The 144,179-nt window shown below is 45.1% G+C and overlaps 3 protein-coding genes and 1 pseudogene across 3 annotated transcripts in view; 2 read left to right on the top strand and 2 right to left on the bottom strand.

The window, feature by feature from the left end:
* Positions 1-31, top strand: part of LOC146176864 (uncharacterized) — a 14,388-nt gene extending 14,357 nt beyond the window's left edge. The window contains exon 6 of the mRNA XM_084582987.1: positions 1-31. This exon is cut by the window's left edge and continues 224 nt beyond it. The gene's annotated coding sequence lies outside the window, so the exon portion shown is untranslated.
* Positions 32-169: 138 nt separating this feature from the next.
* On the bottom strand, positions 170-3,903 carry LOC146176863 (uncharacterized). The gene is made up of 4 exons (XM_084581410.1): positions 3,898-3,903; positions 3,289-3,430; positions 2,389-2,526; positions 170-696 (listed from the first exon to the last, which is right to left on the bottom strand). The coding sequence occupies exons 1-4, from the start codon at positions 3,901-3,903 to the stop codon at positions 578-580; spliced, it is 405 nt and encodes a 134-aa protein (XP_084437536.1). The 3' UTR covers positions 170-577.
* A 40,392-nt stretch (positions 3,904-44,295) lies between these two features.
* LOC146176862 (uncharacterized) lies at positions 44,296-44,972 on the top strand (annotated as a pseudogene).
* Positions 44,973-71,198: 26,226 nt separating this feature from the next.
* Positions 71,199-95,881, bottom strand: LOC146176861 (uncharacterized). The gene is made up of 4 exons (XM_084581050.1): positions 95,651-95,881; positions 90,786-90,991; positions 72,407-72,683; positions 71,199-71,405 (listed from the first exon to the last, which is right to left on the bottom strand). Exons 1-4 carry the CDS (start codon positions 95,864-95,866, stop codon positions 71,214-71,216), a joined length of 891 nt encoding a protein of 296 aa, XP_084437176.1. The 5' UTR covers positions 95,867-95,881; the 3' UTR covers positions 71,199-71,213.
* Positions 95,882-144,179: the final 48,298 nt, after the last annotated feature.

Below are 144,179 nucleotides of genomic sequence, written 5' to 3'. Positions count from 1 at the left end.
CAAAATCCCTAATTTAGACGCACCACCAGAATTTTTGCCATCTTAATGTTTTTCCGTAGCCATTTTGAGGCCGTAAAACTAGATAATTCTTTATTTACGTAAAAGCGAAACGTACCGACATAGAAGTTACAAGGGTCCGTTAAGTGTGATTTGTAGCGGTATAGGGACATTTCCCTTTTGTATAGCTCTCGCATACCACCGCTGGATACATTCGCGCTTACGCACTTTCCGATTGCAAAGTTATGGCAAGGCCTTCCACCATAGTAAGCATGATTAGAGAATGGAGTAGACAGAGATTTTATCAGTTTAGTTTATCCCTTTATTTGCGCTTTGGAAGATTAAAAGCTTTGAGGTTTTTCTGCTTTACTTGTTGTAATGAATCAGAGCTCGATTTCTATTAGGATAAAATAATTAATGCCACAATAAAACGCGTCAAAACAAAACTTCTAAAATGTAAACAACTCTTAGATTCAGAAATTATGCAGTGGTAGTCGCCAGGACGACGGCTAACTACTATTCATAAATGTCTGGCTTCTTTTGTGCGAAAAGAATTAAAGCTGTGTATAATGAACTCGGTTCAGGGAGCCTTGAAGTATTTCCTGCAGGTGCAGGTGCGTTGGTTGCAGTACAAGCCGAGGCCGCACTGCCGAATGTCGAGCTGGTCCTCGACGCGGTTTGAGCACTCATCGTTCAGTCCTGGAACAAATGAAGATGAAGTAAGGTACTGGAAGTCGACGTTTGACATGTGGCGGGCATGAATGACTGAGAGGGATGCCACTGCTAAAGTGCCTTGTGTGGTTTGCAGAACGCGTAATCAATAGGTGACCTATAGTAGTATTTTTTCATCGTTTTGTTTCCTTTCTCGCAAGTTCATGCGTGACACATGATCAGCAAAATGGCAATGAAGACTGTCTGGACGTAATAATAATAAGGCTTGCTGCTGGCATTGCTTGATTTAGTGCGTAAGTGCAACCCTGTGAAACTAAATTCTCGCTACCCCCCCCCCCCTACCCCCCCGAGCAAAACCCTACAAGACACTGCTGCTGACCGGTAGAAGACGATGTCTATCATGTGTAGGCGTTAATGACAAGCCTCCTTCGGTGGTCAAGCCAGCGTCAGCCAGGCAGGCGCAAAACTGGTTCCTAATATTTTACCTAATATTCATGGTGTTGACAAAAAAAATAAAGATAACGGCTTTCAACAATATTAGTCATTAATTTGCTAATATAGAGGAAAGCGGCTGAGAAAGAAAGGCGATTTAAGGGCTCATTGCAAGCACGTGTTGTGCGCATGGTGGGAGTAAGGGGCGCTATGTGGGACTGCGGATATCATTGTATCCAGCGGTAGCAGAGGACGCAGAAAGCTACAGTATCCACTCGTACCCAGGAAGGCAAAGAAAAAAAAACTTCTGGCAATTTGTAATGTGGAATGCATTGGAGGTCTTCCCCATTACGTTTATTATGTACAGGTTTTAAGCATAACATGTCCAAAACAGGCTTAAAGGTTTTTACTTGTGCCACTTGGAGCTCCTCCTCAACCATAAGCCGTAATGCAATTGAACAGAATAAAAAAGCGGGCCTAAATACCACTCCGAGCACATTTATTCGAGAGCCAGAAGTATAATCTATAATCCCGTTTGCTTATGAAGGGCCTAGATGATAACAGACACCAAAAATGCCGGCACACGAAACCGCAGAATAGAGAAAAGGCTCTTAGTGGTTAAAGTTGATACCTTCGTAAATATAAAGTATATCGCCTCCTAAAGGTGCTGTTTGTAAGCGGGTAAAAGCAAATCCTTTGTACTAACGTGGTAATTAGGATAATTTAGCAGTGGCGAAAAATTTAGTTTCGAGCCCCTTTAGAAACTAAAACATCCATGAAAGTAATCTCACGCACTATCATTGTTCTCAGAGACAGCTCACTTTGACGATATAAATTCAGTCGCGCACAAATCCAGCACTAACGAATCAGCCCTGCAAGTTTTTTTCCCCTGTTGCTTCGCTTACTGAGCTAATATGACTGAAAGCCCAAAGGCGTGGTCAATCGTTCTGAAAACCGGTCTGTTCTGGATCGATGAGCGTTGCACTAAATATAGTGTGGAAGCGTATACCGCAAGATACCGCCAAATTGTTGTGTAAAAAATAAGGTCCTACATACATGTGGCATCAAGCATATAAGCCTCTATGGGGCAAATTCAGTGCAGCGCCACTTCTATGGCTACACATATTATACTCTTCAGCACTCGTGCCAGATGGGTTACTGGTACGATTGTACCAAAATAACTTGTTCAGTGCCCATACAGCAGGCTATAGTGCCTACACTCTGGTGCTTTAACCCAATACCTTTAGCAAACTTCTTATAAGCACCACAGATTAGACGCGGTCGTACCGAGGTCAAGGACGCACGCATGGCAGCAGCGGCATCCGTCGGCGTAGGGGCGAACCACGCCTTGGCAGGTGGTGTTATCAGGCTCTGGTCCGCACGGGGTCTGCTTGCAGAGCTCGCCGGTGCACGTGTTCTCACGCTCTGTGCGCGGATTCCAACGGGAAAAAATGTATGCGTTTGCGCGACAGACACTTGCAGAGCTAGTACATGCGTGATCTAGTCAGGGATTATTTCCTCAAAATATAGAGCATTAAAATCACGTGAATATAAAATCTCTTTATTCGCAAAACATTTACGAGGCAAGCACAGGATTTGCACCAGAGGAGGATCATATGCGTAAATAAAAAATAAAAACATAAGAAACGCTACAGAGATATAAGGACGCTTGTCATTTCGTAGAACAAAAGGCATGCTTGTTTGTTCACTCAGAGACCACACGAGCTAACTACATTCGAAAGTGTTTAGTGTAGGCAATGATCATATATAGCGTTAAGCTGTAAAACCGTCCTCGTGAAGAATACAAGTGTAGAATAGGGTTTCGGTTCATCCCCATTGCGGGCGTATTGTCCACCACGGCCAACTTTAACCACGGTCGGCTGCAAATATTCTGTGTCCAGCCTATTTATACACAAAATATTTATCGACACGAAGCAGATTTGTATAGACGTTTCTAGTAAGGTCCTCCTGGTCGTCCCCAAACTGCTTACTGGGCGAAAGCATCGCGGAAGCGTAAGCTCACTATATCTGCTCATTAGACATCAAACAGGTGTTTTTTCAGTTGCCTCTAAACGACACAATAATAAATATTTAGCGCTGGTAAAATGGCGGTGTTGCGCCACAAAATAGGCCACATGAAACAACTCAAACCGTGTACCTGCCCCTTCCCCCCCTCCCCTCGCTTACTTTCGGGGTCGATAAAGGCGTTCCAGTTGGGTAGCTCTCCGCAGTCGGGCTCGTTTAAGGAGGTGATCAGTACGAGCGTCATGACGCAGCTACTGGTCACCACGCCCGCCAAGCTGAAGGCAACCACAAATAACCGTGTCTCCTGGAGATGGTAACGCCAGACAAATTTAGTCAGGAAAAAGCAGCACAGAAAGATATTGTCTGAATAAACAAACCGCCATACCACGGGCATGTTATTCCTCAGTGCACTGTATCAAAACTACATTAGAGGAAGTGCTGACACTAACTGTCGTTATGCCTTTGTGTATGGACATTGAAACACACCATTGCTAAAATAGGAGCTCTAAAAAATAGAGCACCGCAGAATCTACATTGGAGGAATCCGAAAGCACGGATGCTGCTGTTGGTTGCTTCTAGTAGCATAATTCACTTTTTGTTTGACCGTTTAAACGGCCTTATACGCCTTATACGCATCATCCAACATACCGTAAGGCTGCGCCCCGACTACTGCGAGGAGCCGAGCCACAGCCTCATTTATCCTCCTAGCGTGACGTCACAAACAGCGAGCGCCCTCTCTCGGTTGCGACACAGCGCCGAGTATGGACTTGCCGCCATCATCCGATGGCGCGAGCTGAAGCTGGAGCCCCGTCTCTCGGTCTGGCGTGACGTCACACGGTCACGTGAAAATGGCGTGACGTCACCGTTGCGGCTCCTGTAAGGACTCACCGCCACCATCCGATGGCGCGAGCTGGGGCCCCGTCTCTCGGTGTGGCGTGACGTCACATGGCCTCGTGAAAGGTCATTTATGGAGGCGCCACGACACACCAAAGGCTCGAAGGGCTAGCAGTATTCTTTCGAAATAATAACTTCGTCTTTTAGCTAGACGTATATGAGCGAGCCTTTGGCTTCAGTCTTTTATTGAGGCGAGCTCGACAGCGTCGACTGAAGTATAACCGTGGCCGGTTCACCAACCACGGCCGAACGCCGTGCGTGCCAGGATTAGTCTTCAAAAGTACTTTAGGGGCTTTCAGAGACTTACTCATTCTTGAGGAAAACATAGTAGAGGGTGGAAGAGCGCCAGGATGAGGGAGAGAGGGATGGGTTGTTCTGTTACTATTGTGCGCACTTGTTTTCCCATTATTTCGATTTGTCAGGGTGCCGTTTTGCATCATCCCAGCGTGCACTTCTCGATTTCAGCTTCGTTTTTGCCTTTTGCTCCCTGAAGCGGTAGGCGTTATGTTTCTCGTGTCGTCAAAACTCAGCGTGTTTTTTTTTTTTTACTTCCAGATTTTTGTGTTTGTGTTGATGTAATTCATTATTATCGACAAAGCTGTAAAGGAGTGTTTCTGAAAGAGGAACAATGTCGGTAGGGTCTATTTGTTTTCTTTGTACTGGATACCTAGAAAAATGAAAAAAAAAAATGAAATGCATAAAGTTAAGCATAAGACAAGAAGAGAGTTGGGTATAGTTAAGAGAATAAGCGAGAGAAAATCACACCCTAGTAAGAACAAAAATAACTAATGGGCATGGGATGCCAATTAAGGGGAAGGCAGGCGCAGCAGAGGGCGGGACAAAGTGAAGAGGGGATCAGGAACATGTATGAGCCGCCCGGAGGGTGAGTAGGGCACGTATATTTAAAGAAATATGGAAGATGCTTTCTACCTCCCGCGTTAGGCTGATGATTATGATGACTCCCAATTGTTAGAAAGCTATGAATTCATAAGTAGGTAGAACTTACGGGCCCGCTTCTAAAGGTTTGAAGAATGCGGCGCCTTCTACGAGCAATGCAGCATTGCCGATACTATTATGCGACAAGGCGACTGCAGTGCAAAGGTATTGAGTAGGGATCACCCATTTACCCTGTGCTGCGCAAGCTACATGCCGTTTATCCCTAATTAATCTCAACCGAATACATAAATTCCTGCAGCCCCTTTATACGCCTGTGTTGGCTAAATATCATGATAGTTACTGTAACACCCGACCTCAGTCGCTTGTTTTTCAGTTTGTGTGCCCTGCCCAAGCCCACTGCCTCCCCTTAGTTTCATTATTAGTTATTGCTATATTATATAATATATTATTGCAATATTTGCATATACAGCCTAATAATTTCCTGATAACATGATATAATTGAATTTAACGTCTCATTTAGCGCATTATTGTCACCGCACATCTGATATTGTATATTAAGCTGATTCCTATTGGACATAAATTTCATATTTTAGATGGAATTCACATCCACGGCATTTATTTGCGAGCGTGACAGGTTAAAGATTAGGCCATGAAATGAACGCTTGCACGGATGGGACAAGTGGCTATTTACATAGACAACACGTGATCTTACACGTGAAGTTGTGCCTTAATACTCAAAGCCAATGAACACGATAGCAGTTAGAGAAGTGCACAGGCAGCTGTCTCGTCTTATCTCCAAGAAAAAGCCTCAATGCCCCATCATGTTTTATTTAATATGTTGACTATATGGAAGAAAAACCGGTTTATTTGAGTCATGACAAATGTCAATTCCACGCGACGTCTTCCGCCATGATAGACTAGTACGGAGCTCCAATGCTGATCCTAAGAATGGCGGTTCGATCCCGCCCTCAAAGGCCATTTTTTAAGGGAAGTGAAAAACAAGGCACCCGTGTACTCCACAAGGTCAGTGACCTCTCCCAAACCTCGGATGGTATAAATTTTAAAAGTCTTCTTCTGCAACCGTCCTCTTGCATTAAGGTGTCGCTAAATTAGTGTTACACCTGAAACAAAATAGTTAGTGCTACGGGCAGCAGGCTCTCAGGAAAGAAAAATCTGCGTGTTTTCTCTTGTATACTCATTCGCATAGCACGCCCAAGAACCAAGTCCTATAAACTTTTCCGCGTTCATTTCGAAAATGAAACCATCGCTGCGAGAAGGACCTTATTGGGGCAAAAGAGCCGTGTAAAGTAATGTCTAGAATTAGTGTACAGTCTGTTTCACACTTACAGGGAAACTAAGATAGTATATACGCCGCAGTTTGTGAATTTCTGCCGCCGAATGAATGGGAGAATCTTCGGCAGCACGAGCCGTCACAAGGGTGCATGCACAAAAAGCATGATTGGCTGCTCTTCGGTACCACCCATTTTCGCCGGCTGAAGGCGACACCATACGGACCTGAAAGCATGGCGGCCACGCGCTCCCAGTTTTTCAGGCTGTACAGAGAGGTCTCGTCATGTCACCGGGCCCTGATCACAAATTGTAGAGAAGGCTATATGGTGTGCGTGTTCAGGATCTAGTTGCCTTGGTTATTTCTTCTATTTCTGTTTGAACGTTTTCTTAACTTAGCGTGAGGGGTAAAAGAATGGGATATTTGTACTAGTGCGTTTGTGGAATAATTGTACGGTCAGCTAGCATGAAGAATTTAGGACTACACTTGATGTAACGCCATTTGCAGACGTGAAATGTTACATACACTTTGGCCAAGCCCATATTTTATTGGTTTCGAATACAATACCATTAGCTCGGATTTGTTCCCCGCACCCATCTTGCACACTTCCTGTCTCTTAATGTTACACCGACAATTTTACATTCTGCAGCCCTCTGCGTTGTCCTCACTTTAGGCTGAACCTTTTAAGTCAGCCTCCATGCTTCTTCCCATGAGTACCCAACATTGCTTTTGTATGTCTGCTACAAAATCGCTGTTGTTGTTGTTGTGGTTGTACGAAGAAGGAAAAGAAAATGCACGGGCCTGCTACTGGCTCTTTAGCTGAGCCACCTCCGCTGCCTCGTGCAGACAGAATAGAAAACAGAGAAGAAAGAAAAGGAAGAGGGAGAGAAAGACGCGCGCCGCAACAACGGCCGTCGTCCACCACATAAGCGGTGGCGAGTGCAATGACGGCCTACAACAGATAAACATTCGGTGGCAGGCCAGCCCCCGCCGCAAGCGGCGGTGACCGACCCGTCCCAGCCCCATCAGGGGAGTTTTTTTGCTACAAAATCGAAGAGCAACCGAAGGTATACGCATAACAAGGAAGCTTGTTTAGAGCACTTTGATCTTAACTAACCTATATTGTACATAGCTGCTACATTACTGGCAGCATGTCGGCTCTCATGTAGAAAAGAGGCAAAGAGCAAACGCACATCATGTCGTAATTATCAAGCATTATCTGCAGGAGTAGAGAAAAGAAACACGACGTCGTACACCCGTATAAAAGACAACTGTACCAGTACGTGAAAAATTGGCAAGCATTATTTGAGGCAAGAATAAAATCACAAATGGTTCGCTCATACTTAAGGGTGCGGCTTAATTGCATTCCTGTCTTACCTTCGTTGCTCCAACTTCCAGCTCGGGTACCTGGCTGAAAAACCAACATGAAGAATATAGTAGTTGAGAGCGTAAGTTTTCGCAGTGTCTTGTCTCTACATCCAAATACAATTCTAAGACCAAGTCAACCTAGCTAATTGTTAAATATTGGCAGGAAGAAGTTTGTATCCCATCCGCCTTGGAGAAAAATGCACATCTGCAGTGGAAAAAAAAAATTCATATTATGAAGCTGCTGAAAACTAGTTTCGGCGAACACCGTAATTATCTACTTATTTCTGGAACTATAGTGAAAGAAAAAAAAAATATTGGCTAAACTAGGCATGGTTTAGACAGCCTGCGTGAGCGTTTCCTGATGCTGATGCTGCATAGGGTGTAATTATAGCGCGTCCAACCTAGTGAGATCTTCGAGACACACTTTCAAAAACTTAATCCCCCCCCCCCCCTCTAAACCTTTTCTTTTTTTGTCGTGGGCTGCATGTTCGTATTGCTACTCCAATGGACGGTCTCTTGGGTGTCGGCAAGTACGGGCGTCCTCCGCGTCACCCTTATCACATTTCAGTTTGCCGGAGAAGTTTTAAGTGAGCCCCAAAGGGCAAATAAAGTTGTTCCTGTCCCTCCTGTGTTATACCGATTTGATGATGGTGTGGGGTACGTTTATAAGCTACAGTTCCAATTCCAGTCAATGACTGCAATGGATTGTTTCACACGTTCTGGAATGCGAATCTGGAGCGATGCCTCGGGCTTTGCAATTAGATGCGTAACAGCCTGTGCAGTCGTTTTCCTTAGTGTCTGGAAACAACGGGCTTTTTTCGCCTTTTGCATTATAATTTATTTTATTTTCCTGAAGTACGCTGCCCCTACACGTCGGTATCCATGCATCCTACAATGCGGCGAATACGTTCACGTGTACGTAAAAGTCAATTAACCCTTATCGTTGACTAGAGCAGAGTCAGCAGGTGCGGAAGGGACCTTTGCAGCTTTTCGAGTTGTTTTGGATTAATAAAAAAATAATCATCCTGGTCCAGGTATCACGTCGGTGCAGTCACTCTGCCAATTAAGCTAGCAGGAAAGCTACAAATAGAGCGGGCAGAGCAACTTTATCGAAAGGTTTTGGTAGAATGCATCCAAGTGTTTAAGGAAACTTGAAGAGTAGAGCACATTAAAGTTAGGCAACATATGCTTATCAATATATAGAGGGTGACTATATGACAACAATAAATAGTGAGGCGATTAATTGCAACAGTCCCTTCATATCGGCGCATGTTGTTGCAGACGTATTAAGGCACTCAAACGATGAAAGAGGTCTTCGTAGCCAATGCACCAGGGCCGAAAAAATTTACGTCAAAGAGGACACCAGATTTTACAGAGCGGCTTTATAGAACAAGTTTGTAATATGGCACGCCTGTTTCTGAGCTTTCTTTTTCAGAAAGCACAAAATGTTATTACACGTGTGCCTAAGAAAATCTACGTTCTGCTTTAGCCGTTATGCTCAGATCAGATCCCATCACTGCTTAAGATAACCTGTCTAGCAATATTTTGATTGAAGTCTAAAAGCATAGTTAAACTGCGCAAAAGGAGAGTTAGGTTTCATTCGTCTTTAACTAATCAGATTATTACAACAAACTTTGATACACACCTCATCGCGACGTACGTGTAACGTCTGGCGGTGCTCCTATTGCAAAGGATACCCAGGCTTTGCGGAGAACACCCCTAAAGGAGCTCTGAAATAAGGCGAGAACAGTCGCACAAGTGACATTGAGCAAGGAGGTCCTTGAGTCATTTCCTTTGGCTTCTATTTTCGGTGCGCTGCAGTACTGATTATGGACGCCCTCTCCAGCAGAATTTAAGGTTTAACGTCCCAAAGCGACAGGCTATGATAGACGCCGTAGTGGACGGCTCCGGAACTTTAGACCACCTTGGGTTCTTTACCGTGCACTGACATCGCACAGCACACGGACGCCTAGCTTTTCACCGCCAACGAAAAGCGACCGCCGAGGTCGGGATTCGACCCCGAATCCTTGGGCACAGTCAATACGTTTCAAGGCGACTAAGTTTAAAGGCCTCCTTATTCAGAATGCCCAAACGTTAGCGTCCCAGTTGTGAGCTACAGATCAGGGGCATAGCTGTGGCATGGGGGTAGACGGTAGCTGACATGGGCGATCAGTGATTGGTCGTAGTGTTGTCAGACGTCATGTGACCACATGACATGATCAATGTCGCAGGAGCTGCTAACTAGGGCTTCTCAGTTTAGATGGGAGGCTGCGAGGAATAGAAACGCCAAATACCCTTGCATTCAGAGCCGGGTATGCTACCCCTGCGCCATGCAAGTAAGATGACACGGCTTGGTTAAGGGACCAACAGACAAACAACACTGGGAGATAAGGAGGGAGGGCGGGGGAGGGAGCATAGATGTGATTCCTAATCCAGGACTCCAGCGGCTGCCTCCGCTGTCCGTGCTCTTGCCACAAAATATATCGAGGCTTTATATTATAGCGCCACCGTGTGCACATGTGCGAAAATGACAAAGGGAGAGGAACGCGAACTCATCAGAACAGATCAGGTACTCGGCTCGAACGCCAGAATTCAACTTCTGCTTCTTGGCGTTCAGCTCAGAGCCTTTGACCATTTTTTTTTTTTACGATTACCTGGCGTTGTTTACCAAATATATCACTCTTATTCATGTTTTATTTGTTATATATTTATATCCTTATGTATCACCTCTTCGCAATGTTTTTTCTCTCCTCCCCACCCCCTATGTAATATCCCTGATGATTTCTTTAAGGGAACAATAAATGATGAGATGGAATCGCGGCAAATATGCCCCTTTTGAAAAATATCAAGGATTTTAGGAGTGCGATTATGTACATTGATTTGCCGCTTTTTGAAGCTAACAATTTTTGGAAGCCTAGTAAAAATACCCTGTGTGCGATATACCGAAGCTTACTGAAATGAACATCGCGAGAGAACAAATAAGCGGTCAAAACAAGAAGTCGTCGGTAGCGAAGGTACTATTGTACTTCACTTCGAGTACTGGGAAAAGAAATGGTAGTGGCTATCGGTCAGTAACAAATAGGCCTGTAATTGCGGAAGTGAGCTCTCTTATAGAGCACAGCTTCTTCGTACAGTAATAGTACTGTTACTGCCATATTGTTCTCAGAAGAGAGCCGCTGCACAGATAATGATTGAAGGAAATAAATAAACTGAAAATAAATACGCCATGATAGGTGAATGGGGCTGATGTTCTTTTAAGAATATGTTTGTGCATTAGGTGCCCGGTTGAAGCAAGCACATTTCAGTGCAGGTGAATTACGAAGGCTCCTCTGTACCGATAGTCTCTGCTAAGCTAATAATCCCACACAGCCGATGTTAAAAAGCCGCATGTCACGGCATAGCGACCTCTTAGGCGCTGCTTCGCATTCGGCTCGTACGAACTTCTTAACTATCTCGCTCTGGAGTAGTTCAGTTTACAACAAATGAGCTACAAGTGAGCTATATCTACGGACGGGAGGCTTGGGCCGGATTCTCTCGTTCGCATTTGGGTTCATTTATATTGCGTTTAGGAGTCATTCACTGTTGTAATGGCAGGTAAGTATGAATAACGATTGCGGCGAGATGTTGCGTTGAGTGGGAACGAGAGAACAGTCCACTTACATTGGAGAGAGACAGGGCGCTTAGGTACAGCTGCACTGTACCTAAGGCTTCGTCTTCATCTTCTCGCGTTTGTGTGCTGGGAATTACAAAAAATACAGAAGTGTAGAAAACAGAGATAGCTTTTATTCTTCCCGGACCACGGCGAAATGGAGTGAATTTTCGTTTTTTTTTTTTGCGAAGACAGTTCGTGCGCGTGATCAGGATTTCGTGATTAATGTAGCCACGCAAGTGCAGTCGCTTGTAGAGGGAGCTACCAGGCGGTGCAATCGCCGCAGCTGAGCTGTCAGAGACCCCTCGCATCAAAAACAAACATTAAGCTTCATAGTTCAAAAGTGTGCTTTCGGGTATTTAGTGATGAAAGTATCCTTAAATTCAGAAACACGTTAGGAAATTTTGACTGGACCACTACTCTTTAAGAAACAAACCCGAATAAAACATATAAAGTTTTTTCTTATGCAGCGTAAACGCATATATAAAGGACGTTTTTATAAACATACCAAAGCGCCACCGGTCTACCCGTAAACCATAGGTTACTCGTCATGTGATGAGTACAATTACTGCGAAGCATAAATTACACCATAAATTCGTCAAAACGAAAGAGCGCAGTGATCTGCAGATATGTTAAAGATACCGCAATCACTTGAACAAAGAATTTATTTCAGCAAACCAGGAGTACTATGCTAACCGGTTTATCTTCATTTCAGATTGAACGGACGTTATGTTGAAGGAATTTTTTGCCTGTAATAGTCGTAACGATGCTAACGTTGTCAACAAAAATGGGAGTAAAATTTGAGAACAAGAGCTGGAACTAATTCAACTAGCATTTCATTAACCTTCCTAACTCCCATGCGTGTATAATGATCTTAGCGAAATCCCTATAAGCACTGAGACCATCGTTTTAGACCCCGGTGAAGAACCCGAATACCAAGCGTGTTTCAGGAGCTAAATAATAAGACAAGTTTAGACACTGATTGAATATCTGAACATTAAGTCTAGCGAGTTGTTACAGGCTCATTTTTGGAAAAAAATCGATGGATGGAATGCCATAAACCTCCTAAGTTTGATCTTGACATTCTGCTTTCGCTACTCACGCATATTTTTAACCTCTGCATTGCTCATGCATCCTTCCCTTTGTAAATGAAGACTGCACCCGTATCTGTGATATGTGAGAGGTGACAGAAATGACCTTAGGAGTCACAGACATATTTCAGTGCTCCCTGTATTTTCGAAATCACTTGAAAAATTATTTCACAGGCGTTTTGCAAAGATTGAAAAAAGAAGAACATAGTGATACATGGAGCTCGCAAGCAATGCAGTGAAGATGAAGAGGTGGAAGAGTGGAGGCACGCGGGTGAGATGCTGCCCGTTTGGCGACCGTTCCGCGACATCACAAAACCCTGCAAATAAGTTTGTTCTGCTGACCGCTACTTCGTAACATTTGGTGGAGGCGCTGGGTGGTATTATACGCGTAAGTGATAAAAGGCAGCACTGTGTCCAAGTTCGTATGGTTAGTGTCAACGTACATCGCCAACATGTTCGTCAACGTGCGATTTATGCGCTCTGTCAGGCCATTCGTCTGTGGATGATAGGGTGTAGAGTGCCATTAGTCGCAGTGACATAGTCGGAGTAACTCTTCGATGACATCGACAGTAAATTGATGACCACGGTCACTGTTGATAATGTAACGGGCGCCATTTCGAAGAACGACGGAACGCAGCAAAAAGGTGGAATCGTCTCCTGCGCTGGCAGAAATGAGAGCAGCGGTCTCTACGTATCGCGTGAAGCAGTCGACGCATACAGTAATTCAGCGATGTCCGCTTGCTGAATTGGGGAGAGGATCGAAAAAGTCGATGCCAATTTTCTCAAATGGGGGATGAGGCGGGCTGATCGGTTGCAGCAGTAAAGCAGGAAGAATATTGCGATGTTATAAGTTGTTGTAACTGGACGCAGCTTGCACGCACTGCCGCACTGCCTTGTTTAATCCGGGCCAGTAAAATCGTTTCCCCGTTCGGTAGTATGTACGGGCAAAGCCTAAATGGCCGGATGCAGTATCGCCGTGTATGGCAAGAAGGGTAGCATCACATAGGCTTGCAGGGACGACCAGAAGCAGGCGGGCATAATCAACTGAACAGTTCTTAAAAAGCAAGCCTTCATGAATGACGAACGAATTCCCAGGTACAGACGTGCGGGCTTTGTCGAATAATTGTTGAAGAGCGGGGCCTCTCCGCTGCTCTCGTTGAATTGTCTCAATAGTGGGAAACTCCACGGAGAGGGGAGATAAATAGTCATCGAGGTCACCGTCACTGCTACCTGTAACTGGTAGAGGAAAGCGTGACAAACAGTCCGCGCCAGCCTGGCGGCGTCCTCTTTTATGAGACAGCAAAGTCTTATTACTAGAGGCGCAAGGCCCAACGAGTGAGTCGACTGGATGGATCGCCAAGGCCAAGAAGCCAACACAGAGTGGTGGTCAGTGATGATCTTGAAATGACGCCCATGTTTATACGGCCGAAACTTCTGAATTAGAAAGAAGACCGCCAGGCACTCGAACTCTTTTACTATGTAGTTCTCTTCTGCCTTGGTCAAAGTACGGCTTGCAAACGCAACAACGCGCTAGAGGCCGTTATGGAGTTGGAAAAGGACTGCACCGACGCCGACGCCTCTGGCATCCGTGGGGACTTCAGTAGGCGCCGTATGGTCAAAGTCGCACAGAACAGGCCCCGACGTTAACAAATACTTCAGCTGCTGGAAAGCAGTCTCACATGTAGACGCCCGTATAAATGGAGTGTCCTTGTGAAGCAGAGAAGTCAAGAGATGGGAGAGCTGAGCGAATCCTTGAATGAACCTACAGAAGTAGGAACACAGGCCCAGACAACTTTGCATGTGTTCAGTGTGCGGGGTTGTGGGAACGCATGCACGGCAGCTATCTTGTGTGTGTTGGCCCGTATGCCATCTTCATCAAAAATAAATTTGAAAACAGGGGTTTGCCGTTCACCAAAATGACATTTTTTTTGGACTGAGAAGTCAACCCAGCTTATGAATTTCAGGTGAGCACAACACTCTATTGTTCGTTATGCTCATGAACGGTCTTGCCGTAAATGATGATGTCGTCAAAGTAACACGTACATATCTCCCACTTAAGGCCACGTAAGATAGTGCACATGAACAGCTCAGATGTAGTTGGAGCATTGCCTTATACAAAAGGCAGCACATTAAATTCGTACGGCACGTCAGCTGTAACAAATGCTGTCTTATCCCGGTCCGATGGATACATGGGTATTTGCCAATACGCTGACCATAGGTCAACTGACGAGAAGTACGACGCAGACCGAAGACAATCCACAGCGTCGTCTGTTCGTGGAAAAGGGTGCACGTTTTTTTTCCTGATGGTATTTAGTCGACGGTACTCGACGCGAAAATGCCATGAATTGTCCTTGAGCACCAATATAACAGGAGCAGCCCACGGACAAGACTCTAGAATGACGCCTTTCTGCAGGATGCCGCGTACTTGTTCGTTGATTACTTTACTCTCTGCTGGGAACACAAGATAAGGTTTCTGTCAGATGGGCGGTGTAGTACCAGTGCTAATCTGATGTTTCAGACGAGAAGCATCAGAAACCAAAATATATTAACAGGTTAACAATATGAATTTCGTTAACACCGTTCTACTGACCACGCGCTATTAGATAAGAAAGAATACATACTAAAACAGCGAGATAAAAATTCAAGTTATTGGCATATACAAATATTTTATAAAAGCATTTATTTGTCGAATTATGAACTACCAATCTGAAAGCTTCATAGGTATGATTTTCGAGGTTACGCAGGGTGTCGTGTAAAGTTTTATTTAAGAAATCGAAGGCAGACATTCAATATTAAAGGATATGTGTCGGAGATATAACAGGTTTGTCACAGTTCTCCTCAGAGCAGTGTATCGGATCATTTTTTAAATTTTCTTATGAATGATATTGTGCAGATATTTATTCCTGCAAAGTGTATATTGTATGCCGATGATGCCGCGCTTTGAAACGCAATATTACTCGGCCGAGTGGTTTGGGCGCCCGTCTCGACTGCGGGAGGTGGCCAGTTCGAAACCCACCGCCGGACACCCACCGGTAAAATGGGTACAAGCCCTAGGTGGTTCGTTCGAAACCCGCCGCCGGACACCCACCGGTAAAAATGGGTACAAGCGTCCCCCGGCCTGGCGCCCGGCTCTCACAGGGGTGTGCGCTTGGAAGAGGCTCCGCAAACCCCGCTGCGCTCCTTCTGGGGCAAAATAGTTTCGAACATTCAGCCTGCAAAGGTGGTTCGAGTTACCGTGTTTCACGGGGTTCAAAACTGAAAACGAGTCGTGTCCTGCACACGCGAAAACTCAGAAAATGCCTTGTTTCAAGTGCGAAACGCTTTAAGCCAGCGTGTCGAAAGACGTAAAGGTTCACTGTCACTGATGAAGTTCACTTCTCAGAGATCACTGCAGTCCCACGGCAAGTCCGGATTTCCGGCCTGTCTGACTTTGCGAGAAGTCTGGGAAAGAGAGCAATGGTTAGCCTTGACCGCCTAGTAAAGAGCAGAGACATTAGTCTGCCAACCAAGATCCGTATAACCCGTGCTATGGTCTTTCCAGTTGTGATGTATGGATGCGAGAGTTGGACTGTGAAAAAGGCTGACCGCCGAAGAATTGACGCGTTTGAATTGTGGTGCTGGCGAAGACTCTTAAGAGTTCCTTGGACTGCCAGAAGATCAAATCAGTCGATATTGTCGACCATAAACCCTGACTGCTCATTGGAGGGTCAAATTCTAAAGTTAAAGCTCAGCTACTTTGGTCATCTGATGAGAAGAGAGGAGTCGCTGGAGAAAGATTTGATGTTGGGAAAGGTTGAGGGTCGCCGGAGAAGGGGTAGGCAGCGAACGCGATGGTTAGATGGCATTCTCGAGGCATTGCAGATGAAGCTATGTGATGTTAAGAAGATAGTGAGAGACCGGAAAGCGTGGCGTGACATGGTCCATAGGGTCACGAAGAGTCGGACACGACTGAACGCCTGAACTGAACTGAACTGATTACTAGTATCACTAGATTGTTTTCATAAACTGGCGAATATCGAACTCAGTTACAAAGTATACAAAACACGAAGCATCAACAAGAGGCATACTAAAAAATACATAACATTATATGGCTGTTCAGCAGTTAAAAATACACTACCACATCTGCTGCATGCCTTTCATTTGAACAATATTCCACTAGAAGATACGTCATACAAAAATGTTTGACTATTTCCAACTAGGTAAATGGCACTCCATTTTATTTTTGAAAGAAATTTACTTTTCTACACTGATTTCATTTGGTATATAAATAATTATATATGTGTTTTGATTATTGTTATTTCTGTAGGTAGTACTTGCAATTTGCATACACAATTTTTAGGATGAATGTATTTTCTTTTACACCTATGAACTGTTGTTGCTACCAAAGTTAGCGGCTGCTTGCCTATGGTGTTGTCAAGCTCCCCTCCTAAAGGCAGCTTTTACAGTAGGCACGCTGGCACCATCTCCACTGTGGCGGTGAAAAAACGTATTAAACATATGTTAGCATATGCCACTAGCGCTCTCGCGTAGTACCCAAGTGACTATGTGACTATCATATCTTCTTCGCGGTACGCATGAGAATGTTTTAGGAGCCAGAAGCGCGCTCCGTAATATTTCGGCCGCATCTGTACACTCCTTTACACAGCTACTAAACTTGAACGAAACATCGAGTCTCTTTGTGATCTTGTACCCTATAAGCAACAAGTGCTGTGGTTTGTAGATTTGGTGAGATTAGCGGTTGGCATTCATAATAGGGTGCCGGTGACAGTTACTGTTGCTCGGGTCTGGTTATTGTGCTGGCCTTATAGGTCTGAGGTGAACACGGTTGACTCACACTGCTCGGGGTTAGTGTGTGGTTCTTGACGTGCAAGCGTTCCGGCACGAAGGCATTATATACGCTCTATTTCAGAAGAATTAGTGAAATGTACATTTGCATTTGGCAGAAAATAGCGGCTGCCGTGTTTAGTTTGTGTGTGCGGAGGGAAGGGGGTAAAGGTTTTCTTGTATTGTTTTCCTTCAGTCTGTTTTCTTCAAGCACTTCGTTGTTATTGTACATGAGATTTGAAGGTTGCTGAAGTCCCGAGACTCCTTTCATTGGTGGGCTCCTGGCAAGCATGTTTCGGGCCCCGGAATGGTGTGCTGCGTTTCCATCTAATGCCCTCTGGGCCAGGCCTACAGCTACGATTGTGGTTTCCGCTGCTGCTAGTTTGCGATATTTGAGAGATACTGTTGATTTCTAGATACTGTTGATTTCTCTGTGATGCTTTCGGGCCACTATTAGTAGAAAACCTGTGGTGTTAGGGGAAATGCAAGCGCCCACGTAAACCACGGTTGGGCCGTCGCGTGCTTTTAGTGCTAGAGCGTAAAAAAAACCCATTCTCCAGGCAATCCGTCGTCGTCAGCGCTGCAAGAGAAATTTACGAGCGTTCATGTGACTGCTAGTACTTAAAAGGTGACATGACCGATTGACAGTTTAAAGGTCGAGACCACATTACCTGACACGACATGACATGGCGATCTGGTTCGTTATGACAGGTAGCATTTTTTAGGAATGAGGTTGAGACGGGAATAGAAACTTAGACGCGTGTCAGACAATTGACCTTTAAGCCACGAAGAAGCTTTCGTACTTATAGGTTTCTTCAGTCTCTTCCCTCCCTTCAGGTTTCCGTTTCTGGTTCTGCGATTGTGACAATAAAGTTACCTACGTTTTGTGTACCTTATCTTGTTAGCACTCTTATATAAGGTGTACCTTGCCCGATGCTTCTATTTATGGTATGTTTCTTTTTTTGTTTTAACAGCTGGTTATGTATTGTTTTGTTTAAATAAATGTTTGGAAAAATCGCTCTTGTTGCGTATTTCTCATACCTCGGTCCATGTTTTTTACTAAATAACTTCACCATGAATCAGATTCAACTCGTTCGGCTTCTCACCTCACGATATATCTACAGTAGGTGGACTTAATAGCGTCGCATATAACTACACTAATGATAAAGTAGCAGCAGACGGTAGGAAGCCAATAACGCTGTTGCGTAACAGCCTATCGGCGGAGCTTATGCGTCGCAGAAGGTCTTCAAATGGCCGACTCTCCTCGCATCTGGCGAAATGTTTAAGCGCATACTGCTCTGTACTGTATTGTGTTTTTGCATACTGTAAAAAAGGTAGGACTATTTTCCGATGATAACTGCTTTCGTCACTATTTTCAAAGCAATCTTTCCGGTTAAAAGAACAAGAAAACACATGGTGTCTGAAAAAAAAAAAGTCATTTTTTTTTCGCCTCAGCGGTCAAGGTTGCGCAGGTGCGGGTGGTTACGCTTGTGATGACGTCGTTTGTGCGACTGCCGCAGCCTGCGGTAGCGTCCTGAATGCCTGCTGTGCACTACGGCTTCATTACCAGCTCCGACCGTGGAATTCACAGCTCCTTCCAGGCTCTTCTCCCGTGCCTGCTGATGGTGTGCCGCATCGTCCGCTCGTCCGCTGGTGGTCTTTGGCTCGAAGTGAAGAAGAGTGTCCAGTCCCTCGTCTGGTGCAGCTCCGACAGGAGGACCAGGAGGTCCCGGTATCCCGGGCTTTCCTGGGCGTCCTGGGGTTCCTGGGACTCCTGGTGGACCGCCATCTATGGAAGGCTGACCGGGCTCTCCCTTCTCACCGGGTTGACCGGGTTCCCCCATTCCGCCCAACTGACCTGGGGCTCCCGGTTCTCCTGGCCTGCCATCAGCCCCTGTATACAAACCGAGTACAGAGGATTTTAAATTTCTCGACTGGCGTCGCTGTGCTTGTATTTGCAGAGAGACCTAATTAAATTAAATTAAACTGGTAATTATTTTAAAATATTTAACGTTTAATTGTAAGTAAATTATTAATAATATGTATTTTAAATGAATTAAATTCATTTTGAAAAATTTAAATAAGGGCTATGTACATTCCGAGAAAAAGCTATTGGTAGCCCCACCGCATTGGTGCAGTAGTAAGACGCCCGACTACTGTGCCGAAGTATCCGGGTTCGATCCCGACTGCCGGCTGCGGCATTTCGATAGGGATAGGTAGGTGAAAACTTTAGTGATGAGCCTTAAAAAGAGTTACGTCCTAGGGTTGGTCTGGCTCTTGATCCCGGGTGTTGGCCAACAGTCCATGACGTGCGGCTACCTGTCCGGCCCTGTCTACCAGCCGCCTTTGTGAGGCTGGTTCGGAGTGGGAGACCGCGATATCCCAACTCTCTTTGCCCGTGAGGTTCTAGCGAGATGGTGGTTGGAATTCTCAGCAGAGATATAAAATGTGGTTAAAGTTGGCTCTCGGAGCCCCACAAAGACAGCCTTCGAGTTTGTAATAGCTTGGGTGGACAAGGGCTAACAAGGTCTGTGAAAGGAATGTGCGAGCCTGGAGCTGTCTCCACGTAGTTAGTTGCTCTTTCGAGAGGGAAATGTGTGGTGGGGTAGAGAAAAGTCTTTCTTCCCTGTAATGGACCGATATTTCATGATATGTGACGAGCCGGTCTCTAGCGCTACCCTGGTCCACGGTGTGCCCTGCTCGGTTGACGTACGCTCGAGCAAGGAAATGGGTCACTTCGTTGCCGGGTTACCTGCGTGGGTTTGCACCAAACTATTTGAACTAGTCTGGGTTCTGTGGAGCAAGAATTGAGAATGTTTCGTGTGGCAGAATGAATCTGTCCCCATGCAAAAATCGTGATTGCTGTTTTAGAGTCGTTCAGAATGAGTGTGGTAGCGGAGGAGGAAATGATAATTGCTATGGCTGCTTCTTCAGCTTCAAGTGAAGGTGTTGTTTTGATCGATCATGAGACTATATTGTTGAGTTCATGCGACGCAACACTGATGGCGCTTGCCGAATTGTGGATGTACTCTACCGTGTCCACGTAGGCCGCGTCTTAGTCGTTTGCATGAGCTTTATGTAATGCCATGGCATGAGCTTCGTGTCTGGCCTGGTTATGATAATAAACAGCGTCTTTGTCGTTTGCATGGGCTTTATGTAATGCCATGGAACGAGCTTCGCGTCTGGCCTGGTTATGAACTGAGTGTACGTTTTCGGGCAGAGGGTGAACTATGAGTTTGTCCCTGATGTGTGTTGGGATGGGGTAGGATAGAGTCGAAACGAAGTGGCGTCCATGTGCACTGAGATATAAAACGCCCACTGACATCGCACATGTCAGTGCGCGTTAAAGATCCCCAGGTGGTTGACATTACTCCGGAGCTCTGCATTGTGAAATGCAGAGCTGCATGCACCATGCATGCACCACTTTCACTCCCACCTTCCTCAATTACGTTTCGGCACGGTTCAGGTGTCCACAGAACAAGTGCGACGGATACTGCGCCTTTTCTTTCTTGTGACCCAATCATATACAAGTAGTGGTATCTCAACCAGAAAAAAATGTCTAATAGTTTCGTGGGCATTTCAGGGTACTGTCCGTCACGCCTGGAGGGCCGTGTTCGCCAATGGTTTCCAGGACCTGGGTGAACTACCCGCGTAATTACATTGTATAAATTAAGTTTATTCTCTTTCTCTCTGTCACGGTAGTGTCGCTTCTCAATAATTTCGCAGTCCCCTTGGTAAGGAATGCACTGCTCAGTGCCGGAGCTGAATGCGTGCGGATACTGCGGTTAAGACTCTGTCATTAGGTTCCACTAGAGACATGCTTTAGACAGTGAAACGTAATATTTGATAAAGCCGCCAAGCAATTTAGAAAGCAGCTCTGGTAGCGACCAATAAATTGGCCAGTAGACTCAGAAGCATAATGAGTGGCTCAAACGTCTTTAAGAAAAATATGTTCTTTGCAAAGCTATAAAAGCACACAATGAACCTTTCAGCGGGTAAATGGTAAAAAAAAAATATCCGCTCAAAGACGAATGTTTCTTTACAAAGTTTCCGAGAAAGCTGTGTAGCTTTCCTCTGTAGCCGTATGGCTGCGCTTGGATGGATGTCAATGAGTAATTTTTTCCTTATTACAAATCTACTCCACCTTGGGGGATTGTTCTAAATGTCCAATCGAAGCAATGGGTAACGCGTTATGTTTTGTGCCATTGTAGGCAACACGTTCGAAAGGCGCCAAAAACAGGCGCCATGGCGCTGGTAGCATCGATGTGTATTTTCACCCTGCCGATGCGGCTGGTTCATTGTGGGAGGAAAAGTTTAGTTTGGTTGGCCTTGTCGGGGAGGGGGGGTGGGGAGGTTGCCTAAAAGATCTGTCGTCAAAGAATTGAATGGGCCCCTTCCAAGTTTGTTGTCCCAAAGGAAGGGAAGTTTTCCAACGGGCACCCGAATCACTCGTCCTTGTGTACACGCGTGTCAATAATTCTCCAAGAGAAGACTGCAGCCTTCCTTTCGCTGAAAATTAGGGACGGAGCCATCGGGGCGTCCCCATTATTCTTTACTCTCCTACCACCACAAGAACACAAAAATACCCCGCCTCTGGCCCCTCAAACTATCTGTCGCTTGCCTCTTGTCTTCGAGTAGTGATTCCGCGTCCATGTTTTTTTTTTTTTATATCTCAGAGCCTGTCACCAAGATTTTATTAAAAACAATGTCCGAGGCTCGTTTTTCAGCGCCTGAAGCGGCGCGCAGTCAGGACAGTGTGTCAAGTAATCATAAGATTTCTTTCGAAATCAACGAAAAAAAACACGTTTCCAATCATCTCCCTTATCAGTCGAAAAACCGGAAAATGCGAAAAACGACGAGCTGACTCTGGCGAAAAGCGCAGGCTTTGCGCGCGTGCGGTGCGCTCTTGCCCCGTGTGCGCGTGCGATGGCGCCTGGGCGGCTTGGCGCGCGTTCCCGCGCGGGTGTGCTGCGAAGGCTCCGCAGTCATCAGTGGGCTTGGCGGCCGCGGCTGCGCGTAGGTAATGCCGGCTGTCTCTGCTCCGTTACAAAAAGAACGCTGGCGTCGCGAAGTAAACTCCAGCTTAGGTTCCCTATCCCCTACAGTAGGCTCCGAGAACCGCACTGCTAAAAAGAACACTGTTTAATAACCGGGTAGTCTTTCCATGCCACCTCCACACCATTTTCGCTCAGCGGTTTGTGCGCCAGACTACTGAATCTTTATATACGGCTTCAAAACAAGCGCCCGTGCAATATGGAATGGCAGTGCATAAAAAAAAGCACTACAAACTACCGTCAAACGGTTCAGGTACCGTCGTGCTTTCATTCACCGACACTCGTCTAGCCCACAAGGCTACTGAAAGGAGGGTTTCGCCTTTTGATGAGAGGAGAAAAGGCGAAGGCAGGTCTTGGTAGCGTTCCAGTATGTTCAGAGACTTCACACAGCCACACAGCTTTCCCTAATTTCCCCCAACAAGCATTTTTTTGCAAAACGTGCCTCAGACTTGGGTCTAAGGAGCAAATATCAGGGCTAGAATAGTGTGTGGCAGCATGCGGCGTATCCTGAAAGCGTAAGGGCGTTCACCTTTCGCCCCTCTCTAGTCACGCAATGGTGGCTTCCAGAAACCTGTAGGTCGCGCTTCGGTATTTACCAGCACAGGACAGCATGGTACCGAATTCCCGTGCCTTTTATTGTGAAAGCAATACTACTCTAGGTTTTGAGCCTTCGACGTAGCGCGGCCGGTAGCTACGTCTTACCCACGTGGCGCTTTGACGTCACACCCCACGTGACACTAGAGTGTGGGCTGCCAGGAGCTACCAACTTGGATCTCTCGTTTCACATGGGACGGTTATGTCAGAATCAGCCTGCTAGGACCTTGGTATTCACGTTACCCATATATAGGCCACTAAGGCACGTTCATACGGCTTGGTTAAAGCGGGGCTTTATATGTGGGCTGAGGAATAAGAAAAAGAGAAGAAGAACGCTTGGTCGCCCGCAGCTAATGCATTCGCTCAATATTTGGTTCAGCAGCGTTAAACGCTTGTGATGCTTTTTAGTACACCTCGGCTCGTTCGATGCCTGTTCAAGTGAAGCGTCACCGATATAGTTCTGGACGCTGTGCAAATCAGACTTCATTTTGGTTACAGGCAACGATCGAGTCCAGCTGATATGCAAACCGTGCTCTGTCTGTTCAAAACAGCAGCCAAGACCAGATATGTATAAACTATTTCAGTCTGTACGGTGACTGTGCATTCTATGTGAAAAAAATAAAAATGTCATGGGAATCGAGATTGTTCGGCACACCCACTGATATTATACGCCTGCGGACAGTTAACATAGCGCCGGGAGCATTTCATAAGGCAATAGTTTGCAGCGAGGGGGAAGAAATGAAGGCTTGCTGTGTGACTGCTCTGCGCTGAGACCGACAAGAATGAAGACATCTGACGGCAGCGGCCTTTCAATTCGAAATCCTGCTGCATATATTGGCTGGACGCAGGAAAATCATAGCTCACTTATAGACTTTATAAAATTATCAAACCTCTTTCCATTAATTTAATCACTTCATCATCACTGATTACATAACCTTCTAATGCCCTGCGGGAAAAAAATATCGTTCATAAATGGGACCTCCTGCAGAAACTCTCGGGGCTCTGGGTTTCTTAAGATTACGAGAATAAATTATACCCATTGAGCTATGCGGTATCCGCTACTAGCGCCCAAGAGGTGGAAATAGTTGATGTGCAGAAAAGCTGGGCATGATTATGTTTTCAAGTTATGCGTAATGCTAACGGTCTAGATCATTTAAGACCGAATAGTCTAATTTTTTCTAGTCGCTAAAAACAAAGTTCACGGTTCCATGTTCGCAGTGTTGGGTTGTGGATTCATAACACAACAGAGAGGAGCTGTGCCGGAAAAACGTTTCGCTCAGAAATGTTATACATTTACGTTAAGTAGAGAAAGACAATCTGTTCACCTTCTGGTCCGACCTTTTTGTCGGCCCTCCTGTCCTTGTGACAATAATATAAAATCTCAACGAATCATTTAGCTTCAAGAGCAATTTTTGTATAAACTTGTGCTGTCCAGATATAATTACGGAGCCTTAATTGATTGAATGCTCTTTGTCCTTTTGATATTGAGCAGTCTGTACACCGATTACAAAGAAAGCAGGTGCCTGTAACGATGGTTGTCTAAAATTCAGAATGCTTACAGAACATCAGGATTGCGTTAGTATTTCTGACAATTATGTATTTTTATACTCTATACTTCAAAATCAGTTAGGAAAGCCAGTGAAAAGCTGGTACGAATTCGAGCTTGCATATGTGTGCATTTAGTTATGAAATACGGAAAATTCGAACTATGGCTCCTCTCTGAAGTTGTGCCGTAGAGCATAGCAGATATCGTTTGCTTTCCTTAAGAATCACCATTGCCAACTATCCTCTTACGACTGTATATGCCGACGGAAAGTTGATAAGGACGCCAAACACGTGGACGTCATTTCCCGACTGTCGCAGCGGCGGGCTGAAATCTCTAGGAGAGGAATAAATTGTAAGCAGAAACAGCAGCGCTGCATTTCCGATAACCACTCATATCGCTATAAAACACCGATATTTGCGAACCGGGTATTTAGTGACCACCAGTTAGATAGTTTGGCTCACCATCTTTCCCAGGCTTCCCTGGTCTACCCGGTGTTCCTGCGCCACTCTCCGATGCGCTGCGTCGGTCGTGCGGACTCTGAGGGTCCTGGCCACCTGCTGGAAGTCCTGGCTCACCCGGCAGGCCCGGTTGACCCGGAAGACCTGGTTTGCCCGCTTTCGCTGCTTCATTCTCTCGGCGACCTTTAGCTTTCTTATCGATGTGGTGCTTCTCCATTTCTTCAGGTGGATTTCCCGCACCACCTGGCTGCCCTGCACCACCAGGTTGTCCTGGTTGTCCCGGTTGACCCGGCTGACCAGGCTGACCAGGCAGACCAGGAGCTCCTGGTGCTCCAGGGGCGCCTGCCTCACCGGGTTTCCCTCCATGACTGCTTTCAACGTCTACGTCCCTGCGTTCTAGATGTTGGTCGGGTGTCGGAGTCACAAAATACGTCACGACGACGCCGGGTTTCCCTGGCTGTCCTGGTTGACCAGGTTGACCGGGCTGCCCCGGGGCTCCAGGGGCGCCTTCCGCACCAGGCGCGCCTGACTCTCCTGCTCCTGTCTTCTCCCCTAGGGCCCTGCGTTGTCCGTCTTGTGATCCGGTGCCTCCAGGTTGACCCGGCTGTCCAGGTTCTCCTAGAGTTTAGGAAGTAATGACGGCCGGATATTTACAAAGTTAACAGGTAGGAAACGTGCAGAGTGGGTCAGTGAAATAACTCGAGTTAAGACATTCTATTCGAAAAATTAAACAGCACTGCAGAATCTGCATTGGAGTAATGCGAAAGCACGAATGCTGCTGTTGGTTGCTTCTGGTTGCTTCTAGTTCCTTAATTCACTTCTTGTTTACACATTTTAGACTTTGGTACTTTCAAATTCCGCCCCAATCCCTTCCTATGCCCTTTTACGGCTCTACTTCCGGCTGCTTGACGTCGCATCCTCGATGTCACCTTATTGACTGATTTATTAATTTATTTTATTATCTGATACATTCAAATGCGGCGCCAAGCCATTGGTTAATGAGACTATTTTCGCCTTTATTTTTACATTTTCTGCCTCTAATTACCTAAGTTATTGACCTAATCATTTTTGGACACCACATTACGTCACCGTTTATCGATTGACATCACTCATTAATCTCCACCACTTCTCAATTACTCACAACTGCTACGGACACAATTTTGCTTGCTTTGCTTCTAATTAATCACCTAATTAACTTATTGGCCTAATGATTTTTTTGGACACATCACGTCGCCCTCTATCGATTGACACCACTCATTAACCTCTCCCGCTCCTCAGTGACAACTGCTGGGAACACGAGTTTGCGTGTTTTGACTTTTATAATTACCTAATTACCTTATTGGCCTAATTATTTTTCGGACACATTTGTCACACTCTATTGATTGACACCACTCATTAACCTCTATTACGTTTCAATTACTCACAACTGCTGCGAACACGGTTTTGCGGACACGTTCTGGGGACGCGGTCTGAGGACAGAAATCTGTGATTATTATTAAGAAATGGGAATAAGCAGGACATGTAGTGCGAAGAGAGGATAACCAATTGTCGCTAAGGGTAACAAAGTAGAGGGAAAGAAAGCATAGCAGGGGGTGGCAGAGATTTAGGTGGTCGGACGAGGTTAAGGAGATGGCAGGGATCTTTTTGATGCAGCTACGTAGGACCGGGTTGATTGGAGGAGTATAGGAGAGGCCTTCGCCCTGTTTTGGGTATAGTCCAGCTGAAAATGATGATGATAAAAATTACGTTCACAGAGTAAGTACTCATCATATCATCAGCCTGATTATTACCCACTGCAGGGCGAAGGCCTCTGCCATATTTCTCCACTTAACCCGGTTCTGTGCTAGTTGCATCCACTTGACCCCTGCGAACTTCTTAATCTCATCCGCCCACCTAACTTTCTGCCGCCCCCTGCTACGCTTTCCTGCCCTTGGAATCCAGTTTGTTACCCTCAGCGACCATCGGTTATCCTCTCTTCGCACTACATGTCCTGCCCATGTCAATTTCTTCTGCTTAATTTCTACTAGAATGTCGGTAACTTGAGTTATTTCTCTGACCCACTCTGTACGCTTTCTATCTCTTAATGTTACCCCTACCATTTTTCGTTCCATAGCCCTCTGGGTTGACCTCAACTTAAGCAGAACTCTCTTGGTTAATCTCCACGTTTCAGCCCCATAGGTGAGTACAGGCAAGATGCAACTGTTGTATACTTTCCTCTTGAGCGATACTGGTAAGCTGCAAGTCATAATCTTCGAGTGCTTGCCAAATGCGCTCCATCCCAATCTTATTCGTCTTGTTATTTCCTTTTCATGGTCCGGATCTGCGGTTACTACCTGTCCTAAGTAGACATATTCGCCTACTACTTCCAGTATTTCGCTACCTAATGTAAACTACTGTTCCTTCCCGAGGCAGTTGAACATTACCTTAGTCTTCTGCATATTGATTTTCAAGCCTACCTTTCTACTTTTCCTGTCTAGGTCATCAATCATTATTTGCAGTTCATCCCCCAAGTTGCTTAGCAAGGCAATGTCATCAGCAAATCGCAGATTACTGAGGTGTTCTCCATCTACCCTTATCCATAACTGCTCCCAATCCAAGTCTCTGAATACTTCCTCTAAACAAGCTGTGAATAGTACTGGAGAGATTGTGCCTCCTTGCCTAACACCTTTCTTTATGGGAATTTTGTTACTTTCTTTGTGGAGAACTATGGTTGCTGTGCAGCCACTATATATATCTTCCAGCACATTCACGTACGGCTCGTCTACCCCCTGATTTCGCAATGCCTGCATCACCGCCGAGGTTTCAACTGAGTCAAATGCTTTTTCGTAATCGATGAATGCTATGTATAAGGGCTGGTTATATTCCGAGCATTTTTCTATCACCTGATTGATGGTATGAATATGATCGATAGTAGAGTACCGTTTCCGAAACCCTACTTGATCCTTGGCTTGAATGCAGTCTAAGATTGTCCTGATTTTATTAGTGATTACCTTAGTAAATACCTTATACGTAACAGACAGTAAGCTGATTGGTCTGTAATTTTTAAGGTCCTTAGAGTCCCCTTTCTAGCGAATGAGGATAATGTTTGCATTCTTCCATGGTTCCGGTACCGTCGATGACACCAGGCACTGCGTATACAGGGTAGCCAGTTTTTCTAGCACGATATCCCCCCCCCCGTCCTTCAGCATATTTGTAGTTATCTGATCCTCCCCAGCTGATTTCCTCCTTTTCATAGTTTCTAGTGCTTTCTTGACCTCGTCCTTCGTCACTGGTGGAACGTCTGACTGTTGGAATTGAACGGCGGCGCAACACGGAAACGGACACAGACAAGAAGGGGACACCACATGCGTGTGTCCGTTTCCGTGTTGCGCCGCCGTTCAATTCCATCATGCACCAACTCGCCCCCCAGGCCGTTATTCGTCTAACTGTTTTTCCCTACCGCCAATCTCATTACGGTCCTGACTACTTAGGCTACTGTAGAGATCTGTATAGAACTCCTCGGCTGCTTTGCCTATCTTTTCCATATTAGTGATGACGTCGCCCTCCTTGTCCCTTATCGCATACATCTGGTTTTTGCCTATGCCCAATTTCTTCTTTACCGCTTTAAGGCTTGCCCCGTTCTTTACAGCATGCTCAATTTTCTCCATGTTATACTTCCTTATATCGGCCACCTTGCGCTCATTGATTAGCTTTGATATCTCTGGCCAATTCGATCCGGTCTGTTTGATTGGAGTAAGTACTACTCAGAGATACACTAAGGACAACGCGGCAGATGATACCCGTAGAAGCCCCTTGAGCCAGTCGTGTTGACCGGTCTTTTAATTCTGCGAGGTCACTGTCAAAATTGTAAGATTATGCACTGCGTAATGTGAATCAAACGATGCCATTGGCTAGAAATCCTCCTTTGAGGAAACTTTGCCGCGTTGAATAATATTAGACTGCAGCGTTGAGCTGGCGACGTGCTGTAAGTGCTGCTGGCTCGTGTTAATTGACATCAGTGTTACAATAGACACCAAAACAATGAGTGGGAAGACGGGATTTGCTTGATGTTTTATTTTTGTATAAGACTGAGTAGTGACGCCTCGCAGTTTTGCCTTGAATCCCAGCCTTGAAACGGTGGGGATAATACATGTATTGGTGCTGCATGATTATGCGCTGGAACGAATTTAACATGCTTCAAAATGGCTACAGATCAATAGAGGCATTTATTTTGTTTTATTTATTTATTTAACATAATTTGAAGGCCCTTAGGCGTAACAGAATGAAGAAGTGAAATTAATAACAATCATCTGAGTACAAAATAACTATAAGACACTTTTAATGGTGATGCTAAAGTTAGTTGTACGGCATACATACTTACATAAACAAAAATACTGTGCAAAGACATTTACTAATAGTAGATTTTTATAAATGCAATTATTTTCGCAGATCATAATAGTCCACTGTAGCAATGGTTATAATGGGAGACCTTCCAGGCCTGTAGTTTTTCCTAATGTCAAATCGAACTCTGTTTCCTATGGCTGTACTGAGTTCTCGGTGCAAGTGCAGAAAAAAGTGCGAATGAACGATTTTGTTTCACTATAGAGCATAATGATTTCATAGTTTAGCAGTTAAGGTTAACTAATAAATGTTTTAACGCACTAGCAGTAGAGTTCCCATTCCCCAATTTAGCCGTAGTTTGTTAGTCTAAAGCCGTTGGCAGACGATGGGACCCTTGCATCCCGAATAGAACACGGTGATCCTAAGTGTGGAATTGGTCGGTTTGGACCATAATATAGTGATTCGAAGTCGTAGTCCTTACCGTAACGCCCCTCTATTAGCAGCCACCATTAACAGGTGGTATCTGTCGGTTAACGTGGTCGGGCTCTGATAGGTCAACACTTTATGGGACGGCACAAGATGACTTATCATGGCCGAGTCGGCAAGGGCTGCCTATACGGGCAACAGTTTTGAGGCAGGAATCGAACCCACGGGGAGCCGTGGATGCCGATTTAGACACAATACTGCAATGCTACCCATGCCCCTTCATAGTGCTTAGTCAATGCTGTCTTAATATTGGGTAGCTGTATTCCAGTGAGTGCGTGAGCCCTGAGCCGAAACGCAAGTGAAATTCGCTCACGTAATTCGCATCTCCACCACCCCGAATCACCCTATATATGTATTATTTATTTTTGGTTTAAGAATAATTATGTATTCCGAGTTAAAGCCAATCAACATGTAAGCCGCGTCCTTTGTAGATATTTCTAATCTGTAAAGTGACTAAGATGATACTGCTAAGATGATACTGACTACAGTACCACGTGTAGCGATAACGTTAATTAGGGCAATAACTGAAAGGCAACTCGAAGAGCTTTCAGATGTGTAAATTTGAGGTTTGGTGACTTGAGCCACATGGCAGATTAAGAATATTTAAACTCACCTTTGATGTTGACGACCTTCAATTCCGCAAATTAGTTTCTTCTTTAAAATAAATAGCGAAGTCAATTAGCTATTTTAGGTAACTAATCATCTAGTCGTTATTCTCTCTAAAACATATATACCTGCTTAGTAACTCCCAATAATGACGCATTATGTATCTATTCCCAAGGTAATGCTTAAAATAACGTCTCGTTAATTCCGCAGAACGTGTGGTACTGCAAAAATTAAGGAAGTTGAGACAAGTTTCTGTGAAACTACAGATTTGTTTTTAAGAACTATTGTATGCGGTGGATGCCCACCTGGCAATCCCGGAAGCCCCGGAGCACCAGGCTGGCCCTGCTGGGGTCCTTGGTTTCGGTTTCCGCTTGAGCCGAATCGCTCCAGTCCCAGTTGGTTGTTATCGCCCGGCCTTTCTGCCACGGCCGGGAATCCAGGAATGCTGGCCTGACCTGGACAGCCGAGCATATAAAGTCATGTCATTTGTTCCACAGGTATTTGGCTGGTCGACCACTGAGTGGCGAATGAAGTTAAGCAAAAATTTAAAAAAGTGGGACGAATGCTTTGCGAATTTTAGTCCCTATGAATAAATGTTGCATTGTGCGTTTTATAAAAGTTAGGATGAATGTAAGCAAAATCATGCACCTTTGCTCAATTGGTGAATCATCATGATCATTATAATCAGTTGGACTATACCCAAAGTAAGGCGAAGACCTCTCCTTTATTCCTACGAATCCATGAATGCATTGATAATTATAGGCTTCGCGGGCTGCAACCAATTCCACTTCTCGTTGTATATATGGCGACGAAATGGTTAATAGCCATATTAGAACGCGCCCAAACACAATGAGGTTTCAAGGAAATAGGAGGGAAGGAAAGAGGTCGCCGGGCTGATATCACTAGGTAAAAAAAGCAAAATCTAAAATTTGGTGGTACTTAACGTATGCAGACAAGTTGCAGGTTAAAAAAAGGCAAGGAATACGATTGAACTACCATGGGATGGCTGCTTCCCCGAAGTTCTAGTTGACTGTTGTTGCGCCGTTAGTCTCCCATGTGTGTCAGGACAAGCTCACTATGACGCAGGACAAGACAGGAATCCTTTGCTCGCTTCTTGGTCTGTTTCAATCATTCGTACGCTTTTGTGACGCAGATTAGACACCAGATGGTCAATGTTGGCAACTGAGAATAGTATGCTACCATTGGCGAGAAGTCTTTGTGAAGAGGTACATACTGAAGGTATAGTTTTGACGGTAGCGTGTAAAAGGTAAGTACAACAAAAACAACTGAGCGTCGGCCCTTCGTATATGCCTCCCGCAAAACTGCCAGGCGTATACCAGCACCTCAATTTGCCAATCGAATGTGTGTACCGGCTTTAAGGGTTGCAAAAAAGAATGAAGTCCGCAAAAGGCGAATGTTTCCGAGTTTTCCGCCTATTTCGTCGACATTACGCTCACGCTACAAGTCTTTGACTCGTTCACACTTGAGCACTCGGCGGCGTGAGCCAGCGAAATCCGCTTCCGCCGACACGTTCCTTGTTCACACTTAGCCAACATATCGCCACCATATGTATCAGCAGCGCGAACACAATCAGAGGAAAAGAAGAATAAGAAGGACAGAGCGCTGAACTTGCAACTTTATTAGAGGAAACTGAAACCCGCACTTATATGCACACCGAGAAAACACCCACCAGGGGGAATTATCACGGCGACGTGACCGTCAGGGCGCACGAGTGAACTGATAAAAAACACACGTGTCCGGGACATCAAAAGATTACACGAGGAGCATCAAACCTTTTTGTGAAATGACGCACTACGGGCATGTGTAAACAAGAATGGAAAAACAGGGTTGGGGGGCGGGCAATGACGGAAGGTAACAATGGAAAAAACAGAGAAGAGGGGCGCGTTTTATTAAAAACATGGGAAGGCGAAAAGCGGTAACAAAGGTTAGCAATACGAAGGAGGGCGCCAACAATTAACACGGCTAAAGGAAAAAAAGTGAGGGGTGTGCTTCTAAAATCTAGGTAAGATCAAATGCCGCCAGAGAGAAAGGTGAATTCTTTTTCAGATAGCGAGATAGATGGGGTGCTTACGCAGCCTTCCTTAAGACCTGAGATGTAGGCGGCTTCAACAATTTCGCGCGTCAGTTGATTCTTATGTTTCTTCAGGATGGTTGTCTTCTTGAAACTGGGGGTGCATTTCTTTTTGCTGTCACACCCCCGACAGTGGGCGGGTAAGTTTTTTAAAAGGGCCCCGGATAAATCGTTCTTATGCTCCATTATCTCTCATTTAAACATCTCCCTGTTTGGCCTATGTAAGCCTTACCGCATGTTAAAGGAATTGAATAAACGACGCCTTCCTCGCAGGCCGCGAGAGGGTCGCGATGCCTGGTTGTACAGCCACTAATCTTTTTCTTATTATTGACTTTGTTACACAGGCTTGAGAGGCGCAGTGGGGCTGAAAAGACTACTTCGACGCCTGATTTTTTACCAATTTTTTTCAGATTGTGTGATATTTGATGCAGGTACGGCACAACAGCAACCCTTTTGTTCCGCGGTCGGGCCTCATTTGGAACGTCACATTCGTGCTTCATACCTTTCAGGATTATTTCTGCTACAGATGCAAGGAGAGATTGCGGGTAACCTGATTGCGTCAGCCTCAACACTTGGTTGGAAAAACTAGCCTGCAGCTTGTGTTCGCAGGATTTTGTGAGTGCGTTTTTAAAGGTTGACTTTACTATGTTTCTTTTGACCAGTTTTGAATGTGCTGAGTCGTAGGGCAGAATGGGTTTTTTGGCTCTTGGTTCAAATGACCAGCACACGTGGTTCTGTCCGAAAAAAACTTTTAACTCCAAAAACCTGATGGCGTTGTGTTCTGGGAATTCATGCGTAACTTCAAGAGGGGACATAGTCCTCGAAACAACTTGAAGAACTTCATCTGCTTTTGTTTGAAATGCTTCAGGGATGCAATCTAAGAGAACCAGGAAGTCGTCAACATAGCGGAAAATTTTGAGAACGCTTGAAGACTCGAGCTGGTCCTTCAAGGATCTGTCATGCATGGCCAAGAAGAAGTCACTCAAAATGGGGGCTATGCATGAACCTATACATATGCCTTGTTTCTGAATAAATCTGCAGCCGTCCCACTCAGTAACTGTCGATTTTAGGTAAGTGCACAATACTTCAATGAAGCCGTCCACAGTTGCACCACACTCATTTTGGAAGGCCACCACACCGTGTCTATCTATGGCATCACGAACACATTCTATGAGGTCAGCCTGCGGGATGGAATAAAACAGGTCTTTAATATCAATGGAGAAGCCATTGAACGTCTTTGTGCTGTTCTCATGCAGGAACCCGATTACTTCTGCGGTGTTTTTTACAAGGAAGTGGTCATCAACAGTGAGCCGCTTAAGGTTGCCTTGTAGAAACCTGGCAACTTCTTTTTGCCAGGTCAATCTTTCGGACACAATCACACGCAAAGGGCATCCAGCTTTATGCGTTTTTGCTGTAAAAAACATTTCCAGACAGCCTGTCTTATTTCCCTGTATTGAACGAGAAAGGTTCTCTAAATTCAAGCGTTGGCATAGCTTCTTTGCATTACTTAGTTTTGTTTCAGACGTTCTGCATTTTACAAAATTTGTTTGGACTGCTTCCGCGGCCTTTGACATGAATACGCGTTTCGGTAGGACGGCAAACCCTCCTTCCTTGTCAGCGGTTAACAATGACAAATTCTTCTTAATCAGGTGTGAAACAGTCTTCTTAATTGGGAACCTATGCCTATCGGCGTTACACCGCGTGATCAGGTCCACTCCGTCCGCGGTACAACGATCCGCTTCCGCCGCTGGGGCGAGGCGAGAAACTTGCCTGACCATGGTCAACAGTTCCGGTGCTGTCCTCTTGGGCTCCACGGCGAACTTGGGTCCGTGACTAAGAAACCGCTGGACTTCTTCAGGGATGCTCTTGACACCTCCCACGAGGTGGACGGGGTTTCCAGTCTTTTCTTTCTTGGCGGGCACGAGTGCACGCAAGCCCGGGAGCACATGCTGCCAGAGGCACTCTGTCGTCCGGTTGACTTGTGACTGAACCTCACGCCATTTTCTGGCTGCTGCTGACACCGGCGATGATGCGAACACCATCAGCCGCAGATGTTCTCTGTGTAGGCTCGCCTGGTGCTGCCATTCCGAGCGCAGAATTTTGCAAAGGCGGGTAGCATGGCCGACAGTGGGGTGGAAGCCGCCGAACAACTTCAGAAGGTCAGGAGGAAGTACCTTGCGCCGAATGCAGAAGCCGAGGATTCTAGCCTGGCAGGAGGATTCCGCGGCGAGGCGTACTACGTGGCAGGGATCAGCTTGAGAAGAAAGGAAAGGGCCCGTAGAACAAGAAACATACTTGAATAACACGATCTGTCGGGCTAGTTGGTAACGATCCATATGTATCAGCAGCGCGAACACAATCAGAGGAAAAGAAGAATAAGAAGGACAGAGCGCTGAACTTGCAACTTTATTAGAGGAAACTGAAACCCGCACTTATATGCACACCGAGAAAACACCCACCAGGGGGAATTATCACGGCGACGTGACCGTCAGGGCGCACGAGTGAACTGATAAAAAACACACGTGTCCGGGACATCAAAAGATTACACGAGGAGCATCAAACCTTTTCGTGAAATGACGCACTACGGGCATGTGTAAACAAGAATGGAAAAACAGGGTTGGGGGCGGGCAATGACGGAAGGTAACAATGGAAAAAACAGAGAAGAGGGGCGCGTTTTATTAAAAACATGGGAAGGCGAAAAGCGGTAACAAAGGTTAGCAATACGAAGGAGGGCGCCAACAATTAACACGGCTAAAGGAAAAAAAGTGAGGGGTGTGCTTCTAAAATCTAGGTAAGATCAAATGCCGCCAGAGAGAAAGGTGAATTCTTTTTCAGATAGCGAGATAGATGGGGTGCTTACGCAGCCTTCCTTAAGACCTGAGATGTAGGCGGCTTCAACAATTTCGCGCGTCAGTTGATTCTTATGTTTCTTCAGGATGGTTGTCTTCTTGAAACTGGGGGTGCATTTCTTTTTGCTGTCACACCCCCGACAGTGGGCGGGTAAGTTTTTTAAAAGGGCCCCGGATAAATCGTTCTTATGCTCCATTAATCTCTCATTTAAACATCTCCCTGTTTGGCCTATGTAAGCGTTACCGCATGTTAAAGGAATTGAATAAACGACGCCTTCCTCGCAGGCCGCGAGAGGGTCGCGATGCCTGGTTGTACAGCCACTAATCTTTTTCTTATTATTGACTTTGTTACACAGGCTTGAGAGGCGCAGTGGGGCTGAAAAGACTACTTCGACGCCTGATTTTTTACCAATTTTTTTCAGATTGTGTGATATTTGATGCAGGTACGGCACAACAGCAACCCTTTTGTTCCGCGGTCGGGCCTCATTTGGAACGTCACATTCGTGCTTCATACCTTTCAGGATTATTTCTGCTACAGATGCAAGGAGAGATTGCGGGTAACCTGATTGCGTCAGCCTCAACACTTGGTTGGAAAAACTAGCCTGCAGCTTGTGTTCGCAGGATTTTGTGAGTGCGTTTTTAAAGGTTGACTTTACTATGTTTCTTTTGACCAGTTTTGAATGTGCTGAGTCGTAGGGCAGAATGGGTTTTTTGGCTCTTGGTTCAAATGACCAGCACACGTGGTTCTGTCCGAAAAAAACTTTTAACTCCAAAAACCTGATGGCGTTGTGTTCTGGGAATTCATGCGTAACTTCAAGAGGGGACATAGTCCTCGAAACAACTTGGAGAACTTCATCTGCTTTTGTTTGAAATGCTTCAGGGATGCAATCTAAGAGAACCAGGAAGTCGTCAACATAGCGGAAAATTTTGAGAACGCTTGAAGACTCGAGCTGGTCCTTCAAGGATCTGTCATGCATGGCCAAGAAAAGGTCACTCAAAATGGGGGCTATGCATGAACCTATACATATGCCTTGTTTCTGAATAAATCTGCAGCCGTCCCACTCAGTAACTGTCGATTTTAGGTAAGTGCACAATACTTCAATGAAGCCGTCCACAGTTGCACCACACTCATTTTGGAAGGCCACCACACCGTGTCTATCTATGGCATCACGAACACATTCTATGAGGTCAGCCTGCGGGATGGAATAAAACAGGTCTTTAATATCAATGGAGAAGCCATTGAACGTCTTTGTGCTGTTCTCATGCAGGAACCCGATTACTTCTGCGGTGTTTTTTACAAGGAAGGGGTCATCAACAGTGAGCCGCTTAAGGTTGCCTTGTAGAAACCTGGCAACTTCTTTTTGCCAGGTCAATCTTTCGGACACAATCACACGCAAAGGGCATCCAGCTTTATGCGTTTTTGCTGTAAAAAACATTTCCAGACAGCCTGTCTTATTTCCCTGTATTGAACGAGAAAGGTTCTCTAAATTCAAGCGTTGGCATAGCTTCTTTGCATTACTTCTTAGTTTTGTTTCAGACGTTCTGCATTTTACAAAATTTGTTTGGACTGCTTCCGCGGCCTTTGACATGAATACGCGTTTCGGTAGGACGGCAAACCCTCCTTCCTTGTCAGCGGTTAACAATGACAAATTCTTCTTAATCAGGTGTGAAACAGTCTTCTTAATTGGGAACCTATGCCTATCGGCGTTACACCGCGTGATCAGGTCCACTCCGTCCGCGGTACAACGATCCGCTTCCGCCGCTGGGGCGAGGCGAGAAACTTGCCTGACCATGGTCAACAGTTCCGGTGCTGTCCTCTTGGGCTCCACGGCGAACTTGGGTCCGTGACTAAGAAACCCTGAAGAAGTCCAGCGGTTTCTTAGTCACGGACCCAAGTTCGCCGTGGAGCCCAAGAGGACAGCACCGGAACTGTTGACCATGGTCAGGCAAGTTTCTCGCCTCGCCCCAGCGGCGGAAGCGGATCGTTGTACCGCGGACGGAGTGGACCTGATCACGCGGTGTAACGCCGATAGGCATAGGTTCCCAATTAAGAAGACTGTTTCACACCTGATTAAGAAGAATTTGTCATTGTTAGCCGCTGACAAGGAAGGAGGGTTTGCCGTCCTACCGAAACGCGTATTCATGTCAAAGGCCGCGGAAGCAGTCCAAACAAATTTTGTAAAATGCAGAACGTCTGAAACAAAACTAAGAAGTAATGCAAAGAAGCTATGCCAACGCTTGAATTTAGAGAACCTTTCTCGTTCAATACAGGGAAATAAGACAGGCTGTCTGGAAATGTTTTTTACAGCAAAAACGCATAAAGCTGGATGCCCTTTGCGTGTGATTGTGTCCGAAAGATTGACCTGGCAAAAAGAAGTTGCCAGGTTTCTACAAGGCAACCTTAAGCGGCTCACTGTTGATGACCCCTTCCTTGTAAAAAACACCGCAGAAGTAATCGGGTTCCTGCATGAGAACAGCACAAAGACGTTCAATGGCTTCTCCATTGATATTAAAGACCTGTTTTATTCCATCCCGCAGGCTGACCTCATAGAATGTGTTCGTGATGCCATAGATAGACACGGTGTGGTGGCCTTCCAAAATGAGTGTGGTGCAACTGTGGACGGCTTCATTGAAGTATTGTGCACTTACCTAAAATCGACAGTTACTGAGTGGGACGGCTGCAGATTTATTCAGAAACAAGGCATATGTATAGGTTCATGCATAGCCCCCATTTTGAGTGACCTTTTCTTGGCCATGCATGACAGATCCTTGAAGGACCAGCTCGAGTCTTCAAGCGTTCTCAAAATTTTCCGCTATGTTGACGACTTCCTGGTTCTCTTAGATTGCATCCCTGAAGCATTTCAAACAAAAGCAGATGAAGTTCTCCAAGTTGTTTCGAGGACTATGTCCCCTCTTGAAGTTACGCATGAATTCCCAGAACACAACGCCATCAGGTTTTTGGAGTTAAAAGTTTTTTTCGGACAGAACCACGTGTGCTGGTCATTTGAACCAAGAGCCAAAAAACCCATTCTGCCCTACGACTCAGCACATTCAAAACTGGTCAAAAGAAACATAGTAAAGTCAACCTTTAAAAACGCACTCACAAAATCCTGCGAACACAAGCTGCAGGCTAGTTTTTCCAACCAAGTGTTGAGGCTGACGCATTCAGGTTACCCGCAATCTCTCCTTGCATCTGTAGCAGAAATAATCCTGAAAGGTATGAAGCACGAATGTGACGTTCCAAATGAGGCCCGACCGCGGAACAAAAGGGTTGCTGTTGTGCCGTACCTGCATCAAATATCACACAATCTGAAAAAAATTGGTAAAAAATCAGGCGTCGAAGTAGTCTTTTCAGCCCCACTGCGCCTCTCAAGCCTGTGTAACAAAGTCAATAATAAGAAAAAGATTAGTGGCGGTACAACCAGGCATCGCGACCCTCTCGCGGCCTGCGAGGAAGGCGTCGTTTATTCAATTCCTTTAACATGCGGTAAGGCTTACATAGGCCAAACAGGGAGATGTTTAAATGAGAGATTAATGGAGCATAAGAACGATTTATCCGGGGCCCTTTTAAAAAACTTACCCGCCCACTGTCGGGGGTGTGACAGCAAAAAGAAATGCACCCCCAGTTTCAAGAAGACAACCATCCTGAAGAAACATAAGAATCAACTGACGCGCGAAATTGTTGAAGCCGCCTACATCTCAGGTCTTAAGGAAGGCTGCGTAAGCACCCCATCTATCTCGCTATCTGAAAAAGAATTCACCTTTCTCTCTGGCGGCATTTGATCTTACCTAGATTTTAGAAGCACACCCCTCACTTTTTTTCCTTTAGCCGTGTTAATTGTTGGCGCCCTCCTTCGTATTGCTAACCTTTGTTACCGCTTTTCGCCTTCCCATGTTTTTAATAAAACGCGCCCCTCTTCTCTGTTTTTTCCATTGTTACCTTCCGTCATTGCCCGCCCCCAACCCTGTTTTTCCATTCTTGTTTACACATGCCCGTAGTGCGTCATTTCACGAAAAGGTTTGATGCTCCTCGTGTAATCTTTTGATGTCCCGGACACGTGTGTTTTTTATCAGTTCACTCGTGCGCCCTGACGGTCACGTCGCCGTGATAATTCCCCCTGGTGGGTGTTTTCTCGGTGTGCATATAAGTGCGGGTTTCAGTTTCCTCTAATAAAGTTGCAAGTTCAGCGCTCTGTCCTTCTTATTCTTCTTTTCCTCTGATTGTGTTCGCGCTGCTGATACATATGGATCGTTACCAACTAGCCCGACAGATCGTGTTATATCGCCACCGTCGCCGCTTCGACTGCGAGCTCCCGTTAACTCTAACCTGACCGCTTGATTGTATCTACGTACGCCACGAAAAGCATACATATGCTAAGTACCGAAGGAAAAACGCATTATCATTCAATTGTTCACTAAATCATGGCACATATGACCCACGTACTGTGGCAACAAGAGCTTCAACGGGCTATTTGAAGACATCTTAAACAAACAGGGCATGCTTGCCGCTCATACCAAGGACAGCGTCGATCATATTCCAACTGTCACACTTCAACACATTGCTTTTGTATTCGGGGTGACGCTTGTCCTAGTGCACACGATATAGCTTCATGGCGTGACGGCGTCGAAAGCATTTCGGCTGTGGCCGTCGCTTATTGTGAGTCGATGGTCGATTGCGAGCACTGTTGTCATGTTGGCCCCTAAGGGATGCTAACCGGTCGACGCCGCGAGCCGCGCCCACTCAGCTTCCTTGCCTTCCTATTGGCTGATGGAATTCGGCAGATAAAATCTGGCGGCCAGATCGGTCCCGAACCGAATTGGTTTACCGCCGAGAGTTCCGGCGGATTCTCTGCCGCGGCAGCGGTTTTCGCTCGCTTTTTTCACCGAATGCTCAAGTGTGAACGAGTGATCATAAACTGTTATACAATTGCCACACAGGGATATTTTCGAAGATGAATAAATTAAATGTGGAGACGGAACCCTCCAAAAATACGGAGACCGCGACGTAAAGTTATATAAGAACATTTCGGCCAAATTCGCCAAATTCATCAAAAATTTCTTTCAGCGTATATATTTAATGCTCTGGCTCGGTCTGGTGGCCTACATAGTAAAGTAAAACAGGTACATATTGCTAAAAGCCTATACTGCACACGGAGAATTTTTCATTCTACTCGGCACAAACTCGCTATAGGATGATATCGATAGCATCGGCAAATATACGTGATCGCTAGCTGAAGGTACTTGTGGTCCATGCTCGCCGTACTCGACCTTCTGACGACGTTACTGCAGTCTAGTTAAGAAATGGCCTTCAAAATGAGACCTCTAATTCCGAACCTAGACGTTGACTCTACTTTTCCGATGGGTAAAGGGAATGTCTCAAGATGGTTTACCATTTGTAGTAAAGGAGTCGTTACGTGTTAAAATGCGCGTTTGAGCAACCATCGGTTTGCCAAAGAAGGATATAGAGATTTCACTGGAACTTCGTAGTTGGAGACATAACTGTTAAGAGTGACTGCTGATGGCAAGCAGTGGTCCTGGCCACGTACACAACCAATAGGCACAAATGTTTCCTTAAAAGTGTCATGCCATGATCCTCCAATATATTGCATTTTTGTAGTCCGGTATTTAATAGAGGACATTATTTTTTTATTTCCGAAAGTTGACAGCCCTAGAAGCATTTTTTATTTCAAATGTAGTGACTGAAGTTGAGACAACGAGGTCCTCCCACCGACAGCGACTGCCATGTTGAGACGACTGGTGACGTCACTAACTGACGCCGCGTCGTTTGCTGCTGTGCTGGCGCCGATAAGCTGCCGATACACTACTGTGTTCGCGCTTGCCCAATGAGTGTACTCAGCATGTTTCTAAAAATAGAACAGATTGTATTGATGCGCGATTCAGTTCTTGCCCAGACATCCACCTTCAGTGCGACCGCCGTCATTGCCCGTGGCAGCACTACCCCACCACCGTAAACACCGCTGCGCCGACTGTGCCCTCGGCGCAAGCCGTCCGCGCCAGCGATACGGCTGATTTCTTACGCCAGTGTAGAAAAGCTTGCTAAAAGTTGTTTTTCTCGTAATAATTATCGGCCCTCGGAAAAGGAGTTTCAAATATGAATGGTTCTTGTGAAGTACCCACCCATACGGTGGGAGTTGCTCACAGCCGGTGCGGTGCCCGTGTTCTCGTTCGCTAACGCCACTGATAAGGCGTCACCGGAAATAATTTCCTTTACTACGAAACAGGGGGGTTGAGACTAAAGAAGTTTCATGACTGAGTGGTCCATTTATTAAAATGTCTCACTGGTCTATTACAAAGTGCCGTCCGCTGTGGCTTCGATGCGATCCAAATTTAGGCCTAGTGACGATTAGGGAGATGCAGGCAGGCAGAGTACCGTCGTCCTTAGCGTTCGCGAGCGCCGTTGCTGTAAGCTTGTGGCATCTGGTGCTGTAAGCATCGTAAGGGTATTGTCTGTTTTCATGATGCGACCAGGGCTTGACTTGAGACCGTCGGCGAGCAGCCTAAACGATGCTGCTAAGGGTATTGGGTGCCTCGATGTGGTACGCCGCGCCCTTACAATACGCTGCTGCGCGGTCGGGTGGCATCCGCTTATCGTACAAAAGTGCCGCTAGGCGGTGCTCTATACACAGCGGATTTTATGAGCTGCTTTTGAGACGTGTTTCAGAGTACAACGTGTACGCTGTTCGAGCGAGTGAGTGCGCCTTTCGTACTTGGGCGCCGACGTGCACCTTAATACCGTCCACAGATATCGCCATTTCTTAGGTTAAAAGCGCTAACAGAGATCGACGAGAAGCTCCGTTTGCGTAATAATAAGTAGGATGAATATTGTTTGGCCGAAATTACAGCGGCTTGGCCTTGTTGGGGTAGCCACCTATGAACTTAATAGTAACGCCCTCTAAGCTGAAGTGCAGCTAGGGGGGATTGTAATAAATCAGTTCGGGTTTGGTTCTGGAGCGGCGTGGTTGCCTGGTTCTCTCTGTCTCCCGGCAAGACAGCACGGGAACGCTCACACAACGTGGTGTCCGAAGTGACAGCAGCATGGAAGACTCGTCTTAAAGCAGCTCCCAACGACCATCAACGGCAAAAAGATGCTCCCGAACGAAAGTGCCCAGCAGGCCCAGTGGCTAGGACTCACTCTGCAACCGCCAGACGCGTTCAATTTCTGCAACCCTGCAAGTTGGTCTTCATGGAAGTCTGCTTCGAAGACTATGGCACTGTCTCCGCACTACGGAACGCTCCGCAAGCCATGCAAGTACAGCGGTGGTCAAAAGTTCCCAGGCCACAGGGTCTGCTTCTGAGCAGTATAGTCAGGCAGCTATGACGGCCCCAAATCTCAAAATACATGTGGAGGGTAGATGAAGCATTATTCTAACCTCTGACATAATTTATAGCTTTAATGGGATCTCACGTGTCAGAATATGCTGACCAGAAGCAAAACCTGTGGCCTGGAACCTTTAACTCCCATGTACGTACGCTTCTGTACTGTACTGGCCCGGAAGCTTACTCGCTGCTAGGAACTTTTTCACTCGACGCTGCTGCGTTAGCCTCCTACGACGCAGTTGTTAAACGCTTCTCCGAGCACTTCGCGCATCTCTGTAATGATCTATATGAGTCGTTTTGCTTTCACAAGCGCGTTCAACAACATGGTGAGAGTGCTGACGCATTTTACGACAAACTGTTCAAGTTAGTCAAACGTTGCAACTACCCGGCACCGGCGGTGGAAGAACGCTTGGTCCGCGACAGGTTTTTCGTTGGATTGCTCGACACGTGTCTCTCCGATAAGCTTTGCTGCTCCCCGCAGCTAACTCTCAAATAAGCTTGTACGTAAGCTCGTTAGTCCGGGAAAGCGGACAAGGAACGCTCACTCGCACAGGCTACCGCGCAAGGAATGGTCAACATTGATGCTGCGACTTGCGACGGCCGGCCGACACCAGAACCCGCTCAATGGACGTGAAGTCAGAACGCTATCATGGCATTCCGGTCTGTTTCTTCTGCGGCCGCGTTTATCATGCACGCTGTTGTTCTTGTGGCTGTAGGAGCAAGGAAAAGAAAATGCGCGGGCCTGCTACTGGCTCTGTAGCTGAGCCACCTCCGCTGCCTCGTGCAGACAGAAGAGAAAATAGAGAAGAAAGAAAAGGAAGAGGGAGAGAAAGACGCGCGCCGCAACAAAAACCATCATCCACCACCGAAGCGGTGGCGGGTGCAGTGACGGCCGACAACAGATAAAAATTTGGACAGGCTAGCCCCTGCCGCAACCGGCGGTGACCTACCTGTCCCCGCACTTAGAGTGCCAATAAAAGAGCTCTATCTCCAACTGCTGCGGTAAGAAAGGTCATTTTGCTGAAGTTTGCCGCTCCAGGACGTCGAGGCAGGCCAAACTCAATGCTATTCAAACTCACGCTCTCGAGACGTCAGTTAAAGCCAAGTATATGGATGTCACAGTCGACAACTACACAACACAGTTCAAAATAGAATCAGGGGCCGAGGTTTCTGCAGTACAAAATGACTTCCCTGCAGTCCCGGCTGAGCTCGCCAAGGTAGACGCTATTTTGACAGGGCCCGGTGGCCAACCTCTGCGTGTACGGGTTTCGTATTTGGCACATCTATCTTGGCAAGGGAAGACCAGCTTCTAGCGTCTTTACGTCATTGAGTCACTTTCAGTACCTTTACTGGGTCTACCAGCCATCCAAGCTCTTGAAGTCGTTAAATATTTGGGTATTGTCAACACTCCTGAGCCAACGCTTCATGCTGAACTGCTCCGTGGCCTCAGCACTCTTCGAGATGAGTACACCATTCGCTTGAAACAAGATGTCTTGCCGTTCTCACTCAGGGCACCTCGACGGATACCAATCCCGGAGATAACCTCACTCGTGACAAGCTGTGAAAGGTGAGCCCTTACTCGAGTGAATTCAGCGGAACCACTCCTTCCTACAAACCTCCCTGGTCGTCCCTGGAAGTTCTGGGCATTGACCTCTTTCACCACAATTCTCAAAACTTCTTGATGGTAGCGGACTACTACTCCCGGTCCCAGAGTTGATGACACTGGAAAGTACAACTCCAGTGGTCATTGAGGCGCTCAAATCCTATTCTCCCGTCATGGAATACCGCAACAGGTAATTCAGACAATGGTCCGCCATTTTCTTCACGCGAATATGCCGCATTCGCTGCATCTTATGGTTTCGACCACATCACCAGTAGCCTCCATTACCCACATTCTAACGGAGAGGCAGAGCGAATGATCCGGACTGTGAAAGACATCTTCCGTAAGGCAAAAGATCTTTACTTTGCCCTTCTCAGCTATAGGGATACACCAGGTGTGAGTGGCATCAGTCCGGCTCAGCTCCTAATGGGAAGGCAACTGAGAACTCGAGCCGATAGCCGGATGAAAAGCTTCGTCCACACCGGCCCGAAAGGGAGCAGGTAGCCCTCAGAGATGATTCTTACAAGGAAAGGACTGCAAAGGATTTCAACCGACATCATCGCGTCAAGGATCTGCCATCACTTCAGTCCGGTGAGCAGGTCTGGGTTCGGCCCGACCAGGTGCGTGCTACAGTTCCGAGCAAGGCATAGCGTTCTAGGTCCTTCGTCGTCGAAGTGGAGCGAGGAACGATTCTGCAGCGGAATCGTCGACACCTTGTTTCCTTTGTGCTGAGGGCAGCAGATCCCGTACTTCTCCAGCCTCACCGCTGACTAAAAAGGTAGTAGCACCTGATCCGCCGCCTGTTACAGCGGGACCTTCACGTCCTGATGATGGTCTTGTGTTTACCCGTAGTGGCCGCCGTGTAGTACCACGGGACCACTTGAACTTGTGACTGAGGGGGGGGGGGGGGGAGATGTTGGGGTCGCCACCTATGAAATTAATAGTGGTGCCCTCTAAGCTGAAGCGCACCCAATGGGGATTGTAATACATCAGTTTGTGTTTGGTTCTGGAGCAGCGTGGTTGCCTGGCTCGCTCTCTCTGCCTCCCGGCACGACAGCGCGGTACACGACAGCACGGGAACAATCACACAACAGGCCTAACGGCGATTGACGCTACTTGTGTACAGAACATGCAGGAGACGACGCGGAATTGGCCTATGCCAACACTGACAGCACCGGTTGCCAGATAAGCAAGCTCTTCACGTAGAAACTAAAATGCTAGTTTTAAAAATACCTGCAGCACCGATGCAGCAGAAACTTTCGAGGTTTAGTTTCTTTGTAAATAAGGAATAAGGTGTAATAAACAGATTTATTCCAAAATTGATGTCATGACCCCTTAACTGCGGACGTTCTATTAAAGTTGTACAGGTTTACTTTGTAGCCACACTGCTGAGTTTGAAAGGACGCTATTCAGTCACTGAGTCCCCACTCCTTTAAAATTCACATATCACCCCAGCTAATAACGATAATATGGTCCTATCCCGTACCACTTTTGTAAGTGGGTACATGTGCCCATCAGGAAACCAAAATTCCCTAGTTAAGATGGACCACGTGGTAGACTTCATAACATTTGCGCACACTAATTATGCTCTGATAGACACGGCGGATGCTTGTACAGGGTCGTCATTCTTAGACAGAACACGCGAGCACGTGGCCGCTCTTTTAAAAGCGCCTCCGTTACGTTCAGGCTGCCAAAAGCGATGAAGCTAAGTGGCAGGCCATGTTGAACACTCCTTCTAGAAGGTTCAATATAGGCTCCCCTTTGTTGTGATATAAGGCATTGTCGGACGCAACGGCGCTTGGAAGACAGCGACCGTCTCGTTTTGTGCTCACCCTAACATTGTGCAACACTGTTTAAGGTGATATAAAATCGCGGGAATCTTCTCAGTGTGGTCAAAGGGCACTCGGAGACTTGGGATGTATTGATTTCATGAGGTCATAAATGCACTGTGTCCTCATTTTACATTACTTTCCGAGAGGATCCAGCACGCTTAACGCGATGAAAACGCGGGAAAGTGGGCATATTTATTCACAAAGAAGATTGTTGATAAAAAACAACAACAACTTAGAGACATATTCTAGAGATGACATGGCTGTAATGAAAGAGAAAGCAGCGCTTTTGAGGTAAACCTGGTGTTGAATTTTTTTCGCACGGCTGTGTTTGTCGCGAACGGTACCGTAGCATTTCAGCTAGGAACGGCCGCTTTCTAATTTTGAAGTATGCTCACCATGATCGAGTCTACCGGCATCGTATCCAGCTTCAACACGAGGAAAGGGGCTGTGAGAAGGCATGTGTTGTCACAGTCGCCACGGCGAAAGCTATGAAGTGATATAACATAGACGATATCCTAAACAGTTTCACACGACCCTTACTCCTGTCCGCTCATAGTACATAACTGTGAAGCACGATAAGCAGAAGAGCTCCGAGTGAAGAGAAAGAGACAATTACGGAGGTAATACCTGTCTCTGTGAAAGTTCTCGCTGCGATCTTCCGAGCTATTCTACTAAGTCGAACGCCTAAAGTGGGGTCCTATTACAAATTTTGATTAGACCTCTCTCCTTTCATCTTCCTAGTTTGCGGCATTATGACGCCTACTGACTAAGGCTAAATAAGTTTAGTGCAGTAACCCTCAACGTTGTGAACAGTTCCAGACGCCGCAATTGTCACTTCGTGAGATTAATTAAGTGCGGATAGGAACAACAGGAAAGGTTGAAATCGGGAGCATTGAACGTTCAGTGGCTGCGAAGAAGACCTCTGACTGCACAAATTCCCAATCTTTTCCTCGATCCGAAATGGTGGACCACTGATAGGGAACCGTAAAGCTGAAGAACGGAGCTAGTAAATAAGAAACGTAGTATTGCCGACACGGTTTGTGACAATAGTCAGGATATTCTGCTATGCTGTAATGGCTGCTGCACTTGATATAAATGACAAAAAAAGCCACTATGCTCTAGGGCTCGACTGTTGTTTTTAATAGCCATTCCAAGGACACGCCGATAGTAGGTTTATTTTTATCTCCCGGGAATGACAATGGTAAAGAAAAGTTGCATTTTGCACGTTTAGTTGTGGATGCTGGTTGCATTGCAGAAATGCGATTAAGAATAAAGATTGGTAAAGAACATTATCACCCTTTTGTGCGCGAAAAAAAAAAAAATTCATTACATAGCTGCCGACGCATCACCAGAATTATGTAATGTTTCGATTCATTTGCTGCCAGAGTCAACACTTGTCGTTTTTCAGCAGTATTATTGTACAGCTGGCATGTGACTCTTGGACACTGCTTCAATAACTACGTTAGATTCCTCGCTATATGCTCCAAGTGCAAACGTAGCGACTAGCAGATAGCGAATTCAGACTGGTTGATACATGCCGACGAAAAGGAATGAAACAGCGCTAGGGAGACGGGACAAGCGCAAGGGTGTCTGCATACTTGCCTCGTGTTCCTAGCTCTGTTTCATTCCTTTTAGGCAGCGACTAGCATTTGTAGCTTCAGTACAGTACATATTACGTTGTATAAGTTCTAGACAAAAAGATAAAAATGGACAGCCAAAACGAGATTATCTAGCAAAAAGTAAGCTAATATCTTATAAATACTAATGAAAATGCGAAACTTTGAAACCAGTTTGGAGGCCAAGTTGTATTTGAGTAACACTTGCGCATTTTGGTCTACTACCCTTTGACCCTTGACTGGTTCATCACCTGCTTGTGCATTGCTGCCATCAGCGGGATCGACAAGCCTGAAGCGACTGCGTCGATGCTTCCTTCCACCCAGAACGTAGCTGTTGGACATCTCTTCCACGAACACACTGCCCGGCTTGCGGTCGACGTCATTGGAGACCACAGGTGTGTCGGAGTCAATGATGTCGCGAAGCTGGAAGTCCATTCTGTGCCTTTCCGGGTAGCCGTAGTCACGTCGGCGGTATCGCCGGTACTGACCTGGAAAACAAGGAAAGGTTGGTTTGTGGGGATCAACGTCCCAAAGATGCTCAGGCTACGAGACGCCGTAATGGAGGAAGTCCATTTGGTACGGTCGTTTCCCACTCATGCCTTCATGTCAGGCTCATAATTACAGGTATCAATAACTGATTTGCTACGAATTTAAAATTTGCAACCTGGTTGTGCTCGGTTTATTGTCAGGGGTGTTTAGAGAGCCCCTCTTGAGCGAATATTAAATGTATTCGGACGACATGTCTGGCGTATTACCAGTGTCACCGCGCGACCTAACTCAAGAAGACGCCGACGATGGGAGCCTCACTCGACACAATGTTGAAGCTCCCAAGCATGCCAAGATGCGATAAAGATTTGTATATGAATGGTGGAACCCAGATTTGATGCGATGTGAGAACCTTCGCAATGTTTACCTTAGAGCCAAGAGCAGGGCGTGCAACGCAGCGCGCACGCATCAGAAGCGCTTTTGCAGATGCTGAGGCCAACAAAGAAAGCCACCTCTGCACTCACCAAAAGGGCAGTCATCGCGGACGTAGAGATTCATTGCTGTGCTAGTAAAGAGCAAATGAAATTAACCAGTGGAAGGACATCGGCCATCCTTGCTGTTCTCAGCACAGCATATAGCGCGCAGCTGTTTACTGTAGCTGTTCAGTTATACGCACACAAAAACAAAAAACAAGTACCGCACACTGCACATTAAATCGGCTCTCACTAGAAACGTTCGCGATATAAAGCGAATCATAGCTGAACATATTTTTATTCTTCTGGCATGGCGTGCAAATTACATTGCATTGTTCCTAATTTGCTTCACTTGTGGTACTTCTAGAATGATTCGAGTTTAAAAGTCCTCAGGCAACAGACATTTTGAGTCATGGATTCGGGAACTAGCAGCCATTGCGAAGCCCCAAGGACGAAACCGAAGAAGGCACGTTCTATGCATGGACCAGATATTGGAAGCTTGAAGGATGGCTTGAGTGTTTACCGAATATTTCAAAAGCCAGACGAGGGCGCCTATAGGTGATCTTATTCAAGATTATTCGATCGTCTATTTTGAACCCAAATGCAGGCGGCAAACAGCGGTGGTGGCTATTGTCTCCACCTACTTCTATATTTTTTCTGTGAAATTTCGTCAGAGAACCGTTCTCCAATTATTCTAGCAGGGGGGATTAACGCACAGAAGCATTGCCTTCCGAAAGGCACGAAGGATATTTTATAAGCCCTAGGTTCATGTGATAGAGCACATAGAAGACATACACCCCGCCGGGGTGGTGCAGTGGTTACGGCGCTCGAATAGGACGCGGGATCGAATCCCGGCCTCGGCGGCTGCTTTTCGGTGGAGGCGAAAAGCAAGGCGCCCGTGTGCTGTGCGATGTCAGTACACGTTAAAGAACCCCAGGTGGTCAAAATTTCCGGAGTCTTCCACACGGAGCCTCTCATAGCCCTAGTCGCTTTGGGACGTTAAAGGGCCACTGTCTAGGGAAGGTCCTTTTAAGCAAAGGAGCCCAGTGTTTCGATCAGGTACCGGAGATAGTCTGTGCAAAATGCTACAGTGACATGCGCGCCGCAAAGCATCGAAAATACAATTCAAAGCTCTCTCATGCTCTCCCCCGGGAAGCCAGCTTCCCCGTTTCCTGCGCTGGCCCGACGGGCCACAGCAATGACGTACGTACCGCGAACGATGTCCATTGGTCCGTCTCGCTGACTGACGGGAGAAGGATGGATGTCTACCGCTCGCAGCGCGCTTTTCCCTCGCCACGGCCCGACTGAATCCAGCGGCGCGCACTCCCTCGACCGTTTCTTTTTTTTTTTTTTTTCGCGCTCGCGGAGAGCCACGCCCCACCTCCCGCCAAACGCGGAGGAGGAAGGGGAATTTGTATTGCGGAGGCTAGACGACCTCGGGCAGGAGAGTGAAAACCTTTGCTAGGGAACGGAAGGAGAGAGGCATGACAGAATCGGGTGATTGCGGTGGCTGTAACTGCGTTATTAGTTACTCTTTTCAAAAACATTTTGCGGCCTTGCGTTCTAGGGGCGAAGCCTCATAGTCACCGAGGAAGAAAATATTTTCGACCGGAGGGTGGACAGTGGGCCTTTAACCCCCACAAACCAACATAGAAGATACACGGGCTTATTAGAGTGCCTGTTGGCCTAATATTAGACCTCAAGAATAACATTGCTTAAACGATACTCCATTTCACTACTAAGCAAAATATTGTGTGTTCGGATGTGCACCAATCTAAAGCAGAATTGTAATATTGTCGTGCATAAAGGAACTGATGAGGACAGAATAGGCTGAGGTATTCTCGGAAGGAGAAATTATGTAGGTCCGCCAGTCGTCTTTAGAGCTACGTACCAGAGTTTTAACTCCTTTATTGTGTTGAGTGTTCTTTTTGCCCTGTAGTGTTTCGAAGAGTAGATGAACCCTGCTCTTAAGCGCTGCATTTTTAAAAATACCCATGAATTGCCTTGCTTGCTCTTTTTGAACTTTGAGAGGGTTCCCAGATCGTGGAGCACTAACTCGCATATGTCATTATCTTGCGGCAGACTGTATTATACGCACACTACTGTTCGTAAGACTATAGTGAGCGGTTGAATGGCCACCTATATCTGTTTGCACACTTCCACTCGAAAATGCATCCATCTTAACTTCTTTCATAACCACTGTGCAGCAGGAAAACAAAAGCACTCACCGCTAACGAAGGCCAGCGATGTCGCCAGCAGAATAACTGCTAGCGCCGTCCGCCCCATCCTTGCCCTCAAGATTTGCAATCTGCAAGAGTGTCAATGCGAAAATATTTGTCAAATTTATACATACGCGTGAACGGCTTATGTCACCGAAAGCGTTACTTCTTTATTCTATCACGAAGAGCGCAAAATAAGAAAGCTTATATTTAAAGTCCGGGAATGGAAACGGAGACGTTAGAGACGCACGCAAATGCACAGGGTACATTTTTCGTCAAGTTCATGCGCCGATAGCGAAGATATTTATTTATTGACTTATTTATCAGAGAGCCCTAAGTGCCAAAGAAATACCGTTCGGGTTGTGGGTAACGGGAGGAAAGGGGGGGGGGGATCGTGAAATAGGGAATACATAAACTACATAAATATATTACACTTCTGCTCATAGGCAAAGAAAAGCATCAAGACCGAGAAAGACAAAAAAAGAAGTAAAGTGTTTTTTACTTACACGTTTGCAACACTGACAAGAAATAATAATTTGAAGCAGTACCCACGACTTAACTGGGCGGTTTATTTCATTCCTTACTGGTTTTAGCAAATACCTTGTTCAGAAGCTTTGAGTCTTTGAGGAATTTAAAAGCTGACGAGACATCATCTGCTACATTTCTTCCTGGAATGAGTTGGTTGGAACGGAATGTGTTCAATGTGCGAAATGATTTACGTTACTTCCTCTAGGGCTGCGCCTCAAAAGGTGTCCCGTGTTCACTGCTCTGCATGGATGTGCTGTCAGCTGCTTTATTTCTGTTACAATAAAGCTATTTTAACCTAGCGTAGAAAAGTCTAAATGCAGTCCTTCAAAGCGCTCCTATATATGGTCCTGGTTTCTCTTTTTCAGAGCCCGACATTAAAAGGTCAAACTGATTTTGCCCCGTCATTCTGTCCACTGTCATTTTTAATTTACCATAAGCTAATTTTATTTTGTTAGCTAACCGCTTGTGCAAGCACACATCTTACCCCTCGTTGCAAACAATTCCAAGATAATGCAGGACAAGGCAGAATTGTATGATATGTACCTTTGCTCTGGTTAATGATATATCCTGAATTTCGCCGATTAACGGTACGCGTACATTTCTATTGCGAAGAGATTTTCTAGGCATCCTAATTTAGTACAAATAATGTTCGTATCGAACAGATCTTCATAGAACAGAATTTGCCAGTTGAGCTCCTGCAGACAGCTTTAGTTATCTGTGTCACTGGCAGACCCACTGTAATGTAAAACATTTAAGTACCCCTGATCCCTGCCAAGCACCAAGACAAGTCTAGATGCACAAACGGCGACTTTCAAGAATGCTTCTTTCACTGTGGCCTTGACGACGACAATCGATATTTAGAGCCCATAGTTAGCTTTTCCTGCCTGATGATCCTCTGCTGAAAAGTTTGCTCATCATATTTTTGGCTCAAGTCATGCGAGGAGGGGTTTCGATTTGTTGACGTGATACCCCATGGAAGATCTCCTCTAGCTCTGTTCTAGAAATCAAGTAGCGACTGACTGCAAGCTGGCAGCTGTAGAGAGAGCAGTGGTGAAGATTCAACGTCATTCAGTGCTTTTAATAGCTATGCAACAGAAGATATGAAGATGAATTCTACAAATGTTCGGCTCTACGTGGTGGAGAGATAGTCATTTAGGCCAAGAAGTGACTAATCGTAGTTTTGGCTCCTGAGAAATATATGACAGCGCTCGGCTTGTGTTTCTTTGCTCTGGTGCTTTGCATATATCTCGCTTTGCATCCTGTACATAAGGCGCGGGGGAAATGAAGGTGGTGTAAGCTTAAACTTGAAAGTCATTGCCGGCACCACGATGAGTGGGAATGTGGGGAGGCTGATATAGCTTAAGTAGAGTGCCGAATGCCACATTATACCCGCTGCACGTCCACGGCGACCTCAGCTTTATAACATGCATGCGACGTAGGGGCATCAGCGACCTTGCATGGAAGCGAAGCCTACTTTATATTAACTTTCCAAAGTGCGTTTTTGGTACCTACTCAAATGGCGCAGGAGCGGGGGAGAGGGAAGGGGGGGAGAGGGAAGGGGGGGGGGGGGGGGGAGCTATGCACTCGAAGATCTTTTTGACGAAGTCTTCCCCTTCACAGACGCATGAGAGTTATCAAAGCCGCAATCCTGTTACGCAGCTCTGGAAAGTTACATCGCATGGAACATTGGTTATTGCCTCAAGCTTGAATGCAAAGCCGAGTAATATCGAAGTATCAAGAGCATGCGGTATACAATTGGTTTTACGTCCTATATTGAATCGGACTGTCACGGACGCCGTAACAAAGAACTCGGGAAAATTCGGCCCCCTGCTATTCTTTAACCTGTTGTGGTATCGCCCAGTACTCAGGCGTCCTGCTTTTCACTTCAAGCGATGAGCGGCCGCAATGGCTGGTATTGAATCTTGCGCAACTGGTTTAAAGGGCAACTGCGAAAGTTTTTAGGCATTTGCATATTCTGGTCAAAGTTTACTGCGAGGTTTCCTCTCCGCCCTAATGCATTCTACCAAATTTGAGTGCTGTGCAATGATTCATCAGCGCGAAGTTTAATTTTAATATGTGCCGTTGCGTGGCCTCAATTATGACCATATCAGATGGCAACACTTTGTAACATCACAAACGTTGTATACCCGCTTCGCGGCCAATTTTCCGCATGATTATGACATATCGAGGCCTGTATTAGGCTATCTCAGGCATTCTATGCACTGCGTTATGATTCCTAGATTTATTTACACCATATAATGAGCGTGCGAGTGTTTTCCGAATACTGGCTACGCCGTCTCCATTCCGTCAAGTAGAACTTTGCTTCTGGCCATGAAACTAGTTTCGGTTTAGATTTGTTGTTCTTTCATTTTAAAAATAGCTCTCGAAATTTCGAAACACATTTCGGTCTCTTCGACGCTAGGACACATCGAGAAATGTAATGCCTTGATTACCTCAAGATGATGTCAACGCCACGGGAGTTGCTCTTAAAGAAGTCAAGAACCCCAACTACTAAGCCGCCGAGGCGCGGTTTCTAAAATTCAGGCTGGTTAGCACATAAAGGAGCGTATGGGACTCACACTTGCGAGATGCGAACGCGCAATGGGCTGTGGTTTGAAAGCAGGGGGCCTTTTTGAGACACTCAAGATTTCATTGAAGGGAGCATATCCTGCGGGGCGCGAACACAAATGATCAATATGGGTAGAAGCCGGTCTTAGAAGGGGCTTCCGTTCAATTCCTTCCCACCGATGATTTCATTAGCGGTTTGAAAATCTAGGTATGAAGGCTGCAGTTTTCGGCAAAAGTGGTTGCACGATATCGGCGGCACGTATTTGCAGGACCACTTTACATGCGGGGAGCAATGTAGACACTTCTTTTTCCGCTCCTTTTTGCCGGTTCCTGACAACTAATGATTCAATATACCCCTTTTTATAAAAATCCCTGGCGGCCCCCACGACGTGTCGTTGCGACAGTGCTTGCTTTATTAGGTCCTAATTAGGTGGCTCTTCAATTTCACACCTAAGAGTGCATGCGTTAAAGAGCCAATTTGCCATTGCGCACCACACTCATTTTCAGAGCTTACCTCTCTCCCCTTACAACAGGTGGGTAAAAAGTGGCGCTTTCCCAAAGACGTGCATTTCTGGTCAACGTGTGACAACGCCATGTCGAAGTAAAAATAAGGACACCATGGTGTCTTTTTTTGGGCCTGATTATGGTCTATTTCCGGCTGGGGTCTACAACGCGATGAAAATAAACTCACTCCGTCGCCCTGTATTGCACGACGCGCATCCATGCATCGGATTCAGAAAAAGGCGTGTGAGGTACTGGTATCAGTCAAGCTATCGTTATAGGATTGACACAGAAATGATATATGCGCTAACAGACAAGTATACGTTGTGATACGCTAACGAAACAAGTGAAGCGGCATTGCTATATACGGCAACGGCTGTTCTTAGCCCGCAAACTATAGCCGCGTGCACTGCAGGCCGTCGAGAAGCATTCATTCTGAAAATTAACTATCTAATTCCAAGCCCAGGGCCTTGGAAACAAAATGGCTGGTATCTGTGGCCTAGCCAGAACAATGGCAGCTGCCTGCTGTTCTCGAAGCATTTCTAACACTAAAGAAGCCATGCCAGGCTCGAGTTCTTGTTCCTAACCCTAAGCGGTCTCGGGAGGCCAATTGTGCCGCCCGTAGAAATGTTGGCCTTAGCTCGCGTTGTGCGCTGGAAGCGTAAGGCTACTCACCCTATAGTTCCCGCGTCGATGGGTGAAGTTGTGGCCCAGGCCCAGATCCCGAGATGACGTCAAGCCGGTACCCGAAGCTCGTACAGCCCAGGCAGGGAATACGACAGTCTAGGTCAGCTTCCTCGTCCACACATCGGGTGCCACGCGCCGCCAAAGGCCCAGGTGCTGTTTCACTTCTTTCAGTGACACGTAAGCGCAGGAGAATGTGCAAATGAATTATATGAGAATAAAGTTAGCAGGTTTTATTGATCAAATAGCGTGGATTACTGGGCCATTCATGATTTGTTTATAATATTACTCAAAGTCAGGATGACCGAATACTTGGGCCATGTGCATTTTTTGTGGTGTCGGTTTGCATTATTTCTATCCAGACGTGATCATCGTGTTGTGTTGCCGACACTCCTGCCGAACGTAGGGTCTTCTGGCAGCAAGTAAATATCGCATACTGTCGCCCTACCTATTTAACCTATATGCAGAGTGCATCATGAGGAAGGCCGGTCTGGACGAGTCTTCAGCTGGAGTGAAGATTGCTGGAAAACGTATCAACAACCTTAGATATGCGGATGATACCACATTAATGGCAGAAATTGAAGTGGAATTCAAGATACTTATGATGCACGTACAAGAAGAGAGTGAGAAGTTTGGGCTTAAAGTGAACATTAAAAAGACAAAGATCATGGCGTCTTGCTCTAACAAGTGCTGCAGCATCAAGGGACAAGAAGTGGAAGCTGTGAGAGATTTTCTCTTCTTGGGCTCCACGATTACCTCGGAAGGAGACTGCAGCCATGAAATTAGGAGACGCCTGCTTCTGGGAAAGAGAGCAATGGTTAGCCTTGACCGCCTAGTAAAAAGCAGAAACATTAGTCTGCCAACCAAGGTCCGTATAACTCGTGCTATGGTCTTTCCAGTTGTGATGTATTTATGCGAGAGTTGAACTGTGAAAAAGGCTGACCGCCGAAGAAATGACGCGTTTGAATTGTGGTGCTGGCGAAGACTCATCAGAGTTCCTTGGACTGCCAGAAGATCAAATCAGTCGATATTGTTGACCATAATCCCTGACTGCTCATTGGAGGGTGAAATTCTAAAGTTAAAGCTCAGCTACTTTGGTCATCTGATGAGAAGAGAGGAGTCGCTGAAGAAAGATTTGATGTTGGGAAAGGTTGAGGGTCGCCGGAGAAAGGGTAGGCAGCGAACGCGATGGTTAGATGGCATCCTCGAGGCACTGCAGAGGAAGTTATGTGATGTTAGGAAGATAGTGAGAGACCGGAAAGCGTGGCGTGACATGGTCCATAGGGTCACGAAGAGTCGGACACGACTGAACTGAAATATCGCACAAGAAACTATTTAATTCCATCACGCCGGTGTGGTGCAGTGGTTATGGCAAGGAGGTTATATATATATATATATATATATATATATATATATATATATATACATTTCTGGAGTTGTAGTCCCCTATACCAGCCAAAGGACTGGGATGAAGCCTGCGGCGGCCATCTTCAGCGGGGCAAGAAGAGGCCTGCCAAGCGCTTGGGAGCGCTTTTTGCGAGCGTTGCCAGTGTGTTTCAAGTGCTGAAACGATTTTTAAGTTCTCATGTAAAGTTGTGGGTTACCACCTGAGCCATACTCGACGTCTCCGAATCAATTTGAATCCGCTGAATGTTCAATGACATCGACGATATCGGAATACTGATGCATTCGCTTTCCACAATGCAAAAGTCACCGCTCAACATCAATGTCAAACCTTTGAGTGAAGCGGTAGCAACGCTAGTATTGCCTAGTTGTGTAGCTTATGTCGAGTATAATAGCACTAAATTAATTGCAAGTCTTAATTAAACAGGGTGAATTATTTCACTGCTAATAGACTTAGGAATTTACACGACATGATCGAGTCATTTCGTTAGATAGCATATGTCGAGTATAAGTGCACTGGCCTAATTGAATTCCTCATTAATTATGCTTATTAGACAATTGTCCATAAATAATTAAATGGATGCATTGGCTACAAGTCATATCGTTGGATAGCTCATGCCGAGTACAAATGCTTTAGACTAACTGCAAGCCTTAATTATGTACCGCTCATTAGTCAATTGTGATTAAACCTGAAATGTATGCTATTCTTTAAAGTCATATATATCGTGTTGTAGATTATATTGAGTACAGTCGTACTAAACTAATATCATTACAATTATTAGTAATTAATCAGCGCAATTAGCGGTAATTAAATAAAACGTGCAGCTAGTCCAGTGCTGTGGGACTTGGCATAAGCTATCCAATGATATACTTGTAGCTAATGCATGTATTTTATAATTTATTCACAATTGTGCTCTTAGCAATAATTAATTAGGAGCAAGGAGGTTATGTAATTCGGATCTAAAATTTGCCCAGTGCAATTATACTCGACACATGCTATCTAGCCACATATGACTTGATGATGCCACATAAACCAATCAAACATAAAATCCACGTTTAAAAGCAGTCAATTAATTCTATATGATTAATTAAATCTTGCAATTAGTAAAGTGCTTTTACACTCAACATAAGCCACGCATCTCTGCAATATTAGCATTGCTATGGCTTCACTCGTAGGTTTGACATTGGTGTTGAGCTGCTAATTTTGCACAGAGTAGAGCGAAAAACGCCGCAGTATTCGGATATCACCGATAGCTTGAAAAATCCAGGTAGATCAAATCGATTCGGAGACGTCCAGTATGGCTCAGCTGATAGTCTACAGCATTGCATCAAAACCTAAAAATCATTTAAACACTTGAAACGCGCTGCCAACGCCGGCGATTACAGCTTCGGCTTACTTGTGAAACGTTATCTCCGGTGTCTTCACACGGTTAATACAGCCGAATGCGACACATCAATCGACCATGATTTATCAAAACGCTACTAATATGCTCAGGAAATATTCATGACACTATACACCAACATTAATCCAAGCGGCGTTGCCATGCAGTAAAGAAATATCCGTTAACGAGCCGTGCGCTTGACTGCGGCTGCTGCCGTGAACGTGGCCGCCTGTATGTTTTGCCCCTCCCAAGATGGGGGCACGTTGGCGTCACTTTTTGGACTTCGCCTCCACTCTAGAAGTCTTTATATATAACCTCCTTGGGTTAGGGCGCTCGACTACCATCCGGACATAAGCATTGGATGGGATTAAAGCGTTTGCTTTGGTTCCCAGGACGCCGATGAAATGTACTTTCCAACATGCACTGCCGCGCGAAAACCGTGAAAGAGTATCCATCGGTGTGCGCCCGATTAAAGTCTGGCCACTTGCGGAGTACCTTGAAGTAGGCATGAACGTTGCAAAATCTATCTCTCAGTACTTAAACTAGAGTCGGGGGGGGGGGGGGGGAACCGAGCTGGGGGGACAGGAAACCTCAAAAGCGGCTTCATGTAGGAAACCTCTCTCAGAAGCCGGAGACCCGGTAACGCATTGCGGTGGTGGAATGATCCAAGGGCCGAGGGCCGCATATTCGGCTAAGAGCGAGTGCTCGCCCTCTACGGAGGCCCATATGGGAGCTCGACTCGAATTGTCTGACAGTCAAATCCTACGCTGCCCACATTCCCCTCCAACTTCCCTTAACCCGACCCTAATTCCTATTTCCCATTACCCTACAACCCATCAGTTCCGCTGCTGCCCAGGGGAGATACGTGGGGTCTCCCCGGGCCCGCTTCCTCGGCTGTGGGTCGCTTTAGTAGCACCTCCCCCTATTATTTAATAACTTCCAACCAAAAACTTTTGTCTCATTGACCTGCTCATTTATTTTTCGAATTGCGGAACTCTCTCTCCCCGCGATACATTAGTGGTGCGGGCGGAGTCTGACTTTGGACTCCATCTTACCTTATGTCCCCAGGATGCAGAATCAATACCCGGCATCGGCGGTCGCTTTTTGGTGATGGCGTAAAGTAGGCGCCCATGTCCTGTGTGATGTCAGTGCACGTTGAAGAACCTCGGGTGGTTGAATTTTCCGAAGCCTAACGGAACGGCGTCTCCCATAGCCTGACTCACTTTGGGACGTTAAACCCCACAAACCAATAGAATCAAATTATTTCATTCAAAAAAAAAAAAAAAAACCAAACGCGCAAGTCCAGGATCGATTCTTAAACTGACGTGAAAACGGAAAAGTAAAAAAAAAATGAAGGGGAATATGTATATATATATAGGGAGATAATAAATGTAATAAGTATAGTAATTATCAAGAGCTAGATGGTCGATGCCCTTTGAGGCCGCTGCTTTGCTAGCATCGTTAGGCAGACAAGTATAATTATAACACGTTCACATGAAGTCGGTGTACAGTATAGCATTCGGTGATTTCCCGTTTAGAAAAAAAATTATATCGCTTGTGAATTATTGATACTGATGGGGTTATTTATTTTCTGGAAGAGCCACATGATGAGCTGCCAGGCCGAATTTCCACGATCATAACTTTATTTTGAGATTTCGATCATTTCGAGAGCAGCGTACTTTGGCACAGGAGCTCATTGTGACCTGGAAGAGCAGCCTAGCTTGCTACTATAACGTTGCGTGTGCATAACAGAATTTTGACATATGTGATGGTGGGAAATTGCTGGGGTATTGAGAGTTCGCAGTATCCAGCTGAATCATTTTAGGCGTTAGCTCTGCGAGCTGCTCCTTTTCGAAATTTTTTCCAACCAATAAAGAAAAATTACCGACGATTACGTTACTTCCTAATGCGAAATTTGAGCGCAGCAAATAAGCTGTTTCACCTTTTCGATAGATTGAGGCAAAGAAATCGAGCAACACATCTATGCGCTATCACAGAACTTTTTTTAATTTTTCACACGTATTCCTTTAACAAAGACTCCACTAACAGTTCTTGACAGTCATGAAGGAAGCTTTGTGGTCGGAGAAATAGACTGATATATGTTCGACTTGGTACACCAATGCTTGATTCTCAAAGACGAGATCTATACATGTGCCTCGCGAGGTTGTCACAGCCGTGGGACGCGTTACGAGCGAGAGGAACGGGATGTTTTCCCGCATAAGTGTGAAGAAATTCCTGTTTGTCTTTATGTCAACATTAAAGTCCCCCACTACTAACATCGGTGTGGATCGATGGACGGTTAATGCGAGTTGCAGGAAGTGCACGACGTCTTTCGTGAGTGCCGTAGGGGCGAAGTAGGCAGCTACTACCAGCAAGCCGTTGGGCAACTTTGCGGCGCACAGTTCGCCAACTTCATGTGACGTGCCAAACATTTCGGCTGGTATTGCAGAGAGACCTGTGCGCAAGTAGATAGCGACTACCGCCGCTCCGTGTCACCGCACAGGGGTTGCATTGGAGGAGGAGCGAAGAAAGGAATTAAGTTCGAGCCGGCGCTTTGACAACCGGAGACTCGCAGGAAGAGGGGGGAGGGCGGTGGCGTGTACACCCAGCGGCAAACGATGGGGGCAGAAGCGCGCGCAGCAAGCGGACAACGCGATAAAGGGAGGAGGGAAGAGATAGCAGCGACTGACTGATGCTGCTGACGCCGATAGTGAGTCAACCCCAGCTGCGGAGTTGGTTTCAGGGACAACGCCGCCGATGCCGACGCAAACAATATGATACGCTCGCTTCCGCAGCGCCAAGAACCAGGTCTAGCCGTGGGAAAGTGGTCACGTATTCGTCGACGTGCCGGGGCCTACGTGAAATAACCGGCGCGTCGGCAACTGAAGAGCACCCTATCCGCCACACAGGAACAGAGAGGGGGGGGGGGACCCTCCCCTCCTCTTTCGCATGGCGGCGACGGTGTTCTATGCAGTCACGTTATCTTGACTCTCTAGCGGCGTCAGCGGCATCCAGCGGTATCAGTCGGTCGCTGCTAGCGCTGGGGGGATGAAAGGGGGGCGGAGCTGGTTACGAGGCCGACGACTACGCCGACGCCGACGCGAAACCCAGGAACGGACGCCAAAGAGCTGCGCTCTAAAAAGTAGGCCTAGTTGTTAGCGTGCTCGTCTAGCGCACAGAAGGGTAGCGGCTGGAGACCTGGCGAGGACGCGATTTTTGTTTTCTTTTTTGCCTACAGCTGCCGTAGACGTTAGAGGGTCTTACGATGCAAGAAAGGCTTTACCCTTAGAAACTAAATGCGAACACGTTGTAGCAGCGACCGGAAGTCACCGGAGCAGCACAAGCAAAAAATGAGAAGGGTTCAACGCTGCTGACCCGAAAATGGAGCGAAAGCATTAGATGCGAGTGGCCAGCGCTCTTTTTCTTGTTCGTCGTCGTCTTCTTCTTCGTCTTCATCGTATTCTTGGTCTTCGTCGTCTTCTTCTTCGTCGTCTTCATCGTCTTTTTCGTCATGGGGTAGCGCAGTGGTTACGGTACTCGATAACTGTTCCCAAGGATGCGGGATCGAATCCCGGCCTCGGCGGCCGCTTTTCGATGTAGCCGAAAAGCAAGGCGCCCGTGTGCAGTGCGATGTCAGTGCATGTTAAAGAACCCCAGGTGGTCGAAATTTCTAGTCCTCCACTACGGCGTCTCTCATAGCCTGAGTCGCTTTGGGACGTTAAACCCCACAAACCAACCAACCGATCATGTCCTTCTTAGTTTTCTTCTTCGTCTTCTAGTAGTCTTGTTGTTCTTCTCCTTTAATTTGGTGGCATAGTCGTCTCGCTCTTCGTCGTCTTCTTCATCGTCTTCGTCGTCCTCTTGTTCGTAGCCTTCTTATTAGTCGAAATTACTCTGTAGCCCTCCACTACGGCTCTTCTTTCTCTCCAACCCCCTTCACTCCCACCATCCTCCCATTCCTTATGGCGCGGTTCAGGTGTCCACAGAAACAAGTGTGACAGATACTGCGCCTTTCCCTTCCTGTGAACCAATTGCTATTATAAAACGTCTGTGGGGAAGTGGCCCGAAACCTTCCTTCACAGCCACCTTCCTCCTTTTTTTACAGCTCGCTTAAGATGTCCGCTGAAAATTGTGACAGGTACTGCACCTTTTCCTTGTCAACCAATTTGAAACGCCGCTGATGGCTGCTGAACTGCGTCTATTCTACATGCTCTGCGGCGCGGCGTTCCAGGAAGCGCCAGTTGAAAGGCGCCGCACGGACGCCTGGATCGAACACCCGGCGTGGTCAGCTTCGTACATACGTGAATCACCTGGTGAAGTCATCACTAGTCGCGACATTACCATGCGATAGCGTCATTAATTAGAACTAGTTATCAGGCATACGACACAGCTGGCGAAGCGAAGGCGAGCGCAACGATGAGGGAAACGGTGTGACGTCATACCAAATGGTGGCGGCTCAGACATAACGAAAACATCAGGGAAAGAGCGTACAACCGTCCTGCATTAACGGCGTTCGCTGTCGAACAAGGCAACAGCACTAACACGTAAACATGACCAAGACGCGTCAGCAAGATTAAGAAAACTTGGAAATTTGGCAGTGGAACTGCAGAGGCTACGGCAAAGAACAGGCCCTACTAAAACATTACATGAACTCACAGCTTACACCCTCCGATGTGATTGCGCTCCAAGAGACTGGAACCAGGCCCTCTTTACAGGGGTACGATATTTACGAGAGCCAAAACGGAGGTAAAGCACCCGTTCTAGTCATCAAAGCCATTACCGCAATCAGGAACCATATTATCCCCGAAACGGACATCGAGCACGCGCTTCTCGAAATATCCCCAAAAAGCGAAAGGCAAGGAGCACATTCGTACTGAACGTGTACAGCCCGCCAAGACAAAAGAAAACCCAAATTCTTCGAACTCTTCCACGGAGCGCACAAGCTGGCCAAAGAAAATGCACTCATTATCGCAGGAGATTTCAACGCCCTGGGCACAAGTTGGGGATAACGGAAACAAGATATCAATGGAAGAACATTAGCGGACGTAGCCGAATATTTTGGCTGCAGGCTAATCACAGATCCCGCGACCCCCACGAGAATCGGTAATAGTGTGAGCACGGACACTTGCCCGGACTTCACGTTCGTAAGGAAGGGCAAGGAGTCACAGTGGGCAAACATGATGGAAAACCTAGGCAGCGATCACTTTATCCTCCGGACGCGAATAGCATCGGAAAGGGTAAGATGCCGGATTGGACAAGCAAAACTCACTGACTGGAACGCGTTTCGCGGGGCTTGCAAAAAATCTGAAGGCGGCATCCAATCACTAGAAGAATGGAGCGGCATGTTGAGAGAAACGCGAGAAAATGCACAAAAAGTATAACACGAACAACAAGAACGCCCGAAGTAGACGGGCACCTTCTGCGACTATGGGAAGCCAGACGCAGTCTCACCAAAAGATGGCGGAAGCAAAAACACAACAGAAAACTAAAACTAAAGATAGCAGAAGTTACGGCAAAAGCTGAAGAATACGCAGCGCAACTCACGAGACAAAATTGGGAACAATTTAGCGACTCGCTTCAGGGAACCTTAGGTACGGCCAGAACCTGGAATCTCCTAAGAGCACTAATCGATAAGACCAAAACAAAATCAGAAAACAATAAAAGCATCCACAGATTCATCCACTTCTTCGAGGGTTCGGACACCAACCTTTTAGAGAAGGCACGAAAAATATGTTTCGGTGATCACAACTCCTCACGATACCAAGGAACCTATCACGGAGCCGAAAACGAGAGACTCGACCGCCCAATAACTGCGGAAGAAGTTTATGCGGCCATTAAGAATACGACCAGAAACACGGCAGCAGGAGCCGACAGAATCGACAACGCCCTGATCCGAAACCTGAGTGACGACCTCATACAAGAGCTCGTAAGCTTTCTCAACAAACACTAGGAGGCGGAGACGGTTCCCGAAGACTGGAAACACGCCGAAGTAATTATGATTCCTAAACATGGCAAACAGCTCCAAACTGAAATTCTCAGGCCCATCTCGCTCACGCCGTGCTTCGGCAAGCTTTACGAGCGGGTGGTGATGCTCAGTCTGCAAAAGTTTATGGAAGATAATGACCATGTACCTCATACCATGTTCGGCTTCAGAGCAAAACTCTCGACGCAGGACGTGCTGCTTCAAATACAAAAAGATGTGCGCCGGAACGTACCCAGAACGGGTGAAAATGTCATAATGGCCCTTGACATCAAGGGAGCATTTGATAACGTCAGTCACGAAGCGATCCTTAAAGGCCTAGACAACCTGGAGTGCGGACGCAGAATCCACGGGTACGTCAAAGCCTTCCTGTCAGATAGAAATGCCACCATCGTCATGGGAGTCCTTCGATCGAACAAAATTTACGCGCCAAACAAAGGAACACCCCAAGGATCAGTCATCTCACCTATCCTCTTCAATATAGCTATGATAGGTCTAGCACGAAAACTAGAGAAGATCGAAGGCATCAGGCACGCCATGTATGCAGACGACATAACAGTCTGGACGAACACCGGTTCCCTTGGGGAGAAGGAAGAAAAACTTCAGGAAGCCGCCTCCTGTGTACAGAAATATCTCGGAAAAAGAGGACTCGCATGCTCGACCGAGAAATCGGAACTGCTTCGAGTGTGGAGAGGCAAACAAAACCGGACCGTCCCAACCAGTGAGAACCTGAAACTCAACATCTACCTGGAAGGAATGCCCATCCCGGAAAAGACAACAATATGAATATTAGGTATGTGGGTTCAATCGAACCAACGCAGTCGTCACACTTTTACCATGCTCAAAACAACAACGCTACAAGTGACACGCATGATCACACGCATCACCAACAGGCGGCATGGCATGCGCGAAGAGGACACACTAAAACTAGTTAGAAACCTGATAGTGAGCCGAATTATGTACAGCCTGCCCTACCAGTGCCTCAACAAGAGTGAAATACAACAGGCGGATGCCCTGCTACGCAAAGCGTATAAGACGGCGCTCCGATTACCACGCAACACGTCTACAGAAAAGCTCATGGTGCTGGGATTGCAAAACACATTCGAAGAACTACGCGAGGCGCAGCTTGAGTCGCAAAAACTCAGGCTGCTGCAGACAACGACTCGAAGAGCGCTCTTACAGAGACTCGGATACCGTGAGCAGATGCGAGAAATAGCGAGTACGGTAACGATCCACGACGAACTTCGCAAGTCCCTCAAGGTAGCTCCAATCCCGAGAAACATAGACCCTAACCTCCACCAAGGTAGAAGAGAAGCAAGGGCCGATTTTATTCAAAAAAGCATACGCTCCTCAAGACACGACCGTGTATGCAAAGGCGTCCTCGAGAGGAGGACACAACAAAATTACAGTGGCCACGGTGGTCGATTCGCCTCTACGCGAAGTGACCAGCGCCTCCATCCGACACTGCACAGTAGCAGAGGCCGAGGAAGTAGCCGTTGCTCTAGCGGTGGCGGAGGGCTATAGAGCTGGGCGGTCGGTAACGATACTCACGGACTCTCAAACAGCCTGTCGAAATTTCATGAATGGTAGCATTGGTCGTCACGCGCTCCGTATACTCCTCGAAGCGAATGACAGAATTAAAAACCACGAAGAAAACAAGACCAGACACAAAATTATGTGGGTACCGGGGCACATGGGGGTGGCAGGGAACCAAGAGGCTGGCAGGATAGCTCGAGCATAAACTACTTTCCGAGCATCCGACGAGTCCGCGGAACTTTTGCCAGCACCCAAGGCATACTCGGCCATACTAGAAAACTATAGAGGAAGAAGAATGCGATATCCCCCAACGCACTGTTCTCTCACCGGAGAGGAAGCTGTCACATGGAGACAATTACAGACTGGTTCATACCCAAACCTACACATACTAAACAAAATGCACCCCACCATATACGCTGACAGATGTCCGTAGTGCGATGAAAAACCAACATTATATCACATCACATGGGCCTGTCAAAACATAGATGTGGTCCCCAAAATTCGAAACCCGAGTGCGGAGCAATGGGAGACTCTGCTGTCCAGCGACCGCTGCGACCAGCAAGGTCTGGTGCAGCGAGCCCAACGGGCGGCAGTAGCTAGCGGAGCCCTGGACTGAGGGCAACCGACCATTGTGCAAAAGTGGATGAAGTCGACGCAGAAGACTCTTGTGGATTCAACAAGCAGACATCTCTGAAGACGTCCCAAAAACCGCCAAGTAATATAGGGCTAAATAAAGTTTTTCCTCCTCCTCCTCATCCGCGGTGATCGCCGGCGTCCGCCAGCTACGCTGGTTGCTAGGCAACGGCTCAAGGTCATTCTGTGCCTCCTCGGAGCACCGCCACAACGAAATCGCAAGTTCGTGGCCAGGGTAGCTGTCGCTACAAAACAAAACAAAACAAAAAAAATATCCGAGTACACCATAACTAAAACAGTTTCCTGATCTGGGATGGCAAACTCTTGGATATGGCGGCAAGAAGGAGTACGTAGGAGTGGGTCTAGCGACAACATGAAAAGGGCTAGTGACAGAGGGCATCCTTGGCGCACCCCTCGGGTCACCTGTGCCCGCATTCCGAGTTTGCGTCGTTATCGAAGTGTCGCTGTCTCACGTGACCTCGGGCCATCTGATTGGTCGAAGCGCCGGGACCGGACGTTGTCGCTACGGAAGCGGAAAAAGTGGCAACATCATGTTCCGGTGTTTCCACGAATCAGGTAACTCGAGCTCGGGGAGATAGCAACACTCGATAACAACAAAAACTCGGAATGCGGGCCCACATCTCTTTAATAAAGCATTATCTGTGAATCGCTGGCTTTGTATGCCGCTGAAGAGCGCACAATGATGATCAATTAAATCGGGCAGGACGAAACTGCGAAGTACCGTGAACAGATAGGAATGTTCGGGACCGAACGAACATTTCCATGTTTAGAAAACATTTATTAGACATTAGACATTCACATGAGCGGCAGCAAATGACCAAAACAGGAAATGCACATGATTAAGAACAAGGGAGTGCACATAAAATTCATCCTAACGAACAAATACATAACAAATCAGCATTTACATATAGAATAAAATTTGGCAGTTCATGATAATATATGCAACTTTGAATGACAACGTACATGAAGGTATAGACTGTGTAGAATAATTTGCTAATAAAATATGTATAAACATATACAGCAATCGCACCCACAGTATGTATTGCACATGTGTATTGCGATGTAAACATCTTTGAGTGCACAAATATATTGGCATTATATTGCAGGTACTAAGGTGTGTTAAAAACCCTCGACATGTCCATCCGACATGTGTGTGTCTATGCATACAATAGTGAGTTGACAAATATTTACATTATATTACAGGTGCCAAGGTGGGTTAAAACCACCCGGACATGTCCACCCGCCCCGGAAACAAAAGGGCAAGACCATTGCAGAAGGAACCCTTGCTCCTCAAGGCAGAAAAGTTCCTCAACCAGAAAGCTTACGATCTCCTTTCGTTGCCGCGCCAAGACAGGAAAAAGCGCACGTCGGCGCCGGCTCGATGCGACAGCCCCACAACGACTGCGCCATAACGCGGAAGCGCCAGCTGCAATCAGCAGTCGTGCAAATAGACAGCGAGGACATCTAGCTTTTATCTTAAATCGGTTAATACCTAGACTTCTGAAACCGGCATGAACTTCCCTCCAAAAAAACACGAGCAACGACGCATTGCTTGGCCATGTGACGATTTTATTCTTGAAGTAGGCAGTTGCGGCACTCCACTGTCCGCACCATGCCTCATCGTTGCAGCCGATCTCGTGTAGGTAAAACCTCCCATTGCAAAAGCCACGTACAGTCAGGTAAATGCCCTGGCAGAAACTACGCTGTGAGTGGTAACCAACAAGGGGAATACTCCCTTCGCCTACGTTTCGCAGGCACCAGCGGAAGTAGTAAAGTTTTCATTGGTTCCATACTCTTTTCGCCGAGGTGTCTAAGTCAGGGCTCACATGGCGGACGTGGCGACGAAATGCCACAATACACGAATAAAAAGCCTGAGGTCCAGTGGTATGCCAGGAACAATCTTCCTCACATTTGTGCCTAAAAAATAGTAGGCAAGCACCCGTGCTGGGCACTCATCACCCTGCAGCAAACGAAGAAGGAAGCGTAGAGCCAACAGCCGACAGCAGACGGACAAAGAAGGGAAGGCAAATCCACCCTTCGAGTGTGGCTGGCCGAGTGCCGCACGGCATACTAGTTCCGTGCGACGTGCCCTTCCCCCCCCCCCCAACCAAAAAAAAAGAGCTTACAAGAGACTGAAGGGAACGCAAAATTCTGAGAGGTGAATGCGTTACATGTGCGAGGTACCATATTCGCCCGCAGAAAACAGTGTGGACAAGGTAGCGTTTCACGAACATGGGTAATTCAAAGGCACTGGTTGTAGTCACTTTGCTGCGCACCTCGTTTAAGGCGGAAGTCCACGCTGAAGCTGCTATCCCACGTGCCTCATAATCAATGCCAAGTATGCGGATGGTGTCACTGTGCATAACTGGTAGGGCACCATTAGGGCGCTCTTCTGGCTTGCCAATTAAAATATATTTACTTTTTTCAAAATTGAGAGCAGCCCCAGACACCCTGCCGTATCTGTCAAACAGATGAAGACAGCACAGTAGGCTCGCTTCATCACACTGATACAACGTAACGTCATCCACGTAAGCAGTCACACGTAGCGTCTGACACCCTGGGAGAGGGAGGCCGCGGATACTTTGGTCTGCAAATATTGCCCTCAAATAAGGCTCTAAGCTGAGAGCAACAAAAGAGGCGAGAGGGGACAACATTGCCGTACACCGCGGGTCACAGGAAACGGGCCCTTTCCCACCTATCTATTGCCAGTGTACTTTCAATGCCATCATACATGTTTTTAATTAAACGCATGAAATTTCGCGGAAACTGAAAAGCATCCAGAACGCCGAATATTGTTTGGTTTGGTTTGTGGGGTGTAACGTCCCAAAGCGACTCAGGCTATGAGAGACGCCGTAGTGGAGGACTCTGGAAATTTCGACTACCTGGGGTTCTTTAATGTGCACTGACATCGCACAGCACACGGACGCCGCTGAGGCCGTTGATTCGATCCCTCTTCCTTGGGAAAAAGCCGAATATGTAGCGATGTTCTAGCCGGTCAAAAGCGTTTTCTTGATATAAAAAAACAAGGATGCCGATAGCTAAGCGTCTCTGTGCGTAATCAATAATGTCTTGAGTGGCATACGATAACCAATGTATTTCCCTGCCAGGAACAGAGCACACCTGATGACAACCAATAAGGGAGGCCACCCCACCCCTCAAGCGCCGAACCACGATGGCTGCGAGAGCCTTGTAGTCTACGTTTTCAAGGGTGATCGGCCTCCACTCTTCTGGACGAGATGATCCAGGATCACGTTTTGGGATCAAAAGTATTCGTCCTCCGAAAACTGGCCGGAAAATTTATATGCTCAAAGCACTGTCGAAGAACGTTGGTCACTGCTGGACCAACAACGTCCCAGAAACCCAAATAAAATTCCACAGTGAGTCCATCAGGCCCAGGCGCTGACCCGCTCTTCATCGACTCTAAAGCTGTCTTTACCTTTTCTGAATAGGGGAGTGCACAAAGCACATCATGCATTTCCGGGCTGACTAGCGGCAAACTCAGCTAACATTGGATGCGTCTCTACAGTTCCTACATCAATCGTAGCATCTGAACACGCCGTGCATTTGTAGTGCGTCAAGAAACGCATACAATGCATAGTTTGATGTGACGCAGAGTGGGGCGCTGCGCTCAACGCCCAGCTATGGATGCAAGTTCTCCGCGTAAATCGAAGCATCTCAGGATGTGCAGATGAGCTATGTCTTCCACGCCAGGCCGCCAAATTGAGTACTTGACCGTCTAAAACTTCATCAGGTTGCCGCATGTAGTTGCTCACGCTTATATACCCTATTTCTGGGGCTCTCATACTAGGGCCAGTGCCGTTTGCCCATTTATCCCCGTTATTTCATTTGATTTTGACCACAGTGGTTGCACAACTTATGGCTATATATGTTTGTTTAGCTGCACATGGATATTAATATAGAAACCATATTCATGCTGCGGGTTATGTAAAATGTGCAAATGAGTATATGTATACAGTGTTTGCGGCTGCCGTTGCCGGAAACATTCATGATACGGGGAAAATAAGGACCAATCATGCACGAACTGTCGCTTTCTTCTTTGCGGCGCAGCTGTGACCTAATTATGAATGGTTCATTAATAAAATACAAACACGCTTTACAGTTTTATAGCCGATACTACCGAAAATGATCATATCCAGTGCCTAGCCAAGGAGCAATTAAAATATTTTATTATTTTATGCTACCAGACAAAGGCAAACTTGATATTTAGATGCAATTTGTCGAAATATTTTCTTTAACGGTATTAGACAGTCGGAAAACCAACTGCAAGTTGACCGCTTACTTCTCCAATAATTGGAGTGAAGATGACGAGCATGTCCTTGAACTTGATGGCTGCCGTGGACACGCAAGTCCCGTTCTCCGCGAAGCAAATGTTCCGCAGGTAACAACCGATGGTGACATCGGATCGGTATCAGGAATGTAAAAACTGCTTATTTTGTATCACTGATGCTGCAGATGATACGGATCTCTAGTTAAGCGTGGTCAAATGAGGCAAGTACACCATGCAAACGATGAGCTGAAAACTAAAAAGACATTGATGGTTGTACGCCATCTATGCGCATTGCTTCAGTTGAAATGAGAGGGAGAAATTTAATTAACGGAGAAAACAATTTTAAGGCTCACGTATAGCGTTGTAAACGACAGAAGGCAAGGTAAATTTTACGTACGGTCACATCTGAGTGCTGGTTTCCACAGCCTCACAAGAGTGAAATCTATTGGTCATATTCGCACCAGTGTGCAGCTGCACGCAGGCGGGTTGCGCGGATATATCTACCAAATTCCGCCCGGAAGTTTCTAACGTGCTGCACTGTTTCCCGTGGCCGACTTACTTACGTTTGAAAAATATGATGTACATGAGTCTGTTATCATGCGAATGCATCATATTGCAAAGCGCGTTATGGATTTGGTATATCAAGCGTTCCGTGAAAAAAGCGTTCTCTTAGAAGATTCATGTGCAAATCAGCAGCCCAGGCAGAAAGGTGACAAAAATGGGATTACAGAAATAGCACAGAGTATAGGTTTTTTCCGGAAAGTATGTAAATGTTTTTCTCAGCGCTGTTTTTTGTAATTAAAGGGTTTGGAATTTGAGTTCACCATGTATATGTCTTATTATTAGTGCGATTCTGAATATGGAGCCATCTACGTGAAACATTTGCGCTCCGTCTACACGACGGGAAAGCGCGAATTGTTAACGGCCAGGCTGAAGATATCGTGACTGATTTTGAGGGTGGTGATAAAAGAGACGACAGGGTCTATCTGATGGAGGTGAGTGAGTATCGCGAACGGTTGCCCTCTTCGTCCTCGGGTCTCTGGTCGCGCAGGAGTATGCACACCAGGGACGTGAAGGCCGTGAAGACGATGACGGTCGAGGTGAAGATGACCAGCATGTCCTTGAACTTGATGGCTGCCGTGGACACGCAAGTCCCGTTCTCCGCCTTGTAATCCTGGAAGATGTTTGGAAACGAGCCGGCCAGCAACTGAACACCTGTAATACGCTTAGACTGTCCGGCCCCAACGAACAATATACCAAAGCACCAGCGTTATAGGGGAACTTTGGAGCAAACCCAACAGATGACTGTTGCAAAAATCATAGTTGATCAAAGGAATAGAGGCGCTGTAGCTGCAAGACATCGCACGGGGCAGTTCAAGCACGTCGTAACTAATATATGCATTAAAGTTTTTATGACGTTACAGCACTGTTCTTGATTGGTCTGGAGGCTAGTGTGGTCACATGGAAATGCATTCAATGAATGGTCAGGCAAATTGGGATTATGAGGTGACTGCGTGATTAAAATGTCATCACCCCATGGAAGAATGTAGCCTGATTGCGTTGATTTTTTAATCTTTCGATTTTTAAATACCTCTTATTACTCTTCCTGTGTAGGCCAAAATATTGGACTGCAGTATTTCAAAATAAATAAATGAAATGGGTATTTATATATTTATTTATAATACCATCAGGGTATCTGTACGTTAGGGAGCAGAGGGGCGGATACAGGATATATATAAAGACCTTCGTTAACACAATAAATGTACAAATCTCTGAAAAACAAGTTGCTTATAAAAGATAGCACATAAAAAGAACAATCAGGTGCATGTGTAATTTTTGGAAGATGGCTTAAGTGTAAAGAATAAAAAAAATGTAAAATTTAATAAGCACCACAGTAGACAATGAAGATAAAGAAACAACCATACAAGAAGTTTTAACACTAGGCAAGAAAGTATTTAATTAAACTGACTTGTGCTTTCTTTGCATCATTCCTCGAAATATTTCCTACCCCCATGTTAAGGGATCCCATTTAAACGTTCCAGACTCTGCGGCGTCTGATTTAGACGAGTTCGGTCTCAATAGTAAAATTTTGAGGAAAGGTTAAAAAGCAGCGAGGCTGGAAAAATACCCTTCTATGCGAGAGGTTATTGAGTGCGCCACGTCGAGGTTGCGTACCTTCGGGCAGACGCAGGCGTGCTCCTCACACGATGCCAGCGGCGTGGAGCAGTATGTGGTGGGTCCGCACAGGTAGCCAAGGCCGACCAGGGGCCGGCAGCCGTCGCCCCTGAGCGCGTGGCGCGCTCGGCACTTGCACTTCCGTTGCTCGCACAGAGAGCGCTCGTCGGACTGGGTGCACTGGTGCTTGAACACGCACGACTGGTCGATCTGGCGAGGGTCGAAGCATAGGTGATAGAAGTCGTCGAAGCCCATGCCCGATTGGCACATGCTGCAACTGCACGGTGGGGTCACAGCCGCCATCTTAACAATGCGCAATTCCTGGACCAAAGTGTCAAATATATGCCTGCAACGACTTCTGCCTTGCGGCAGCGGCAAAAAAACCTCTCAAACGTTTATCTTATCTTATCGTGGCCCATTTGGGCGTCTTCCCGTCCCTGCAATAGCAGCGGGAAAAATGGTTTACTGCTGAAAATGTAAGGGCCACGGAACTTCAAACACGCCATGAAACGGGGGCCTCCAGGTTCATCTTACGGACGCAAAGTACAAAAGGCAGAAGCTCAGGCGATGCTATATGTTACGGAAAAGACAGACAGTAATGAGAACTTATGTAGAGGACTGAATTATCGAAAGGAAACAAATAGCAACGGTGAAAAAATTGATTCAGAGTACCTTGAAAATGACCTCATTCAGGGAGGACTGCGATGCACCAGTATTGTGAATGAGCAAAAGTGCTGGATTTTCGGATAGGTATCAGTGAAACATAGTGGGCTGATCGGCCACCGCCGATGTAGTACTAGTTCATGCTAGCCGGATCGATATATACAGGTATTCGTGCACAAGCTGCGACGCAGTTTGAAAAAAACATTTATTGCGCTCACTGGCTGAAACTTCAAGGGTTCTTGCCTTGCCTAGAACACAAAAGAGGGTAGAGGTGACACGAAGCCCCAATTCACCACGTCCCAAATTCGCGCTTCATCGCATTATACAGTAGTATTTTGCACACATTAACTATCCCCTCAAACAGCCGGCGCGCTCAGTATAGCCATCACGTATTTGAAATGCGCGCCGATTAGGGCGAACGAGGCTGCCCAATAGTTCATAGTGAATGAAAGATGCAGGCCTACTTGCTGAACCGCAAGTCCCTTCGGGCTTTCTAGCGTTCTATATTGGACTCCTGAAGTGGTCCTTGAGCTCGATCTCTGAACCTAACGCACATGGCATCAAAAATTTCACTGAGAGCGAGCTATACTCCGTTTGAACATTTACTATTTGTCACAGTCACGCAGTGACTCCCCTCATAAGAAAATACGCCATTTAATGAAGACAACTTGGTCCACATTTCAGTTTAAGAATGCACGTTTGTGTATTCCCTTATAAAAATGAGTTTTGAATTTCAGTTGACAAATCATTGAGGACTTGTTGCGATCACAGAAATTCAATGGAAATTCAATAAGTGTTGTGCCCAAACAACACTCACTCAATGACATTTTTGTGCACAAAAGTTAACATAATTTTTGTTGATGATTGCTTTTGAATTTCTGTTGTTTTCCAGGGTTGATGTTATGATGTGTGCCACTTTGTGTCTTCATGAACTATTCAGACAGGAGAAAAACTGCGAGGGACTTCAGCAACTAAGGTAGTGAAAGGCGAAGCCTGAGGGCCGCATTTGTGCTACGCAACCGGCACTAATTATTTATTAATCTTAATCAATTATCACCTAATTAATTAATTAGCAATTAAGTAGGCAATCAGTCGATTACATAATTATTCGATGAAATATCAACCAGTAATAAACAATTGCTCAATTAGTAATTGATTGGCAATTAAATGATAAATTAATTCATTAGTAATTTATCATTGATTGACATAATTTGAAAGAAATGATCAAATAGTGATTAATTTTCTTTCCTAGAAACAAGCATTAACTGGCTCTTCACTCTGAGCATTGCCACCTTTCTCTATTTATTGATTTAATACATCAATTAATCAAGTATTGCAATGATTTCGTTAACTCGTCATCGCCTATCGCACACCAATCAATCACTAGAACCTCTAATTACTATGGCACAATTTTTTTACGCAGACCCCGATTATTTCCGACATGCCGACTACTACGCCTACAGCGCATAGTATGACGGGTTTTAGACCAAACGAGCATGTATGCACGCATGGGCAACACCATTCACATCACATTATTATTCACCTCGAAACGAGGTTCGAAACACAGGTCACAGTACGCTAAAGAAAACACACTACAAAGCCTTTCCGCAGCTCGGAAGAAGAAACCCGGCATTGCAAACAACTCCGAGCAAGAACACTGAGAAGGCCAAAACACACCGACACAAAAAAATCTAGTGCGACAATTACAGCGACAAAGCTCGCTGTGTCCTTTTAATCGTTTTCGATTGTAGCGCTGCCAATATTGCGAGACGTATTTGTGTTGCTTTTTTCGAGTGACGCATAGTTATTTTTTTCTCGAAATCACTTTTGCACGAATAATGAACGAGAAAAAATATATTAATTTATTTTAAATTGCGTGTCAAAACATTTAAGCGCCTGCGACTTCAGCGCCATTGATTCACTTGCAACGGACCTGTCAGTGGCACTACTGACACTTAATATTGGCTGTTCAGCGGTTTCACGGTGCTGCGAGGTGTTGCGTTGCACACACGTAGATTTATTTTTTCGTAGCTGTTGCGCTGTTGTATGGACTACGTGGCATCGTTTTATAACTGATGCGGGCCACACGCTTACAGTATGGAAGCCTCCGACGTCCCTCATACTGTAGTGAAGTGGGCAGAAGAAGAAATGGATGTTATGCGAAGCATGTTAACGTAGGTTTCGGGCCTTCGCGCGACGCCCGGCGGTGGCCACCATTGACCCTGAAGTGGGGTCACGTGACATGACGTCACGTGATGACGTCACACCGGCTGCAGATGGGGCCTCATATCGCGCCGTCGGTCGCCTCCCGGCGGTGGCCACCATTGACCTTGAAGTGAGATCACATGATGTGACGTCACGTGATGACGTCACACCGGCTGCAGATGGGGCCTCATATCGCGCCGTCGGACGTCGCCCGGCGGAGGCCTCCACGCTTCGGTTCGCGCCGTCGCGCGCGACGCGGCGGCGGCGCCACCATCTCTGCATCACGTGATAAGCGACGTCACGCCAGGGATGAAGCGGCGCGCGCCCGCCGTCGCGTCAGTCTCTGTGCCCGCAACCGCGCCAGCGTCTTTGCGCCGGGCTTGTATGCGGTCAAGATGCCTATGACGATTAACCTAAAACCACGTCTCCGTTACTTAGCCCCATCCACACTGAGGCAGCTGCTTAACATGCTTCGCATCCACTGGGCTTAACCTTGATAAGCCTCCAATTTTTACCTCGTCACTGCGATCGCCGAGCTGGAAATAGGCCTAGCTCCGTCTTTTGACATAGCAGAATAGAATCAAGGACCTTCAAGGCACGGTTTTCAACATCTTCTGGAAAGCCGGAAAACGAGCAGCGCCGGCAGAACTTCTTGAGCTGGGTCAGTATTCTTGTTTTCTTTTTTGCATGTACGGGCGTGCATTTTTGGGTCTGCTTTGACACTGTTGGTCACACTTGCGACTCGCGGAGTGACCTCCGCAAGCCCTGAGTGCGACCGTTTTGGTCGAAAAGCGACAGTCGCGGGCCGTTCAGGCACTGCTCGATTTTCTAGCCGCGCGACTACTAGTCGCAAACCGGTAACCAGTCAGCAGCTCAGGAATATGGGTTATATTTACTATATCTACTTTATCTCTACTTTATCTAGATTGACAAGATGTGGAAAGCAGGTCGCATTCGCAAGTGTGAACATCGGTCGCGCTGCGCGGCTCCTGGTAGCATGCGACAGCCGGTCGCACGCCCTTCGCGAGTCGCGAGTGTGAATAGACAATAGACCATTCTTTTTTCCACCGTGTTTCCTATTATGTCCGATGCCCCCCCCCCAAAAAAAAAAATAAATGGGACAGATTTCAGTACCGAGGGAAGAAAGGCTAATCGTAATTCCCGGCGTGTCATTAGAAAACGGTCACTGAAAAAAAAAAAGAAGTTGGCAGCGCCGTGTTAGCTAGGGCAACGTTCCACCTGTCAACTTGTGTTGCATCTTCTTTGGTCAGTTTCCTCTAAGCTTCTTTTTTTATATATAGCATTCGCGTTTATTGTGGCTGGCTTGAACGCTTGTAACACGGAGTGGTACGCCAGAAATGAGTGAATTCCGTGGTTTTGATCACTGATATTGCCTTGTGCTCTAGTGCATTCGTCGTGACAACCCTTTATGTGCCGTATAGTGGCCTTAGATGAATCGCATGCAGTGATAAATGTTTACTAATGTCACACACATTATTCTAAAGCAGAAATACAGCGAGAAAAATGTTATCTACCTTTTTTTTTGCCTAAACCTCGTATGTGCATCATGAGGAAAAATCTCACTTTGGTTACTGAGGCTGCCTGTATGAACTTAACTGGAAGAACTTCTGTCTCTAAAGGGAGCAGACTTCATGCAAACAAAAATAGGTATATCAGGCATTAGTAGCCAAGTGCAGTGTGCAAGACGGTGCAAGTTGGCACTGATTGGTTGCCCCATTCCTTGGTTTGGGTATCTGTAAGAGGTTTTTAATGAAAAACTACAGTTCAAAGTGGCAAAGGACAAAGCTTGAGAAGTGCGTAAAACAAGTACTGTGTGTTGTATAGGACTAGTAGGCTGTGCGGCAGCCTGTGTCCCTGAACTCTTCAAGGCTACTGCCCCACATCTCTGCTTGGATAAGCGGCACTTTCATCTACTTGTCTTTGCTGTCTGCGAAGTTCCCCACATTACTATACTTTTTAATTTATTTTCAGAACAACACATGCTGTGACGGCCATAGCTGAAGAGCTGGAAACAGAGCTTTGGGGAGTAGCAGCCTAAAAGAACTCTTAAAATGCCTTGAGGAAGCTCAAAAAGCATCTGGTAGTCCATAGCTTGGTGCATTTGTCTTCAGTGTGGTATATGTGTGCGTACAAAGTATACATTTTACAGTGTCATTTATTATTAAAGGGATGGAATTATGAGCTTTCAGAAAAGAAATAAGGCAACAATCACACTTATTCCAGTAATGTTTTGTAGCTAGAATTCCTCTTGCTGTATCTTAAATTCACTTGAAACTTAAATGAAGAAATAGAAATGATTTCGTGTTTTTGTTTTTCAAACTGATTGATACCCGTTCTTACTGGACAACTTTTCATGTTGCGTGAAATAGTTTTTAAACTGACTGCATGATTTGGTCCGAGCGAAACAGCTATTGGTAAACACATCATTGCTGTGTTACATGCCATAAACAAGCAATGAAAAGGGCCCATGAAAGAGTATGTGTACATGTTGAGGGGCTTCTGATTTATACAGCCTGATGCAACTCGAGTAAGACAGACAAATAGATTTGTTCTTCATAAAGGACATTCAGCCATTGGCATCAACTGATTGTCGTGAGGTTGACGTAATCCAAGCAGCACGCCGTCAATGGACCACCACTGGTCCAATATTGGGATATATTGGTCCCAATATTGGTCAATATTGGCGTCTGAATGGGGCGCACAAAGAGCCAAGTATATGCCAACCAATTTGACTGGCTCTCCTATCAAGACCAGTATTGGCATACTACCTTGTTTACTGGCATTCAGTGGCACTCAATGGCTACTCAATATCTTCCACCCAAGCTCACTCACTGGTTGTTGTATCACGGCTATCCCGCCAAGCTCACTGGCCATCCAATATCTTGTTTCCATGCTTATTCACTGGATATTTACAACTGGCATCCAGCCAGATTTATCGGCTACCCAATATTTCCAATCCAATCTTGCCCAGTGGTTTTGCATTATTGGCATCCAGCAACAGCAATTGGGAATCCGGCACATTATAGTGCGGAATGCTTCAATAATCAGTACTACGGCTAGTTGCTATTTCGTGCTATGACTAATAGGCAACTACAAAGCCATCCCATGCGTATGCAGTGCTGATATTTTTCATCAGCACTGCATACGCACTGCATCATAGCTTTTTATTGAAATAAAGCATGCTGAGAATATCCATGCACAGAAAATAATACAGCTGAAAGGTTCATTGCATGGTGATTTATTAGGTGTGCATGGGTTACAGGGCATGGAAATATTAAGGCAGAACTCTTAGACTTCAGTGCTCCTCCTGTTTTTGCGTCCCTTGGCAAGGTGTTCTGAGGTCCCAGGTTGGAGGAAGGCGCTGAGTTCATCGCAGCGTCTTTTGTGGTCGGTTGTAGGGGCAGCAGCTCCCAGCAGCCTTTAAAGATATGGACTTGAGCAGCGTGCATAACAATGTATTTCATTTCGCACATGGCACCTGGAAATAAAAGCAACATTCATAAATCCCATTAAGAGAGAAAACTTTTGGAAAGTGGAAGTACAGCTAAACCGTGCAGTAAAAATGCAAAATAAAGCACCACCTGTTGGCCCTCAGGCAACTTTCTTGTCTGGTTTACTCAGGTTGAAATAAGCTGCATACTCGGTGAGGCCGGCCATATTAACTTGGTTACATTGGTTTCGACATCTGGCAGTGCACGGCTTCTCATGTGGATGTGTTGTTGACGCTGAAAACATAAAACAAATGATTCCGTTATCTATTCGTTAAACGGTAGTCAGTGCTTGCCCCCTTCTACTTGTAGTGCCTTTGTGATCGAACACCTGTAGAAGAAAGACGTCGTCATAACTGCATGCTTCAGATCAATAGCTTTCCTTTGAATAGTTTTCGTTAGGGTAGATTACCGCAAGGACTAAAAGAAACTACAAAGAAAAAAGAGACGCAAAAAACGGTAGTCGCACTCCGACCTCGGCTGCTAAAATTAGTGTACACCGCATCATTACTGCAAACAGAACATTTTAAAATTTGTCAACGCTGCAGCCAAAACAACGTACTATATAGATGCTTTGGGTTTTGTATGATACACTCAAATTGAAAAAAATAAAGAAATCCGTAGCTTAGCATCACGTTTGTTGTGGAAACAAGTCTGTACGTGAGGTAAAGTATAAGAACTATGGTAGTAACTATAAGTAAGAGTCTCCTTTTCAGAATTTTTTTTCATAGAGTTCTTCGCGCGGACAGTAGAAGCTCTTGCACGTAGAAGATAAAGTGTCATGTTTCAGGCAAGCCCCTCTATTCTGCGCGATATAACAATCAATAATTGTGGATAAGTACATTTTTGAACGAAAAGTTTTTTTTTATTATTTCCGCAAAAATTCAAATTTAGCAGTAAGAATAAGTGCGTCAGCAGATCTTCTTTCCGGACGTTTTTAATTTTCTACAAGTGATAGTAAAACTGCACCTGCTGGCTATTTTATGACACTTCTACTACTCGGGATTAGCGCCGGAGAAAGATCAAACACGTGAATAAGCTAAAAGTAGTTTAGACCATTCCAAAAGCTCATTCATAACGGCAAATTACAATATTAAATATTCGCTCGCAACTAAAAATCATGTTCTAGAAAGCTCAACTTAACCATGAGGTTTGAATATAGTATGTAAAAGAAATTGATCACTTCAGACACACAACACGCGCGATGAAGTTGGAACCTGAAAATCACACAAAACACGCATCATGTTTTACAGGGCCACATTTTTCTTTTGCAATACAAATTGGCCACCTCTGCGCCGTAAATTTTGTCTTTGTGACCAGAATTTATGCATACAAAATAGTGCGCTGAAAATACAGTTCAGAATTGACTAGCGTGGTGCGGTCCAAATAAATGGCTTTCCGTTCTTGCAAGCATATCGGTTATTGACATGATGATCAAGGCTGACAACATACAGCACCAAATCATGCAAAAAAAGGTATCTTACCGTAAGGCTAGCGCAGATTCGACGACCTCAGTTGCAGCAATCCAAAATGAATGTTACCAGGCAAAGTACATCCCAGTGATCTGATGCTTTATTACACCTGGTAAGAAAAAGTAGCGATCTTGCAACGAGACAAAGCAAGAAATAATCTCAGAAAGCTCAGTTCAGTTATGAACAAACAACTTAAAACGCTGGTGATACAGATATCCTCTTTCAGACATGGTCATTAAAACGAATTGGAACTTTCACAAGGCTTGGGTTTTCGGTTCTGCTGTCCAAAGCTGCGGGAGCTCGAGCAGCTCGAGGGGTGGCCGGCCGGACGCCTCTGAATCAACCGCTTGTGTCGAGTTTCGAGGCATGGTTGGAAGGGGGCAGAATGGTCGTTGTGTTTTCTCTCTCTCTCTTTCTTTTTTGCTTGAGATCTGTCGAAAGAGGAGGCAAAAGCTCGGAAAGCGGTGAGAGAAATGAAAGAGGCCCCGTAGGACCGCGCGAGCCCAGAAAGCTGCCAGCCAGGAAAGTTGACTCCCCCCCCCCTCTCCACGTCCCATCTCCCCTTCCCCCGGACGCCAAGAGTGCAGCCGCGACATTAGGCCGGCTTAACCCGTGTCCGGAATCTCCCCCCCCCTAAGAATATCCCTCAGATCCTAGAAGAAGAAGTTGGCGGGAAGGAAGGGAAGAGTGCGGGGGAGTAGACGGGGGGGGGGGGCATTGTGATCAACGCATGCCTAGCCGGGAGGAAAGAAAGGGCCGTGAAGGTTGCTGTCCTTCCGCGATGACTGCTTCACGGGGAGAAAAGGCTACAAGACGTGAAGTTGAAAGCAGTTTGGAAAATTGCTTTAGTCAAGGCCCTCGGGCGGAGAGGCGACAAAAGGACGAGAAATGGAAACCATATGTTCTTTGCGCCGAGCATGTGAGGAGGAATGCGCAAAGTTTTGCCCTCGGCTTCGCTAAAACAACGAGAAGTGCGTTCGGAGCTCTTTGGTCGCCTCGGTTGCTGGCTCGGTAACGTTTTCAGTGGCGTGATAATTTCGCTACATTTTTTTTGTTAATGCGAAATGCGTTTTACCTATGTGTTTCAGTAATAATCACATACGTAAAACAATCTTCAGTTTTCACGGAATCGTTCTCGGTTCGAACAAATGGACATAATTTTTCTACTAAAGATGGCACACAGGTTCATGACGGAATGCTCTTGAAACGTCATCACGCGCAACTGAGCGATGCAGCAGCCCGTATACTTGCTGTATTCCTATTAAGGAAAAGAAAAGCGAAAACGATCATAACTACGGGTACTTCAAGGTTAAAATTCCCATGTTATTGAGTTTTATTTTTTTTTTTCAAATCAGGTGGACGTTTAGAGCAAGAAAAAATCCGCATAGAACTAACCATGGGCATATAAAGCAGCAAGAGATACAAAATACTCGACGAGCTAAGATCTGAAGAACTAAATTGGCAGTAAAGAAAGAATAGAAAGAAAACAAGGGTGAACATTGAAACTATATCTACGAACTTGGGACAAGGTGTAGTCCTCAGAAAGAAGCGTGGTAAAATCATCTTTCAGCCCGCGGAAGCTCCGCTTGTGAAAGCGGCAGAATATTTCAGAGGAAACCTAATTCTCAACGATGTGTTAGATTCTTCGACAGTGATGTTCTCTAAAAATGCCCCAAAACTGCCTAAATAATGCACTCGCATTGCTTTTAATGTATATGAATTGCCATTAGCTATCTGGTTGACACGATGGGATAGAATTGTTTAGTTCTCCTGAGGGAAACGCCTTCGGTGCGGTGATTATATGGTTGTATAATAAGGCATAGAATGCCTGAAGAATAGTTTCTGATCAGTGCTTAGGAGGCCGCTGTCAAAAGCTGTAGTCAAATGCATCATTATGAGCCATGCATTGCAGCTTTCGAACCAAAATAACTATTATGCAATTTCAATTTTGTTACCATATATGCTGGCGACACATGAGCGCGCATTCATTGCACTGTAGGTAATTGTTCTAAATTTTTATTTTTTTTTCGTTTACCTTGCCACATGGAGTGCTGTTTATTTTTTTTATTATCTTCCACATGCACATAACGTTTCGGCAGTGTGCGATTTACGTCGCATTAGAATACGAACCATTCCAGTGCAGTTCAGATATCTTTTCTTGTCAAGTGAATTAGCTAGACATAGCGTAGAATATATGTTGCTTGTATTTTTTCTTTGAGCTGAAATATTTTATGCGCTGCTACACCGATGGCCAAACTCGTTCAGTCTTTATCTGTCTATTGCTGAAGCCCACAGCAGAGCGCTAGATTACAGGAATAAGATGCAAATTTGTGTTTAGTAGATATTAGAACTCGAAGGTCTTGAAAGCAGCCCAACATATCTGTCTATAAGAACAGCTAGTACTGAGGCGTGGTATAGTCGGTGCTGATGCTAAATGCTGGAAACAGCTAGCGTAATGGCGAATCATGCAGTGAGTGTTTGATTGGCTAGCGCGATCGATCTCTCCCACCTCTGCTATCGCTTGAACATATGTAGGGTTTTTCTCTATTGCGTAAAACAAGGCGGAAATAATGATGCTACGCGTGCGTGTTTCCAATCATGGACAAACGTTTACAGGATGTGGATTCACCGGATATATTCGATCGTTTCTGCGTTTACTATCCAAATGTAGCCACTGGTGTTCGCTCAAGCGACTCACACGTTCTGTTGTGTTCTTTGCATTTGAGTATAACTTGCGTTTCTTGACTGCGCAGGTGGTTTTTCGCGAACACGCATCTATTAAACGCTTGCTTGTCAGATGTGTGCTCGAGCGTGTGCGTATGTTTGTGCACTCGTATGCGTATATATAGGCCCATGGAACGAAATCCCAGGTTCGAGGGTTGTTGTCGAGATGAGTTCAGGATCTGTGCACTGATGTGTCTATCACTTTCAATCATCCTGGTTTGGTTGGTTGGTTGGTTGGGGAAATTTCCGGAGTCCTCCACTACGGCGTCTCTCATAGCCTGAGTTGCTTTGGGACGTTAAACCCCACAAACCAACCAACCAATCATCCTGGTTTGACGAGATCAGAAAAACAAATCGTCTCCACCGGGAATCGGACTCCTAGCCTAGCTAGCGCTTTAACCAACTGCGCTAAACCCTGGATCGCGAAACTAGCACCATACGTAATTCTCCTTGTCTACCGTGATGTAGCGACGAGAATGACGCTGCAATTAGTGATAATGACAATGATGACAGTATCAATGGTAATGACGCTGCGTTTAGTTGATAACGATAATGATACTTGAAGCACCGTATACAGCAGCATTATTCTCGCCTTCGCAAATTTCTGCATTGTAGATTCCACGTGCTGTCAGAATTTTTTCAACACTTGGCTAAAGTTTGGAACACTATCTGTGTTAGCTACGTCCACGCGTGATCGACATCCGGCCCTCTAGTCTGCAGGAATTGTCTCGCAGATATTATATGCAGAATTTTACATAACAACTAATCGTGCCTAAATTCGTAAATAAAAGAGTACTCTACCAAAATTGTCAAATATAATCGCAGGTCATCCGCAGCAATTAGTGAATCACGGAAATTATATTCAGAAAAATATATTCTACATTTTCCGTGATGGGCGCTTCTGTGCATTTTGTGTGGTCAGCTCAGTCAAACAATTTAAGACAATCTGTACATTAATCCCAAAAAACATTATATATATGGTGACCCAAATTACGTATGGCGTATGAATATCTTCTACAGGTGAACGTAAACTGATGTCCGGGCAAGCGAAAAATTTAGTTGGACGAAATTAGTCCAAAAACAGTTATATTTTGATACATACACATTGAAAAATGTCTGTGTCGGTCAGAGCAGCTTATACTGTTTTTTTAGCGCCGCCGCAGCCTGAAATGTGCAATGGTGACCAGCCATCAAAGCTCGTTAGACAATATTGACTACTAGAAACCACTATATATACATTGGAATGCCACCAAATCTGATGGGACAATATTGACCAATCTATGTCAAGATATATTTCATGTTGACAAGCCATCCATATTGGTAGTACAGTATTGCCCAACCTATGCCATTAGGATGCAATGCTGGCCAGCCATCAAAGCTCATTACACATATTGACCACTATAAACCAAGATATATGCAATGTTGGGATGCCACCAAAGCTGGTGGGGCAATATTGACCAATGCATGCCAAGATATATTCAATGTTAAAAAGACAACCATAATGGCCGGACAATATTAACCAAGCTATGCCATGATATGTCCAATGCTGGTTAGCCATCACCGTCCATCAAACAATACTGACCACTAAAAGCCAATCTGTATACATTGTTGGCATGCCAGCATGACTGTCAGAACAATATTGACTAATGCATGCCAATATATATTCAATGTTGACAAGACAGCCATGTTGGCAGAACATTATTGCTCAACCTATGCCATGATATGTGCGATGCTGGCCAGCCATCAAGGCTCATTAGGCAATATCGGCCAGTAGAAACCAAGATATTACAATATTAGGAAGCCGCCAAATTTGGTTGGACATTATTGACCTATGTATGCCTAGATAAATTCAATATTAAGAAGCCGTTGTTATTTACCGGACAATATTTACCAGTTTATACCATGGTGTGGAAGATATTGGCAGACCATTGTAGCTGGTTGGCCAATAATGACCGGGTTGTCTCATTGTGTACACAATAATGGCAAGCTGTTCAATATGCATGGGCATTATTGACCGCGTTTAGCCGGTTGAATGCCAATAACGGATTTGGGTGAAGTTCACTGGGCCAATAATGATTATGTTATAGCACGGCTGCACATTATTGGTAGCTCATTGGCATCATTGGGCCACTTGTGGGCCAGTAATCCCCACTCAATCCCCAATATTGGGCCGATGGCTGGTGCTGCCTGGGATATCTTCTTAGCTGAGAGTAATCCCTTGTCACTATCGAGTGCCTAGGCCGGGGGTCTCTTAACTTTGGGCCGCAGCAGCCAGTAGACCTGTGGTGTGGACTGTTGGCTCAAAAAAGTTAAGGCTTTGTTCCGAAAGCATGTGCCATTTCTGTGAGCCAGCTTTAACAGCACACTCATTTTCAAACTAAAGTCCATTAAAATGCCTCATGCCCAGGTGGCATGTGTCCTTTGTGGGAATGAAGAGGCATATTGGCCTCTTAATCTGTGTTAACTTTAGTTAGGTGTCAGCTGCCTTGATAGCCCAAAAATTGCCATTTTTAATGCATGTGCATTAAACATAATATGGCTATGCCACTAACCATTCATTTTTTGAGGTGTTGTCACCCTAGATGGGACAGTCAGCTGACTTGGATTGCCAAAATCAAATTGGCATGATAAATTTTTTTTGTCTCACTGTGCCTGTCCCAACTGTCAGTCAGTTGCTGTCAGGTTGCTAGAAAAATTGTTAGCTAATAACTTTCATAAATTGGCAAGTGGGTGCATATTATACTACCTTCATTGAGCTTGTTACATCCTTTTTCTTGCTATAAGTGTTTGTCTGGAATAGACTGTCGTTCATGCATCGTAATAAAAAAATTAAAGAAAGCATTGCAGATTGCCTGAGAATGAATGGCAGTAATCTCTGCTTGACGAAGCCACTCTTGGCTACAAGGTTGTGTTTCAGTGGAGTTAAAATACAAAATGTTTATGAACTGTTCCAGATGCTCACCTATGCTGCTCCTCATAGCCTTCATATTGCTTCAGGCGATTCAGCTTAATATACCAATTTTCTTCCTTTGGAATTACTTTTACACTAAGAAGCCAGGTCTGTGAATTCAATATATTTTGCCACGTACAGTCTATCTTTTTGTTTAGTTGAGATTGTGCCATCAAAGACCACATGTTCAATGCATTGCTTATTTTCCATTCATTTTCCTTGATATACATGCATACATTAAGTTGAGATTGCTGATTCACATTGTTTTTTATCCCTCATCGTTAATCTTCATCGATAGCCTCCTCCCAAGTTACCTTCAGTCTTTCAGCGAGGCATAATCTTGCTTATTGCAGTATATTCTGTACATTTTATGTCATATCAGCTTAGTGGCGAATGAATACTTATTTAATCTTGCATTGTTATTTGCACAGTCTTTCTCTAAATCTTGGCAGTGGAGTGATTTTGTTAGCCATATAATGATAGTCTTGCAGCATTCTTGGAAGTATCAAGCTTGGGAGGGAGAGGACCAGAGTTCCTCCAAGCTTCAAGATATTTGGGATTATGCTTATTCAGACGGGTTACATGGCTTGTGTTGCACTTTGTGTTAACAAGTGAAAGCACGATTTTTGGCCTTTGTTGAGCTTTGTGTCATTTAGCCTGTAGTAAGGCATGCCAGATATATAATTGTCACTGTTTTCTATACTGATGCCGCTTATTTCTGAATTGCTGCTCTTGCAGGTGGACATTGGAGGTGGGGCCCTGCAGGACAAGGCACTCTTGGAGCACCTTGAGCACCCTTGCGGCCATACAAGTGCTGGAAGATTTACCAGACCCCTGTTGCACCTTGTTTGCTGCAGAAGAACTAAAGACCAAATCCCTGTATGGGGTGTGGAACAACATCCAAAAGGCATTGGGAAAGAGGTGCTCGACTTGGTGCACCTGGAAGCTGCCATATGTAAGTTGCCGCATGCGTATAAATCATAAACGAATGTAAAAATAAGGATAAAGAGGGAAATGATGCCAACTAACTGTTGAACTTTTTTTGTATAATCTGCTTATGCACCTTTGATGCAGTACAGTTTGCCAACACACTTGATAGCACTTGCATTGCACTTCATTCTGTTGCAGAAAGTGGATGTGATGATGTGCATCTGGGTTTTAGCAGTAATAGAGAAAGTTGGTGATGGATGTTGTTTGAACCGCATGATGAAATAGATTTCACCTTGCTTAGAGTAAGGGCTTCGTGCACCGACATTCTTGGCTTTGTTATGGTAGAGGCTGTGCTCACAGCGGATTGGGTGGCAGCAATCCCCCAAATGACCACTTCATCTATTCACAGCTGCAGATCATCGGACTGTTGTGGGCTCTATCATTATCACATATGGAAAACACTTGATGTTCTGAGAAGCAGTTTCTTATCTCTTGTGCTACCAAATTTTCACTGCATAACACAATAACTAAGTTAGTTGTTGCAGGAAGCAGGACTGCAATTCAAATCTGCATGCAACTTCTTGGAATTCTGCACAGGGAATAATTTAGCAGGTGAAGAGAAAAGTGTTGTTCATTGGTAATCCAAGACAGTATTTGAATGCTTATTTTGGACAATGCATCTGTCCTTAAAACATTTTAACCTAGTCATTATGCTGCCAGTTTCGTGGGCAGGGTCTGTAGTGCAGTTACATTTGACCACTTGGACCAGATTATTTGACAGTTAAGGTTTTTCTGGTATTCAGTATGAGGGGCACTGTGTTTTGGCAATTTTCTGTTTCCGAGAGTTTTACTAGTTCAAAACGTGTACATAGTGGTACCTATTGTTGATACAACTTAAGAAGTGGCAAATACCCATCAAAGGAGGCTCTTCATTCAGTAGGGCTGACCTGTTCATGTGACGTGACGTGGAGGTTAACCACATAGTGTGAAATTGTAGTGAATACTGTATTCCGTCCCTCCAACTCTCGCCTTACACCACCGCCCCCCTACTCTAAATAATATGTTCCATGGCACAGTAAAAAAATTGCCTCCTTCCGTTTTCTGCCTAGCTTCCGCTGTAGCACCACGAAATAAGCTGCCCGCAAGCTTAGCCGCAACAATTGCAGGCAACACCATTGGACGGAGGGCCTCCTTTAATGGGTATTTGCTGCTCCGTTTTGAGTTGTATCTAGTTATAATATAGACGGCCAGCCTCATGTATGTGGCATGATGCATGTGTGGTGCTACATTAATATCTTCAACCCTGCCACTCATACCTACCTTGTCTGTGCACTGCAATGCTTATGAGCTGAAATGTGTTCTTCATATTGCCTTTTGCTAAGAAAAATTAGGACAACTTCATTATACAATTTTTGCACCTTACAAGTTCACCAAGTACCTGGCCGCTTTTTTGGGCCACAAAGCTCAGCCTGGCCTCCCTGCAAGCCTGGAAAGCTCATTAATTCACGAAATAAAATAAACTGGTCAGTCTGAAAAGGTTTGCTTCACTGGTACAGGTATTTCAGAAAGTACACAGCGTACTGGATGGAATACGGGCATGCACAACTGAAAGCCAACACATTAATCACATGTTAATTTTAAGTTCATATTCAGTGTATAATCAACAGAATTTCAACAAAACACATAAACTACATGTTGCTTTTAAGTTCATATTCGGTGTATAATCAACAGAATTTCAACAGAACGCATAAACCACATGTTGCTTTTAAGTTCATATTCGGTGTATAATCAACAAAATTTCAACACCACACATAAACCACAGGTTGCTTTTAAGTTTATATTCAGTCTATAATCAACAGAATGTCAACACAAAAATCCACAACGGAATTTCAACTGAAACACATAGGCCAATTTTTAACACATGCTCAATGTTAATCAACAAAAATGCCACAGAATATCCACAGCATTTAAACTGCTTATTGAGGCAACTTCACAAAAATTTCACAGAATTTCAACACCAGTTTTTGTAAGGGAATTGTCATTTAATGGTGGCATTTTGCTCGCATGTTTGGATGCATTGTACTCTATGCTCCTCAGGATGTTCACAAATGTTCTCTTCTCCAGCAGCGAGAAAGAATCCGCCTTTATCACAAAATGTGGCGCCCTCTGGGAGTGGTTGAAAATTCGTTGCTACTGGTTGAAAACTGCCTTGGCGCCATCGAAATGACGGTGTGTGTTCTTGACAGCTAACGCCATCTATCGCATACACCTGTCACGAATATTAACTACACATGGCCTCCGAGATCAGCTACGGCTGCACCGATCGCGGTGGCCAAGAGCTGCGCACGCGCAGCTGGGGTTGGTGGTTTGTTTTCAACCAGAGGAGAGACGCGCATGCACAGAGCGGTCTTGTGAAAAAGGCGGATTGCGCTATCAGTAACCACCACTCGGATGACTTCGCATGCTTTTGAAGAATTACGTGGGGCCTTCATCACAACCCTTAATCGCACCTAAATACATGTATAACAGAAACGAATACTCCCCTGATAAATTTTCTTACGCCACCCATTGTCACTCTGTGCGAAGTGGTCTAGTGATCTTGTAAGAGTAACTTCGGCCTCGCATGGAAGACGACAGGGATGGGCAACTCAGTTTTGTTCACCAATTACGCATTGCTCACGGAATGGGGAGACAAGCATAGCGCGTGAGGCAGCGGATAATGGTTGGAAGAGAAGGAAGGGATGTATGGCTGCAGTAATGCGATTGCTGGAAGCGGATTGGGAGATTGGAGAGGTGGACGGCGTCTAAATTGGTGGTAATTAGATGCGAAGTCTGAGGCCCCAAAAACAAACACTCCATTCCTTATTTAAAGAAAAAAAATAGAGGCTTCCTTAGATTTCTCTCAAGAGGTCAATGGCGAAAGCCTACCCTTCCTCTCATATCATTTGCCTCTCATCGTTAACCTCTTATCGACATTCGCTGCAGTGCTGCATATTATTTCACTTGTTTATTTTACATATTATTTCACATAAGTTTATTTCACGTATTATATTTCACTGGTTTGCAGGAAAGGAAGGACGCAATATCAGTCACACTTTCTCCGGCAAGGGTGTTTCGATGGTACACCGTCGCTCCTGTGTGTGTGGCACCGCAGATGCAGAAATACTAGAAAAGAACTAATTTCATGGAATCTCGCGGAATATGACAGACCTCGCGCACAACTCTTGCGCACAGCATTTGGGGCTATAAGCCTAGAAAGGCTTTCGCCTTAAAAAATGTTTCTGTACGGTCGTTTGCGAAAGCGTTATTAGCGAGAAATATTTTTGTGACGTAAGTGCTGCTTCAAGGTTCCGCGAAGAAGCAAGAGTTTCTCTCAGAAAAAAAAAACAAAAACGTTAAATCATGCCTAAAACACGATTGAATGAGCGATAACATGTTCGAGTATGTCTCTTGCTGTGCTGTTTCATGTGACTTCGTGAATTGGACAATGTGAAAATGTTTCGTGTTTTCGAAAATAACAAAAATAGAGTAATTTATACCGTTTTTGTTTTGGCAAAAAGTAGTGTATTGCGCCCCGATTTCCGGGCATCGCCCTCTGTCCCGAAAGGCAAGGATGTTAGTGTTTTTATCCAGAAGAATGCTTTCCTCGTTTATATTTAGATAGATGTTGCTTGCAAAAAATCCGAAAAGTTTTCGCGAACTATGCAAAAAAGTAGTATTCTAGACATTTAAAATTTCAGGGGTAAAAAGGTAAATTTAGCTTATGTGAACAGTTTGGTATAAACCATGTTGTAAAGTCATACGTGGTGTATGTCGTGCATAGTTATACTGCGTACACGGCATACTAAAACAGTGTTTGCACAACATTCTAGCAGTGGTGATTGCATTTACTTCAGCGTCAATTGAATGCACTCCTCTGCACGTACTTGGCGTGGTTGAGACCGAGGCAGTGACTCTCCTCGAGACGGCAGCCCTGCTGCAGTACGCAGAGCTGCGATGCGTCAGTGCCGACAGGCTGCACATTTTTGCTGATGATGAAGAAGCCGTACAGGTTGGCCAGGACATCGCGCTTCCTGTTCTCGAAGGCGCACGACACCGTCCCTTCCACGGGCATCGTCGAGCTGAACTCCAACTGCGCGAAAAGGGTGGAATCGAAGTCACACAGACGACTTCTGAAGTGATTTAGTTTCGCAGCGAAATTACTTCCGGCACTTTTTTACCCTTGTACTGATGTTAACTTATTAGCAGATAAAAACTTAATCCAGACCATATCAGGTTAAAATATTTCCGAGATTGAAATCGCGCTCGGGATGTCAGGCACAACAAACACTTTGTTATTGCTAACCAAAATGAAATGGTGATATAAGCTGGCCTCAGTGATCAGGGAACAATCACCTTAAAGCACCGCTATATTCTTACGAAAACTTCAGGGAGCGGCGGACGTGCCCTGAATTTCCTGGCTTCTTCTCACTCAAATAAAGCTTCGTTTTTAAACGGAGTAACCTTCCGTCAGGAGACATTCACTCCGGCCTTAATGCGGCTCTAAAGAAATTGTACGAGGTGCTCCATTTCATTAGACGCAGCAAGTAGCGCCATGATGTTAAGGCCCCCTTCACTAGAAAATGCGGCGTCATAGCTGTAGGCCTTGTCTGCTATGTGGGCGGAATGTCACCAACAAGCCTATGACGGATGGTTGTAAGTCGGTTACGAGGCCAGGCATTGATTGCTTGGGGAGCTGTTTGACTGCTCGATATCACGTGACGTGGCCCAGTTTGCAGGAGCTTCCACCTTGGAAAGCTGCTTTGAAATGGAGTTCTGTTGCGTCTCTAGTTAGGAACGCTACCCTGATGACATTATAGCCGAAAGAAAAAGAAATGGCAAGAACAGGACATGTAGTGCGAATAGAGGATAAGGTATGACGGCTGAGGGTAAGAAATTGGATTGCATGCTAAGGAAAGCGTAGGGGAGGGGGGTGGGAGGCAGAATATTAAGAGGGGTAATGAGATTAGGAAGTTTGGAGGGTTAAGTGGATGCAGCTAGCTCAGGACAAAAGTAATTGGAGGAATATGGCTTTCGCCCTGCAATGGGTATAGTTTGGCTGACGAAGATGATGTTTTGAAAGCACTCGAGACACTTGCCAGCTTGGAATAATGCATAAAATGCGACAAGGTCGCACAGTTGTAATTGCATTATTTTAATGCGGAAGTGCTATATATTGTCCTTGCTTTGATTTTCTTGTCCTCTACCTATTTTTTCTTCATGCTCTTCTACTCTGTGTGCCATGTATACCTTTGTACGCAAAGCTCAGCAAAAACATGCTTATGGGCATAAGCGGGTATTCGCTGAACTTTTCTTAGAAAACTGCAAAGCGACTTTGCTGGGGTTTTTATTGAACCCCTCCCTGCCTTTTTAATTTTGCCTGAGTCAATCATACTTATTATTGGTCATTGTCAATCTGTGATCAAAGATGTTATTCCTGCCCTAGCTAGCTTTCAGCCTCATTTTCCTCTCGACTGAAGTGAAGAGGGTTTACAGTGCACGTTGTTGGGTGAGCTGGTCGTACATGCTTATGAAACAAAATGCGCAAATACAGACACGGGAAAGCAGAGCACAAGGACGGGCGCATACTTGTGACAGACTTTATATAAAAAAATACACAAATATATAGTTTCATGTCATTGTCTACAGCGCACGTGCCAGAAATTTTCTTTCATTGATACAATTCGATCCGTGCCTTTATTCCGTGTCGTTATTTGCGCATATCGTTTGTTTGAGCGAGTGAAGAGGGAATTTTACTGGTTCACTTTGGCACCACAAAACCTTGGTAGGTTGTTCTTATTGATTGTTGTGGCACGTTGCGGGCAGAATGTGCTTTCCACCGAGATCAGCATTCATGCTGAACGGGCGCCTTGTGGTGACGCATAAAAGAGGTTGTCAACTAAGGACTAAGTTTAGGTTCCCACTATACGCAGGTGACCACAGCTGCGACACTCTAGTATAGATGAGGGAACAAAGAAGAAATAACGCCATTAGAACAGAAACGGCTTTATAGTTGACGGGGCATATAACAATTCCGATTGGGGCGTAAACCTGAAAGGCGATGAGACCTCAGGTAAGCATATTTTAAATTCTTCGGTAGGCTCTGAACGTCACTGCCTTTTTGTTACACAGCCTATGTGTAAACCTAGACGTACGGAGAAACAAGGTGATGCGTATGCAAGAGGATAATTTCTGGCGATGTTTTGTGGTCTAAGTGAGCAGCCATATACGAGCATGCGCCGAGCCATTTTTAGTTAAAATGGTTGGATTGTGAAGTGACATGAAAAGAAACCGCTGTGCAGCAGGAAACTGTACATTTTATGCTGAAAAGAACCGAAAATTGAATTGACAATTTAATTTGCATTGAAGGATGGGACGTGACGTAGCTACTGGCGTCCGTCTGCTGCTTCCCTAGTGGATCCACGTTCGCGTACATTCACTATGCTACTCTCATAACCAATAGTCGCTTAATCTGCACACCTGTTACCTTCCACAGGCTCATCATCACATTGTGTGGAAGACCACCCGACATAGAAAGCAAACCCTACTCTAATCAAACAGTGTGAACTTGCCTGCCTGGCCAACTGGTAGCGTGTACGACTCGAAATTCAGGGTTTTTGGCTTCGGTTTCCGTCTCCTGTCGACTAGGCAGTGCAATGCGGTATAGTGACGTATGACAACCGGCTGAGTTGCGAGTTTCCGACTGTTTTACATGCAGAGTGCTACTTGTCCAATAATACCAGTTAGATGCGTACTCGTTACATTTGTTTTCTCGCCTAGGCATACCGACGCCGCAATGTTTGTAAAACGGTTTCTTTGACACTGTAGTGTTAAAAAGGCGGTCAGCGGAAACAAATAAGTAGACTAAATGGTTTTGCACATTTTGAGCCACATTTGAATAACGTCTACGAATTGCCTTAATTTGCAATTTTCGACTTGCCATTCATATTCACGGCCCGTAGTTCTTTGGTGCACTGAAAATATTTTCGGCATGATAAAGTCGTCCTAGTCGCGGCCGGCAAATGCGACAGGTGTCGCCGGGGGCCGTACGCGTAACTGTTGTGCGGAAACGAATTTCAGTGGCACTCCTATACGCGGTGCATAGGACACCGCCTATAGGAGCGTCACTGAAAGCCGCCTAGCGGTCGTTTTCGAACGTATTTCCGGGATACGAGTTGCGGCTGCTCATGCATCGCTGAAAGGATTACCGATGCTCACGAGGGCGTTTTTTTTTCATCTCCTGCCGGTTCTTTCTATGATGCCTGAAGCATAAAGGTAAGGTTGGCCTTCTTGTAGAGGCGTAACGATTGATGATGCTACAACCATCTGGGAGAAACTAATGCGTACAGGCGCCAGGTGCCTCCTACAAATCAGCGCAAAATGACTAGCTGCATTTTTGAGCCCTGCGTTTCAATGGGTATGCTGCATCGACTAATCAATTACTTTACCAGAGTAATCGGTGCTTTTTTTATTTACCCTCTTTGCAGGCTCATTCATTGTGATCATGGTGACGCGCCTTGATCCAATATATGACACATTCAGCGCCACCCGCCGTTACACCGTGCTAGCACCGCTTTCTTATAAGCATTCGTTCGCCGTGAACAAAAAATCTGGATGGAAAATTCGGGAGCAGAGAGAAATGTTCTGATTAAGGCTAAATTTCTCAAGGAAGTTCCGTAACTGAAGGAAGATAATTGAAAGGGGATGAAAAGGGGAGGAGAGCGTGCCACGAGGACATGAATCTCTTGCGCTTCCGAGTTCCTCTTGTGGATTCGGTAGCGTCGACCCCATACTGATCCCTATTCGGACATCATTAGGAGATCTGTCACTATGGAGAACCTCCCTACATAAATTACACGGAAGATAAAGGCATTCGGATTAAATAAGACAGGAAGTAACTGCTGAAGTGAACCATCAGTTAAATTTACCGGATAGCGGATGCACTATCACGTCCCAACCTAGTGACGTATTTGTTTTGTTATCAGCCATTTAGTTGTCCTCCCTCCCTGTTGTGACTTCCTGCGCGTTCAAACTGTTCTTCCTTAGTTTGAAGTTAGCGCTTGTGTGTATCTTTTCTCATCTACAGGCCCATTTTGTATAAAACAATAAATTTAATTATTTACATCTGCAAACTCTTAACAATGTTACAAAAGAGATTTCTTCAAAACGTTTTTCTTAAATTTTTTAAATAAACGCATTGCGACTTTTATTCTTGTGATGTTCTATTGCGCTTGAGCATGCGCACATAGTCCTTCCTAACAAGTTCGCTTGTGCACGCTCGACTGAGCTTGTAGTATCCGCGTTCCTTATCTTATGAGGTAGCTTTTCAGCATAATTGTCTAGTTGGCTAGAAAGTGTGAAATTTGGCGCCCTCGTTGCTTGTGTCAACGTGGCCAACCACTCCTCGAAGACATGAGGCTATTCTAAAGTAAGGAAAATTAAAAACAAATGTTTGTGCTGAGACTTCGGAAGCTGGCAATGATTCTAAGTACAGACACTGTAAACACTACGACGTTGGTGCTGTCATATGGATGAGTACAACTGATGTCATGAAAAGGGAATAAAGGTTTTTTAAAGACAGCATTCGTTCTGCCGTTGGTTGTCTATGCATGAGATGAAAACTTTGAACAACATGCATGTAGTCCTGCATAGGCTAATGCAGGTGTAACATGCATGCAATATGTCGCATATATTTCATGGCTGAAAAGACTAAACCTCGTGCGCAACATGCCACGTGTTAGATTCTACATACCTGCCAGTCGTAGATGACCAAGGGCGGCCTGACAACGTTCTTGCGCGAGCGCGTGATGGGCGGCACCTTGCACCTGAGGTCTTCCTTGCAGAATTCGGTCAGGTTGCGAAAGTTTATCAGAAAGCGTATGTCGAGCGGTTCAGGGTCCTCAGAGGCGGCCGAACACGTGTACAGGATGGAGTCCCGCACTGAGGCCAGAGGCTTGACCGCCATCATGCGAAAGTCAGGAATCTGTGTCCAAACGGAGAGAAGCGTCATTTTCGAGATGCTGTAACACTTCTGTAAAGCAGAAAACTCTTACAAAACAAAACTATCCATGGTATGTCACCTAGACTTGAAAGGGGACTGCTGCATCGTAGTTGTCACCATCAAGAAGTACTGACACCCTGACTGCGCCACACTCTCAGGGATAATTGGTTGCGAAAGGGATAGAGGCGATAAAATTAACGTGACCGGCTTGTGCGCGGGCATTCAGAATGACACTGCCTTGAGAAAGCTTACGATAGCACCCACCTATAAACCCAGATGCTCCTGATAGCCCGATCAAATGAGGAGGATTTCTGAATGGCGGTAGAGGAAAGCTACTGTTTCGGATACAACATAAGATAACTGTAGTAGTCACTCAAACAGATGCACTTTTCGTTAGAAGAGGTTTAGTTCCCTATTATGACAAAATAAAATATAGAGGTTCGTACACTCTTAGGGGGAACACGCTGTCGCTCTTTTTTAAAACTCCATTTCATCCAACCCGATCGCGCCTTAAAGCGCAGAGGCAGGACACGCAATGCACTGCCTTCGAGGTCCTCTGTACCTGCGCCACTTTCTGCCGCTAAGTCCTTCCAAGGTTTCATAGGAATGCACAGACTTAACGCTAAGTGCATTTACAACACAGGAGTTTATAACCCTTGATAAATAACCCCGTTTCAAAACATCATGACCTATTTAACGCCGGATCGTTGACGAACCACTTGGCTTCAATAACTGTAGCCCCGTATATTTTTCTCAGCTGAAGGGTTGTTGGAAAAAAATATTTCCTGGGTCTATGTCATACGTGGAGTTCGCTTAACTACTGTTTTCAACATAATAATGGTGTGTATTACTTCGAAAGGTTCTGACATACGATTGAGCATGAATGTAGGTTGCGCGTAAAATATTGTAGCAAAAAAAGTACATCCCAAACAACTCGCAAGAATATATATGACTGGACTGGGAGACACGCAGAAGACTATTTCAATCCAATAACTAGGCGTCGAGGAAGGGAGCCTCTGCTGGGCTAGGATTGCCAACATTGGGGATCAATGTTTACACGGCTACTGAAAGGTAATCGGCATTCCTATAAAACATGATGCTGGGCTAGTTTATGAGTCATTCTTGGAACAAAGGCAGCGTGTCCTTTATTTTGTGGTTGTAATTTTTTGTGCTGTCTTCATCCAATCATTGGTAAGGCTACTACGGCCACTACGCAAGCAGTTGCAGTGTGCTCCAAGCAATTAAGCCCACCTGGGGTCCTTTAACTTGCATGGACAACTTCGAGTACACAGGCTCCTTGCACTATGCATTCATCAATACGCAGCCGTACGGGCACTGCTACAAACGGTGGCCGCATATTGATTGAGGAGAATTGCGAACGGAACCCTTGCGCTTTGCGATGTCGCTACACAGTCCCTACATTTTATTGCGATAGGAATGCTATGCCAGGTTTCGGCCCGTCGCGTAGTCCTGGGAAGGGCCACGTTTGGCCTTGAATAGCCGCGAACAAGGCAAAGATGAAGAAAAAGAAGAAGACGAAGACTAAGATGATGAATAGGACTAAGAAGACGAAGACTAAGAAGACGAACACGAAAAAGACGAAGATGCAGAAAAATAAGATGAAGAAGAAGACGATGAAGAAGAAGACGAAGAAGCAGAAGATGAAGAACGTTCGGTCACCCACAGCTAATGCTTTCGCTCCGCATTCGGTTCAGCAGCACTGAACCCTTCTCATTTATATGTGGGTTGGTAGCTTACGCTCGTCATACTCGCTGGATGAGCTCAAGTGTCCCCAATAATGCAGCACCTTACACTGATAGGGCGTGATAGGAGAATAACGTAGCAGGCAAAAGAAGCTTCCGCCGTTGCTATCGCAATTAAACTAGGGTTGAATAGAGTTAAACCACAACTAATTGTTTATGCCTCTGGTTCTTGGTACGAGAACTCCGTCTCACTGTGCGCAATATTTCTCGCTTCTACACGAATCGGCAGTAGCATCTGCATGGACACTGGTCCTGAGCTAATGCTCAACCGCGACTTTATGGATATAACCTGGAACAGGACACACCACACACTAGGCAGTGACCCCTATATTATCTCTTTCGCTGTCCCGTTCTAACAACCGCGCAAGAAAGGCCTTACGCGCAAGCTCACAAACTCGGATGATTTCTGCAAACTACGAATAGACAAACCAACTTCCGTCATCATAAATATCTACCAATGGGTAAGCTTACTCATGACTGATGTCTCCTCGCGCATCCAACATATCGAAAAACACAGGACACTTCTACACTCGCTCACCTCTGGACGGTTTACCATAGTCCCCTGAAGCGCTGAAAAAAGAAGACACTTAAACGCGCCCTGAAGAAGCGGCTGGCTGCACTACAGTCACAGATCACCAAACAGAGGAGCTCTGCCGGTCATACTTGGGACAAGCTTGAGACAGTATGGCCGCCAATCTGTCCAGCATGCAAGCCTGGCAGCTTTTTCGACATCTCATTGACCATATATAGCTCAAAACACGTCACTCACGTCACTCGACTCATACACAGGACATACTTAACCCAGACATCCTCTTGGACAACCTCAATGCATACACCCCCCGGCGGGGTGGCGCAGTGGTTACGGCGCTCAACTACTGCTCCCAAGGACGCGGGATCGAATCCCGGCCTCGGCAGCCGCTTTTCGATGGAGAAGAAAAGCAAGGCGCCAGTGTGCTGTGAGATGTCAGTGCTCGTTAAAGAACCCCAGGTGGTCTAAATTTCCGGAGTCCTCCACTACGGCGTCTCTCATAGCCTAAGTCGCTATGGGAAGTTAAACACCACAGACCAACCAACGACTAAGCATACACCGCCTAGCACATCCAACCCCTTTCCTCCCTACACAGGCAAACCAAACGTACCTCTCGAAGTAGATATTACGGAAGCCAATATCAGAGCGGCCCTCCTGACTCTTCGCACCTCTTCCGCTCAGGGTGTTTACAAAATATCCAACCCTATGCTCCGTAACCTGGATGATCAATCGATCACTCAGATTACGGACTACTTTAACAAATGTTGGGCGGTGGGCAGCCTGCCACAGTCTGGCGTCCTTCCAAAGTATTATTTATACCTAAACCAAACAAACCACTCCAAACAGCAAACCACTGCCCCATCCATTCCTCTTTATGTAACGGGAAACTTTTCGAACACATCGTGGTGGCCATACTCAATGAACACATGACAGACAACGACCTATACCTCCACAGCATGGTTGGCTTCTGTCCCCTCATGTCCGCGCAGAATCCAATGCTGCAGTTCACCATCAGCATCTTTGACCCGGTCACCTCGGGCCACACAAAGGCCTTCCTGGCTCTGAATTTATCAAAAGCCTTTGATCGCGTTGTTTATCGCACTATCATGACGGCTCTATCCCATCTTGATATAAGCCTACGTACGTACTCCTTCTTCACCAGCTGCTCGGCACAGATCTATTTTGGGCTTCCTTACTCCTTTATAGGAGTCGGTAATTACCAAAGCTCCGTCCTCTCTAATTTCATTTTCAACAAGAAAATGATTCCACTCGCCACTCGGCCATGGCGTCCGTGTGCTGTGCGATGTCAGCGCACGTTAAAGATCCCTAGGTGGTCAAAATTTCGCCGTAGTCTTCCACTAAAGCTCCCCTTTCTCTCTTTCCACTTTCAATCCCACCTTCCTCTCTTGCATTAAATCGCGGTTCTGGTGTCCACAGAAACAACTGTGGCATATACTGCGCCTTTCCCTTCCTGTGAACCAATTAACTCAATCGCCTATAAACTCATCACAATACCACACCTTCGGCACACCCTCCATGCCGAAGACCACGTTGTGACCACGCATGGCATTAATGGCGACATAGAAGAGACACAACAATGCACCGCCACATTAACACAAGAATAAGCTCAACGCATCAGAATCTTTTGCTCCCCAGAGAAGTTCGAGATCCTCATCCTCCGTCCTACCCCCTGTACCCCCACCCCCGCTCCTCCGCCCTCATAACGGTTGCTCTCGATGATCATCATATGCCGGAGGAGTTAATTCTCTTGGTTATGGGACTTCATATTGAAAACAATGGTAGGAGCAGCCTCACCACAAATAAACGCAAGCAGGTGACAGGTGCGATGTCGCATCTCATCTACAGTTTCGCGCCACCAAGAGGCATGAAGGAGCGCGAACTATGTCGTCTTGCTCATGCATTTATCCTCAGCTGATTCCTTTACACAATCCCATACCTCAGATTTGGAGGGGAGGAGATCTCCACCTTGCGATTTCCCACAACGAAGCGCGATATGTGGATTCCAAAACTGCACTACTAAATTTCGCACGCGGCAAGTTGACGCCCCTACGTTTTGCATACTGACCTCGCCCGTCGCTAGGCGGCCTTGCTACGTGAAGATCTTCTGGGTGTCTGCACACTCGGGGAACCCCGGCGTCGACGCCGCCAACAGCTTATTATCCCGAGTTATGATACACCGGGAACCGGCGGCTCCCGCGTAGTTCTCCACCGAGCGCCGGCACACGTTCAAGTGAGCTGACCTAGGTCTACCGGACCCACACACCTCTGCCACCACCTCCCTTCTTGCTATACAATTATCATGAAACTCTATGGCACTGCCTCCAGACGCGAGCCCTCCCATCCCCTTATAATAAATCCCTATGCTATCAAACCCTCCCCAACCCCTCCTCTCACCAACCCCTCCAGCACTCTTTGCAACCATCGAACCGCCACTCTCGCCCACATCCTTTTCCAATGACCGACGGATCCACCCCTCGGGGTCTGAAGCACCTCAGCACCTGGGAGGACTGGGAGACGCTGCTGTAAAGATCGCCTTCTAGTCGGGCGTCTTACTACTATACCACCACGGCGGGGCACACCTGCTTAGAATTAACTTTTAAGGCGAAAGCCTTCAATGGCTCATGCTCGCTGTCGTGTCTGTCCGTGCGCTGAAATCATGCCAGCTGTCGCCTCTCCTCCGCGAAGCGGCGCAACCTCTTCCCCTCCTTAGCAACCTGCGCGCGGAGGGGGACGCAGCTGTGCATAGCAATCATGACGTAACACAATATAGATACAACGTGCGCGCGCACGTCCGCGGTAGCAGATGCAGCGCCGCTCCTACGCCTTCGTTGCAGTCGAGTGAGTGAGAAGCATTGCTCCGAAGTGGCCCTGTGATCCGCCTCACGTGGTTCGGGGAAGTGGTAGCGGACGACGGATTCCCCCGACACCAAACACCAGAACAACTAGGAGCGATTGCGCATGCGACGACTGAACATGTCACCAGATGCGAAAGCAAGGGGGGCATAACGGAAACGCCAATAGCGACTTATATCGGCGATCACTGTGCCCATTCCACTGGGGCGCCATGTACAACATGATATATGCAGTGGGTTGGCCACAAGGCTTTCGCTAAGCATACTTTAGAATTTTCCAAAGTGGCTTCGGTGAGGTTTTTCTTTGGGCTGAATAGGGAACCCACTATATAGAATGAAGCTCGAATACGAGCACTCTTTTAGTAAAAATACGATACTCAGTCGTTGAGAGTAACAGGAAAAAATTGTTCATTCGAGGATAGTGTTTTCGTTCGTTTCGAAAAGCCAGAGTCTTAAAGCTCACCTTCGGAATGCCGAAATACCAGTCCTTGAAGCTGGAAGCGTGATGCACCGAGCAGATGAAGGCCAAGACGCACAGCACAATGTCTACCTGAAGCCCCACTGCAGCCATCTTGTGATCTCTGAAATGCCCTGGAATAAACACTGAAAACAAGTGACAAGGAGTTAAACACCACTATGCAACAGCGTTTCGCGTTGCGCGAATAAATACACATTTCTTTCTAGCAGTGACCAACAGATTTGAACACAACGCCGACGCGGTGTTCTATGGCCAGATCGCTTCTCTTCTCCCACAGCCTGAAGTGCCGCGCACCATCATGTGCGCGGAGTTAAAAACAAGAACACTGGCCTCACCTTGTGAGCACGCCGTCTTAGAATCCTCGAAGATGCAGACGACTGAAGAGTACAAGCTTCGACCGAGGACGCGAATCAAAATGCTGCTGATAAAAATAATGCAGCCGCATGAGCGCGAGCCGCGAGCGACAAGGCGTGAAGCGACAGCTCTTCTTCTTTTTCGGTGTTTCTATTTCGAGAGCAAACTAAGTTTCTTGATAAAACTATTACTGTCTATTTTTGCTGATAGCATTTATTGGAGGGTGCAGGCTGCGAATGTTGGGATAAACGCAGTAAGTCGCACTAAGCGGTATAATAAGCAATGTTTTTGTCAATAGAATTCCAGAATATATAAGTTCCTCATTAAACATAATATGATGCCAGAATGTCAGTTTGGCTTCATAAAATGAAGTCAACAGAGTTAGCTTTGTTAGAACAAAAGAATGATATGAACTGAAATAAAATAGTTTATTTGTCATCAAATATATATGGGGGGATGTAGAGTTATCAACAGCTTTCCGCAAGGAAGGGAAGAAAACAAAGAAACAATAAAATTACGAGACTTTAGCGACTAAAGCAGTGAAAGGCGAAAGCCTGAGTGCCGCATTCTGCTACTCAACTGTTGCGCATGTAGCGATGAATGCTGCTACGAGTAAAGTGAGCGACTACTGTTTCACATTCTGCTAGTGCATTGAGCTGTCAAGTGGTGACGAGTTTCGAGAATGTTCCAAGCATTGCCTACACAACGTCTAGAAACGTGTAAGTAGAGATAATTGATCACTCAGTAATTAATTGGCCATTAATATTATTCGATCATCCATCATGAATAATTGGGCAGTAATTAGTCGCTAAATTAATAAGTCATTATTAGTAATTGATTATCAGTAATCTCATTAATTAGTGATTGATTATTGATTGGAATGTGGTCATATAAGGCTCGCATTCGCGCATACTGGGGTAGTGCCCTGTGATTGCTCGAGACTTATATGACGTCGTCCCCACCTCAGCCAATCAGAGATGCCGCAAAAGCATGACACTTTTGCTGACGACAACGATGAGCCACTAAAAGGCTTTCGCGTTAATGTCAGATGCATTGAGCAGGTTCACTTGATCTGTTATGGTGTCAGCGAGCCGGCGGCAGAGAGGGGAGGCTTGGTGCGGGAAGCGATGAGTGTGCCAAATCTGGCAGCGAAATTTAGAGCGCTATCGACTTAGGTAGGAGAGTGGCTGCTGCGTCAGCCCCAACCTTAAATTGCAGGAAGGCCTTTCGCTTTGTGCCACCTTCTGACTGCGACATACCCACACCCACTGCGGATGAGCCATGTGCTTTTTGGAGTAATGTATACCAAAGAATAAAAGGAAGAATGCAGCGTAATTTGGGTAAAGCAAAATAATATTGTTTCCGTTCATATCGAACTCGTCACGGTGTTTTTTACAAGGCTGTTGACCATTACCTTAGGGTTCTGCATATTAATTTTTAAGCCTCCCTTTCTTCTTTTTCTGTCTAGGACATCAGTCAAAATTTGCAGTTCATCTCCTGAGTCACTTAGCAAGGCTATCTCAATAGCGAATCGCAGATTACTGAGGTATTCTTCATCTACCTTTATTCCTAACTGCACCCATTCCAAGTCTCTGAATACTTCCTCTAAGCAAGCTGTGAATAGTACAGGGGAGATTGTGTCTCCTTGTCTAGCACCTTTCTTTATGGGAATTTTGTTACTTTCTTTATGCAGAACAATGGTTGCCATGCAGCCGCAGATATATCTTCTAGTCAATTAACATATGTCTCGTCTACACCCTGGTTTCGCAAGGCCTGCATGACTACCGAGGTTTCTAGTGAGTAAAATGCTTTTTAGTGATCAATGATTGCTATGTATAAGGGCTGGGTATATTCTGAGCGTTTTGTTATCACCTGGTCGATGGTATTCATATCCTCTATATTAGAGTGCCCTTACCGAAAACCCGCTTGGCCTTTGCTTGATTGAAGTCTGAGGTTGTCGTTATTTTGTTAACGATTACCTTAGTAAATACCTTATACGGAACGAATAGTAATCTGGTTTCTAATTTTTCAAATCCTTAGCATCCCCTTTCTAATAAATTAGAATGATAGCGTTCTTCCATGATTCCGGAACCATCGCTGACACCACGCATTGCGTATAAAGGGTGGCCAGTTTTTCTAGCACCATATCCCCCCCCCCCCCCTCTTTCAACAAATCTGTAGTTACCTGATCCTCCGCAGCTGCTCTCCCCCTTTTCACAATTTCTAAAGCGTCCTTACCCTCATCCTACGTCATTGGTGGAACGCCTGACTGCTTTTCACTACTGCCAATCCCATTGTTGTCCTCGCTTCTTCGGCTACTGTATAGCTTAGCATGGAACTCCTGAGCTAGTTTGATTATCTTGTTCATATTCATGACAACATTCCCCGCGTTATCCCTTAGCGCATTCATCTGATTTTTGCCTATGCCCAATTTCCTCTTCAACGCTTTAACGCTTCCCCTGTTCTTTAGAGCATGGCATATATTCCTCATGTTATACTTACCTAAGTCATCAATTTTACGCCTGTTGATTAGCTTTGATATCTCTGCCAGTTTTATCCTATCTGTTGGGTTGGAAGCTTTCAAACTGCCGCGTTTCTTAATCATTCTTTCCTGTCCTTAGATAGTTGACCAGTATCCTCTCTATCATATCGCCTACTTCTCCAGCACACTCAGTTTTGATATCTGAAATTATTGGTCATTGCTCCTAGGCTAAGCTCGCCATCCTCCGTTAAAGCTTAACATTTATTCTGTACCAAGTCCTGAATACGTCTGCCTTTACCCCCACGGCTAATTCGTCAATGAACTTTTTCTTTCTAAACTATTTCGTTTCCTCTTTAAATCTAGGCTAATTCCAGGCCTTACCATCCTGTGGTCACTGCATCTAACCTTTCAGATTACCTCTACAACCTGCATAATGCCAGGGTTAGAACACAGTTGAAGTCAATTTCACTTTTAGTCTCTCCATTAGGGCTCTTCCAAGTTCCCTTCTGGTTCTTCCGTTTGCTGAGGACGGTATTCATAATTCTCACGTTATTGTGCTCAGCAAACTAGTTACCTTCCCCCTGCTACTTCTAGAAGCAATGCCATAGTCACCCACTGCCAGGTCTGCAGGCAGAGGGTGACTACGTACATTCTAAGCACATTCTGGTCTCTACGTTGTCTTCGTCAACAAGTGTTGTATGAATGCCTTCACATAATACTCAAGTCCTGTTTTAATACCAGGAAGTACGTTTGCACCCTGTAGCAGATAAGGCCAGAACAACGCCAAGACTCCCAGTCTCGGATTAGCGACGATACGGTGTCACCTCAGTTTTCTTCATACGAACTAGAATGGCTCCAGTTGACAGGTAGTCGTAGACATTGCATTGGCAAACAGAATGTCAACTGTCAATACCTTGGAGAGAATTGAATAGTGGAGGACAATAACGTGATTGTTTTCTGCTGTCATCGTTTCTGAGATGCGGCAAATGGCGACGCAGCGTATACCACCAAGAATCGCTAAGAGTGCGGTAAATTGGACACACCGCCATTTATTATTTAAAAAGTTGGCTTTCCTGCTTAAAAAAAGGCGGAAAAAAAAATTCGAGATAAAAATTGTGTTGAAAAGTTGATGTCCTAATTAACGTTGATGACTCCGGCCTGATTGCTCCACATATTCAACTGCACTCGTTGGTTTGCAGACTTTGCCTATTCGCCTACCGTCTTGCACCACATATTTATAGTTCTTACATCTATTTACAATGTATTCAGTATATTCTATCGTGTTTTTAATATTGTTACTGGGAAACGCTTGACAAACGTTATGTGCTCTCAGACAAAGACGACGACCGAGGAACGCGTGGATGACGAAGCGTTCTGAAAGACGACGACGCTAACAGAGTGGATGCTGCACGGCTACTGAAGTCTCTGCGTCGAGTTCAGCCCATCGCAGCGCCAGTTACATTAAGTACATCCACCTAACAATATATACTGCGGGAACTATATAACTGTGCACTCAAGGTTGTATTAGGTACGTTTATATTTGTGCTTTATGGAGTAGACCTAGAAAAGTTGAAGTATAACTATGTCGGGGGCCTCATGGTCGGAGCCTACAGTGAACCATTCTAGCACTATGTACATACTTTTTACAGGGATGTTCATTGTTCTGTCAAGCTTCTGACGCATCATATTAGCTTCAGGGAGGACTCCTCTTTAAGTGACATATGACACTCAGTTGGGCGGCTCGTAGCACTTGTTATATGGAAGTTTGCACTTCGCGCTGAATTGTTGGCCTCTTAAACTTCGTTTCATTAAACCTGCAACTTAAAGGTCTGCGGCTGGGAGACACCTCCAAAATGATATTGAAAAAAGCTTCAAGAAGCTGGTTTTGCATGAAATGACTATGCTAATCGTCAAGAAGCCAAGACATTTGCATAAGAAAATAAGCAAATGGGTAAGGAAAAAATGAATTTTATTTGGTTCACGACCAGTTCTTTCTCCTAATATTTGACAGTCAGATAAATGAATGTCAAAATAATTTGTGGTACTCTGGAATTTTTTGCTCGTGTGTGTCTATTGCACCGTCACTGTTGTCGCTAGGTTTACGAAACAATTATCGCCTCGTTCGATTCGTCGTCATCAGGTGTCACTCCGCCAAATGTTTTTATCAGGGGAGCTGACGGCACGCTGGAGGGAGGGAATTCACCAACGAAAATCTGCACTCCCGAAAAGGATACCTGCATGATAAAGAAAGGCAAATAAAATACATATCAACGAGAATTCAACACCACAGTCAATAATATTGCTTGAAGGAATCTGCCACTTTGTTTAGGTTCTCCTTTTTCGCATCAAACAAATAATTCCGTCAACAAATGATTCATGCTCACCCTAGCAAGAAGATTGAAAGCAAAACGCCACAGAAAGGCTAGGTAAACTAAGGCAAGGTAATGTTCAAGCACTGGTAATGGTCTGACCATGTCTTGTAAACGCATTCAACGTTAATGTTCTCGTGTGGGACCCAGTATCTTTATGTAATAAGTGCAGCTTTCATGAGTTTCTCGCTTATTCTTTGAACAAATGTTCATAAATTCCAAATTCTTGCAACGTTGTAGCTTTTGTTTGGCCTCGAGTGTCCTTAAAGAAGGCCTGCGGCTCACTCTCAGAAGAGTTCTTTACCTTTACTGGCCCGAAAGGGATGTTTGAGGACTTGGCGTCGTTCCCTGAAACAGGCGCGTGCCATCCTGGCCCGCAAACAGTGACCGGTTCCAGGGCCTCTTCGTCGGTCAGGTTGTGGGCGTTGGCGTGAGCTAGTACTGGGGGCAGCAGGCCACCACGGTGGACCAGACGGAGCGTAGGAGCTGAATAGGCCATGTCTTCTGGGGCGTTCCAAGAGGCGTCATCCTCTTCCAAGCCTGCGTAGATGTGCGTGTAACCAGAACACTTAAATAATTAGAGATAATACGGCTGGAATAGGCTGAGAGGCTAAATTTTAGGTTTATTTTATTCGTTTTTTAAAGACCTTTCTCTAAAACAGCTGGTCGGCCAAGAGCGTTTAAAGTTCGCAAGATTTTACAAACTTGCGAACTTGACAAATTTTTTCAAATTTTGGAGCAGCAAACCGACTTGCTCCTGTGACTTGCTCACCCGTCAGCCAAGAACAACATCACTGAAGGCACTGATTAGCTTCACGCAATTATTTCTTTCCAAATCATGTCTCTCCAGAATACTATAATTTTCAGGTATACCTAATTAAGGGTGTTTACAGATACGCCAATCGAACAGAGAACTCAGGGGAAAATACGGAATAGTGCATTTTGCAACCAATACCTTTTTATTTATTAGTGATGCCGTGGTGGCTCAGTCGCGAGGGGGCTCAGTTGCTGTACCCAAGGACACGGATTCAAATCCCAGCCGCGGAGGCCGCTTTTCAATGGAGGCGAAAAGCAAGGCGCCCATGTACTGTGCGATTGACGCGCACGTTAAAGAATTCCAGATGGCCGAAATTTGTGAAGCCCACCACTACGTACCACTACGCCTTATAGCCTTGGGCGTGCAGCAACGCTGAACTCTATAAATCAAACTCTAATGTATTTCTAGCAAATATTTGTAGTTGCGTAAGCGTAATGTTTTCTTCATTTGAAAGCCCAAAACATTTCGAAGATTCAGAGGACAAACGAATCAACAATTATGTAATCTAACTAGCTGCGGTTGGGGGACAAGCTTGCTGATACTTGTCTGCATTACAGAAATAGCACAGTTCTGGATGCCTCATTCTCAAGTTATCGTAAAACTGCGGTCGAAACATTACTATTCTTTCTCTCTGGCGTCCATTGTTGCTTGGCGGGAGGGAAGGGGGGAGGGTCGATAATTTTGGATTCCTTGCACGTTCCAGCTAAGCTCACTTCCCCGGGCCTGTTTCATCATCTTTCGCCGCGTATGTTTTTTTTTCTTACCCGCGAGTGCGATGATAAAATAATGATCCGATAAATTTGTCAAACAGTTCAAAACTGTTCGAGACATTAAAAAAAAAAACAGGTTTGATCAAGGGCTTTTTAGAGCCCATAAACAAGACTAATAACAGTTGCATATTTTCCATTTCGCTGGATTGGCCAAGTTTGTAGGCAGTCGTATTTTATTAAACAAATTTCCATACAATAGAAAAGGCAAGAACCTCAGGTGGGTGAATAATACACGTGATTATATGAGGAGGTTTAGTGAAGACCGTAACTAATGATAAAAGCACGATTTCTTTTGCGGCAGAAAGATGAATTTTCAGGCATTAACACAGTACTCGCTGACAATGGCTATCAGATAAAAGGGATTAACTGCGCGTCTACTTCTTTACATCCAGAAAGTTAAGATTCCAACTACTACAGATACCCGCTCAGTTGAAATCAGTGTTATGTGGCTGGTCGCTAGTAACACTCCCATACATTTCGATCAATTTTCTACCGAGCATATTAGTCGGAATGTAGCCCCAATCAAAATTATTCATTCGTCCCGCAGTTGAGAAATTCTGTGCGCTCGACTCCCGCGGAAAGTGGGTTTATCTCCACTTAAAAACATTAATGCGTGCTAGAACACTTTTATGCATGGTTTAATATGGTTTTGCTTGGTTTTTTTAACAATGAGAGATTGGCACAGAGTTTGGTAAGGTGTTAAAAGTCTTTATATTACGAGTTAGGGTTTAAATTCACGAACATGTTCTAATACTCAGTAGAGTACATTGCAACTGCTTAAGTTTCTGCTCCAGTTCCCGTTAGAGTATCGTATCATCTATGGTTAATGTTGTCTTGAAATATGCGTTACGGTTTCAGTGACAACCAGCGAAACGCAAGAAAAATCTTTACTCGGATCGGACGACCGTATGAGTGCGTTTGCACGAAACCACTGCACGTCTGGCGTAGTAGGTACGTAACGTTTCGTGCTACGTTTAACCGTGAGCCGCAAGCGGCAGATCGTATAGTGCGGCCGGATTAGAGGAGGACACGTTATACGTTCACTACGTAAAAACTAGTTTCCGTAGATGTTACCGAAAGCATTTCGCTGGTGCGTGATTTTTTGTCTGTGCCAGAGATATCCAAAATCGATTGAGCCGGAGCGTGTGGATAATTGTAGCTTTCGATATTCTAAAAACCGATATGGGTGTAGCTAATCGCCTCGACAGATCTCGAAATTTTAGTCTGCACGTAGCCGTACTTTACTTAAAATGTTGGCTATTAGAAAATGATTAACTAGCAAGCTAGGCAACATTACGGAAGTTTTATAAAAGCTGCTTACATAGTATTACTATGCTGCAACTCCATTATATTTATTACTTTATTTAAAACATAAACAGGGGCAGTTTGATTCTGCTATTAAGGGCATGATAGGAAAGCGTTTAAGGACATTGTGGCTGCCATTGCGAACACTCGTTCGGAAAAATGCCTGTTGCTATTCACTTGATCACATATCTCTTAAAGTTTACCTCTCCTCTCTCACAAACGCTCATTTAGAAAGCACTTGTATGCTAGTACATTATCTGGAATGCCACACAACACAGATACTATGAACTGCTTCTGCATCCCTATCGTACGACCGTGCCTGTATCGCCTAGAATAAGCGTGTCTCAAGAAGCTGCGACTACCATTTCAGAGGAGCTGCGCGAGTTGAGAGCTCCTGCCATTCGAGCCTTGCAGTGGGACCTTGTGACTACACATAGTCGACCAACCAATAACCTTTCAGCGATGTCATCTGCAACGATTTCATGCCAGGGTCATGCTAATGATTTTCCGCTCATAGCGCCGATGCGGGAGTTTCTAAATAAAGCGGTTTAACCAAATCGCCTTAAATTTAGTGACTTGCTTTTATCAAATACATGGGTTTGAACTTTATATCCCTGCTGAACATGTAGGCGGCTGTGTCTTTGCCGTTTGCGATCTGTAAATCTGCACTTGAACTTTTCTAACCTTGAGAAAACTGAACATTCAGACACAGAACCGCGACGACGGAGTCGATAGGTCCCTGGAATCTTCGGCGTTATTCGGGGAGCAATGTTGAAAGAAAGTATTTTCTGATTGCCTCCTTTCAATTTTATTTTTTCATTCAAATAGTCGCCTAGAGGACGCAGTGTAACAATGCCAGGAATGGATTCCCTTTCTACTCTATAGGAGGAGGCAAAAGTGAGTGCAAGACAAAAGAAGGATGTTATGCGTCCTTGCGCGGCTGAATCTTCAAAAGCCAAGCACCTTCAACCTAAATAATTGGACTTTCTGTATTGTGCTCCTAACTTAACCAGAAAAACAAGAGGCTCTAAGAAAAGAGGAAGAGTAGACACCTAAAGCGCGTCATGAAGATCAAGGTGAGGGAAAGTGAAAGCAGAGGGAAGAAGTGAATGTGGCCTGTCATGTGATGAAAATTTGCTGAAATATTGTTTTTCTAAACGTCGTGAGAAAAACAACTCAAAAAGCTATCTTTTCCGCAAAATGTAAAGAGGGAGAAAACGGCCGGTTTATATCAACATAACTTCACTAAAAGTGGCCTTCCGAAAAATGAGTTCATCAATCGATCACTACTCACCCCTCCAGATGTCATCGTAGGAATTTTCTGGCTTCGGCCCTCCGTTGCTGTGTTTGAGACGGTTTTGGTGCTTCTTCTTTATGCAGTGCAAGATGCATACAGATATGAGGGCACAGCAGAAAGGAACACGTAACTAATGTTGGCGCTCAAACTATTGGCATCGCGATCATCGCAGCTTGATGCAAAGAATTACCGTAGCTGGATATCAATAATCACATGTATTAAGTGATTCAAAAATAATGAGATTTTGGCTTGTATGTAATTGTTCGTTATGTTGGAGTACCGTAAGTGCGAAACAAAAACATTTATTTTTTATGCTCTTGTAAAATATTACTTAGATAACTCAGTATTGTTCTTTGCTTTTTTCTTCTTTAAAATGCTGCATAATATAACAGTTTCAGCTCAACTCTTCGAGGCATCCGACAGCTGTGGGGCGCTCATCCTGGTTTTACGTCATTGCAAAATTTAAGGCGACCTTTTCATAAAAGCCCGTCAAAAACAAATGCTGAGCACAATATCTTAGCTTGAACTATATTGCAGAAGACAGAAGTCAGTGACGATTGGCCAATTTACGGAAAATTTGATCAGAAATAATGCCTGTTCGATCCTAAAGTTCAATAATGGCTGCGTTTGGGTGAGTTGGTTACACATGTTAAACCTGGAAAGCGCATAAAAAACACACGGACAACAGCACACGGGCAACAGACGTGTGTCTGTCTCTTGCTGTTGTCCGTGTGTTTTTTATGCGCTTTCCAGGTTTAACGATCCTAATGTTTAGCTGTTTTTGTATGCACGGTATTTCTGTTCCGCATGGCGTTATTGAGAACTAAGAGACATTTTAACATGCTCAGTGCCTTATTGGTAGCTGATTGACAAGTTTCTGAATGATTGCTGGCGCATTGATTTGTAGTAGAAACTCCAAAATCTCTGCTTTCTCCACTGATAATATTGTTCGGCCGCGATGGCTTAGTGGTTGGGGAGCTCTGTCCCTGAACCCAAGGACGCGGGTTCGAATCCCGGCCAGGACGGCCTCTTTTCGACAGAGACGGAAGCCAAGATGCCCGTGTACTGTGCGAGCTCAGTACACGTTACATAACCGCAGGTGGACGAAATTTTAGGAGCCCTCCACTACGGCGTCTCTCATAGCCTAAGTCGCTCTGAGTCGTTTAATCTTACAAACTAAACCCCTGTCGAAATCCCTTGACGTAGTTCAGAACATTAGTACGCGTTTGTGACGTTAGGCGAGAAATATCACTGGTGATCTAACGATATTTTACTCGAATATGACAAGAAAATACACCAATGTTTGTTTTTTGCAGACTCACAGTCGTAAAGGCTTTACCGTTACAAAAAAATCGGAATATACTTTGTGATGAGCAAAACTATTGTCTAATTTTAAACATCGAAGGGGCCAAAAAGCTAAAACTTGGTGTTCGGAGCGTTTTCCAGCCAGGAAAGAACAACTGGTGTCTACTCTGAACTCGACTGTGTCAGAGAATATTGGATGTTGGTAAGCAACAAATGCTCGGCGATTGAGAGTAATGAAAAAGTCGCAATAAATTTCCAATGATTCAGCCTGGTAACCACGGCGAGAAAAAAACAACAACTATGCAGTGTCCTGTCTTCACTTACGGCCACCCGAATTGGAAATGCTACCACCCCTTACCCTACGAAGAGTTTAATTCTGAAGATAGACGCTTGAGAGCAGCAGTGCTTCCGCAGCATTTCAGAAAATAAAATAAACTAAAACATCACAAGCATGATATTCACTCAATAAAACATCAAAAGACTGCGTAAAGAAAACCTAATTATGCCGCATAAACTTTAACGCTTGGAGATTCCTTGTTATTTTATGCAGAACAACTAAAATACCAGAAGGACATGCCTGTCCATAACATCAATAGTCTGTCAACGAGTGTTTCTTCTTAATATTCGAAACAAATATGCTGGCTATGGCTACACCTGTCAGCAAGCTGGCGTATCTTACCCAGCCTTTCTTGGAAGCAGTCACTTCTTCCACGAGGACAGCACCTGCGGAAGCAGCACGGGGTTGGTGCACAGCTGTTTGTAACTGATCGTCCTGAAAACTGTGATGGTATGCCCAAGAAAGAAAACTTTATTCAAAACATGTTTTCGGGATAGAATTTTGGATTGCTAATCGATTAGGTAGTGAGAAAAAAAAGAAGAGCGAATTTATCATGAACGCATTCCTGTTATTTGTCTATTTATTTTACGCCATATAAGCTAGTAGGAAGGTCTCGCGCGTATTCCCAGTATTTTTTTTATTCATTGCATTCACTTATCGTAAGTAATCAATAGAGACTGGACTGTCAAGCATAGAAAGTATGTTTTAGGCATCAAAAGGAGGCTAATAGGTTGTAGAATAGGTCTCAGAAGCGGAAATTGTCTCAGATTGTAGATCTGCGTGCATTATCTACTGGCTAAAGGTAAATAAAAAAGGGCAGCTTGCAATTAGATAGAGCTCCTGAGGCTTCTCCGCAACTTATATCATGAACAATTTAGAAACTTCAGCGAAGCAAAAGGTGCAGTCATTTTATGCCGGAGGAACCTCTGGAATATAGAGTGTTACAAGCTCTTTCGTTAACACCTTCGACAGGGCTTATATCTAGAAATATCATGCAAACGGATTGACGGAGTCAAGTCAGAAACGGAGAGAAAAATTTGAAAACAGTTTTCGTGCACTCCGAACGTTACCTTAGCACGATTCTTTTAAGATAAGTGTTTTGCATGTAAACATGACAGCTACATTGAATAAAATTCCTGGTACCCAGGTTTCGCAGCAATAACAGAAAGAAGCAAAACGCGTTCAACGCAACAATGTTCATCGCAGGTCGTCGTAGGCAACATTCATTCGGAGCCTTGTACCCTGATATCTATCGTAGTCACTATGAGAAGACGCATCGGCGACACTCAGGTCTTCACCACGATAAACCGCTATTGTAGTGTGCCTTGGAGTGGCTTTACATTTATTGCAGAGTCTGGAGGAGTAAAACACCAGCGGGAAAATTAAGGTACTGAAGCATCACCTATTCGACCTAAGGCGTAATATGGGCTTCGCCAGAAAGAGTGCAGTCTGGAAGAAAAATGGCTGAAATTAAATGTATAGTCGTAGAAAAGAGAACGATGCCGGCTTGACAAGGAGATCAAGCCGTGACAAGGAAATGGGAATTTATGATGACGTTTCAGTCCTGTACGATAATACCGAATTTAAGGTATTTCGGTGCCGCTCGTTTCAATACCTATGCTCATTTCTTTTACGTTTAGTGACGGAGAAAGCGGCTTTCACGCTACAATATAGACATTGCGTTACATTCAAGGAAGTACCGTACAGTGCTTCAAATAAAACGGCTCTATTGCAAAATTGTGGAGAGTTGGGCGGGTTGGGGTTTAAGCAGCGCTGACAAATGACGAAGAAAATGCCTCAGATCCTGTGTTGTGTTACTTGCTTTGTTCGGTGCCAGCGTTGTTTCCACCATGATGCGATTATAGAGCCAAGGTACAAACCTCATCTTATCAGAATGGCACATATTTTGTTCTGCCAGAAGAGGAAAAAGTGCCAGAACGAAATACGCTTTCATTACGTAAAACACAGAACCTTTTTTTTTCTGCAGTGAGAACAACGACTCTGGGCGTAGTAGAGTGCAAGAAAAAGAAAAGAAGTAGAAAGGCTTTCACCTATGGATAACAAGTGATATCTGAAATAATTATAACCCTTCGATATCTTGTTAAATCCTAATATCCTGTATACATCTTGCTTACTCTTATGTAGGGAAGTTTGATTGCTACTTGGGGTTACGAAAAATTTTTATTGAACCTCTGAAGTAACTAACTGCAAAATAAGCAGGAAAGCCGCATTGGTAAATGGGTCACAAAAGCCACATCAACATGAAATAAGAATTGTGAAGAGTTTTGTTGCGTGAAGGTTCATAACCCTTATATCAAATCCAAAGTGGACACATTCTAATACAAATAGGCAATCCAGAAATCATGCCAAGGGTCACGAGCAAGTTGTTCACAGAACCTTACTTATGTTTATAAATGCACGCCAAAATTACCGGCACACATGCTGAAGATATATATACTCTCTGATAATATTCGATAAATATTCTAAACCATTTGCTAGAAAGTTTCGCAATGCCAGATATCATGCCCACAAGTGTGCGAATCGGTCCTTTTAACCCCCACAAGCTGTTCCAGGTCGCCAGGACGATGCATGTAAAGAAACCAGAGCCGTATTCGAATACTCACACAGGGCTTTGGTGGTTGCAGAAAACATTTTTAAAATAATAATAAAAGAACAGTTGTATATAGATGATTTCTCTGTTTAAAAGAATGGTATACATAAAACTGGCGCTTGCTTCGATGAGTCCCTTTTTTATGCACAGAAAAGAGTTTCACTTACCGCAGATAATAAGAACAAAGGAAGCCTTTTTGAGCGAAAGGATGATCATTGTACTAAATTTCCTAAAGTGATTCTAGTCGCAATTAAGAAACAAGCAGGGGCGAACGCTCCTTGGTGTGCTGTTACACACTTTCTGGCCGTTCCTGAATTTGTGTCTTAATGTCACCTCACTTCCATGTCACAGAGTCCGACGTAAGCAGATACGTTTAAAGTCCACCGAGGATTGACATTTCCAGCCTTTTGGTGCCAATGTTTAACAAAGAGCGGATTTTGCGGTTAGGAGTTTGCAATAAATATACAACTAAGCCTAACCAGCAAACCTGGATCTCGACGTTCGAGGGGTGGAACCGAACCATAAATTTTTCTGAGGCGTGTCGTTCTTGCAAAACGTGCCGAGTTTGTTGCTGCTGCCGGTATATGAAAGGAAGGAAAGCAGACTGATGTTTCTATACTTAAAAGCGAGATGACTGTCAGCAAAGTCGCTAGTGTAGAGACGGTGTCCGAGCTCAGACTTTTAAATTGCATGAAAAGAGTCAGGCACTTCACTCCTAACTAGGAGTATTCAGAGCTTGAAAGCTGACAGGCCGCTTTGCTCATTCAACCGGAGAGCGGTAAGATGTGAGCTCGAGGCTTGAATGGCGGCGATGCGATAACAGTGCACCTTAGCGATGTTGATGATGTTTTCACCGCTTAAAAGACAAGAAGATGTCTTCCACGTGTCGTTCGTTCCAGTTTTTGGTGCCTATCTTCAAGCATCGCAAAAAAAGTCAAGGTGACGGCAACGTGCCTGGGTGTACGTGTAAACGAGTGTACTATGAGATAGCATATTGCGACGAATACCATAACGAAATGATAAACATTCAAATACACAATTACAAACAATGTACACATTAGGTTGCCCTATAATCGTATAATTTCGCACGTTGCAGTAAATGATCTTCTAAAGCGGTAGCTTTACTGGCCTCGTTAAGCCAATTTAATCGGCGCCGCAATTTCATTTTGGGTGTGACACGAGGAGCCCGCTCCCCACCTCTTCTTTTTCGCACGTGCGGCGCCCAGTTTTTCTTCTGCTGCTTCTGCGCAAGTTTATAAATATCATTTCGTTCCAACTTGGCATGACACAAGCCAACATCATAATCTGATCATAACCCTTTTTCGCGTAAATAAATACACTTTTAGCACCCATCTTTGCCAAGACCTCTCACCGATTAGAATTTACTCACAATCATGGTATTCAGCTATTAACGAAATTTTTTTGGATTTCATAGGTAGGTGTTTTACAAGTTCTTTCATGAAATATTCTACGGAGGGTGCTGCTTTTTTTTTATCTCTTTTGCACTGTTGAAACATGCTGTTACTATCATTTATGCCACTTTCATGTTTTGTATTTTTTTATGTATTCCCGCTCTGCCAAAATCCCTTCATAGTATGGCAATATGTGTAAATAATGAATAAAAATAAGTGAAAAAAAAGAAACATGCTTCACATAATATTAAGCAAAATTTAGTTCAAGTGTACATATCCTGCGCGAACTTTGGTGTCAGTGGTTTTATATACAAATAACAAACTTATTAAATTCACACCTAGCCATCTTTGAGCTATTATCTTGCTTGGGCATCAAATCCTTAAATAAAGAAATCAGTAAAATATGCTTACCGAATGGAAGAACACGTGGAACAATTTCTCGTGTCATGTGGATGTTATTTAGATGTGTTGCTTCTTTACGTGGAAACACTATTTGGAAAATTTAAGGAATTCTTTGTGAGACGTCATCGCCTATATTTATTTTTGTGCTTGCTCTTTTTTCTTATAATATTCATAATGCATGCATTGAATACTCAGGGCTTTGCATTTATATTGTGTGCTGAAGCCATTGTTCCTTGCACACAAGTTAGCAAATGCACTGAATCTACAAATGCTGTTGTGAAAAGCTTGACTATGTACTCTATTGCAAGCGTGCTCGGATTTGTAACCGGTAAGTAGTTGCCACTGCTGCTAAGGGCAGGAAGGTTGCATCAGGCGGAAAACTTCCTTTTGCATATTTTTGTACCAAATAACGACTACTACAAAACTACAGAAGAAACAAAATCTCGACTTTGTATGCCACACTTGCTAAAATATGCAGCGACCCACGAAAGTAGAAACAAGGTTCAATTTCCATTACTTTACCTACATTGGTGTTAATTAACTCTAATCATAGTAATTTGCCAGCGTCGTAATAAAGAGCACATATTGTTGAAAATATGTTACAATATGTCTAAACAAACAAAAACGCCGTTATTTTTCGCACCTATGGTAAAGGCAGGAAGAGGTGTCATGCTCTATATTGGTTTGTAAGCAGTTAAGCCGTCATTCTGTGACGTGATTGCGCTCTGACATGCCGGAATGCGTTATTAGCTGCCACGTTTAGTGTTTGCAGCTAATTGTTACATAGCGTTTTTCGAGTTTTTATAGGAGAATTCAAATTGATGAGACCTAACCATTGCGATGTCCTAAATAAAATACTAATTTGAGTGCAATTGTGTTGATAAAAGTTTAATGTGTATCGAAAATATGTTTTAGTCATTATATTGTCACGCCACTGACGAATATCTACTAACCTAAAGAACACCGAATAAAACAATGGCTGGAACCGTTTTTTAACAGCCCCAGCCGTTTTAGATTTAGGTCAGAGGGTTTTCGGGGCTTTTAAAACAAGCATGACTGCTCAGAAGTAAAGGCGAATGATCGAAATGTAGCATTTTCCGACAGGCAAGTTGCGACATGCGACATGCGATGAGGCGACTTGACCGCTACGTACTTGTGAACGAAAAGAAGAAACAACCAATTCTCCCCTTTCTGCTAAATTTAAGCGCATGGGGATGAACGGAAAAATAATTATGGACACTAAATACCCCACACCACCTTTAACAGCAGGATGCCGTGGAGCTATCTGTTTTCGTCTACGGTTCCGCTAGCGGATTTTTATTCGTCTCATGCGCTTTGTTACGCGTCTACTTATTAGAAAGTTCTTTTGCTTGAGCATTTAGTATCTGACACACACTTTTTGCATACAGCCGTAATTTGCCGCATATCTGAAGGATTTTAAACCGCCTATGAACTTGCATAAGTGGCTCAGGAATAAAGTGCATGTCGCAGGATCCAAAGGTTCCGGATGACTTGATTACTGCTTTTGTATCTCACCGTTCCATCTGATTATGCTATCTGAGCCGGCAGCTATTATCGATGTGGTCATAGCATGTGCTCTCGTAATACTGTACAGCCCGCCGATCCTTCAAAGTCCGGTAATGTCTCTAACTTCAACCAAGCCGCTACCGGCAGCGCGACATATTGTCTTGGGAATGTGACCTTAAATGCTGTCGTGAATGAACGACAGTGACTAATGCTATTATGCAAGCTCTAGAAAAGCGACAGAAAAGGACAATTTGTAGCCGACTGCGGACTATGGTATTCAGCGTTAGTGATTACGTGCATACAAGGAAATGGAGCTAAAAGCGGCTGGTTAAGTCACGCGTGAGCAGGTGAGCCAGCGAAGGTATGCTTTCAAAGTTGTCACGTGATCAGTAGCTGCTAGTTACTGGCACGAGGGCAGATCCCGTTTGTGCCGAAGACGGAAGGCTGAGCTTTGAAGCTTCTCCGGGTAAGGGGCTGGTTTGAATTAATTGCATGATATTGCGCTCATGTTTCATTTGTAAGGGTCTTGAAGACGCTTGAATCGATCCTCCTTTATGAGGCTGAAGTACCCATTAGAACGAACAGGCAATTTAAATTAAGCCAGTTTGAAATAATAAATTGATAAATAGCACAACAGATCGGCCATCAGCTGCTGTCAATTTAAGTTAATGAAGTGGTATGATTTGATATACGCGGACAAAGAAGTAAGCAGACCTTTGCTACCAACTGAGTGATTTTCACACATAATATTACATTTTTTATTATTTCAGGGCAAAATATGCAGAGCAAATGATGCTATTGCTTGCAAATAATCTTCGAGTATCTTGTTTATTACCGTACCATGCTCTACTGCACGACTTTCTGTAGGTACAATAACCGAATTTCTGGACTGTTGCTGCTGCGATGAAGCCTAATTCGGCAAGAGTGTGAGCCTAACGTCTAACTGTTTCAAGGCCTTGACGCATAGTATCGATATGGGAACGTCGCTCATTATAGCGGAACTGCTCTTGTTTGAAGTTGAAGTGAGTTAACATTGGGAAGGGTGTTTCGAAACGCAGTTCGCAAACTGCTCGTTGTTGACTGAGAAACGCTGAAATCGAAAATTTGTGTTTGAAACGTGCCTAGCTTGAAGACTGCCTCTAATCATATCCCAAGTTAGCAGCTGCGTCAGCGAATGCATTTTGATGGCTTTCTCATATTATGTGATGGTTTACAAAAGGCACAGGTCAAATCAGGTACATTTATTGCGCTTTATAAGAGGATAGATCGACTTTTTTTGTTACGGTATTTATTGCCTCAGGGCATCAGAGCATAATTTGAGGCCATTTGCTTTTGATCCAACCGCTTGTGCTCGCAGTCTGAAATTAGGACTCTGTGGTCCTGCGTAGAAGGCGCTGTCATTTCACAAAAAGTTAGAGCTCTAATCGCCACACGCTATGCTCGTACCAGGCCTCAAAAGACAACTTTTTTTTTTGTTCCAGTATCTAGTTGTATTTCGTGCACAATTGTGCTAATTCACGCCCCCCCCCCCCCCCCCCCCTCCTCTCTTGAAATGCCATACTGAGAATTGCAAAAGTATATGCTTTTGTATTAAGCAGCTTTTGCAGAAAGCAACAAGTGTTTGCGGCTTCCCTGTATAGCAGCTGGAAGGTTACAAAAAACTACGTCCTTTATTTTATTTCATCCCAACGGCTTTATTTATAGCGCACTTAGGCTCTGAGTAAGTATAACCATCAAGTCAGCCAGCTTGGATTTCTTTCCTTGACTTTAGACGCATTGTGGAATACCTGTTCAGCTCTTGGTGTATAAAGGGCGAAGAGGGAGGACAAAATTAAATGCTAGGAGGTTAACCAGGATGATGTTGCGGCTAGCGACTGGATAGTGGGGAAGGGGTATGAGGGGATGGAAAAAAAAGGAGCGCAAAGTGTAGGAGTAGCATGGTCATGTCCTTTCAACTTAGCATAATTCTTCGAGGTACCGAAACAATGATCTGTAGATCATGGCGCTCATCGAGAAGGAGAGTAAAGCCTGCTCAGCCTTACCGGGTTTCTTGGTATGCGTAGGAGGTAGGCAAGTGAGCCAGAGACGCGTGATTAGGTGGCAGGCTGAAGTATGTTTCAGGACCTGTATAAGGACTGTCAGCGCCACTTCAATGGAATCAATAATTTACTAATGAGGAAGAGACTATATGGAGCCAATTTTGTGTACAGTTCTTGCAGCCGTGGAAATTGCAAGGAACGCGAGAACACAGGCGGAGAAAAGAATATAGAGCAGTATCCACCAACTAAATTCTAAACAATATTGGTGACCGCTTAGCGTACTTCACTAGGCGCAAAACGAATAAATACCAGAAAATAATCATCGATTTAAATAATGGCACCGAAAATTTCATTCCGATGTTTTTCGTACAGGTGATGGAAAATGTGCTGGTGTGTTTCTCATATCCCAGTGTAACAGCGTGATATCGAGCGCAGTGAGGCGGTGAACCCGGCGTAAGATGTTGCATTGAGTCACATGGTTGACAAATTCCCCATGGGGATAATCAAGCAGTTAGCACAAGACATACTGCACCAAAGTGGTACGAGTAGGTAAATAATTTACACTACGGTAATTAGTCAGTACGTTTGTTTTCATATATTCCAGTAAGTTGTAAGGTCCATGCCTGAGGAGGGCAGCAGACGCTAGCACAGGCAAGATGTTTCTTTAATATTGTTACGGGTGTGGAAGAAGAAGGGGGATAGCATATGCGATGACGCGGTCATTGCCATGTTGGCGTTGAGCCAGCACTACCCCGATCCCATATCCACAGGTGTCTGTTCGAACTTCAGTGAAAGCTGAGGGATCGAAGTGAGCCAAGACAGGGGGAGACGTCAGTAAGCTTATAAGCGTTGAAAACGCACCTTGCTGGTCAGAGCCCCACGTGAAAGCGGTGTCTTTCTTGAGTAAGTCGGTAAGAGGACGAGCGGTACGGGCAAAATCTTTGATAAAGCGGCAAAAGTAAGAGCAGAGGTCGACAAAGCTGCGCACATCCTTCGAATGCTGGGGACGCGGAAAGTCTTTAACGGCGTGAATTTTTGCCGGATCAGGTCGTACTTCGGAGGCGCCAACCCTGTGTCCAAGAATGGTGAGTGGGCTGCGACCAAACTGGCATTTCAATGAATTGACCTGGAGGCCGGCTGTACGGAATACATTGAGAATTCTGGTATGGCGTTCAATGAGCGAATAAAAGGTCGGGGAGAAAACGACGACGTCGTCGAGCAAAATGTTTCGGTATAAATGAAAGCACTAAATGAGCGTACTATCAGCGTGAAATGAAGTGCGATCAACGAAGCGTATGGCCCGAAGTCAAGTGCGTATACGCCCCTGCCTGTTATTGTCAAAAGCATGTATTCTGATCTAGTTTGCGATTGGTTAGCATCTATTTAGTTTGATGCTCATTTTTTCGCTTTGCCACCGGAGATGTACGAGATGCTGATAACACATCGATGATGCAACAATAATGGAAGCGCTGCTGGAGAGGCAGCTGAGAGCACCTTCAAAAAAAGTCTTGTCAAAGTCACATGACAGTGCTTTCGACCACCAGGGGTGCTTTACCTTTGGCTGTCCTCGCGCAGTACACGGGCGCCTTGCCTTCAGCTCCTTCGCAAAGTACTCACCGCGATGTTGATTGAACCCGAGGCCTTTGTTTTAGCATTTACACTTGGGTAATGTTAGGTGCTTTTCGTAATTTATTAACAGAGCATACACAAGGTCAAGCTTCAGAAACCTGCCTCGATGATTTTTAGGTATCATCCTTGGCTTGCGTTTAGGCTGATTTTTAGGAAACAAAAAACTTTCCCTTTTTTTCCAAGAACATGCTACTTTCCTGCATTTCAACCTGAAACATGTGATATGTTACTGTAGTCTTTGAATGGAAGGAGAGTCGTCAAGTAGTAATAAAGTAGGTTTTCTTCTAGCCTCCGCTTTCATGACTTACATGAAATAAAGAGAATGTTTTCAATTTGATTAGAATCACAGCTTCTAAGGTTGGATTACTAAGTCATGCATATTTTGTGTTCGGCTTATTTTTATTTTCTTACAAGGCATAGTGACGCTTGAGTCACTTTTTAATCTTATAAATGCAATTTGTCTGTCTTAATCATCTTCACTTGCATGCGATGTCACAACCCAATCGCCTGCCACTACATGCCGCCGGCGCCGCTTAAACTGCTGTTGTGGTAAAATATTAGAAGTAATTTGGTTTTGTTTCCTGGGGATGTGTTGGCGGCTGCGCTTGTCGCTTCGGGCACAGAAGTTTAATAATAAAGCAGCTTTCATGCTAAGTTTTTCATTAGCACGAACGGATGAGAAGCAGACATGTTTTAGCTCTCGGAGAATTATAGCGGAGCAGAAAGACTCGTTTTAAACATCTCATCTTCGGACGATATCTGGGCTTCCCACACCTATCGCGTCTGTGTGGAGCTGATCGCAATAAGCTTGCGCTTAAAATCCGGGCTTCCTTACTTCTAAGACATTGGGAACATGACAAGGCAGCATTAATATTTTTTTTTTTCATGGCGAACTAATGACTGAAACTCGAAATGCTCATGCGATAAATTCAGAGTACACGATAAACAACATTGTTCGGCTTCTACCCTAAGGCTGAACAACTCATGGGTTGCTATTGCTAGACCAGTGTAACCTTAATCTGGCTTAAGCTTACAAACATGACACTGTGGCAAAATGGAATGTTTTTTGGGAGTACGCGAGGATAATTGTCTTTATCTGCACAAACTGAAAGATGGCCTTAAACATCCCGACAATACTTTATTCACAGGAACATGCACGAACAATGGTGTAGAAATATTCGTCGGAGTAAGTGATAAACTAATGTTTAATACCGTATGTTGTCTTTAGAAATCAGCTTAAAGCTTTGCTGGGACGAGATGGAGATTAAGGTATAAATGGAGACAAATCAGGAAAAACTTTTCGGTTTGCGGGAGTGTACTTTTCAACGCAATTTCTTTTTCAGAAACAGGAATGAGCTACCACCTTAAAAACTTGTTAGCCCTTACAGGCAAGTTTCTTTTAAGACACATGCACTCTTGAGACCTTGTCAAACTTCCGGTGTGTGGTTATGTGTGGCAAGAAGTGAATTCCGTCTGAGGGCACGAAGAAAACAATTGGAAGCGGAATTAATTATCGCAATTTACGGACTCAACGTGAGAAGCACTCTTCAGCAGGATTCAAATTAATTACGGCAGATTGTCATCCGTTAAACGATCACATTAGGGGCAGCTAAGCGAAAAATATGTAGCAGTTAACAACATGGCTCGGGCTTCCCCACCTACTGTCGGTTTTATTATACCTTTATAATTTTTGGATGCTCTCAGCTATGGACTATCGGAGCTTGCAGCTGCATATATTAATTTAGCGAGACATAAAAAACACTCACCCGTTCGATTGTTTATGCAGCGAGAAATGAATATTGCAATCTGAAATCTTATTTATGCAGAAAGGTAAGGCAGCACGCATAAAAGAGCAGTCATGCCTTGGCATGGGTATGTTAGCCGCGAGAGCCCGCCGTTTATGAAAACCACATACAGCGCAAGACATTCTACCATGCTGCACGATTTAGCGCTTTCTGCAGTAAACATAGCATTTTATGTTAGTTTTGTTTGCATTGAAATGTAGGATTCGTTCAGAGCGCACTGAGTGCGCCGGGAGAATTTTATATGGATTTCCTATGATCATTTAAAAATAAAGGATGCATAGTAAACACTTGATTGAAAGGAGGAATTATTGATACAATTCTATTATATACATAATCTTCTGCACCTTTATCGGAACCAATATGAAAAATCCTCGTGTCCCTACCAGACTAACGTTTGCGGTGAAACCATGCAGAAAGTTTGCGCGTTGTTGGCCCTTTTACACGGTATTACTGTGGGGCCTACCTGGTTTGGTCGCACATGATGAGAAACCAGAATAGTCTATGATGAGATTGAAGGAATGGAAGACACGAACGCCAACTTTCGAGCGAAGGGCAGGGTGGCGCCAATTTGCCTCATTACACAAGCGTGCTATGCTTTCCTGGCTGCTTTAGAACCGTGGCGCCTTCCTCCAGGGACGTCAGATGGCGCCACAATTTCCTTATCAAAGAAAATCGGGGTTGCACTTTCTGCTCCTCAAGCTCGCCACCCACAGTTCTGGTTTTACATCATGCGCGGCGAGACCAGGCAAGCACCATGGCAAACTTATTACGCCGTAAAAAAGGGGTCAACGACGCGCAAGATTTCTGCGCAGTTTCAGTGCAAATGAGAACACAGTTTATGCGGGAGAATTTTTCAAAACGGTTCTAGTCCGATAAAGTTGCAAAACATAATATATGTTGTGAACAACGGAAATAACGTGGCGAGTCGAAAAAGATTGCATTGCGAGCTATATAAAGGGAAATCATAAGTCATCTATGATTAGAACGTATTCTGTTGAATCCTAACTGTATAGAGGTCGTTTGTTTCTGTGCAGTTGTGTGGATGCTGCAGTCAGCGGCGAAAGGTCGGCCCGCCGAAATGGTGAGAGATCCTTTGTGTGTTGTATAAAAATAGGCTGGCAATTGAAAAATTAGTATCGGCATTTTAGATTTCATCTGCGTAGCTGTGAGTCCACAAGAACTGATTAAAAAAAAGCCTGCCGCGCGAATAATGGCCGAATCAAACACCAGCTTAGCTGGCTATTCGTTCGGACCACTGGGACATCTATTTTTTTTCATCTTTTTGACTGCTTCAACAAAAATTCAGTACGACCAGAAGCATTTAAGTTTATCTGTTGTCTTACTAAGCTGGCTTAATTAACATTTTTAGTGAAGCTTTGTCACAGGCGACCGAGGTTATGAAGATGTCTTTCAGCTTGTAACGTGAAGAACAAAAAATGATTGCGGCTTAACTCGGTTATGCCCAGTTATACAATCAAACCAATGTTATGTTCGGTTATGCTGTGTTGCTAAGCCAAATTAGCCTAATGTAGGCCTAACCCTAGTTGACAGAGCGGACGCTCAATTAAGCAAGGTCAGATAGAGTGTTCTGTGGTTTGACTCCTCCATAGGTGCCTGCGAATGTCACGGAAACATTGCCGAAGCACTTGATCCAGCGCACAACTCCTCCTTGCCTGTCTGCAAACCTGAAGGGCAAGACAATCGGATACAGAAAACACGAAGTTGTTGAGGGTATTTTGAAGGGACAGGTCACAGAAGGCGAACCAGATGGGCAGTGGGCGCGGTAAAGGGAAAGGGTAAACTGCGGACTGGAAGGCTGCGTGACATTGTGCAAGGCAATGTTGTAAATTTGTAGATATATGTATCGATGCGAATGAAGTTTGCCAGATGCGTGAAGAAGAAGTAAAAGCTGTGTGAAGTAGAAGTAGTTAAGCAGCAGCAGAAGAAGAAGCGAGCGTCGCCAGCCTTCATCCGAAAACTCTTCCTTGAAATTCCGAGCAAAACTTTACCTATATCCTTAAATGTTCCAAATTTACTTTCGTTTGGCGCTACACAGCTGGACTTCACCAGCGGGACAGTTCACTCAGCGGTACACAAACTTGTTAACACCTCTGATCGGATTCCTTGTTAGGTGCGTCGATTCTGCTGCTTCTCCTATTCAGGTTCTCTTTGAGCTGAAATTATTTTTTTTGTTGCCTGATCAGTAGGGCCTTTTTCTGTCGTTATTGCATATTACTATGTATTATTTTATTGTAATTCTCATATCTAACAGCATAACTCCCTTACTACTGGTTTCACCTGCGGCAATCCCCCTTGTGGGAATGTGCCATTATCTGATGGCACACGATCAATAACAGCTCTGCGCGTCATACGGGCGAAGAAGACGCGGGCGGTGTTGGCACATCCCGCTGCACCAGAGGTCATATTTACTGCGCCGATTACCTTCAAAGGCCGAGGCTAGCAAAGCTTTGGATTTAACAGGGTACCGAGACTGGTCAGGCAATCATTGCACCATCGGCATATTCAAACTCTTCACGTGCGTGCTAAGCTGACAGAATAACTGCCTGGGGGGCGAGTTGGTGCATGATGGAATTGAACGGCGGCGCAACACGGAAACGGACACAGACAAGAGGGGACACCACATGCGCATGTGGTGTCCCCTTCTTGTCTGTGTCCGTTTCCGTGTTGCGCCGCCGTTCAATTCCATAAGCTGACAGTCTTTCAGGCTGTGCTTCGAATGTCGTCACTGTCATCGTCTTTATTTTTGCTGTCAAAGTTGTATTAAAGGTGCTAATTAGGCCTCCTTCATGGGAAGAGACGGTGAAGCGAAACGGAGCAAAACCTAATTAAACATGGGAAAACGTGACAAGCAAATATAAACAAAGAAACATTTAAGGGAAAGAGTGATAAACATTGCTTCCGCATTTATGTTCATGTAAGCCAAGGTCGACAGCAGGGGCCCTAATTTAGACGATCCGCCATTTTTTAATTGTGACGTACGCGTGCAGTAGGGTGGTTCCAGGCTACGTAAGCACAAAAGCGGATTACATATTCTGAAGAAAAATAGAAAAAAATAAAAAAAGTGATATCGTCTGCTAATCTATATTGGCGCCAAGTATGAAAAATGGTGCTCCAGGAACTGAGGCGCTGCGGTGGATTCCGCCATACGGAAACGTCGAGTTGCAGTGAGGGCGAGTGAAATGTGCCGCAGCGTTGCGCTCTCAATGCATCATGATGTCGGACATTCGGCAGCAGCTTTGCACGGAGAGGCTGGGGGAGTTAACGAGACGGCAGGAGCGTCACAATATGAGCAAGAAGGGAAACGGAATATCAGCAGTGGCCTGGTGCAGAATAGGAGCGCGAAGTGGCATATCCCCTTGTAAGCTCTGATGACCGCTCACATTCCCTTATAAGCGACATTCCGCAATGCGGACGCCTCGAATTGCAATGAAAGCGAGTGCAATATGTTGTGGCGTTGCGGTTTCTGTGTATTATCATATGCTAGAAAAATTTGAATGCAGGAACTAAAATATTAAAGGACGTCGTAATAAACGAAGGAATCAACATATTTGCGAAGTAAATAGACCAAACACGCACCTAAGCACCCACGTGAGGGCAACGCTCACAGTCTCAAAGTAACAATTAGCTTAATCTACTAGCTGTGCAGCCTACCCTTTTTCAGTAGCCACGTTATGACTAGCTGCTGTCAGGTCAGCAAGGGTGCATAAATTGCTAACATCTTGTGCCGGCTTGAGTCGGTGGCTTGAGCACAGGCTGGGCCTTACACTTAGTTGGTTAAATGTGAGTGCTCTGGCACATGAACGGCTGCTGCAAAATGGGAAAGATGCCAGAGAGAGAGACGTAAAAATGGACAGGAGGGGGTTAGCTGGGCGATGTCCAGTTGGCTACCGTACACGTGCAGGTGGGGACAACCGAGAAAAAATAAATAGCGAAATATGTCTGAGAAAATCGCGACAAGACGCTAGGGCGACGCAGCGTGTGTGTATCCCTTGCAGTGGAAAGGTTAAAGTGCAAATGAACAAAGGGAGACTCTTTTCTGGCTATATTGAAAAAACAAAACTGGAAAGTAAATTAACACTATCATATGAATAAAGCGTATCGTCGAAACATGTTAAGGAGTACATTTTTTTTCTTTTCTGAACAAATAAGTAAATGGTAAGCCTGCATGCACACCTGAGCAAAACTTTACATGAAAAATATTATGTGTAGCTGGCAAACATTTGCAATGCACAGACACGTACATCACTTTAATAAAAAGAAACGGTCAGTAATTTTGCTCGCGTTTTTCATCGTGAGAAGGCTCTTAATTGCATTTATATTGAAGTAAATGTATAGTGCTAGCAAAAACAAGGCTGCTACAGTGTCTGGTTTTGAACAGACGTTTAAGGCAGTTCTTGGTGATCCCTCTCTGTCTGTCGCTTCGAAGTTCCTTGCACAGCCAATGCTCCATATGACTTTCGCGCTCATAAACAGTCTCGACAGATAATTCTAAAGCACACGATGCTGTCTGAAATGCCTCCCCTCACGCAGTTCAAATGCTTGAGTTAGTTGAAGGCTATTGCTGCGCTTGGGATGGTTTCTGCATGAGAACAAAGTGTTCACAACGAGAGGAGAGCTAGTGCCCTCGTGTGACTGTAAATTTGTGTCTCTATATTTAATCCAGTAAAATTTGCACAGCTGAAAAGTAGCCTTCTGCAATCAAGACAAAATGTGTCACCCTGCTTATTTTTCCTCCCTGAGTCAGTGGCAGCCAAACTGCGGTAAGGTAACACCCGCCATTATTCCACGTCAAATTCGCCATTTTCTTTGCCCGATAGTCTCAATGAATCCCGTATATAGCCCCCAGCTTTTGTCATTTACGGAAATGGCGACACATCCTTGACGTCATGAAACGTTATTCTGATATCCCCGTTAGTGCTTGTTTATGACGTATTTCGCACTGCACAATGTCACCCAATTAGACTTTGGGAAGCGGCCCTGGTCAGGTAGTGCATTTCACCTAATCCGTATACAAGCAAAATGACTTTCTCTCTTCCATTTTTCCCTCCACCAGTATTTATATTTAACATTAAGGAACCATGAATGCCTCTGCTAAAAATAATTATTAAGGTCACGTCATTTTTACTGCACGTTGAAATACAAATTCGACAGCTCTCAATTTTGCGCCACAAATTTGAAACAGCTGATTATTCTGAGCACCAAAGAAACAATATGACGGTCGAAGGCGATCATGCGTGTCACAAATATTGTCGCAGCTTAATCTTTACTTTCATGTAGATGCTAAATAGCAGTAAAACTACTGCTAGTAGTTTGCGAATGTTCAAACATTTGCATGACCACACGAAATTGCATGTATTCGATTAATCTTACCAGCTATATATAATAGAAAATTAGGCAATTACTGGAATCGAGCTGACTTTAAAACTGTCTCCTGGTTAAAATAAGGTTGCCGTAGTATTTTAAGTTAACTGATTTAAAAGCTTGACCCACACCGGAGCTGTGTACTATCCAGAAGCAATACATATTGAAGGTATGCAAGGTTCAATGCCGATGTGCAGTACATTCGTGGTGGAGCAATCATATTACTCATACGACCCCGCCGGGGTGGCGCAGTGGTTACGGCGCTCGACTGCTGTTCCCAAGGACGCGGGATCGAATCCCGGCCTCGGCGGCCGCTTTTCGATGGAGGCGAAAAGCAAGGCGCCCGTGTGCTGTGCGATGTCAGTGTACGTTAAAGAACCCCAGGTGGTCGAAATTTCTGGAGTCCTCCCCTACGGCGTCTCTCATAGCCTGAGTCGCTTTGGGACGTTAAACCCCACAAACCAACCAACCGTATTACTCATACGTGGCCTCCAAGAATACACGACGCGGAAAACTGGGGCTGTTTAGAAACATTGGCTTGATCCGATCCGGATCTTGCATAGGACCCTGGACCGTTAAATGCGGTTGCCGCTTCATGTCCTGGGGCGTGGATCTCGCTTATTTTATTTCGTGATCAAATATGTTTGAGGAGTTCAACGCCGCTGAACCGAATGTGGAGCGAAATCGGCTGCGGAACCAGAGTACCCGGTTGCGAAGCCTCCAGCTGGTAGTCACGTTTCGATGGAGGCGAAATGGAGATGTGTCCATGTGCTGTGCGATATAAGTGCACATTTAAGATAACCACGTGGTCGAAATCGCTCCGCTGTAGGCGGAATCTACTTTGATACTTTGCGAATTTGCGCAGGCAGAGACTTTCCCGCTCCCCTCGGTCCGCTATCCGAGCATGCCCAGAGCGGAAACTACCCTTCTCTAACTCTCCTATCTGTAGGGAGCGCAGCGGCGGAGCACCTGTGAAATAGCGCGGCTGGTTGCCACGGTTACAGCGCATGCGCACTAGTGGCTTGTGTCACATCTCGTATTGCTCGGCGGAGGAGCCAGCGGTCGGGCAGTCGTCACCCACGGCTCCGGCTGAACCGGTTGCCATCGTAACGATGCACAGTAGTGGCCTTTTCGAGGCACCGGCAAAATGCGCTAACCTAGCCCAGTGTAGCTCAGCTTCTAGTTATTCTAAGCTTTCCTACAAAAGAAAATTTTGTGCACCCTAATCGGGACGCTCATAGAGAGCATACTGCATATTGTTGGGTGCCCTTTAGAGGGTGTTAATGCTGCGTTTTAGAATAGCAGTGGCTTTAACCGAACACGTTAGCACCGTACCGTAGCACCACCACTGACGTTTCAACATTTCAAACTTTTGGTAGTTTTGTAGGGTAATTTAAAAATGGAGCGAATATTAGTACATATATACGTTTCGTATTCTTTTCGATGCTCTCCCTATTCAGCTCGCATCCGATTCGCTAGCGGAGGTGGACCATTCTTGTTGTTTCCGGGACGCAAGAGCTGCTAGATGCGCAAGCCAGAAATGTTGCATAATCTGAGACAAAAAAGAGAAAGAAAACGTAGTATAGGGCTAACGTAGACAGGCTGAGAAACATAACGGGAGAGTTTGCTTGGGTGGGCTAACATGATTAGCCTCTGGGCCAGGATGGCAAGAGAGCAAATTTGCCAGCGGTAAGACGTAATCGGCCACATAGGGATGACCGAGACAATACGACGGGGCTTATAAAGACTGAAGGAGACTTGTTTGCAGCGTAGCATGTTACGCGTTGGTTTGTAATTTCTTTGCTGAACAATGTTAATGATAATATCCTTGGCACCGAAACACTTGAGAACGTCATGTCATCCTCCGCGCCTTCAAAGTGCGGAGTACCGTTTAGAATGCAATTCCTTCAGAGGACATTATTGACACAGTCTAAGGCTAAGCATTCTAACACGGTTGTCGATGCTCTTCAGTAGAGAAAAATAGTCAAGTGCACATGCGTTTTCCTTTGTTTCACTAAAATGCTCTAGCGTATTGTCACGTGATGGTAAGAATGCCGTGGTCCCAAAATTACAGGCATGCGCAGTAGTACAGAAATCTGCGCCTTATCGGAATGACTTGCGCCCGGAAAAGAACCAAGCTATACTTGGCCATGGCGATAGCAATAAGCATACTTGCTAGTCTTTAAACAACGAATATAATAGTTAAATTCGGTAGCAGTCATTTTAATTTCAGCGCAGATACGTCTAGATCAGCCAGCTACAAGATAATGGGAAGGCATACAACAATACGAAAAACGGTGCGCATGCCCTCAATCATTTGAAACTGCTAATCTTGTCATTTCGCGCTATTCAAAAGCTAAAAGCCGCGTCTGGCGAAACCGGGCTTGAACAAAGAAAGAGTAAAAGATCGCTCCCTGCGCTACAATCGTAGTGACAAGAACGCATGCCGGTGGCTATTGAAGGCAAAAAATAAAGATTTGATAGGTTCGCGGCAGCAGATAGCATTGATAGCAGTGATATTACTATACTCCGGTAATCACGAGAAATCCCACTTGAAACCAGTCCTTGAATATAAACGCTCAATGTCTATCTTTTTTTTTTGTTTTCATTAGGTCAACGAAGAACATCCTGGCAACGCTATTCGGAGATCTCTTGTCATTATACATCCCATTCGTACGACAACCCAAGCACCCAGAAGTTTTATGGACTTTTTGCCCCTTGACAGACCTTGGCCGCCGCTAGCGCCACGGCCTGGCGCTTCCAAATAGAGTTGCGCAGAGTAGGATTCTTTCTTAACAAAATAAATCGATTTTCAATGCAAAATGCCTGTGGGTTTTCTTTCGATCTCAGACTTTCTGTCCAAAACACAAATTTCACAAAGCGATCTAAAGTCGTCGCTTTACCTGACACTTGACGGACAACGGCTCGTAACTCACAGAAATGGAAAAGCCGGGGGCTCTATTTTCGACACACATGGCCGCTGTTCGGCGCCATGTTTCTCTGATTTGTTGTCAGAAAAGTCACGTGTTTCAAAGTTTTGACGCGAATTTGCGGACTGTCGTAATGGCTTTTTGCGATTACGTAAAAATGATGTGAGCATGAAAACTGATTTTTAGCAGCGCTATTCATGATGTCTGGATGGTATTTATAAGTAATTGTGGAGGGAAAACAGAGGTATAGATGATAGAAAGGAAGCACTTACGCTTGTATTACGAATGGGCTTAAATGAACCGCCCACTGTCAAGAGCCGCCTGCTGAAATCTGATTGGCTGACGTTGTGTGGCGGGAAATGCGTCATGCATAAACATTATAGCATGGCGCCAAAATGATGTTTTATTACGTAAACGATGTGCTGCCATTGTTGTAAATGGTCAAAGTTGGGCGCCATATTTCGAATCCCTTAAGACGGCCGCGTAAAAAACATGGCGAATTCGACGTGCAGTATAGGCGGCTGTTAGCTCACAGCAGTTTGGTAGACAGTTTGGTGGGTGATGAAGTAAGCTGAGACATCTTATAATTGCAGAAAGCACCGAAACGACATCATAAGGGTACTTTTCAGCTGCGTAATCTTTTAGAGGATTATTAATAAAGACTCAAATTTGCAGCCGCACGAGGGTCGTAGCTATCCTCCTGTTTCAAATGCTTTGCTCTCATAGAGAAACAGTCAATCTGCGCCGTTGTTGGCAAGCCCAGCAATACGGCCCGCGAACTCAAGCGGTTGATCTGCGCGAGACGAGGCATTTCAGAAAGCAACAGACGAGAAAGTTGGAAGAGTTATAGATTGTTCATGATGGTTTCGTGGAAGCTCTTTAACACACAGACAACCAGAAGAAAAGAAGACGAAGAAAGGCGCCAGTCCAGTGTTTTCTTTTCTTTGTCTCTGTGTTAAACTGCTCCCATCAAACCATCATGAATTACAGAGAGGGCCGCGATGCTTTCTAATTATCTGTCTGGTCTGTTTGGTAGTACAACCTGAGGGGTCATATGGTGCGATGGCTGTGCAGGAACTTCCCACGACAGGTATCGATGGATCAAAAAAGACTGTCTTAAACTTCGGCCCTGAACAGTGCCTTTTTTGCCTAGCACTATGCGCTCACTGCAATGTTAATGAATTCTCTCTTCCGGCCCGCGGGTGTAACAGAGGTCGCCAAGGCTGGTCGTTATGGAAGCATTCAGTACGGTACCTAGGAGGCGTAAGTAGACTATCTGCAGATTTCCGTTCCTCATATTTACAGTATTACTAGTTGCCTAAACAATAAACGATTTTAGTAGAATTCTCGATGTCACGTTTATCCCTCTATCTACGGCGGTGATGTCGTCCCAGAACATGCTATGATGATGGTTCCAGCGTCTTCAGCAACAGCATTCGGTGCTTGATTGCCATCCACAACATCATGCTCGTGCTCTGGTGGGTGTCTTGAAAGCTTGCCTGTTTCGCCAAGGTAGACATGACAGCAGTCCATGCATGGGATTGTGTATCCGGGATGCATGTCGACAGCAAGAGAACCTTATTGTTTATGAACTTGCTTAAAAGCTGGCTTGAAACGATAGATTTAACACATAGAACACAGTTTGAATATTTTTACGGTAGAGTTGCCGTCACTACGGGAACAGAGGAGATCGCTGCTCGGGTTTTGTACGTTTATCTGATTTCGAGGCGCGAACCAACCGCTCAGCTTCTGCCAGAAAATGCCTCGGAAAATCGTTGCGGCCAGCTCATGTCTAATAGTTTTTAGCTCAATGTAGCGAGCGCGTAAGATTTACTGTGCGTGCACACGGGGGTGGCGCGTGTCTGCAAGCGTCATTACATCTAACTTTTTCCGGTTTGAAAGATATATAATCCAGTTAACGGCCGATGTGAGTAGGTGTAAGTAGGGGAAGCTGAGGCATTTCATAAATCAGTGATCCTATACACATACGTTCAAGAAAGGCAAATATTTATCCTTCTCCTTTTGCAATTGGAAGTATATGCATCAGTATTAGGTATTCAGGCCCAAAATAGCACGCCACGACTTTTGTGGACAATCTCTGAAAGGAAAAAAAATGTTTCAAAAATTTCAGCTGCAACCAAGAGAGAGCGAGAGGAGATAAAATAGAATAGAAAGGCAGGGAGGTTAACCAGGCGAAGCCCAGCAGGCTACCCCACACGAGGAGAGGGCAATAAAGGGAGAAAAGGAAAGAAAGAGCGCGAAGGGAACGAGTCTAAAACATGTTTTATTCCTATAACTATATATATATATATATATATATATATATATATATATATATATATATTAAGGGGAAATGAGGGTGCTCGTTAATAATACATGAAGGAAGAAGCCAACAGTCGGCGAGGCCAAGGAAAGCGTTGGGGATGGTACTTCATGTTTTTTTTTAATGTTTACTTGGATAATCACAGAAATTAGTAATGTAATCTGTTTAGGGGAAAGATAATTAAACACAAAGTAGAAGAAAAAACAACGTGCCGATGGAGGGAACCGAACCCACGACCTCCGAATATCGCGTCCGGAGCTCTTCCAACTGAGCTTCATCGGCCGCTGTCGCCCCTGCTACTTGCTTGGGTATTTATGTTGTCTGTATAGGAACCTTGAGAGTGTTCACCAGCGCCACCCTCAGCCATAGCGGCGGACGTGGAACGTCCTTTGTTACCGCCAGCGTCACGTAGAACGTGATCAAGAGCGAGGGCGAAAGCTGTGCTAGAACCCTCTTACGCTACCTATGGCTTCAAGACTGCCAGAAGTCTTGAAGCCATAGGTAGCGTAAGAGACAACATAAATACCCAAGCAAGTAGCAGGGGGGACAGCGGCCGATGTAGCTCAGTTGGAAGAGCACCGGACGCGATATTCGGAGGTCGTGGGTTCGGTTCCCACCATCGGCACGTTGTTTTTTCTTCTACTTTGTGTTTAATTATCTTTCCCCTAAACAGACTACATTACTAATTTCTGTGATTATCCAAGTAAACATAAAAAAAAGACATAAAGTACCATCCCCAACGCTTTCCTTGGCCTCGCCGACTGTTGGCTTCTTCCTTCATATATATATATATATATATATATATATATATATATATATATATATATATATATATATATATATATATATATATATATATATATATATATTGTAAGTATATAAATATAAATGTTCTACATAATCCTTCTACCGCTACGTAGGTGACTTATTTGTTCGGTTCAGTTCAGTATTATTCCTTTAAGGCCGCCTTTTCAGGGAAGGTTACATAAGGGATGGGAATACACCTGAAAATGCGAAAAACAGCAATGGTTATTTAACATTGAAGATGATCTGTTACACGCACTTGAAAAACAGACAGCGAGGTGATAACAACGATGTCATAGGGATGGCCGTTCCAGTCTGAAGCTGCTCGAGAAAAGAGCGAAGCAGAGAAAGTTGTAGTGTGCGATGTATGGTCGTGCAACTTGCAGTGGTTGAGTGGTGCGGGGAGATATGCGTGCTGCAGCTGCGATGTACGGTGCTTGATTCAGAGAAGAATAAAAAACTTGTGAAAAAGAGCGAAGCTAGCCATGCGGCGACTAAATGAGGGGAGTGGTAATTGGGATTTCACTTTGAAAGTTGAGAGACTGGTGTAGTACAAGTATCAGGAGTGAATGAACCGGACAGAACAGTTTTGAACAGATTCTAATGCAAGGATTAGATATGCTTGATGTGGGTTCCCGATGACAGATGCATATTACAATTTTGGTCTTACCAGTAATTTGTATGCGAGCAGCTTTACCTGAGGCGGGGCAAGACGGAGATGATGCTTAAGGAAACCTAGTGTTTTATATGATGTTCGTTTCTTGAGCCTGAATCCCAAAAATTGAACCATACATTGCCCATTTAATTAAAGAAGGATGATTGTTTGCATGTCTTCACAGTCCACAGAAAGCCTACTCACAGTGGCTGTTATATGGATGATGATGATGATGTGGTTCAAACCCTTCTCAACGGGTGATCACAGTCGGTTCTCGATCAGGTCTAAAACAAACGTTCCATACAACGCTAGTGCGTTGTTCACAAAAAGTTATTGGCCAGACGTCCTCGCCACCAGTGCTCAAGGCTTCGTTTTGTTGTTTCCACTGCCTTGTTTCTGCTGCTTGTGTCATATGTACTTTTTTATTGTATTTTATTTCTAACTATTCCGTTACCAACATTTTTCAATTATAACGTGCGCTTGCTGGCATTGGCCATAGTTCCTCATAACACGCGCCGCGCGTGGATGCATTGATGAACATGAGGCACTCTCCTGTCCACCTCGATCTTCCACAGTGTTCACTGACCTGTCCAGCGTGCGCTTGCTGGCATTGGCTATCGTTCCTGATAACACGCGCCGCGCGTGGATGCATTGATGAACATGAGGCACTCTCCTCTCCACCTCAATCTTCCCCAGTGTCCGCTGACCTGTCCAGCGTGCGCTTGCTGGCATTGGCTATCGTTCCTGATAACACGCGCCGCGCGTGGATGCATTGATGAACATGAGGTACTCTCTTGTCCACCTCGATCGTCCACAGTGTCCGCTGACCTGTCCAGCGTGCGCTTGCTGGCATTGGCTATCGTTCTTGATAACACGCGCCGCACGTGGATGCATTGATAAATATGAGGCACTCTCCTGTCCACCTCGACCTTCCACAGTGTCCGCTGACCTGTCCAGCGTGCGCTTGCTGGCATTGGCTATCGAGGATGTTTTCTACTACGAGCCGAGAAGCCGTTTCGACCCCTGAAGCCGTAAGCGTACGAAGGGAAAGTGGCATACAACATGGAGCCAGTAGCGGAGCGCGGGAAAACTGCATTGCAACGCCATCTAGCCACACCAATCTGGGATCGAGATGATTGTGTTTTTGGCGAGTTTTATTGATTTGCATGGCCACTGTCGCTGTATTCAGATGTCGTTTCGATGCAGTTTTCCCCAGCTTCGCCACCGGCTTCATGTTGTATAGAACTTTTGCTCACGACTGGGTACTTATACGTTTAAAGTCCGAGCACCAGTTACGTTTCTGCCAGACGTGAGTGGTGCATAGCGTGCGTGTTTTCAAAGTATGATCCCCGTGTCGCAAGTTTTCCTTGAGGCAAGCTTCGGAGCAAGTTGATCAAATGAAGGATCGCTTACCTTATGACGTGCATACTGGAATGTTATGTAGAATCCCACGCGCGTACTTTAGCGATGTTTACATCTTCGAAACCGGCAAGTATTTAAGACGCCTGCAAGACCACGAACTTGAAGTGGAAAACGGCAACTCACAATCGAACTATGTTGCTGAGCAGTCAACATGATGAAATATATTGCACTAATATAGGTTGCAGTAATGCTACCGTTCAAGAAAGAAAGAGAAAAAACGTGTCATCAAGGCTTCTACCTGGATTGTTGATCATTCTGGCAACCAGTAACACTATGAAGTGCACACGTCAAGTGCACTTTTAGTCTGTATTCGGTGATTACGTCACGTACCACATATTTGGAGAACACTGAACCTTGGTCATCTGAGTGAACACAAGAAAAAAAATGATAGGGATTCTGAAGCTCCGAGACATTTTACCTTGACATGGTTCTTGACCTCCAACTCATTCTGTATGCACGACGTAATGATCTTCTAAGCAAAATACTGAAAATAATGTTTTGTGTTTGCAAAGATTTTTCCGTAAGCTTTAAATACGGAAGTATAATCAATAACAGTGCTAGCATAAAACTTTTATTTCAAATAACATCTCTTTTTTTATCGTCAGCACAAGTAATAAAAGAAAATTCATTATTAAGAATTGTTACGTTTTAGTAATAGGGCAAACAGGAAAGAACATAGAGTACTGCGTTCAAGAAGGTTAACTTTCTTTTTTCGCTGTGCGTAGCACAGAAGTGATGCGCTAACTTGTGCGCACATAATACTTATCGCCGATGAAGCCATTGCGTCGATACATGATTGGAGGCAGTATTTACAACGTTATGATGAAATAAAGGTTTCTCTACCAATTTGCACACGATTTAGTTTCCCTCCCTCATCTAGTACATGCCTATAATATCCCCAATATAATCCACGGCTTGTTCCATGCGGGACCTTTGCTGTGGCACTTGCAGTGGTGTCGTTTTCTTGCTTTCCTTGATGGAGTCACATGTGTTGATGCCTTAGTGTCAGTAACAATAGGGGAAGTAGTAATATCTGGCTTCGGGCTAGATTCATTATCAGACTTGCTATTGAATTGTGTATTTGACGAATCCTTTGTGGTTTTTGCAAACACGGATGACGTAGATATCTGTGTTGATGTTTGCAGATGCAAAGTGGACAAATACTCATTCGTCGTGAAGGGTGTTTCGTCATTTATTAATTTGCTGGCCATTGTTTTGTGTTCAGAGCTCTGCGCAGTTGACGATGGCAAAATGACCTTAGTAGTCATTACAGTCGAGAATGGTGTTTTTGACTGACTATTCAATACCGCGCTCGAAAGCTGCTGTTGTGAGTCCGTTCCAAGGGAGGGCGATCCTTCAGACACCCCTAGCACCGTCGATTCTGTTTTATCGATTAGGGGTTGTCTTGTAACGTTATTCCTTTTGGTCGTCATTCTGTCATGCTCGCTGATTTGTGCCGTTGGAGGTCCAGATGCCTCCGTAATGGTTGTCTTTAGAGGAGGTGTAATCTCCGATTTGTTATTTCGTGGCGTGCTCGATCCCTGCAATTGTGAGTAGGTCTCGAGAGGGGGTGGTTTGTAAGAAATTCCTTGTGTAGTTTGTGGATGTAACTTTGACTCAGTCTTATTGATCATGGCAGGAACTGTTGCCTGAGATATTTTGCTCACTGATCCTTCAGGCTCATGATTGTGCGAACTTGTCGAAGTTTGAGAGGCTTCCTGAATACTTGGCTCTGATGGAGAAGTCATCTCAGTGGATTGCTTTGGCGGAGAAGTCGTCTTGCTTTTCGGGAGCGTACTTAGTGGCTGAAACTGTGACTCAGTTGTGAGAAATTGCAATACAGAAGAGGTTCCTGGAGTTGTTTCATCGATCGCGGGATACTTTGTTGCCAGAGTTGTTTCGGCCATTATTACTACAGCTTCGCTGTTGTGAGATTGTGTGGGCGTTAGAGAAGAATTTAGAATAATGGTCTCCAGCGGAGAAGTAATTTCAGATTTGCTATACTCTGGTGCACTGGACGAAGCAAATTGTGATATAGTTCCGAGAGAGGATGGTCCCAAGGACATTCCTAGCGTTGTTTGTTGATCTAACAATGAGTCTGTTTCATTAATAGTCGAAGAAAATGTTGCCCGAAAGATTGTGGTCGCTTCAACTTCAGGCTCTCGGTCTTGCGAATGTGACGGAGGTTGGGAGGCCTCCTGAACGCTTGTCTTTGGTAACGAAGTAGTCTCAAACTTGCTAGTCGGTAGTGTTGTCAACGGCTGAATCTGTGCGCCAGTTGTGGGAGACTGGGATCCAGAAGACGCTCCTGGAAATGATTCTGCTTGCAAAGTAGATTCGGTTTCATCGACCTCTGAATACATTGTTGGCTGAGTTGGTTTGGCCTCGATTACTGCAGCTTCGCTGATGTGGGAGTGTGTCGGCTTTAGAGACGCATTTTGAGTAACTGTCTCCGAAGGAGAAGTAATTTCAGATTTGCTATACTCTGGTGCACTGGACGAATCAAATTGTGATATAGTGCCGAGAGAGGATGGTCTCAAGGACATTCCTAGCGTTGTTTGTTGATCTAACATTGAATCTGTTTCATTAATAATTGAAGAAAATGTTGCCCGAAAGATTGTGGTCGCTTCAACTTCAGGCTTTTGGTCTTGCGACAGTGACGGAGGTTGGGAGGCCTCCTGAACGCTTGTCTTTGGTAACGAAGTAGTCTCAGACTTGCTAGTCGGTAGTGTTGTCAACGGCTGAATCTGTGTGCCAGTTGTGAGAGACTGGGATCCAGAAGACGTTCCTGGAAATGATTCTGCTCGTAAAGTAGATTCGGTTTCATCGACATTGGAATACATTGTTGGCTGAGTTGGTTTGGCCCCGATTACTGCGGCTTCGCTGATGTGGGATTGTGTCGGCTTTGGAGACGCATTTTGAGTAACTGTCTCCGACGGAGAAGTAATTTCAGATTTGCTTTTTGCTAGTGTGCTTGATGCCTGAAATTGTGATTCAGTTCTGAGAGCGGACGGTCCCAAGGACATTCCTAGTGTTGTCTGTTGATCTAAAATCGACTCAGTTTCATCGATAATGGAAGAAATCGTTGTCTGAAATATTCTGGTCTCTTCTCCCCCAGTATTGTGGTCGTGCGGTTTTGGCGGAGGTTGGGAGGCCTCCTGAACACTTGCCGTTGTTAGAGAAGTCATCTCATGCTTGCGATCTGGTTGTGTACTTAACGGCTGAAACGTCGAGCCAATTTCGAGTGATGGAGTTCCGGAAGACAACCCTGGCATTGTTTCTGGACCCAAATTTAACTCAGTTTCATCGGTCATGGGTGACATCGTTGTCTGAAATTTTTCGGTCAATATTACTCCAGGTTCAGGGTTGGGCAATTTAGTAGGAGGTCGAAACGTCTCTTGCGTGCTTGTATTTGGCAAAGCCACCTCAGACGTGCCATGTTCTGGCGTAATAAATAGCTGGAATGATGATTTAGTTTCTAGAGAAAGCGATCCATGAGATATCCCTGGCATGGTTTGTGATTGAACCTCTGTCTCAGTTTCATCGGTGATGCCATAAATTGTTGTCTCCAACATTTTAGTCGTTATACCTCCAGGCTCACTTCGGCGATCTTTTGTCGAAGGCAGTTGGAAAGGCGGTACCTCCCATGGGCAAACGCACACATCTCCGTAGCATTTGCCTTCACAATAAGGTACCTGAGTTGGCGAAGAAAGAGAACACACAATTAATGCTTGGACACCGCCTGTCACAATACATATATACACAATGAGAGGGAATGAGAGCGCCTTGCTACATAACCTTATGCATGAATGTTTCCTAATATTCGATGCCTGGAATATAAGGAAACATGTCGTATTTTGGAAATCATGTGTTACTATTTTAAATAGTGATGTGCCAAAAATTAGGCGCTATTTTACCCTATCTTTAGCTACCTTTACTTAGCGATGTTAAAAATACGGTGTAGAATTCCGAGAATTCGTCTTAGCAAATTGTAAATTCGATTTGATGTTGCTTTGGCTCTTTACTGAAATACAGCGACAAATTGTGCTTTTTCAACAAACTTTGAAAGCCGTATTCTTGATCTTCTACCGTTTAAAGGGGTGGTGTGAGGGGCGGGGGGGGGGGGGGGGGTATTGTGATTTACGCATTGGTCGCAAATCAGTGACCAGGTCTCTGCAACTGAAAGAAACACGTTCTTAATGTTATTCCAAGCAGATGAGATAGATACATCTCAGCAGAAAACAAACAAACAAAAAATAAAACAAACAAAAATTTTTCATCATCGTTGTATTATGATAAAGAAGGCAACACTAACCTAAACATAAATATAAAAGGTTATTTTGCTTTGAAGACGTGGATTGGTGACACAAGTTCGTGATATTAGGTTTCTTAATAACGTTAAACTTTGATGTTGCTGGTACCAAGTGAATGGGCTTTTATTGCAATTTTTATTGGCAAATCGCTTGGCTGAGAGAAGTGAGCCATAACAGGATTGCAGAGGACGTTGGTTGGATGCGCTAACCGTGTTAAATAATGTTAATTTTTCTAACTTTGTCATTCAATCCTAATCGTTAAAATTTTAATCTGTGCCTCTAGCAAATGATATAGTTCCATGCAGAAGCGTTGGCTGTCCGAGCGTCTTACCAAGCAATCGTCGCCAGTCTTCAAGTCTCTGCCACACCTGAGTATCTGCGAACCACAGAAAATAAAATCGGCGCCAAATTTTAATTTATTTTCTATATTGCGTTCTCGCTTATAGGGCTCAAGAAAGTTGACATACGGGTTATTTAGGGCAGAAGCTAGCCCTATAAAATACATCCTCTAAGGACCCATTTTAATTGAAAGCAATGGGGGACCTTGCAAGATACTATTATACTCACGTTGATAGGAATAGTTGGCAACCCTCTGCGAGACTTTGAATTTAAAGTTTTTGTTGTTCTCGGGCCAAATAAGTGAAACTACCATAGAAAAGCAATCGGCTATGGTTGAAGAATTACGAAGTAAATGTGGAACATTGCAGGATACTTTCGTGAACATATTGACAGAATTCTACTAAGCGTTCATGTCTAACGACATCTTGCCTCTGATGTTTCTGCTGCACTCACAGGTAATTAGGACTGGCGCAGAAAGTCACTTGGATAAGCCTTAGAGCGGAATCTTAACTCTCTGTCCTATACAACTCCCAAGTTAACCTGGCCTGGGAAAATGGCCTTGAGGTCTGAGAAGCCCCCATCTCATCGTCTTGTCCTTCAGCCTCTAAGTGACTATAAGAAAAGTTTGTTGTTCACGTAGACCGTCCCCGTTATCTTCTCATTAATTCCCGAGTTCGTCGGGTATTGGCGAAGGAACTTCAAAGCCTCTCATGTCAAGAAAAGACTTAGTCATTTCGGTTGTGATTTAGTTACTCCCCTAAATCCGTCAGTAGACACCTGTACATTTTGTACGCTAAGCAGAGCAAGTTGGATATCTACTATTGCATGTCCATTATTATGTATTTTTCTTGAAAAATCAGTTTCAAGAATTCAATTCTGTCTGTGGAGGCACCTAAACTGGTGCTCTCTCGATTTTGTGCTTATCATACATGAAATGCTGTCGTAGACTGTTCTAAATGGTAAATATAGAAATTAAGGAACATAAAGTGACGAAATATGGAGACGGGACAAACAGAAATGCTCATGGGCGTCGGCAGGATTTTGGCTTTAGGAGGGGTGGGGCCAAACTTGTTGCATTGCAGAAGAGGGAGGGGCGAGAACCGGCGTATTCAGCATGGTATGGCCGATGGCGCAGAAGAGGAAGGCGGGGTTGAAGCCATCAAAGAGGCGCCACAGGGCCCATTTGACATTCTACATGTAGAAGAAATCAAGGAATCTCTTTATTCTTACGGTGTACAACTTTCACAATGCTTATCAACGCTCTAACATCACAACAAGGAAACTCTCGGTTACATGCTGTGGATTGGGGGATGGCTTAGTTTGTGGAGTTTAACGTCCCAAAACGACTCAGGCTATGAGAAACACCGTATTGGAGGACTTCGGAAATTTCAACTACCTGGGGTTCCTTAACGTGCGCTGACATCGCACAGCACACGGGCGCCTGGCTTTTCGCCACCGTCGAAAAGCGGTCGCCGAGGCCCCCGCATCCTTAAGAACAGCCGTCCAGCGCCATAACAACTGCGCCACCCCGGCGGGGCAAGTGCCCTTTCTGGAACCCGCTGCCGATGATCATAGGATTACTTAAGTCTCAACGCGGATGACTGGTAACGTCTCATCTCCTCAACCTTATTGTATTTGTTGTTGCGGATTCAAGGGGGTTCTAATTTCGTTTGCATCTTAGTTTTCTATATTTCAATGTGCACCCAAGCCTGCTAGACAGGATGAGTGCTTGCATTTCATTTTTATTTATAAGCTTTTTGAAAGATGGGGCTTAATATCTGAGGCGCCTTAGTTGAACCTTGCACTGATTTATTAGGGGTAACGAAATATGGAAACTGCCATTTATGAACCGGCTTGCTTCGTGCCTTATGAAAAAAAAATTACCGACGATTACGCTACTTCCTGATGCGAAATTTGAGCGCACCAAATAAGCTGTTTCACCTTTTCGATAGATTGAGGCAAAGAAACCGAGCAACACATGTATGCGCTATCACAGAATTTTTTAGAG

This window comes from Amblyomma maculatum, chromosome 10 (genome assembly GCF_055883805.1).
Source record: "Amblyomma maculatum isolate TAMU_Amacu chromosome 10, ASM5588380v1, whole genome shotgun sequence".
Lineage (NCBI taxonomy): Eukaryota > Metazoa > Arthropoda > Arachnida > Ixodida > Ixodidae > Amblyomma > Amblyomma maculatum.
Note: the sequence above shows the minus strand (reverse complement) of the source record. Positions and strands in the feature narration are given on the sequence as shown.

Coding starts and splice junctions, on each gene's coding strand:
- LOC146176861 (XM_084581050.1), bottom strand. CDS start 95,866: ATGATGGCGGTCAAGCCTCTGGCCTCAGTGCGGGACTCCATCCTGTAC. Junction 90,992..95,650: donor TGGTCATCTACGACTGGCAG/GTATGTAGAATC, acceptor CTTTTCGCGCAG/TTGGAGTTCAGCTCGACGAT. Junction 72,684..90,785: donor CTCGGTCTCAACCACGCCAA/GTACGTGCAGAG, acceptor CCCACCGTGCAG/TTGCAGCATGTGCCAATCGG.
- LOC146176863 (XM_084581410.1), bottom strand. Junction 2,527..3,288: donor CGCCTTTATCGACCCCGAAA/GTAAGCGAGGGG, acceptor ATCCGCGCACAG/AGCGTGAGAACACGTGCACC. Junction 697..2,388: donor TGCGTGCGTCCTTGACCTCG/GTACGACCGCGT, acceptor CATTTGTTCCAG/GACTGAACGATGAGTGCTCA.